General features: G+C 37.8%; 3 protein-coding genes and 1 pseudogene across 7 annotated transcripts; 2 read left to right on the plus strand and 2 right to left on the minus strand.

Moving 5' to 3' along the window:
* Positions 1-252: 252 nt before the first annotated feature.
* Positions 253-19,055, plus strand: PSMC6 (proteasome 26S subunit, ATPase 6). Its single transcript, XM_081131521.1, has 14 exons — positions 253-391; positions 1,388-1,467; positions 1,561-1,600; positions 1,846-1,898; positions 4,286-4,353; positions 4,597-4,711; positions 6,842-6,929; positions 8,924-8,985; positions 9,073-9,196; positions 9,766-9,827; positions 11,230-11,350; positions 11,499-11,579; positions 16,118-16,189; positions 18,556-19,055. Exons 1-14 carry the CDS (start codon positions 265-267, stop codon positions 18,672-18,674), a joined length of 1,212 nt encoding a protein of 403 aa, XP_080987647.1. The 5' UTR covers positions 253-264; the 3' UTR covers positions 18,675-19,055.
* A 2,363-nt stretch (positions 19,056-21,418) lies between these two features.
* Positions 21,419-58,031, plus strand: STYX (serine/threonine/tyrosine interacting protein). Of its 2 annotated transcripts, XM_081155522.1 has the most exons (11): positions 21,419-21,823; positions 32,495-32,527; positions 33,942-33,995; positions 37,579-37,676; positions 40,885-40,945; positions 41,264-41,300; positions 42,197-42,236; positions 42,329-42,379; positions 44,243-44,315; positions 51,595-51,688; positions 54,482-58,031. In XM_081155522.1, exons 1-11 carry the CDS (start codon positions 21,767-21,769, stop codon positions 54,553-54,555), a joined length of 672 nt encoding a protein of 223 aa, XP_081011648.1. In that variant the 5' UTR covers positions 21,419-21,766; the 3' UTR covers positions 54,556-58,031. The 2 variants fall into 2 exon arrangements, with proteins under 2 accessions (XP_081011648.1, XP_081011649.1); XM_081155523.1 differs by lacking the exon at positions 33,942-33,995 and having other exon boundaries at positions 21,668-21,823.
* Positions 58,032-59,509: 1,478 nt separating this feature from the next.
* On the minus strand, positions 59,510-70,017 carry GNPNAT1 (glucosamine-phosphate N-acetyltransferase 1). 3 transcript variants are annotated; one of them, XM_081155545.1, is made up of 6 exons: positions 69,765-70,017; positions 66,350-66,517; positions 65,255-65,317; positions 63,034-63,161; positions 62,113-62,174; positions 59,510-60,711 (listed from the first exon to the last, which is right to left on the minus strand). In XM_081155545.1, exons 2-6 carry the CDS (start codon positions 66,501-66,503, stop codon positions 60,564-60,566), a joined length of 555 nt encoding a protein of 184 aa, XP_081011671.1. In that variant the 5' UTR covers positions 66,504-66,517; positions 69,765-70,017; the 3' UTR covers positions 59,510-60,563. The 3 variants fall into 3 exon arrangements, with proteins under 3 accessions (XP_081011671.1, XP_081011670.1, XP_081011672.1); XM_081155544.1 differs by having other exon boundaries at positions 69,831-70,008; XM_081155546.1 differs by lacking the exon at positions 69,765-70,017 and adding an exon at positions 67,325-67,352.
* A 44,402-nt stretch (positions 70,018-114,419) lies between these two features.
* Positions 114,420-115,022, minus strand: LOC308552116 (nascent polypeptide-associated complex subunit alpha pseudogene; annotated as a pseudogene). Its single transcript has one exon. The product of its transcript is annotated as a nascent polypeptide-associated complex subunit alpha pseudogene (transcript).
* Between the last annotated feature and the right edge of the window lie 13,382 nt (positions 115,023-128,404).

A 128,404-nucleotide genomic window follows, 5' to 3' on the forward strand; every position in this document is an offset into this window, starting at 1 on the left:
AAAATCTTCTGTGGTTCCAGGAGGGCAGTGACTTAAGAATACCGAGGTCTCTTGGAAAGCCCAGGATAACAGCACCCTGCTTTATCCATCCCGGCCAGCAGGGGGCAGTGTAGCCGGAGGCCTCCTTTGGTGCATGCCGACGCCCTAGGGCCTTGGTGAAAGGAGAAGAGGCGGGGCCAACATAAGGGGCGGAGCCACACATGACCCCGCCCCCTCAGGGAGGCCGTCCTCCCTCGCCCCGCCCCTTGCCCCGCCCGGGCGGCCATGGCCCTTCCCAGCATCCCCTATGAGCGACGGCTTCTCATCATGGCGGACCCTAGAGATAAGGCGCTTCAGGACTACCGCAAGAAGCTGCTGGAGCACAAGGAGATCGACGGCCGGCTCAAGGAGTGTGAGTGCACCGTTCTTAACGCATAGTCTCGTGCCTGAACCCGCTTCTGTCTCAGACAAGGCGGAGGCTTTGACCGAGCCCGGCAGCCTAGCCCTGGCGATGGGAAGGCCTTGGTCCAGGGACAAGGCGCTTTGTCATCGGGCCCTGAGATTGGGAAGCAGAGCCTCTTCGGGCGTGGAAACGGCCTAGTCTGGTCCAGGTGTCAGAAAGAACGTTCATTCCCAGTTCTGAGATGGAATTGAGAGGGGCCGAGAGGAGGCGCGGGGAGGAAGCGGGCCAGGGATGCTGCCAAGGTTGGGGTGGAAGGAGGGCAGTGTTGGTGGGGTCCCGGCTCCCGGGGAAGGGAAGAGAGTTGGGCAAGTAAGTTCAAGCCAAAGGGGAGACTCGGGTAGTTGGCGTGTTAGTGGAGCGGAAAGCCGTAGCGGAGCTTGAGGAGTCCGTCGGTCGTGATAACCCTCCTCGTCTTTTCTTGTGTTTTGAGTTGTACTCCATCAAGCACACACGTTCCCCTTAACTCCTGAGCCAAAGGGCACTTAGATTTTTTCACGGTACACCTTCATGGGAAAGCCTGAGTGGGTGAATTAAATGACGATCATAGCCATAGAATTCTGCGGAGCGCCGCACCTGTTGCCCTCATGTAGGGTAGGAAGTCAGTGAGTAGTAATAATCCATGTGGGTAGGTGAAGAGGTGAGGAAGGGTCTGACTTTTCATTTGGATTTGTAGTCGCAAATCTGGAAGTGTCGACAGTGTCAGTATCTGTTAAGCATATAGCCTAAAATGTGTTTAAACGACTAAGTATTGCCGATCAAAAAAATAAAAATAAGATGCTCTCTAACATTTCGTTTTGAAACATGTCACCTACAAACAGCATTATTTCTTTTGTGCTTTGATATAGTGGATGTAAAATATATGTAAAGTGAAATAGACAAATGAACTTAACTGAGACTCACTATGATTATTGTTTAATTAAAAATGTTCAAATTATATTATTTCAGTAAGGGAACAATTAAAAGAACTTACCAAGCAGTATGAAAAGTCTGAAAATGATCTGAAGGCCCTTCAGAGTGTTGGGCAGGTAGGTAATGGAGTTTGGGATGTAAGGGGTGATGGTAATTGCTTTGTTTTTTAGCTGTTGGCAAAAAATGATGCTTTTTTCTTTCTTTCTTAGATTGTGGGTGAAGTACTTAAGCAATTAACTGAAGAAAAATGTAAGTGGATTACATTGTTAATTAGTAAAGAAAAAAGAGTGGACTCTCTCTCCCACCACCAACTTTTGAAATGCTTATTATTCACAATAGTGAAGGTAGATGCTGTTCTTGCATAGACTTAATTTTCTTTCAACTGTGTATTGTCTAATTAGAGGACAGAAATAAAACTCAACCTGCCATCAGTGTGGGTATATTTAGTTTTTACTTACTATTTTTTAATTTTCTCTTTCATTTTCTTTCTCCAGTCATTGTTAAAGCTACAAATGGACCAAGATATGTTGTGGGTTGTCGTCGACAGGTAACACTTTACATTTGTATAGTGCTTTATAACTGGCAAAAGTACAGTCATGTAAGTTATTTAATTCTTGAGGTAAACAGGTCAGGTATTATGCCCATAACTCCCAAAGGTGATTTGCTAAGATACAACTAATTATTAGCGAAGCCTAAACTAAAACCGTGGGCTTTGACTCCTGCTATTCTCTACTTTCTGGTGTTCTGAGTTGCCTCAGTCAGCTGTACACACTTAGAAATCAAAGACTTTCACTTTATTCATTTATTTTTTAATCCTTACCTGAAGATATTCTTTCCATTGCTTCTCAGAGAGAGTGGAAGGGGGAGAGAGAGATAGAGACAGAGACAGAGACAGAGACAGAGACAGAGACAGAGACAGACATCATTGTGAGAGAGACACATGGATTGGTTGCCTCCCCCATGTGCCCTGACCGGGGCCAGGGATTGAGCCTGCAACCAGGGTACGCCGTGCCCTTGACTGACACCCTTCAGTTTACAGGCTGACGCTCTAACCACTGAGCAAAACTGGCCAAGGCAGAAATCACAGACTTTTAGAACTAGAAAATATCTCAGATCATTTTATTTTAATGTCTTTTTTTGAAGGGGATTTAAGAGGATTAGACCCTATCAATTACCTACGTTTTATATTTAAATATTTAGAAATGTTACTTATAGACTGTACTATACTTAAGTTGATTTTGTATGAGTTCATTTGTATTAGAATAGGCAAATTGAAATAACTCTACATTTCATTTTGCAGTTATCAAAAATGCCAACAAATGGTTTTGAATCATTAGTAGACTCTGAATTCAATTTATATATTACCCTATTCTCTAGGAAGTATCCTCAGAGCATACTTACAAAATCATCGGGAAGAGCTTTCTCTGAGTATTTGTTATATCAGGTTTAGTTTTTAAAACATTGATACAACAGGGCTGTAGAATGGAATTTAACCCAGGGACTAACTCTAATCTTAGAATTTTGCCTACCTTATAAGTGGGATGACATTTTCCAAATCAAAATATTAGATGCCTAGTCTGACAAAGGATTTTTATGTTGCTTTCAGGCCCTCTGGATGCCAAAAGTTGGCATTTCAGCCCTGGCCAGTATGGCTCAGTCGGTTGAACATCATCCCATGAACTGAGAAGTTGCCAGTTCCATTCCTGGTCAGGGCACATGCCTGGATTTCCAGCTTGGTCCCCATTAGGGGCATACAGGAAGCAGCTGATGAATGTTTCTCTCACATCGATGTTTCTCTCTCTCTCTAAAAAAATCAATAAAAGCATATTTTAAAAAGTAAACTGAGACAAAAGTTGGATATTCATGGTAGTATGAGGGAAAAGGAGTATTTGAAAACTGGAAAATATTAGAAAAGCCAGAGTATATATTTCCCATAGTTGAAATAGCTTCACATTGATCTCTTTTTAGCTGTTTTTCAAGTACCTCATTTACTGGCTTTTTTTTTTCTCCAGTTTAATCTATTATATCAAACCTAGTATTTTGCCTGCTTCTACTTCATTTTAATTGGCACTGAATCCTGACCTTAGAGCTCTTTGCAAAATTCTGTGAAAAGTAGTAATTTGTATGATTCTGAAATTGTATTGGTAAGCAGTTTTTTAAATTATGAAAAAGTAAGCTTTATTTTTGAAAAGTAACATCCTGAATGTGAGGTGAATCTTCTAGCCAAATAAGTTACTCTCCTCAAATATGCCAATAAATGGTTTAGTATGGTTCAGGATAGTATGTATTTAGCATAGTGTCTGGCATATAGCAAAGGCATTAAATGATGGTGTCTGTGTTGTTTTTAACAGGTAAGTTTCTTACTTTATTTAATTTACTTTATTTAATCTATTTACTAAAAATCTCTTAGTATCTGTGTTGTTTTTAACAGTTTACTAAAAATCTCTTAAGGGGAAATAGTTTATTTCCCCTTAGCTCCTATGACCAAGTAACACATTCTTCCCAAAAGCTATAGTTTTTAAAATAAATCTAATGGGCACACCATTTTCCTTATCCCAAAATGATCACTTAACAGATTTCTGTATAAGTGCTTTGGTACCAATTGCCAAAGTCACTGTACTATAGTCCCTGAATCAAAATAAGGAGAACTATATTAAATAGTGAGCCTTTGAAAGTAAAATACTAAAGGCCGTTCCTTCTTTAAAAACAAGATCAACCTCAGGCTTTATGTATTAGTGATTTCACATTTCACACTGAGATTGCACAAAAGGGGCAGATAGAAATAACTGAATTTTAATGTTTATACTCTTCTGGTGGCATGGTGTTAATGATCTAATATTAGCATTCTCTCTGAAGAGTAAAAATGATTATTTGGCTTCTACATATTATCCTCCCCTTTTTAAGTGTTTAACTCCTCTTGTTTTACAAAATTAGCTTGACAAAAGTAAGCTGAAGCCAGGAACAAGAGTTGCTTTGGATATGACTACACTAACCATCATGAGGTAAGTTTCTTACTTTATTTAATTTATTCTCACAGAGGAAAGATTTTATCCAAAATATGTTTTTAGAGATCACTGAATATTTTGCCACTCCTTCCCTTTTATAATTCCTAATTAATTTAAATATTTTAAAATAAAATCACCAAAAGGTGCTTACACAAGCAAATCATTTATACACGCTCTGTAGGCTGAGGGAAAAAAAGACATACCTTGTCTTTATTTAAAAGACATACCTTGTCATTATAGGTATTTGCCAAGAGAGGTGGATCCACTGGTTTACAACATGTCTCATGAAGACCCTGGGAATGTTTCCTATTCTGAGATTGGAGGACTATCAGAACAGATTCGGGAATTAAGAGAGGTTGGTAGTGTATGTTTTGTTTCCTAAACTTAATAATAAATAGTATTGGTTTTAAGATTCCTGATGGCTGAAACAAGATGAAAAATTACTTGGTCCAAATAGTGGTTACTGAATATTATATATTTAATATTCTTGCTGAGAAGAATAGCACTGAATTTCTTGCTGTGAAAATTATAGGTGTTTGTTAATGTGGAGGTAATTTGGTGTAATGTAGTTTTCCCCATAACCTTATCAGTATTAGCTTCCCACCCTTATAGGAGAGTAAGTTACCTATGCCCTAAATATTTTATTTTGGTAGAGTTGTTTACTGCAGTTTAAGAAAAATATGGCTTTAGGATGCCCTTAGGTCAGGGGTGGGGAACCTTTTTTCTGTCCAAATATATTTGGATATTTATAACATCATTCTTGGGCCATACAAAATTATCAACTTAAAAATTAGCTATACATGCTTGCTTTGGCAGCATATATACTAAAAATTAGAATGATACAGAAAATTAGCTATGGCCCTAGCTGATTTGCTCAGTGGTTAGAGTGTCTGCCTGCAGACGGAAGGGTCCTGGGTTCGATTCCAGAGAAGGGCACATACCTCAGTTTTAGGCCCAGTTCCTGGACCCAGCCAGGGAGCATGCGGGAGGCAGCCAATTGATGTGTGTCTCTCCCTCCCTCCCTCTCTCCCTCCCTTCCACTCTCTCTGAAAAGCAATGGAAAAAATATCCTCTGGTGAGGATTAAAAAAAAAATTAGCTATGAAAAAAGCTCCTAGATTTATTAAATTTTGAGTCCCACCTGCTGTTGCCTTGGCAGGGCCAGACCAAATGATATCGAGGGCCGTATGTCCCCCACCCCTGCCTTAGGTGAAGAATCCAATCAGGACTGCCTTGCTTCATAGCACAGCTGGCTTCTTAACAGTTCTCTTTAAAGCAAATTGATTGTCCTATTGATTTCATCCTAATTTAGGATGGAAATATTTAGGAATGGATGAAGATAGTTGGAATGGTTTACATCATCTGATTTAAGCCCGAAGCCAGTAGTTTTCAGACTTTAGTAAATTAAGTTTTCTGGAACTGTTATTAAAGAAACAGATTGCTAGGCCCTCTGCATGGTTTTGATATAGTAGGCTGGGGATGGGACAAAGGAATTAGCATTTAAACAAGCATTCCAGGTAATTATGTAACCAAATTGTTTTCTGACTATAGTTGAGGAAGCATTGGCCTGAATGTAAATTAAAGCCTATTCTTCTCACTTTGTAGTTAATGAAAGGTCAACAGAGGAAGAGAAGTGCTTCATGGAACAGTGAAATCTTGTCTTTTACAGTGATTTGATGCATCAGGCATAGGAGCAGAAAGTGTGTGTGAGAACCTCTCCTCTCTTTCTCACACACACACACCTGTCACTTGCACATGCAATACCCTTTTCATTTACATATGCTTCAGAATATTGATTTCTCACACTTTTAGCTTGTCTTAGTCACCCCTTGTGGACACAACTGTTCAATAGAAGTTTCTCTCTCAAGTTACTGGTACTATAAAGAGTTTAAGTTGGGTAATCAAATTTTCAATTTTTCTATTCTCCAGTTTTCTTTCCTTGAATCAGTCGTAGTAAGATCTTGAAAGGAAAATATTTGGAGTTTTTTAAGGCTGCTATAACAAAATGCCAATATGAAAATTTTATATTCTTTTTTACTTAGTTGCTGTTATAACTTACCACATTTCCCCATTTTATAATTATTTTGTGTTGTATTCCCAAATGCAAAATAGTATAGGTCTTTTGATTTTTTGTAGTGTAATTTTTTTCATTGAGGCATAATTTACCTTTAGTAAATTCCATGAATTTAAACTGTACAATTCTAATGTGTCTTATATGCCTGTGTAACCATCACTCTATAGTCAAGTGTGTGGTTTGTTAAAATAACTGCATACTTTTTAATTAATTTAAAAATATTAAAAACATTTTAGATGTAAGAGATATCTGAAGAGAAACTTCTAATATAAATAAGTTTTATGTAACATGGAATTATAGATCTATTATGAATTATAATGTGTACCTAACTATACTGATATTTTACTTAAACTGTTTGAAAGTACATTAGAATCTTGACCAGTGTTTAAGAAACATGCAACTTCTTTTCTAGGTGATAGAATTACCTCTTACAAACCCAGAATTATTCCAGCGTGTAGGAATAATACCCCCAAAAGGCTGTTTGCTATATGGACCACCAGGTTGGTATTGAATTAAGTCCACCCCATTAATGAATGAATTAAGGAATAAAAAAAATAAGTTGGAAATTTAATGTGGACAGTTCCAACCTCCAAATTGTTTGGAATAAGAAGAGATAGGAGATGTGTGTCTGCTGTTCTCTCAAAGTGCTTAGTCCTCTTGTGCCTCATAGGATATACAGTTGACCCTTGAGCAACACGGGATTGGGGGCACTGACCCCCCCACACACAGTCAATAATCTGCATATAACTTATGACTCCCCAAAAACTTAACTACCTTCAGTATCCTCAGGGATTGGTTCTAGGTCCCACAGGGATGCCAAAATCTGCAGACACTCAAGTCCCCTACATAAAGTGGCATAGATCAATGCATACAATTGGCCTTCCACATATGCAGACTCCCAACTGTAGATTGAAAACAGTACTGGTATTCATTGGGGGGGGAAACGCATATTAGTGGACGTGTGCTGTTCTTAACGTGCCCTGTAATTCTAGTATAATGTCCTATATGGTTCACAGACCTCTGGGTGTCCTTGAGACTCTTGCAGGAAATCTGCAAGGTCAAAACTTATTTTCATAATGCTAAAATGTTAATTGCCTTTTTCACTGTGTTGGCTTCTGTGCTGATGGTGCAAACGCAATGTGGGTAAAATTGCTTGTGCCGTAGCATGTATCAGTTAAGTCAGTGGCATGAAATGGTGCTAGTAGTCAATATGTTTTTTACCATTCACACTTGCAGTATTAAAATAAAAAGCCAGTTTCACTTTAAAATGTCCTTAGTGAAGTAGTAAAAATTATTAATGTTATTAAATCTTGATACTTGAAGAACATCTTTATTCTGTGTGATGAAATGGAAAATACATATAAAGTACTTCTGTTGCATATTGAATGGGAGAGTTAATCTCTTGTGCAGTTATTTGAGTTGGTAGCTGAAAGGATAATTTATAGACAGTCTGTGGTTATCAGACTGGTTATTGGTTATTCAGACTGATTATTGGTTATCTGGCACACATTTTTCAAAAGTAAATGAAGTTAGCTTGTCATGATAAAATAACTGACACCATTTGTAGCCAGAGATAAAATTTGAGCTTTCAAGGGAAAATTAGAGTTTTGAAAACTTATATCTGGCACTATGAGCTTGACAGCTTTCTACTACATTAATACTTAAGAGGATGAAATTGGTGATGATATTAACAAGTGTGATTTTTAAATATTGTATAATGAAAAATACCAACATTTCAAAGATTTCCATAACTCACTGAATCAATAGTTTCCAAATAATCAGTACTTACTATACAATATGATGCATGGGTTTAAAGGTCCATTTAATGTACAGGATAGACCAATGGATTTTAATGTAACAAGTTTCTCTTGTAGCCTATATTCGTAAATACAGGGTGTCCCAAAAAAATATATACACACTTTAACAGCTGATAGCTCTATTTTGGAAATGAAATATATTTTAAGAAACACTGCCTTTATAATTATTCTGTGTGTGTATATATTTTTGGGACACTGTATATTTCTAAAGTTATTGTATTCAATGTGCTTAAAATAAAATTACAAGGGATAGCCCAGCTAGCGTGGTTTAGAGGTTGAGTGTCGACCTATGAACCAGGAGGTCTCAGTTTGATTCCCCGTCAGGGTACATGTGTGGGTTGTGGGCTTGACCCCCAGTAGGGGGTTTGCCAGAGGCAGCCGATAAATGACTCTCGTTGATGTTTCTATCTCTCCCCCTCTCCCTTCCTCGCTCTGAAAATCAATGAAAAACATGTAAAAAATAATCTCAAAAAAAATTTTTTTACAAGGGATATTTTGAATAAAATTTAAAATTACAGTATTGAAAGTAGAAGTACTATGGAATTTTCACTGGAAATTCTGTGTAGGATTTAGCTTCCATTTTGCAGAATTTACTATCCAAAGGATTACATTCTTAAAAGGCTTTTGAAAGTTTGTTTTATTTTCCATATAATTAGGACTATTTCTGTCATTCCCAGGTACAGGAAAAACACTCTTGGCACGAGCTGTTGCTAGCCAGCTAGACTGCAATTTCTTAAAGGTAAAGGGAAGATTCTTTTTGTAGATATTGAAATTAAATTTTATTTGAATCCTCTTATGTTTACCTGAATGTTTTTTCTTTAATCAGGTTGTATCTAGTTCTATTGTAGACAAGTACATTGGTGAAAGTGCTCGATTGATCAGAGAAATGTTTAATTATGCCAGAGACCATCAGCCATGCATCATTTTTATGGATGAAATAGATGCTATCGGTAAGACTAATGTCTTTTTTTTTTTTTTTTAATCCTTATCGGAGGATATGTTTATTGATTTTGGAGGGGGGGGGAGAGAAGTATCGATCGGTTTCTTCCCTTACATTCCCCGACGAGGGATCAAACCTGCAACCTTGGTATGTGCCCTGACTGGGAACCCGTAACCTTTTTGGTATATGGGATGACGCTCCAATCAACTGGGCGACCTGGCCAGGGCAAGAGTAATATCTTTAAAATTTTATTTTAAACTTTCCTTGAAAGCATTAGGAAACTTTAAAATCTAAAAACTTTTTTCCCTCTTCTCTAATTGGAACTTGTATGAAGTAGCAAAATGAATTGGATGTGGGGTTTTTTTTAATTCTTAAAGTTTAACCAATTTTAATGCATAAACTTTGACATTGACAAAATAAGAAATGTTATACCAAAATCATTAACTTTGCCAGTATAATTCTTACTACTTAATTTTTTCATCTTAATGTTTTTAACCCCATACACTATCATATTCTGTCTTCTTAAATGATAGTTATGGAAAAAAGAGTAATGCATGAGTTTCCATGTCATTTTTTTAGGTGGTCGTCGGTTTTCTGAAGGTACTTCAGCTGATAGAGAGATTCAGAGAACTTTAATGGAGGTAATATTTGATAAAGAGATTATAAAGAAATCATTGTTTATTGCATAAAGAAGTGAACATTGGATACTTGAAGGTCAAGTATGTATAGTCTCTTAAATGAAGAATACTCTTAAGTATGAAATTTGAAAATACAGGAATGAACACATTACTCTACGATAATCCCTAGGAAGAAAATGACTATTGTACTAGAAAATAATAAGGGTATCTACAAAATTCCTATTTGATGTACAATAGTACTATTCTGTGTCTTTTGAGCAGACCAGTATTTCAGATATTTAAATGGTATATTGTACTATTAAAACTGTGAATGTGATCTTGCACTAGTTTATTAAGACATCTTATGAACAGTGGACATAGTAAAACTGTTGGCAGTAAATGAGTTATGATTATGCATAAGGCTGCTCCAAAAATCACTAACTTTCCTCTCTGTTTTATTACTGAGAATGAGAGGAAACTACAATAGTTTTGATAATTGAAGAAGATGGATGATGGGACATTAGACTGTGCATAAAGCTTTTCCCCCACTCCAAAATCTGTGAAAGTGATGGCAAGATCCTAAATACATTTCCTACTTCTACAAATAGAAGCTAGGTAATATAGGTAATGCAATGTCAAATGGGTATTTGAAAATTACTTTTCATAAATTATACTCATTTGCTCAGAAGATATAGAGTGTTTTAAAATTAGTTACAGAGTCTCTCAGAAACCTTAAATTGGGGTATTTTAAAACAACACTGATACTACTTTTATTCATGTAAATAATGTTAGCTAATGTATTTTGAGAAAGAAATAGACATGTGAAGCTAGCTATATTTTAGAGTTTGTTGAATGCAATTAGGTTTTTCAGCATTTATTCAAGAAAACTAGGAATGAAAAGAAGTATGTTTAGTGTCTCAGTATTTCTGTGTATAGTAGAATTATTTGAGAAGATATTTAATGGATTTATCATCATATTTGTAGAAAAATCATCGTATCCTGTTATCTTAATGTAAATTTTATGTCAGGTATACCATAAGCACTTTATATATTAGATTTTTATTGTTTTTATTTTTAAAAGTAATTTTTTGAAAAAAACTTGAACATTGGAAATCAGATTCACATAATTTAGTTCCATAATTTTTGACCAGATGGGAACTTTCAGACTTATTAAAACTATCTGATAGCTATAAAAAGGTACATAGTTAAACAAACTTGAAACTTTGAGGCCGGAAAGTATATTTCTTAATATAAGAGAGAGAAAAAATAGGATTCCATAAGATGATTATTTTGAAGGTTACATAGCTATATGTAGGCAATACATTTCATGGTATTAGGCATATAAAAGTTGTGCCTGTGTATTTTTTAATGGTTGGGATGTTTTGTAAAATCTCTCTATAACTTTTATTTATAAATTTATTCTTAGCTACTGAATCAAATGGATGGATTTGATACTCTCCATAGAGTTAAAATGATCATGGCTACAAACCGACCAGATACACTGGATCCTGCTTTACTCCGTCCAGGGAGATTAGATAGAAAAATACGTGAGTTGATGCGTTTACCTGTTGTCCATTTCCCTTTGTCTATGTTCAGTTCTCTCTCCATACCTCTTACTCACCCCCTACTTTATTTAAAAAACAAACACAAACAAAACTGACTGCAAAAGAATTTCTTATAATTTCTTATTTTCAGATATTGATTTACCAAATGAACAAGCAAGATTAGATATATTGAAAATTCATGCAGGTCCCATTACAAAGCACGGTGAAATAGGTAAGAAAATAACCTATTTTTACGTATATTTACATTTGGTAAATTAAGCAAATTGCTGTTGTATATCTTTGATAATTTGTTGAATCTGGTTTTAAATTTAGCAAACATGGTGGTCTTAAATTCAGCTGATATTTATTGACCATCCACTGTATGTTAGGAATTATTCTAAGTGCTGGGGATATAGCAGTGAACAAAACTGGAAAATTCCTGCTGATACAGAATTTACATTCTTGTCAGGAAAGACAGATAAAATGAATAAAATATGTAGTATATTAGATGATGATAAGTGCTGTGGAAAAAAAATAAAGCAAGAAAAGGGGATTAGGTAATGCCAGGAGCAGGCACCGATGCGTGTATATTTAAGTGGATGTGGGGAGGGGGAAGGCCTTATCAAGAGGGTGATTTTTAAGCAATGACCTGCAAAGGTGAAGGAACTAGATATGGATATTTGGGGGGAGCTCATGCAGAGGAGCAGCAAATAAGAAGGCTTTGAAGCAGGTATATGTCTGGAACATTCTAGGGGCAGCAAAGAAGCCAAAGTGTCTGTGGCAGAGTAAATGGGACAGTAATAGCAAGTGAAATCATAGAAGTAATAGGGACCAGATTGTGTAGAGGCTTATTGAAGCCATCGTGTAGGACCTTTGACTTTTATTTTTGAAGATATGGATGTCATTGGAGGATTGTGAGCAAAGGAATGATCTTTGTTATTTTTAACTTTTTATTGTAGAAAATTAGAAATACATAAAAATAGAGATAAGAGCATAATGACCTTCTAACCCCAGATACTCACTCATCCCCCAGCCTCAGTAATTATTAACTCTTTACAGATGAAACTCATCTAGAATTTCACCCACCCCTTACCTTCCCTCTGTATTTATAAAAAGCAAATATCAGCATTATATCTATTTTATTTCATCTGTAAATATTTCAAAATTCACTTAATGTTGAATAAGATTATTCTGGTTGCCTGAAGAGAGATAAGCAAGAGGTTGATTAGGAGGTTATTTCAGTAATCCAGGCAAAGATGATATTGGCTTCATCCAAGATGGCAGCAGTATAATGATATTTTGGGTGTATTTTTAAAATAGAGGTAACAGTTTGCTAATGAATTGGATGTGGAGTATGAGCTAAAGAACCAGGGACAACCTAGGTTTTTGACTTACACAGCTGAAAAGGTGAATAAGGAGTTTGATTCTGGGTATATTAAATTTGCAATGCCAATTAGATATCCAAATAAACATGTAGATTAGTAATTCTGTATGCATCAGTAGTTCTTTGGGGTGGTCTATGTTTGAGATTTAAGTGTGGATGATATCAGCATAAAAATTTTTTTAAAAAATTTTGAGATTAGATGAGATTTCTGAGGAAGTGAATGTGGATAGAAAAGAGGTTCAAGAATTGAGCTAATTCTGACACTAGAAGTTGAGATGCAGAACCGTCAAAGGAGACGGAGAGGTATAGGCACAGAGGTAGAAGTAGAACCAGGAGCTGGTGGTGTCCCGGAAGGTAAATAAATAAATTGTTACAAGGAGGGATTAATTCCCCCCCATTGCTGATGGTGGGTCAGATAAGAAGAGTTCCGAGAATGGACCTTTGGATTTACTGTGTGGAGATCATTGGTGACCTTATAAAATCAATTTCTTTGGAGTGGTGGAAATGAAAGCCTACTTCAAATGGGGTTTCAGAGAGATTGGGAGGAGAGACATTGAGTTTAGACATTTCTTTCAGGGAAATCTGTAGCAAAGGAGAGAAGAGAAGAAATAGAGCTATACTAGAAGTAGAGATGAGGATTTGGGTGAATGTTCTTTAAGATACAAGAACTTAATTTTTATGCTGATGGGAATGATCTAGGAGAGTAAGAAATTGCTAATGCACTTTCCTTGAAGAGAGACTGGCACTGTCTATGAACATAGACTTCATTTATAAGAATAGGAGGGAAGGTAGAATATATAGGTGCTGATGTCAGGTTCTCAAATATGTCAGGAACTTGTAGAATTTTTCTTCTGAATGCTTTTATTTTCTAGGTGAAATAGAAAGCAAGTTCAGAGTGAAGATGGGAAAGGATTGTTAGAGATTTGAGGACAGAAGTTATAAAATAGTTATCTTTAGATTTGAGAGACTAGACCAGGGTAGAGGCCAGCAAACCATGGCTTGTGGGCCAAATTCTTTCTGCCTTCTGTTTTTGTAAATAAAGTTCTGTTATAAAATAACCATTTATCTGTATTTTGTCTATGACCGCGTTCCCATTTATAACAGCAGAAGTGAGTAGTTTTGTGTGTCTTTTTTTAAATTGTTGGGTGTTTTTTTTTTAATATACCTTTATTGATCTCAGAGAGAGGAAAGGAGAGGGGGAGAGAGAGATAGAAACATCAATGATGAGAGAGTCATTGATTGGCTGCCTCCACACCCCTGACTGGGGATCGAGTCTGCAACCCGGGCATGTGCCCCAACTGGGAATCGAACCCGGATCGCCAGGATCCTAGATTGACGCTCAACCGATGAGCCATGTCCAGCCAGGCGAGTAGTTTTGTTTTTGTTGTTTAAAGCTCCTGCTTTTTTTTTTTTTTTTTTTTTTTTTGGTATCTTTATTGATTTCAGAGAGGGGAAAGGAGAGAGAGAGAGAAAGATAGAGACATCAACGATAAGAGTCATTGATCGGCTGCCTCCTGTACGCCCCCGACTGGGGACCGAGCCTGCAACCCAGGCATGTGCCCTGACCAGGAATCGAACCCTGATCGCCTGGGTCCTAGGTCGATGCTCAACTGCTGAGCTACTCCCGGCCGGGCTAGTTTTGTTTTAATCTTCACCCGAGGATATGTTTTATTGATTTTTAGCTGGGGTAAGTCGATGTGAGAGAGAAACATCGATTGGTTTGCCTCCACCCAGGGATCAAACCCAAAACCTAGGTATATACTCTGAGCTGGGATCAAACCTGAAACCTTATGGAGTATGGGGCGATGCTCCAACCAAACTGAGCCACCTTCCAGGGCTGAAATGAGTAGTTTTGACAGAGACCATATGGCCTGCTTAGCCTAAAAAATATTTACTATTGCCCGGCTCGGGTGGCTCAGCGGTTGAACATCGACCTATGATTCAGATCAAGGTTCAATTCCTGGTCAGGGCACATGCCTGGATTTCAGGTTCGATCTTCAGCAGGGGGCATACAGGAGGCAGCCGATCAATGATTCTCTCTCATCATTGATGTTTCTATCTCTCCCTCCCTTCCCCTCTCTGAAATCAATAAAAATATATTTAAATATATATATCTGGCCTATACAGAAAGTTTGCTGACCCCTAGACTAAGGGAATCTAGTATAATTACTAAACCACTCTAAAAACCCTTTAGAAATTAATAGTCCAGAATAATTACAAATAGTTGATTATTACCTCTCACTAATTTTCTCGTTGCTCATGTGAAAGTTTTGAGCTGGAAAGATAAGGTGAACTAACAATGTCAATTTACAGGTTTCTTCCACTACTGAGCTTGTTAGGTGCCAGATACTGTGTTAACCTTGGGAATCCCTACTCTCAGGAAGTTTACAATGAATTTGAACATGAATGAAGCTAATTAATGAATATCTGTATGATTTCTAATAGAGATTGACCTCCTCTAGATTGCCTGATAAAGGGTATCTCATCAGAGTTACTCACATTGTAGTAGTGCCTATGCTGGCTCTTATTTCTCTCCCTATTCCATATCAAGTCCATAACTGCTATCCCAAACCAACAGTTCATTTTAAGTCTGTCATGTGAATAGAAAGGTCACTTAGTAATCACTGTTGTCATAGATCTGATACCGCTTGGAGCCTGTACAAAAAAACAGAAAAGTTGCCCGGCCAGGCGTGGCTTAGCAGTTGAGCGTCGACCTAGGATCCAGGCTATCGGGGTTCAATTCCCGGTCAGGGCACATGCCCGGGTTGTGGGCTTGTTCAATGACTCTCTCATCATTGATGTTTCTCTCTCTCTCTCTCCCCCTCTTCTTTCCTCTCTCTGAAATCAATAAAGATATATTTAAATTTAAAAAACAAAACAAAAAACAAAACAAAAGCTACCCAATGCTTGATCTAGTATTTGAAAATTCCATATGATAACATTATGTCTGATGACTATTTTTGGTATATTTATATTTAGCTTATGTGATTAAATTCCATTGTTGCTACAGTTGGTTTTGGATGTCTTGGTTTATTCAAATGAAAGATTTGGTTACAGTTTTAATGAGTTATAGCTTGACAGATAATCTGTCATAACTGTCAAGCATAACTGTTTCACTGCATAGAAACAGTAAGATGCTTTCAGATACTGAGGATATTTTTTGGTTTTAAAGTTTCAGAAGTATTTTTATTTCTGCTTGGAGCTGGTTTATTTAACAGAAGTAATAGTTTTTGATTGTTAATACTGTGAAATGTTAACAGAGATGAAGCCTAGCTGATCAAATTCAAAACAGGCTATTTAGTTTAAATTTTCCATGTGAGCATAAATCAAAAAAAGGTCTTTTTTTTTTTTTTTTAACTGATTTCCTTTTTTCCCCTTCTAAACAGATTATGAAGCAATTGTGAAGCTTTCAGATGGCTTTAATGGAGCAGACCTGAGAAATGTTTGCACTGAAGCAGGTATGCTTTTAAAGTACAGTTTTTGCTATTGACTTTGATTTAATTTGCTAAAAATGTGTTGAGTTTACCTAAAAGCAGAGCCTGGGCTTTGTAAAGAGTTGGGTGCTTGTTTTTTGGGGGAATGATTGCAAGAAGCGGGAGAGAACAGGGCAAGTAAGATGGGGAAAGGAAAAGCTGTTATAAGGGTGCACCATTGAGGATGCTGCTCTAGGCAAGGGGGGGTTGATTTTGATGAGACCCTCAGAGAAACATTCCAGAATGCATTCAGGATTTCCCTGCTGAAATATGTACCAGCTCTCATTTCCCATTGGATGAGATTTGCAGGGTAGAATGTGGAAAGACATGCATGTGATAGGATACTGGTCTCCTGAAGTAAGCCTGAGACTACATAACGGTGCATCCACACCCATGGCTTAAATGAGACTGGGTCAGCACCAGAGGAATCTGCTCCAAAGTAGATGGCATGTTTTCTGATGCTAGTCTGTGGGTAATAAGCTTTGAGAGATTGATTTGTGAATTTTGTGTTCATACAACTTGTGTAAAATGTAACAGTTTTTAAATACAGTTTTCTCTCTGGATTGTGTGATCTAGTTTTTTGTGTGGTACCAAGGGGCTGTAAAGCCCTGCATAGAGTCAGTTAGTCTTTGCCCTCCACACAGAATCTTAAAATTGAAAAAATTAATTTCTACAGTGTGTTGCAACGTGATTTCCTCTTTTTTTCCATATCACCTTTGGCCTTATTTTAACATTTCTTGCAAATTAAACACACCATATTTAAAGAGGGTTCTTAGGCATGGCTTTTCTGTAGGAGTATCTTTGTGGGTATACTGGAACTCCGTATCTGAATCAAAGATCTGTAGGTCTAGAACTCAGCATGAATCAGAGTAAATCACGTTCACAGAGACCTAATAATAAAAAGATTAAGAGGTAAACTGTCATGTGGCTGGAACTAAAAGTAATTTATGACATTCTCTTTACAAAATGTACACTGACCAAATTATTATCAAAAGATTGCTTTTGTGAAAATGGAATCCAAACAGAAGCTTAAAGGGTGATACCATCAAATTATGATGATCTCCATTTTTTCCACATATGTAAGAGAATTATTTTTAAGTATTTCCAACAAAGAGCTATAACTGTGTAGATTAGAATTTTAGCCTGTGAGTGGAACATTCACATCTGGAGACATACTGAAATTCTTTGTGGGTTTTATTTAATTAGACTTCAAACCTTTTTTGTTAACATATCTTTCTGTAAGTTAACATACACTATATTCAGTTATAGGTCTTTTCCTTTCAAATCCAGAAATTATCATACTTTCTGTATTAGAATGTATCTCACATTCACTCATTCACTAAATGATGATTTGGAAACACAAGGTTTGGAAAAATAACTTACCTAATTTAGTTGTAGATTTCTATTCAGTATTTAAAAAATCAGTCATTTCTATTCACCTGACTTCTGAGGACAACATAGAATGGCTATTTTCAGGACTCCTTGGAATCAGAAATTTTAAAAGGGAAGATAGGAATTAACCCTTGAAATATATTCAAATCCACTCATTTTATAAGAGTGAAAATATTAGCAGGATTCATTTAATTAGTAGATGGTGATACCTTATCATCTTTAGCTTATCATGAAATTAAGATCCTCTCAAAACCTGGAATCTATATCCATGATACAACTACATGTTAAAAAGAAAAAACCCAAAAAACTTTTACCTCTTTGTCAATAAGTATTTGACAAGTAACTTAGCAAAAGCTTGAAGGAAAAAATTGAATTATGATACTTGAATAGGAAAGTCATAAAAATATCAATTTGTATATAAATAGGGTAATTTTAATATGTGAATAATAGCACTGAGTTTTGTTAAAGCATACTGTTCACTTTTTAAATATTCCTATTCTCTAAGCTTTTGATTATTAACAAGTAAGGGCTGTCATAATTACTGAAGGTGTTTTGTGTTTTCCCAAATCATACATGCGCTCCTTCCTTCTAAGGAATTGCTACTTGTAGAGTTAAGAAACTGCTGCTTAAAATGTGTATGTTTTGTTTATAGTTGGTTTTTTGTTTTTTGGTTTTTTGTTTTTCTCAAAATGCCATTGGATACAGGGATTGTGTGATTTGAATTTTAAATATTCAGATAATTGTCTCATTGTTTTCTAGCTTTTGGTTTGGAAAATAATGCTAACAATAGCTATGGAAATTTATTGAACAATGACAGTGATTTTTAACAAATCCAAACTACTGATTCAGAAGTAGTAAATCTAGGCTCCTTCACATGTACTCCATAGAATTACATTATTTAGTTTTCTTATAATAAATAATTCACATATAAAGCAGTCATGTCGTCTTATTTTCCACAGGTATGTTCGCAATTCGTGCTGATCATGATTTTGTAGTGCAGGAAGACTTCATGAAAGCAGTCAGAAAAGTGGCTGATTCTAAGAAGCTAGAGTCAAAATTAGACTACAAACCTGTGTAATTTACTGTAAGGATTTTGATGGCTGCATAACAGGCATTGGCTTAATGTAAAAATAAAGTTAAGGAAAATAATGTATGTATTGGCAATGATCTCATTAAAAGCATATGAATAAAAATATGTATGAATAACAAAAATTAGTAATTCAGTATTTCTACTTTTAAGATTGGTACAGAAGAAATTTGTGTTAATGTTGCATTTATTGCAGCAGAAGTTATAAAAAGAGTATGTTGTAGATTTTCATATTTGCTGTGTGAGCATTTTGTAAAACATTGAAAATGGTTTGCAGTAGTAGTACAAAAGAGTATTTCATATGACTTATTTTATTATCATTTGTTTTCCTCATCCTAAAAAGTTGAATAAAATCTGTTTGATTCAGTTCTACATATATTCTTGTGTTTTGTAAGAGTACATTTACTTAGTCCTTTAGGTTCTTTCATAAGTAAACTATTTAATAAACAAGATGAAGTTGTATTATGTTGGCTTTTTAATTTTATTTTAAAACTGTACCCACAGTTTTCATAACAGCATCTTGTTATATGTTTTTATGTCTATACCTATATAATCCTCCTTCCAGAAAGTCTTTTTTTTTTAATTTTTTAAAATCTTTTATTGATTTCAGAGAGTGGAAGAGAGAGGGAAAGAGAGATAGAAACATTAATCATGAGAGAGAGTCATTGATAGGCTGCCTCTTGCACGCCCCCTGCTGGGGATCGAGCCCGAAACCCGGGCATGTGCCCTGACAGGGAATCAAACCTGGATCTCCTGGATCTAGCTTGATGCTCAACAGCTGAGGAACACCGGCTGGGCAAGTCTTTTTTTAAAAATCTTTATTGTTGAGAGTATTACAAATGTTTTTCCCTCCCTTCCCCCCCTACCGTCCAGTTCCCGCCCCACCCTAGGCCTTCACCATTCTATTGTCTGTGTTCATGGGCAATGCACATATGCATATAAATTGTTTGGTTAATCTCTTATTTAATCTTCACCTACTATGATTAAGCTGTGTAATCATTAATTGAAATTGTACATGCACATCCATAGCCTTTTAGATTATGATCGAAAGTCATATTTGCTAATAAATGTGACAGTTTTCTTAAGTTATATGAGATGATAGTTCCCTTTTTGAGAATTTTATGGTCTGGACCCTCTTCCCAGAAAAACTCACAGATAAGTATACATAATTTTGCACATACTAAGACTTAAGGTTTATTACTTCCCAAGCTCACCCATGGACTGTAGGTATCTATGGATACCAGGCTAAGAGTGTCTGACATAGAGGATGTTGATGTCAGAAATGTCCAAAACAAAAATTCTGTTGTCTATACACAGTTCTTTCTCATGTGACAAAGTTTTAACAAATTAGGAAATCATCGTTGGGCATCAATTATGATTATTTTATTAAAAGTGTTGTTAAAGCCCAGCCAGGCATGGCTCAGCGGTTGAGCATCGACCTAGGATCCAGGAGATTGGAGTTCAATTCCCGGTCAGGGCACATGCCCGGGTTGCGGGCTGCAGCCAATCAATGACTCTTTCATCATTGATGTTTCTGTCTCTCTCCCTCTCCCTTCCTCTCTCTGAAGTCAATAAAGATATATTTAAAAAAAAAAAAAAGTGTTAAAAAAACTTGGCTTCAGTTTCATAAACACTAAAAACCAAACAGTATATGACCTGGGTAATTATACAATCATTCTTCAAATTAAAAACTAGCAGAGTATTGTATGCCTTTTTATAATTTTAAAAGAAAACATAGTGGTAGAGAAAATGGATCACTGAAGCTAGCCATCTAATACTCAAATTACTGACGAGTTCCATTTCTATACTATCTGTTGACAGTGCATTTCATAAATATGACTATAAATAAGATGGGGGTCTAGGTCAAATATCCATGTGATTCTTTTTACTGTATCCATTGTAATTTGCAATTTAATAAATGACTTGCTTTTTTTACTTTTGTGGTGTTTGTTTTTTCAAGAATCAGTTTGGTGTACAAACCTTAAATGTGTGGGTTCTACTTCTAAACTTGATTTTCCTCTTCTGTTTAAAAACAAAAGGGATAATGGTATCTCCCTAGGCCCAGAGAAAACATCATATCTTTATTAACAATGTAGTATTAATTGAGTCCTTTTTAAAAGATTCTGAAAACCATATTTTATCACCATTTGAAATATTAATAAATTTCAAATTATGGGAGAGACTTCAGTACTGTGTACAATTTACTGAGTGAGCTATCAATTTCGTTTTTCTTAGGACTTTTTCTATTCGCCATTTCTTGAGATTTTCTAGTTGTCATATACCTAAGCACCGTTTCCATTTGCTTAAAAGTGATGGGTGTTTCATTTTATGTGTAGCATAACTATTTTAGAATGGACGTTTCACTCATTACTCTTGGTTATAACCTCACCACAGATTGCACAGGATTCTGAGAAGGGAGAAACTGGCTTTCCTTTCGGCTTCCAGCTACTGGTGGCTAGAATGTAATGACCATTCCCGTACCAAAGAAGAGATCTGCGTCTGTCAGGATAGGGGCCAGCTGGTTTGGATTGTCCCACTCCCTTTCCCAGCACCTTCAGTCGTTCCCTCCCTCACGCCGCAGCCCCGCCTCCTGCACACCCGGTGAGCTGGTGCAGAGGTGCCTCTGAGGCCCCGCCCCCTGCGTCTGCGCTCTCGCGAAGGGGCGGGGCGGCGGCGCGCTGACACCTGGCGGCCGCGGGGGGCGGGCCGAAGGCTAGCGTGGGCTCGGATTGGCTGGGGCGGAGCGGGGAGGGCACGGGAGAAAGAGGGAAGACGGTTGTGGGCTCGTGCTTGTACCAGAGCCTGGGCTGCTGAGGGGCGCGGAGAGTCCGGGGGAGGGAGACCGCAACAGCATGGCGGCTGGGTATGAGCCGCCCAACCCTCCTCTGCCCCTCTGTCGCCGCCGCCGCCGCCGGAGTCGCCGGGACCCTTTGGTCTGCGGGTGCCAGTTGTAAGGCCGCTGCCCGCCCGTCAGCCCTCCGGTCCACGGGCCCTCCTTCCTCTACCGCCACTGTCAGCCCGAGGGTCGGGCTGGCGAAAAACTCCTACTCTCACCCCACCCACCAGTCCGCCGCCCCGGGATCATGGAGGACGTGAAGCTGGAGTTCCCCTCGCTCCCACAGTGCAAAGACGACGCCGAGGTAAGCCTGCCAGTGACCGGCACGCGCAGGCCGAGGGGCAACCCCGGCCCCCGGCCGCGAAAGCCTCCGGGGCTACTGGAGCCCTGTTGCCTCATGAGGGCGTCCCGGGACCTCGGGGTGGAGCCTCGGGCTCTGAGGAGGTCCGCTCTTTCCCTGACTCAGTTCCTCTTTCTTTCCCGAGGCGCCGGCGGAGGGGTTAGGTCTGGGGTAAAATTTGATTTAATGAGATGAGAGAAAGCAGCCCCCCGTCCCCAGGTCAGCGTCGTGGACGTAACTTGGAGTAAGGTTCCCCTTTTATTGCCAAAGCAATACGAGGGTAACGTTGCTTTTAATCTCAATTTGAGGTTTATCTTTGGTGTCATCGATTTAACTTGTGGGACACTTGCCCCCCGCCCCACATGTGGAATAGATCCGGGGCCTGACTTTCGAAATGCGCCTTTGAAAAGTTTCCCAAAGTAGTTGTTTTTGTTTGTTTGTTTTGAGGCAAAGCTACTTTTAAGCTAGCTCATTTGAATCTGAAAACTTAAATCAGAAATCTTGCCCTTTGGAGGGAAGTTAATAATGAAAATAAAATTTTTTATAACTTGGTCTCCTGATTTCTAACTTGGGGTTCTTTTTATAATCCACTTTATTTCTTCCCTGTCTAATGTTTGTATTGAGTTGTTGTCCCCCCATCCATTGCTAGTTAGTTTCAAATACTTTATGGTATTGCAGACTACTAAATTAGAATTTTCAGAAATCTAAATTAGTAACAAGACAAGGTATGCTTTAGCAGGATCAAGAAAGAAAGAAAGACATCTAAAATTTCTAGTTTTAAATATCTTAATTGGAAAAAGAAAGCCCTGTTTTTAAGAGACCATTCACTTTATACCAAGTATTCATTCTTTTGAATATCTTCATTTTGGGTTCACATTTTTTGTCCGGAGGGATCTTTTGCCTGTGGTAGTGATCCTTGAGAATTGCATGTATTTTCAAAGTAGACATTTTTAAAAAACATTTTTATTGATTTTAAGAGAGAGAGAGGAAGAGGGAGAGAGAGAAACATCTGTTTGTTGTTCCTCTTAATTATGCATTCATTCATTGGTTGATTTCTTGTATGTACCAGGATAGAACCTGAAACCTTGGCATTTGGGGACAACACTCTAACCAACTGAGCTACCCGGCCAGTGCCAGACTAGATTCTTAAATAGGAAAAAAAAAAGTTGAATTTATGTTTAAAAAATGAATTTAACTATTTTCTTTGTTAATATGGAACAATGTGAATGAGGAGTATGCTTTTATATCCTCAAAATTATTCAGTCATTTTGGCACTGGAAGCAATCTTAGGAACAACTTAGAGCGTTCCTAGTTTTTAAGTGAAGAAATTGTAGTTTACTGAGAATAAGTGATCTGCCATAGTAACACAACACACAGTGAAGACCTTGGTCTCATGAATTAAATTCATTGTTCTTTTAGTACACCTCAATTCTTCCCTGCTCTAATCGTAAAATTTCTGGTTTAAAATGTTTACAAACCTTATACCTAATCTTTTATTGTGTATATAGTATGTGTTATCTCTGGAAAAATTATAAAATCTTACTGGGAATATAGCTTTCTTTTCTGTGTGGGACAGAAGTAATGTTTAAATCCCAGTAGATAATGATGCAAATGTTACCTACTGAACAACAATTAACTCCTTATTTTATAGCATTAGATGTTTCTTCCTTTTTTGTTGCAAAACTCAGACTAGTTTAAGCATAAAGAAATGAAGTGACTAATCCAGAAAGCTAGAGGTGCAGCTGATCTCAGGGTCTTGACTAGACAGTATTATAATAATCAGAACTGCTGCCTCTCATCAGTGCTTGTCTGTACTGTCTCTCAAGATCTCTGCTTTTCCTTGGGCTCTTTCACAGGTATGGGTTTTGGCCATCACCTTCTCCAGGTTCACACTTTGATGGAGCCTACACGTTGAGGAATAAAAACTCTTCTCTCCAAGCTTCAGTGTTTAAAAATCTAGAGGACTGGCCCAACTTACGTCATGTGCCCATCCTTTGGATCAGCCACTATAGCCAGGAAGTGGTAAGGGCTCAGGCTAGGTCATATATCTGCTCCCTTGGCTGGGGTAGTGAGGTTTATTATTGGTAGACATTTCCACAGAAGATGGAGAGTGCTTTTGGGGCAGAAAAAACATTACCCATTAAATAAGGCATGTAGTTAATCATGATAAACTAATAAAACAGGTTACTTTTCTAATTTCCAATGAGATTTGGGAAGTGTCAAATGATCTTAAACGTAGTTAGCATGACCAACCAGCACAGTGTTTTCCATATAGGAAGCACTATGTGGAAAGTTAAATTACAGTCCAAACTTGCATTAGTGAAAATGGAAATGATGTGATCGAGCTGTGATAGTTGGATGATCCTATCATCTCTACTAGAATATTTCTTCCAAGTGTCTTGAAATACTGGTCATGGGATTCTTTATAGGACAGTGCTAATGTTACCCAGTCTAAAGTGCCCAAAGCTTTGAAATGTCTATACCCAACAAACATTCAGAGGTTGGCATAGGAGAGTTTTATTGATTTGAGAGAGCGCACCTGGTTGAGAAAATGAGAGCCTTAGTAGTTTCTCAAATCCAATTTAAGAAATGGGAGGAGTTGTTTTTGTAAAACTCAACCCCCAAGCAGAATTCCTGAAATGATTAGCATATCTATATGCAAGACTAAGCAGGAGCTATTATCCTGAAGGCCTGGGAACAGTGCAGGCTTGAACCAGATAGAGTTAGAGAGACCAAGCATTTCACTCTTATATGATCAAAAAATTTAGCTGTGTTCAGATCAGTTTGCAAAAAGATTGGCATTCCTTTGTTTAAAACTATATTGTGATTTCCCATTGTTTTGAGGATGAAGTTCAAACCCATAACATCATCTGGAAGGCCCTGTGTGATCTTGCATCTCCCTACCTCTCTACCTCATTATGAGCTATTCTTCCTCTTCTTCCCTTCTCTGTAGGCCTTAGTGATAGTCATCTCTCAATTCCTGGAATGCTTTAATTTTCCCCACTGCTTCAGGACCTTTGCATTTGCTATTTTCCTCTGCATGGCTGCCAGCACTCCCTTGCCCTCAACTAGTTAACTACCGGCATGAACCGCATAATGACATTTCCATCAACTAAGGACCACATACAAACTTTGGACCTGTAAGATTATAATGGAGCTGAAAAAATTCCTAGTGACGCTGTAGTTGTCTAGTACAAAGCATTACATAAATACCATTGTGTTAGAGTTGCCTACAGTATTCAGTACTGTAGCATGCTGTACAGATTTGTAGCCCAAGAGCTGTAGGGGAACAGAATTTGTCACCCCAAAATATGTCTCTTTGGCATAAGGATTATTTTAGGCTGGTTAATTTTAAGAAATGGATATTTGGCAGAAGCTTTGGAAACCAAGTGGAAGCTGCCCTTTATAAAAGACATTTACCTTTGTAAGGAAAATTTTCAATTTTTAAGGGTGTCTCCCCACTCCAACCCAGAAGAGGGGATGGCGGGATGACCTTATCTCCAGAAACTCTTACCAATGTATAAGACAATGCCTTAAATCTGCATAACAGCCTTACTCTTGTTTTTTGTGCTTTTCCTGATAACTTCCCATAACTGACTCCCCCACTCCTAATTTCTTTTGTCATCAGCTGAAGATGGTATGTAGGATGATGGCTTCAGCCATTTTGGTGAGTTACTCAGTTTTCCTGGGTCTGTCGTTTTTTTAAATAGAAAACACAGGCCTACAGTCTTATCACTCATGCTTCATGAAAGCCCCAAATCTAAATACCTGATCTAATTGCAGTTCAACCTCTCCCACAAACATAATCAGCCTGGAATTTCCTGTTCAACACTAGTGGAGTCATCTGCCTGATAAGACCCCTGCCGCAGGGAAATCACTTATCGGGTCTCAGCTAAATTATCTAGGTAACTCAGCCAAATCACTTACCAGTCACCAATAAGTTTCTTATTTGCCATTGTTTCTTTCACTTAACGGTGTCTGGTATGTACCACAAGCTTAACAAATGTTTGTTGAATTAATGAAAGAATCTTGATTGGTTTTGTAAAAACAAATTGAAGACCTAATTGGCTTTAAGTGATTCATGAATTGGGGCAGCATCTCATCTAGCAGCTAGAAGGGCAACTACAAAATGGAAGGTTTTTATAGGCAGAATAAAGATGGAACTAAGAAATTAAGAGTGGATTATTTCAGGCAAGGACACCTTCCTCTAAGGGGGTCTTATCAGGCAGATAAGAAATTCCAGACTGATTAAGATTATGTTTCTGGGACAGGCTGAAACTGCAATTCTAAAATCAGGTATTAAATCTAGGTTTTGGTATCACGGGCTTTCATCAAGAGTGATACCATTTGGGGCCTGTGGTTTTCTGTTTAACAGTCTTACTTGTGGCAAGATTATAGTAGTTTTTTAGATGTGAGAAAGAAAAAAACACTCAACAGTTTACAATGCCAAATTTTGAATAAATTGGTTGCATAATTAGGACTGTTGGTTTTATAACTTAAAAATTAATGTTTTATTTTTCAGGTAGAAAATGAAACATAATTTACTTCAATCGTAGTTTAGCAGTTTAAATGATACCCTTCCACTTTCCTTTTTCTTTTGATTCACTTAGTACAGCATCAAAAATAGGAATTGCTTAATATCACTGATTAAGGACCCATTTTCTAGAACCTTTACATTTAGAATGGTAGAGTAGAATCACCCAAGGAGCTTTTAAAAAATAGCCATGGCTAGGCCCACTATCACTGATTCTGATTTAATTGGTCTAGATGGAGCCGGATAATTCTGATGGCAAACAGGTTTAAAAATAATTGATTTAGAAGCATCTTACTTGAATGCCTCTCTGTCTTCCCATATTCTCCCAACCCTTTTTGTTTTTGAGTGAACATCTTTGGTCCTTTGGTTTCGGCCAGGGGTGGGGAACGTCTGGCCTGTGGGACATATATGGCCCTTGAAATCATTCTGTCTGGCCCTGCCAAGGCAACCACAGATGGAACTCAAAATTCAATAAATCTAGGAGCTTGTTTCATAGCTAATTTTTAAGTTGATCATTTGGTATGGCCTGCAAATAATGTTATAAATATCCAAATGACCCTAAACAGAATAAAGGTTCCCCACCCCTGGTTTAGGCAAAGCTTGAGCTAGGGGTGGGAACTAAAGGAAAGGGCTTATTCTGGAAAGGACCACATTTTTTTGGAGGAGACTGTAATACTAATTTTTCTGTTTTGTGAAATGTCCCAACTCAGGTAGAGTATTCTGATCATTCTTGGGCCCCCCATCCTCACTCCCACCCCCGAAACTGCTCCCCCACCTCTGTAAAATTTGTAATCTAGGCATTTCTAAAAATCATGTGTTTCAACCCATCTGGTCCATCTGATAATAAGAGTTAAGTTTTAACTTCACCTAATGATTATAGCCAATATCCTTTGGTTCATTTATCATATATTCTTTGGCGCATTTATTGATTGATTGATTGATCTTTGAACATTTTCCTGCCCTATAAATGCAATTTTATAAATTCTGTAGCTTTGCATTTGTATGAGAAGGAAGAAGAGAGACTGAAAGATGTTTTAATATGTGGCACCCTCTATCACTGATCATTGGAGGATTTTCACTTGTGAATTAATTTTTATTAGGAGCGTGGTGTGTCTCACAATTGGGGCTATTTTGGCTTAGCTGGCTTGCTTTGGTTTGAAAAATAGAGTTGGACTGCTTGGCTAATCAACAAAATTTGGGAAATTGGTTCTACTAATTAATATTAACTCACAATAGATTGTCAGTTATACTGGGAGTCTGCCCCATTAATACCACCATTTCTAAAGTGGTGGATTTTAGGACCAGCATGAGCAAACAGATTACGACTGAGTGTGATATAGGCAAGACTTGGTTATTAGAGACATGTTCAGACAGATGAATGTCTGGTAGACCAAGACTGTGAGCATGGATGACTTTTAAAATCTTGATTTAGTATTCCAAAGGCATAAGCAGGATTGGGAGACTAAGAAGGTTTCAGATTTGTTCTGTAGGTAGGTAATAATCGGGGCTAGGGCAACAAAGAGAGAAGACTCTTGAGACCAAGAATAGTTCCAAATGAAATTTTCCGTGACACAAAGCTTCTAAGTTTCAAAAGAGCAAGTCCTGATGCTCACTGAAGGAGGCTGCATGCTTATCTGTCCTGTATGTAGGAATAATTTTTCATTCTCTGTAACTTGCTTCTTACTCCTGTAATACCTTTCTTATATAAGTATAGTGGCAGTCCTTCATGTTCTATTGCATACAACCTTAAGGGAAGCTCAGAATTTATAAAAGTGTTTTAAATTAGTGGCTAGTGAAAGTATTTTTTTCTTCAAAAATTTTTTTGGTAAATTGATATTCTAGAACCTCATTTCCCTATATATTTTTCCATTTTTCTTCTTTTATCGTGCACAATTTAGAGACTTTATTTTAGGTAAACCCAAAAGTACACTTCTTTAATCACTTCTTTCTCACAGCTCTGACAAGTTGCTTCAGGAAGATAGGCTGGCTGTTTAAAAAGAAAAGAAAAAGAAAAAAGATTCATAGTATCTAGTGCCATGATCACTGAAATGTACATCTATTGTGTGCTTATTCTGTCAGGCACTATGCTCAATGCTGGCAGTACTGTGACTAAAATGACAGTGTCTTTGGTCTAAGTTCCTTAAAAGCTTTTCAATATAAAAAGGTATAACATTGGTGGTAAGTTAAAGAAGCAGGTAAACATTCAATTTGTACAATTTGATTACATTTCCCCCTCTACTGGCTTGAAAATGATATACTTTGTTTATATTCTATTACTCCCCTAAATTAATCATTATTGCTTTATGCAGTCAACATTTATTTAAGTATTGTTTAAATAATTTTGTTGCCCAGCCGGGCGTAGCTCAGCAGTTGAGCATTGACCTAGAATCCAGGAGATCCCAGTTTGATTCCCGGTCAGGGCACATGCCCAGGTTGCAGGCTCATCATTGATGTTTCTATCACTCTCTCTCCCTCTCCCTTCTTCTCTCTGAAATCAATAATGATATATTTTTAAAAAATAAAATAAAATAAAAAATAAATAATTTTGTTAAAATATTGATAAATATAATGGACATTGCCTTATAGTTCCTTATATTGAGAGCCTGTATAGTATAGTGATTAAGAGAATGGACTCTGGAGTCAGACTACTTGTACTAGAAGTCAAGGCTTTCTGTGCCTAAAATAGAAACAGTAGTACTTTTTCTTTAAATAACATCTTTTAGAAGTTCCTTTAATAAGAGTCTGCTGTTAGTAAACTCTGTTTTTTTTGTATGGAATTTTCTTTTATTTCACTCTTGTTCTTGAAAGATAATTTTCTGGGCATACATTCTAGATTAACAGTTATTTATTTCACCAGTTTGAATGTATTGTTCCTGTCTTTTTGCTTTCTTTCTTGCGTTTGATAAGTCAAGGTCTGTCTGTCTTTCCTTCGTATGTAATCTGTCTTTTTTGTCAGGATGTTCTTTTTTAACAAATAAAATTTACATAGAGCGTAATGCACAGATATTAAATGTGCAATTCAATGAGTTTCTATAAATATACAAGGTGGGCAAAAGTAGGTATATAGTTGTTCGTATGGAAAATAATACAATAATAAATAATATAAGAATAAACTTTCTTTTTTTCTTTTTTCAAAGTTTCTTTATCTTTATTGTTGAAAATATTACAGATTTTATCCCCATTTTACCCCCATTGATCCCCTCCACCCCACCCCCAGGCCTTCCCCAGACCAATGTCTGTGTCCATGGGTTATGCTTATAAACATATAAGTTCTTTGATTAATCTCTCCCCGCCCACTCTCCCCTCCCCACCTTTCCTCTGAGATCCCTCAGTCTGTTCCATGCTTCTATGTCTCTAGATCCATTTTGTTCATCAGTTTATTTTGTTTATTACATTCCGCATATAAGTGAGATTATGCGGTACTTGACTGGCTTATTTCACTTAGCATAATACTCTCCAGTTCCCTCCATGCTATCCCAAAGGATAAAAGATCCTTCTTTTTCACAGCTGCATAGTATTCCATGGTGTAAATGTTCCACAGCTTTTTTATCCACTCATTTACTGATGGGCACTTGGGCTATTTCCAGATCTTAGCTATTGTAAATTACGCTGCTATGAACATAGGGGTGCATAAGTTTTTGTGATTAGTGTTTCAGGTTTCTTAGGATATATTCCTAGAAGTGGGATAACTGGGTCAAATAGCAGATCAATTTTTAATATTTTGAGGAAACTCCATACTACTTTCCATAGTGGCTGCACCAGTCTGCATTCCCACCAGCAGTGTACTAGGGCTCCCCTTTCTCCACACCCTCACCAGCATATGTCGTTTGTTGATTTGTTGATGGCAGCCATTCTGACAGGTGTGAAGTGATACCTCATTGTGGTTTTAATTTGCATGTCTGTGATGATTACCAGGGTTGAGCATTTTTTCGAATGTCTCTTAGCCATCTGTATGTCATCTTGGAGAAGTGTCTATTTAGGTCCTTTGCCCATTTTTTAGCTGAATTATTTGTCTTCCTTTTGTTAAGTTGTATGAGTTCCTTATATATTTTGGATATTAACCCTTTATCCGATGTGTCGTTGGCAAATATGTTCTCCCATACAGTGGGCTCCCTTTTCATTTTGTTGATGGTTTCTTTTGCTGTGCAGAAGCTTTTTATTTTGATGCAGTCCCATTTGTTTATTTTCTCCTTTGTTTCTCTTGCCCTAGGAAATGTATGGGCAAACATATTGCTACTAGAGATGTCTGAGATTTTGCTGCCTATGTTTTCCTCTAGGATTTTTATGGTTTCACGTCTTACATTTAACTCTTTATCCATTTTGAGTTTACCTTTGTGTATGGTGTAAGTTGGTGGTCTAGTTTCATTTTTTTGCATGTACCTGTCCCAAGAATAAACTTTCACACACTCATAACTGTAAACCTGCTTTTGCCCACCCCTGTATACACTAGTGCAACTATTTCCTCCTATTAAGATACAGACCATTTCTACCAACACGGAAAGTTATTGCATATCCACTTCCAGGCAATCCCTGCCTGATCCCATAATAATTTCTTTTTTCTTTTTATTCAGTCCTCACCCAAGAATATGTGGGGCTTTTTGTTTGTTTCTTTCATTGATTCTGGAGAGAGAAGAAGGGAGAGGGAGAGAGAGGAACACTGATCGGCTGCCCCCTGCACTTGCTCAGACCAGCGATCAAACCCCCAACCTGGGCTGGGCACATGCCCTAACTGGGAATTGAACCCATGACCCTTTGGTGCACTGGATGTCACTATAACCACTGAGCCACACCAGCCGGGGCCCGAAGATTTTTTTTATTGATTTTAGAAAGAGAGAGAAACATCTGTGTGAGAGAGAAACATCTATCACTTGTTTCCTACACACCCTGACCTGGAATCAACCCCACCGTTTTTCTGTGCAAAAGGATGGTGCTCCAACCAACTGAGCCACACCAACCAGTACTATTAAATGTTTTTAATTTTTCGTCATTGTCATATCTGCAGTCTGTGGATATCATTCAGTTATATCTGCTTTTCATGGTGGCTTGTTTCCTCCACCACCCTTTTTTTTAGTCATTTTTTATTGTGATCTCATTGGAACTTGTGTGAATTATTTCTGATTTAGGTTTAGAGTATGTACCTCCAGAGAGAAAAATGCATTTGCTTCTGTCAAGAACTCATAGACACTGTCTACCCAGTACCACTTGACATTAAATTGAATTCTAATGCCAAAGTTGGAGAAGGCCAGATTTGGGTTAGGAAGACCCTACCCCACCATTACCACCACATTCCAGCTTTAACTTCAGAAACCTAATTACTATTTATTATTCTGAGTTTTAAGGAACCAAGTTAGAAATATGGTATGCAATCCATTTACAAATTGGGACAATCTATATTATGTTTGATTTTTTCATGTCAATTAGCTTTTTTCCCCTAATTTTTAAAATATTTTGTCTTTTGCCATTGGCATTTCGCATTATTTTCCAACTTCTTTATCTTGGTCTGTATTCCAAAGACAGAATGAAATATATGTTTTTATGAAATGTATCTTTCAAAGGAATTGAACTAGACAGAATCTTAATCCCAAGTAAGACACGGAAAATGCTGTTTGATAAGCATTTGGCAGTTTATATTAGGGATGGCAAATACCATTCTTTCATCCATAGCAGATACTGCTTATTGATCACAGCACTCTTTTCTTCCACAGTCTTTTCCCACACATTGTTTTAGCTATTTACTGCCAGTTGATTTGAGTTGGCATGAATGACCCAAAAAAGCCTATTTAATATCTCTGATTTAGAGGATTATTTGGGGGAGAAACTTCCGGAATATCTATTCTTATAATTAATGAACTAGTCCATCCATAGTATGAAGTAACATAATCATCATTTTGGAAGCCCAATTACTTAAAGAATACCGTGTTTCTTGTCACTTAAGTTTTCAGGTGTTTGTGAAGCCAATTCTGTTTTTATAGGCTATTCTTAAAGTATAGCTGTTTTTAAAAAAATCCACACACTTGAATGTCACATTGTTAACTTTTAATTGAGTGACATTTTTTATAGTGTTATTTATTTTTATTCTTGTGTTTTTCTTTATTTTTAAGGAGTGGACCTACCCTATGAGACGAGAGATGCAGGTATGACAACCTTTTTATTCACTTAAGCCAATTTATATATTTTTTTGCAATTAAATAACTTAACCTGATTTCACAAAGGATTTGAATCCTTTGTGGCTCATCTGTTGACTCATGATCTTTATGTTCATCACTAAGTAATTCTAAATGTTAACATATTTAAAGTTAATTGTTGATCTTAAAAAGGGAAATGAATTGTTGCCTTTCTATTAGAACCATGGACGTAGTAATATATGTATATAGTTAATGAGCCACTTTGTTTTCCACATCTGAAAATTTGGGTACAATATTTTTATTCTTTTTGAAAGCAGTTTGCTCTCTTTTGTCTAGATAAGTTCAGGAGAGTTGACTGTATATAGAAAGCTGCCAGTCAGATTATATCATACCCTAGATACTAATATAATATATTATATTAGTGATTTCCAGTCAACTTCCATAACTAACTCTTCCAGAAGACTGAGTTGAATACTCCCAGTGTGGAATGAATTAAGCAATATCTAATTCTAATAACAGTTCCTTTTTCTTCTGTATTTCTCTGCTAGACCTAGGATCAAGCAATGTCTTCTGTTCCTGGGAATCCTTTGACTTTTAAAAATACATTTATTTTATTTCTTAGTGAAAATTCATTATTTAGAAGTATGTGAGTATGTAAGAGGCATTTTACTTGGTGCTATGGGGAATGCAAAGATGAGTAAAATATTATTTCTGCTCACAAGAAGCTGGTAGAAGAAATCTGACCTATACACAAATATATCCTATTGAAATAAACTGTTATATTAGTATCTTGGGTATGATATAGCTGACTGAAAGCTTTCTATATTGAATTCACATAGAATAAATTTAATTCAAAATACAGAAGGAACTTATTTAAATTGTTGAAAGCAGACATTTGATAGTCTTTTTTTAACTGGCTATACTTTATTTCTATTAACTATAGATAACAGTTCTAATCTTACTGTATCTTGTGCTGCTTTTGACTTGGCTGAATACAGTTTGGTGTAATTCCAAAGGGAAGATTTTCTTTTTGCCTATTTCTAGATTATAGCAGAGAATAGAAGTAAAATTAGAGGTGTTTTATGAATGTAAAAGGTAACAATACTAATTTTACCCGAACTGCTTTAAAAGCAGTTAGTCAATACATGTGGGGGGAAAGCACTATGGAAGTTCAAATATCTGGAATATATTATTCAGAACCACATTTGAATTTGGAATATCTAATTTGGTATATAAAACACATCTGCATTTCTCTTCCCAATCATTTCCTCAGTGTAGCTAGAAATGATCCCTAAACAACATGCTTTTTAGCAAATTATTATAACAACTATGAAAACACCCCACAAATCCCCTTTTATGCTATATATTTTATATAGATTTAAATTGCTGATGGTAAATATCTCAATTTTTTTTCTTTTTCTAGGAAATTTTACCTGGATTGTTTTTAGGCCCATATTCTTCTGCTATGAAAAGCAAGGTATGAACTTTAGGTTAGGTTCATCAAGAGACTTTATTAACCAACTTTTTTGGAGTAATTTTTTTTTTTTTTTAATAGTAAGAGTTTTATTTGAGGGAGAGTTCACAAATAATTAATTGCATGTTAACAGTAATTGTTACTCTGGAGTGCCTACCTCTTTCCAAATTTTACTGGGCTAGTGATTCTTGAGTATTTCACCGCAAATCACAAATGAGTTTTTATATTTTATTTTTCTCAAAATCCATGTGTTTGAAAGATTTACCAAATAATGGATCTCTATTTAATGATTTATTTACCCTCTAAAATATAACGCCAAAGATAAGGATATTTTAGTTAACCTTTCCTTGTCAAAGGTGAGTGTGTGTGTGTTGTGTCTGTGTGTGCATGCACATACACACTAGCTTTGATTGAAGTGATTCAAATCTTAGTTTTGTTTTTCCAGACTTTAGAGGTCTGGATGCTCCAGGTTATAAAGTATTACACTGTATATAAATGTCCTATATAGTCAAACTGAAATCAGTTTCTTCAGTTACACAATTAAGAGCATAGATCTTCCCCTGGTGGGTGTCGCTCAGCGGTTAGAGCGTCAGCCCTAGCACTGAAGGGTCATGGGTTCGATTCCCAGTTAAGGGCATGTACCTAGGTTGCAGGTTCAATCCTCAGCCCCAGTCAGGGTATGTGCAGGAAGCAACCAATTGATGTGCCTCTCTCACATTGATGTTTCTCTACCTTCCTTCCCCCTTCCTGCCCCCCCTCCCTTCTACTCTGTCTAAAGTCAATGGAAAAATATCCTCAGGTAAGGATTAACAAAGCAAAAGTTAAAAAAAAAGAGTATTTCTACCTACAGTAGGCTTTGTAAAAACAGTAAAAATTCAAATTTTCATGATACAATTTGATATATTTGTGAATTTTAGGTGATTTGGAGTTTTCTAGTCATTCCTTTTGGGGTTTTTTTAAATACATCTTTATTGATTTCAGAGAGAGGAAAGGAGAAGGAGAGAGAGAGATAGAAACATCAGTGATGAGAGAGTCATTGATTGGCTGCCTCCTGCACACCCCTGACTGGGGACCAAGCCCGCACCTGGGCATGTGCCCTGACCGGGAATCGAACCCCAGTCGCCTGGATCCTAGGTTCGACACTCAACCGCTGAGCCACGCCCGGCTGGGCTAGTCATTCCTTTTGAAACTGGATGGCTCAACCGTTGAAGCATTGTAGTCATTTTGATGGTCTGCCACCATGTTGGAAAGGATAGGGCAGACAACTGTAGGCTTAAATGCGATGGACTTTGTAAAAGACAAACATAAAGTTATTGCCCAAATAATGTAGTATTCACAAAATACTGACCTTCAAGATGGTTTTAGATTATTTGCTTTTTGCATTCCCACTGTACCTATTATACTATCTGTCATATTAAATAATATGTATTTGTTTACAGTTCTCTTCAAAAGCTTGTATGGCAAATTTGATTATTTCCCACCCTGAGTCACCCATGTTTCTTTTCATACCATCATTCCAAAATATGTAAAAACAACAAAACAAAAAATTATAATGGAGATAGAAAAATGTTAGGGAATAAACTCTAAGATTCATTTTTTAAGTCTATCCTTTATTACATTCAATTACAGTTTTAATAAAAAGAACAAATTATGGCTCTTTGTAACTAGTAAACTATTTCTTTTGTAAAACTTTTCTATTGTTTGTAGGTATGATAAGGTCATAATTTGCTTTATATCTAATCTATTGAATAGTAAAAAAGTACTCTCTTTGCTATTGCATGTGGATTCTATTTTGATAAGGCTCGTTTTTACTTATTAATAATCCGATGTGCCTTCATATTGTTTTTGTCCACAATTATATATGTTATCTTGTAGTTGCTCACATTAATATATATTAAAATGTCTTCATATTATCATAGGTCAAGTGTAAACAAAGGAATGAATGTTGAATTCATTTTGGAGGTTGGGTAAATGTGAATATGGAACATTGGTTAATTATTAATCCTACCAAATGCTTACCTCCCTTCCCCTTAACTCAGAATATACTTAGGAAATACAAAAATAATTGAATTCTAATCTCTGGTAGACAGGAAAATTTGTTGCAAAAATTAATATTTAAAACTTTTGAAAATCATATTTTCTTAATCAGCTCAGGCTGCTGTAATAAAATACTGGATGCCTATAATAAAAGACTGGGTGGCTTCAACAACAGACATTGATTTCTCAAAGTTCTGGAGGCTGGGAAGTTTGAGATCATGGTGCCAACAAGGTTAGGTTTTTGTGAGGTCCCTCTTCCTGGCATGCCAAAGGCTGCCCTAAGAACACTTAATTCCATCATAAGGACTCCACCCTCAGGACCTCATCTAAGCCAATTACCTTGAGGTGTCTACTTTGCAAAGACCCATCTCCTAATACCATCACCTTGGAAGTTAGGGGAATTTGGGGAGAACACTAAGCATTCAGTCCATAGCAAATATAAATTATCCTTTGATTTCTCTTATGAATTATTAGTATTACTGTTCTGGACTATTTAATGTAGAAAGTGGGAATTAAATATATAGGATTATAAGATGAAAATATCATAGAAAACTCAAGATTATTAATTCTGAATCCTCATGCTGACAGGAATTCATTCATTTATTGAACACATAATTATTGAACAACTACTATGTTCCATCACTGTTACACATACTTAATATGAATCAGAGAACAAAGTCCTTGTTCTCATGGAATTTACATTTTAGCTATTAAAATAACGTGTCATCTAAAAATTCACTGAAACTTATAATGACTTGCAAATGAAATTTTGATATTTTCTAGAGTTGTGTTAAATTGCTCTATAATTCAAGCCAAAAAAGCACCACAGAATATAAGAAGATATCATTTGGAGTTGCCTTTTTTAACTTTAGTAGAATTTTAAAATCCTTAAAGGTTTAATTAGATTCTGTGAATTGTATAAATTAATTCTGTCTTATAGTACAAAAAGTATATTGGGAGAGGCCAGGAGTAACCCAGAGATCTGGGCTCTGGTACTGCTATTATTAACTAGGTCAGTGATGTTGAATAACTGTTTATGTCTTAGTCCCCTCTAGAAAAAAAAGATTATAGTCAGTATATGTACTATTTAATAAACACTTGACATGTGCTGAAGGCACTATATCAAACACCTTATATATATTATGTTATATAATTCTAACAACCATTCAGTGAATAGGTAATGTTTTTCCCATTTTCACATGAGAAAACTGAGCCACAGAGCTTAGGTCATTAGCAGAGCTGGGATATAAAGCTTGGACTCTCATGACTCCAAAGCCCATGCTTTTAGCCACTATATAGTATTGTTTTCCAGATAAATTATCTTTAAGCTTCCATCAAGCTCTAAAATTATAGATGTAAAATAATCCTATTAGCCTTTTGAAGATAATTTTATCTCATTGAAATCTCTTGCTGATCCTTTATTTAAAACTCAGATGTGGCTATATTAATTCTAATGTTGAGTTGTGTATTTTCAAACATCTGTGTCACAGCAAGATAATGTTTTGTATTTTAAACTGTTTCTCTCCCCTGCCTCTTCTTTTTTTTATAGCTACCTATACTACAAAAACATGGAATAACCCATATAATATGCATAAGACAAAATATTGAAGCAAACTTTATTAAACCAAACTTTCAACAATTATTTAGGTAAGAATTATTGTTATTATTTATTAAAATGTTATATGTAGCAAACATGTAATGTTTTTAATTCAAGTTGATTTTATTATATCAGGCTTTCTTCTGTACATATCCATTTTATAGAGATGGGTTGTACAGTGCATCATTTTAAAAATACGTTTCCTTTAATATATATATATTTTTAATTTTTAAAAAATTTTATTAAATTTATTGGCGCGACAGTGGTTAATATGAACATGTGGGTTTCTGTGTTACAAAATCTGTGTGTTGTTCTGTTTTAAAATATTTTAAATAAGTCATTTCCGCACATAATGCAGAATTCTAAAGGTTCAAAGAAATGTATATTGAAAAGTAGGTTTCCCTATTCCTATCCCCTAAAGACTCAGTTCACCTCCTAAAGGCATCCAGTTGTTATTTCTTTTTGAGTATCCTTTCAGGGTAATGTTACATATATAAGCGTATTTCTACAGATAAACTTTTGTTTTTTACACTGGCTTTTTATTGTAGTTGTATGTTTTTTAGAGGTTGCTTCATGTCATTACTTAGAGCTGCGTTATTCTGTTTAAGAGCACAGTAATCCATGGTATAACTACACTAACATTCATTCAACCTCTCTTCTATTGTTGGACATTTAGATTGTTTCTAGACTTGCTTATATAGCATATAGTGAGTATCCATGTACATGTCATTTAACTCATATGTGAATATATCAATAGGATAAATTTGTAGAGGTGGTATTGCTGGATATGAGCATTTAAAATTTTAGTAGATGTTGCAAATTGCCCTCCAGTGAGTTGGATCGGTCTACATTTCCGCTATGAAGTGTATGAATAGGACTCTTTCTTGGTATCTCTCCAAGACGAAATTACAAAACATTAAAATTTTTCCAAATCTCCTGGATTAAAAATCCTGTTTCATGTAATTTTAATTTGATTTTCTCATTTATTTTACAGTGAGTGCTGTTGAACATCTAATGGTTTTTAATGTTCTTTATTTTAACTTTATTTTTAAAACTAAGAGCATAGTACACATGGTACAAAAAGGTAGATAACGAAAGTCTCTTTCCCCCTCTAAACCCAGTTACCTACCTTCTCTCCTGGACGCAGCTACTGTTAAAACTCTTCCTTGAATATCATTCTAGAGCTATTCTGTGTCTATAAACGCATATATGTTAAAAAATATTTTAATGCTCTGCTTTATTTATTGTAAAATTGACTGTCCATCAGTACAAGACATTGTAAAATATATTGTGTGAACATACTAGTACACTTTAACCATGAAAAAGGGTGAAATATTTCTGTGTGTATTGATATGGAATAATCTCTAAGATTTATTAAAAGAAAAATTAAATTAATGTGCAGAACCACATATACTCTCAGTGTGTTTAAAAATATATACAAAACATTAGTCATATATATTCTTGTATCTATATAGAAGACTTCTGGATTAACAGACTAGAAACTTGACAGTGATTGCTTCTCAGAAGGGAAATTCAGGGTCTAAGATGGTAAAGGGACCTATTTTTCATTGCATATATTTTCTATACTGATAGAACTTTTGACTATGTGTCCACATTTCTGTTAATAAAAACTAGTTTTTAAAAATGAGTGTCTGTATTTTAAAACAAAATAGATTGAATTTTTTCTAATTGTAAAATGACTTTAAAAAGTCATTCATAATTCCACAACCCAGAAGATACACTTTAATTAACATCTTGGTATATTTTCTTCTAAATATTAAATATTTCTCGATTGTATATGTGTATTATGCATTTACACATATAGACTTACATATATTAAGAAAATGAAAGCATTATATTTTTAAGTGCCATACTATACATTTGTTTTTAATACCCAAAGCAGGTTCTTTTTCCTATGGAAAAACCCTTTCTCCTTAGAGTATTGGTTTATAGATTGATAGTTCTACTAGTAGTTTTTGACATTCAAAATGGCATGCAGTAAAATATTTTAATTTGACTCTGAATTAACTTTTTTCCCCCTGAAGCAATGTTTTATATAGCAGGTCTACTCAATCATTTTAAGACTCTGTCCTTGTCAGAATCCTTATGGCTTTTACATTGGATTATCCTTGGATCCTGAGTTTCAGCTTCTCTCTGAGAAGCCCTGAATTTACTGATGTTGTTATCACCTAAATGATCATTAAAGAACAGTAATTTTTAAAGCAATGTTAACTTTAAAAATTAATTTCATAACTTAATTATAATTGTGTTGGCAAACAGGTTATCTTGGATAAGTTAGAAATGGAATTTTTTCACAAAATAAATAAAAAGCCTACCATATTAATAATGTCTTATTTTAAATGTTTTCCAAAGTTTAAATTTCTTTCTTTTTTTTTTTTTTTAATATATCTTTATTGATTTCAGAGAGAGGAAAGGAGAGGGAGGGAGAGAGAGAGATAGAAACATCAATGATGAGAGTCATTGATCGGGAGAGAGATAAAAACATCAATGATGAGAGTCATTGATCGGGAGAGAGAGATAGAAACATCAATGATGAGAGAGAGTCATTGATCAGCTGCCTCCTGCACGCCCCCGACTGGGGATCGAGCCCGCAACCCAGGCATGTGCCCTGACCGGGAATTGAACACTGATCGCCTGGATCCTAGGTCAACACTCAACCGCTGAGCCACGCTCGGCCGGGCCCAAAGTGTAAATTTCCAGGACAGGTGGTCTCTTGACTTTTTTGTGCTGCTTTAAGGTTAGTTCAAACAGTAAATGTTTGACTAGTGGCTCCATCAGACTGCCGTCTGTTTTGATTAGCTCCTTCTCTTTCAGACTTTAGGCTTCTTACTTGCTCTCTGTAGGGTTGTGAGGAGGGATGGATTACAGGACCATTCAGAGAAGAATCATGTAGTCCTAGGAAGTGGTAGAAATAGAAGAATAACTATGAATACAGGCACTTTTTGTCTTTATTTTCTAGGTCTGCTCTGATCTGGAGGAAGGTGTCTTCTTGTGATTCTTCTATCTTAACTTTTTTTTATACTAACATATTAGAGAAGTGTTTACATATGTTATTTAAGGCTTTAAATGTTATAGATGCTTGAAGCAATATACAATCTATGGTCCCAAATCTTGGGAATTTGATACTTTGAAAGTTGTTTTGCATTCTTTTCATGATTGTCTAGAAATTTTCAAAGTTTTTTAATACATAAAGAGTTTTATCGAAAGTGTGCTTATCACAAAATATTCTATTTTCAGATATTTAGTCTTGGATATTGCAGATAATCCAGTTGAAAATATAATACGTTTTTTCCCCATGGTAGGTATCAATATTTTAATATTTAAAATAGATTCATAACTTGGCCTCTTAATTGTGGTTCTAAAACTTCAATTTCAGTTATGACTGAAATTTGTGGGATTATATTATTTTTTTTTAATTTTAGAAATCACACTTTGAATTTATTAAATTCAAATTAAATTTTATCTCCTATATAATATTATAAACTTGAAATAGTTATATTGAATTAATGTAATTTTTATTCATATAAATTAGGATATTTTCAATATATTGTTTCACTGTATTTTATGTTTATGTCAATCCACATGTTTTATTATAACACATTGTCTTTGCCTTCAGACTAAAGAATTTATTGATGGGAGCTTACAAACTGGAGGTAAATAACATTTACTTACCTAATGTTTATTTTTAGGAAATTATTTGTTTAGTTAACTTTTTTACTTAGTATTCATTTTAAATTCAGGATATAGAGGTTGTAATTATACATAATGAACTCTTCCCAAGTTTTTGTTTTCTTGACTTCTCGGTTTTTTTGGAGAGGCGCTTTTTTTTTTATATATATATATTTTTGTTGTTGTTGTTGTTGTTGACTTTTAGAGAGAGAGGAAGAGAGAGGGATAGAGAGAAACATCATCAATCAGCTGCCTCCTGCAGTCCCTTTCCTGGGGATTGTGCCTGCAACTGGCATGTGCCTTGACTGGGAATCGAACCAGTGACCTCTTGGTTCATGGGTTGACGCTCAATCACTGAGCCACACCAGCCCAGCAAGGATAAGCTTTCTTAAATATCAATATAGAACTATTTTATTTTATTTATTTTTTAAAATATCTTTATTGATTTCAGAAAGAGGAAGGGAGAAGGGGAGAGAGAAATAGAAATATCAATGATGAGAGAGTCATCATTGATTGAGTGCCTCCTGCACGCCCCTGACTGGGGGGTCGAGCCCGCAACCCGAGCATGTGCCCTTGTCGGGAATTGGACCTCAATCTTCTGGATCCTAGGTCAATGCTCAATCGCTGAGCCATGCCCAACCAGGACCTATAGAACTATTTTAAAATTCTAGGTCAGCTTTAAATCTCTTTAACCTAAAAGTGTTGTAGTCTCTACACAATGTAAATAAATTGTGAAGATTTGAATATTAATAAATATCCAAGTGGTTTATATAAAATATTTAAGAAAGGATTTATTTTAATATGGTGTGATACATGGTTTCAGTGTATTTTAGCTGTCAAAGCAGTTTTTCTATCAGTATAACTATTTCTTGTTTTTCAGGAAAAGTTCTTGTCCACGGAAATGCAGGGATCTCCAGGAGGTATGAAGTTAGAGATAATCATTTCTTCTCTAGCATTTAATTAATGAGTTGTGTTTTCTACTTTTTCCTAATTTTTTTTCCCCTCTCTTCAGTGCTGCCTTTGTTATTGCATACATTATGGAAACATTTGGAATGAAGTACAGGTAAGAAAGTACTCAGAAACCTAGCCACAATCTAAATTCTTATTAAGATGGAGCTTAATGGAGATGTTGGGAATTCTTTTGATTTTGTTATCAAGTCATGTTTGATTAGGCAAGCCCTTATAACCCATTCTTTGTTTGTTAATCTTTGTAGCTTGTCTACCTTATCTACTTAGGCTAAATTTTTTTTTTGTTTTCTGGAGCTAGTGTAGTTGTTAGTTTAAGAAGCCAAGGTAATTATTGTTAGAATAACCCATAGAAAACTACTTACTGCTAGGGAATTGGTTAGTCTGAGTTTTAAAACTCCTGGACATAGCCCGGCCCGTGTTGCTCAGTGGTTGAGCGTTGACCCGAGCACCAGGAAGTCGAGGTTCAATTCCCTGTCAGAGTGCATGCCTGGGTTGTGGATTCGATCCCCAGTAGGGGTCGTGCAGGAGGCAGCCGACCAGTGACTCTCTCATCATTCATGTTTCTATCTCTCCCTCTCCCATCCTCTGTCTGAAATCAATAAAAACATATTTTTTAAAAACTAAAAAACTAGACACAGAAATTATTGCTTTCTTTGTTTATAAGGCTAGTTTATTATTTTTACCTTTAACAGTAGTTGAATGAAAATTACCTAGGAATTGTTTTAGCTTCTATTCATAATTCAGTATAGTCTTTCTTATCCAAAATCATCTTTTCCAAGCATATGCAAAGATAAAAAAGAGAGGGGGGGGTTCATGAACTTGCCCCAAAACAAAACAAAACCTGGCCAGTGTACACTGTTTTCTTTCTTAGTGTGTCTTATTGTACAAGGTCGAAATCTTTTAGTCGTTGATAGCTCCTTCCCTTTCCTCCCCAACTCCCAAACTAATCCATTGCCCAATCCTGTCTGTTTTATGTCCTAAAATACATGTTGAATATCATGTATATTTATCACTTAATCCCCCTAATCCAAGCTCCAGTTGTGTCTTCCCAATAGGAGCCTTCTTAGTGGTCTCCTATATTCTTTTCTCCAGTCTGTTTTGCTCTCCACACTACTGTCTGGATGATCTTTTCAAAAGATAAGTCTGCTATGATCATATAATCAATCACCTTACCCCACAAAGCTCTCAAAGGTTTTTGATACTTAATAACTTAATAGAGCAAATGAAACTTGCATGACATGCACCCATCAGTCTCTCCATCCTTATACCATGTTCACCATTACTTTCTCCATTTGAGCTGTGTTCAGCATTGGATCCACATGCCTGACACATAGTAAACATTCAGATGCTTGTTTAGTTTTTTCCATATCTTTTGTGTTTAAATTATAATGAAAAAGTTTGCTTAGAAGTATCAGTTCTTAAAGGAATGTTATTTGAATACAAATAACTTGTAAATTGAAAATGATGAACAACCATTGGGAGACTTCGTTTTATATATTCTCTTATTATTTGGTGTCTTATCAGTAATAATATTAATAGTGAAAGTAACTTCCTTTTTTGGGGTCTCTGTTGTGTTCCAGGTATTATTCTAGGCATTTTTAATCTCATTTAAGACGCACAACAGCACAAGGAAGTAGATATAATTCTCATTTGAATATTGATAATATTTTGAGCATGTACTATGTGACACATGATTTACAAGGTCCTTTACACTTATTAGCTCCCATGTGCACAATAGCCCTCCAAGATAGGTATTATAATCTCATTTTATTGTGATTAGTCTGACCATGCTGTTGGTATTTCCACTACAACTCACTACCACTTTGGAGTACAAGCTGTATCATTATGATTTCCTATTTTGGGTAAATATTTAGATAGTTTCTATTTTAGAAGAATTCTGGAAAAATTAATTCACGAACTAATAACATCACTTTAATTTTTTTTCTCCTGTTTTCAGAGATGCATTTGCTTATGTTCAAGAAAGAAGATTTTGTATTAATCCTAATGCTGGATTTGTCCATCAACTTCAGGTAACTTCTTTTCTTCCACTTTAAGGCAGTCAGAAAGTAGAATAATTAAAATCTTATGTCAATATAATTTAGGTGTAGAATTTACTTTGTAAATACTTAAAAATTGCCATAATCCAATTTCTTTTTTTAATCCTCACCCGAGGATACTTTTTCCATTGCTTTTCAGAGAGAGTGGAAGGGAGAGAGAGAAACATTGATGTGACAAAGGCACATCAATTGGTTACCTCCCATATGCGCCCCAGCTAGGGCCAGGGATTGAACCTGCAACCAAGGTATGTGCCCTTGGCCAGAATCGAACCCGAGACCCTTCAGTCCACAGTCCGATGCTCTAACCACTGAGCAAAACTGGCTAGGGCCTGATTTGATTATTCAGGTTTGCATTTCTATTTAAAAGAATTTTCCTTTTTTTAAGTTAAATTTATTGGGGTGATATTGGTTAATAGGATCATATAGGTTTCAAGTGTACATTTCTGTGACACACGATCTGTATATTGTACTGTGTGCCCACCACTGAAAGTTAAACTATCTTCAGTCACCATATATTTGGCCCCATTTATCCCACCCCCATTCCTTCATCCCCTTCCCTCTGATAACCACCATAGTGTTGTCTGTGTGTATGAGTTTCAGTTTTATATCCCACATATGAGTGAAATCATATGGTTCTTTGCTTTTTCTGACATATTTTGCTTATAATATTCTCAAGGTCCATCCATGTTGTTGCAAATGGCACTATTTCATCTTCTTATGGCTAAGCAGTATTCTGTTGTATATATGTACCACATCTTCTTAATCCAATCCTCTATTGAAGAACATTGTGGTTGTCTCCATGTCTTGGCCATCGTGAATAATACTGCAATAAACATAGGAGTGCATATATCTTTGCAAATAAATGTTTTTAACTTTTTCGGATAGATACCCAGGAGAGGGATTACTGGGCTATATGGTAACTCTGTTCTTAATTTTTTGAGAAACCTCCAGACTGTTTTCCATAGTGTGGCTGCACCAGTCTGCATTCCCACCAGCAGTGAATGAGGGTTCCCCACATGAGGGTTCTCCACAACCTCTCCAACACTTGTCATTACTTGTCTTGTTGACAATAGCCATTCTAACAGGTGTGAGGTGGTATGGTATCTCATTGTAGTTTTGATTTGCATTTCCCTAATAGCTAATAAAATTTAACATCTTTTCATGTATCTGTTGGCTGTTTGTATGTCTTCTTGAGAAAAGTGTTTAGGTCCTCTGCTCATTTTTTTTTTTTTTTTTAACATATCTTTATTAATTTCAGAGAGGAAAGGAGAGGGAGAGAGAGAGAGAAATATCAATGATGAGAGAGTCATTGATCGAGCCCGCAACCCGGGCATGTGCCCTGACCGGGAATTGAACCCCGATCGCCTGGATCCTAGGTCGATGCTCAACCGCTGAGCCACGCCCAGCCGGGCCCTCTGCTCATTTTTAATTGGATTGTTTGTTTGATGTTGAGTTGTATTAGTTCTTCATATATTTTGGATATTAATCCCTTGTTGGTACTGTTGATTGCAAATATCTTCTTCCATTTGGTTGGTTGCCTTTTTGTTTTTAGAATATTATTGACTATAGTCCTTATGTTGTACTTTACATCCCCATGACCATTCTGTAACAACCGATTTGTACTTCTTAATCCCTTAACCTTTTTCACCCATTCCCCAACACCACCCCCCCATCTGAACTGTCATCATGTTCTCTGTATATGAGTCTGTTTCTGTTTTGCTTGTTTGTTTCTTTTGATTTTTAGATTCAATTGTTGATAGATACGTATTTAGCGCCATTTTATTGTTCATATTTCTTATCTTCTTCTTCTTAAAGAAGACCCTTTGACATTTCATGTAATATTGGTTTGGTGGTAATGAATTCCTTTAGCTTTTTCTTGTTTGGGAAGCTCTTTATATGTCCTTCAATTCTAAATCATAGGTTTGCTAGGTAGAGTAATCTTGGTTGTAGTTCCTTGCTTTTCATAACTTTGAATATTTCTTGCCAATCCCTTGTTGCCTGCAAAGTTTCTGTTGAGAAATCAGCTGTCAGTCTTATGGGAGTTCTCTTGTGGGTAACTAACTGCTTTTCACTTGCTGCTTTTAAGGTTCTGTTTGTTTTTGACAACTTTTGCATTTTAATTATGATGTGTCTTGGTGTGGGCCTCTTTGGGTTCATCTTGTTTGGTACTCTTTGTGCTTCCTGAACTTGTATGTCTGTTTCCTTCACCAGGTTAGGGATGTTTTCTATCATTTTTTCAAATAAGTTTTCAATTTCTTGCTCTCTCTCTTCTAGCACCCCCATGATGTGAATGTTGGTACCCTTGAAGTTGTCACAGAGACTCCTTTCATTATCTTCCCTTTTTTGGATTTTTTTTCTTTTTACTGTTCTGATTGGGTGATTTTTGCTTCCTTATATTTCAAATCGCTGATTTGATTCTCAGCTTCATCTGCTCTACTGCTGAGTCCTTGTAAATTTTTCTTCATTTCAGTTAATGTATCCTTCATTTCTTACTGGTTCTTTTTTATCATTTCTTTGTTCTTTTTCATGGTTTTGAAGTTTTGACTAAGTTCCTTGAGCATCCTTATAACCAATGTTTTGAACTCTGTATCTGGTAGTTTGTTTCATTTAATTCTTTTTCTGGCGATTTTTTTCCGGTGTCATTTGGGACCAGTTTCTTTGTCTCTGCATTTTGGCAGCTTCGCTGTTTTTTTCTTTGTATTAGGTAGAGCTGCTAAATCTCCAGGGCCCAGTGGCACAGCCTCCCTAGTGTGATCGTGTGTGGGCTGTGTGCAGTCCTGTTACAGTTAACCTTGATTGCTTTTTAGCATCAGTGGGAGGGATTGACCCCCAGGCCGATCAGCTGCAAGAACTGGCTGTGACTGCAGCAGAGGAGCTGCTGTGCAGGAGATGACCCTGTGGAGCAGGATTTGCCCCTTGAGTCCACCCCTAGAGTGTATTGCTTGTGTAGGTGTTAGGGTTATAATCTTGCGTGGTCTGAACCTTTTCTGGCTTTGGGGCCTCCTGGGAGGTGCAAGGTCAGCCACTGCCCATGACCTGCCTGGAGCCACTCAGCATGAGCTACAGAGCGATCTGCAGATGGCTACTACTTGTGCTGGACTTGGAGGTGCCCTGGAGAAGCCAAGCTGCAAACCAGGACAGGCTGCCACCAGTGCTGAGCGTAGGGCCACTTAGCAAGAGTTAGTGGGTACACAGAAGCCAGATGCTGCTTGTTTGAGAGATTTTAGGAAAGTCTGAAGTATGAGGCAAGAGAGTCCAGTTCATGGGAAAGCCACAGGAAACAGCTTGGGTAGAGTGGAAGCCCCAGTTAATCAATCACCAGGGCTGGGTAAACTGTGAGCTGGGTTGATGGAGACTCAGACATGGTGCTTGCCTGTCACTTCTGAGGGGGTGGGGGTCTCAGAAAGGGAAAAGTGACCTCTGCTAGCACTTGTGTGGCAGAAAGCTGCCCCTAGAGCCCTCACCCAGATGCCAGACAATTCAGTTCCTATGCATATGTACCTAGTTCTTTTCACACTGCTGCCCCAGTGCTGGAGCTCACAGGGAGTGAGTCTAAGTAAGTCCTTCCTGTGAGCCCTTTAAGAGGAACTACATGAGACTACAGCTACCCTCTGTCTTACTTAGCCACAATCCTGGCTGGGGGGGGGGGTGGTGGTGGGGTGTGTGTGTGTGTGTGTGTGTGTGTGTGTGTGTGTGTGTGAATATATATTTATTGATTTCAGAGAGAGGAAGGGAGAGGGAGAGACAGACAGAAACATCAATGATGAGTCATTGATCGGCTGCCTCCTGCATGCCTCCGACTGGGAATCAAACCTCAGTCTCCTGGATCCTAGGTCAATGCTTAACTGCTGAGCCACACCCAGCTGGGCAATCCTGGCTGGTTTTTACAGCCAGAAGTTATGGGGACTTCTCTTCCTGGCACTGGAACCCTGGGCTGGAGGGCCTAGTGTGGGACTGGGACCCTTTGCTTCTCACGGGGAACTTCTTCAGCAGAGATATTCCTCCCAATTTTAAAACACTACACATGAGTGTGGAATCAGCCCATTCTGCATCTCCACCCCTCCAGCTAGTCTCGATGTAGTGGCTTCTTTAAATCCCTAGTTGTAGGACTTCCATTCAGCTAGATTTCAGGAAGTTCTGAATGATGGTTTACTGTAGTTTAGTTGTAATTTTGATGTGGTTGTGGGAGGACTTGAGTACCACCCCATTCATTTTTGCCTATACTTCTCTTGCCTTTGAGATCAAGTTCATAAAATGTTCTCTACAACCAGGGTCCATAAGTTTAGTACCTATGTTTTCTTCTATATAATTTATTGTTTCAGATCTTATATTCAAGTCTTTGATCCATTTTGAATTTATGTACAAGGGGACAAACAGTTATCTAGTTTCATTCGTTTGCATGTGGCTCTTCCCAGCACCATTTATTTACAAGGCTCTCTTTTCTCCATTGTATGATTTTGGCTTCTTTGTCAAAAATTATTTGCCCATATACATGTCGTTTTATTTCTGGGCTCTCAATTCTGGTCTGTGTGTCTGTTTTTCTGCCAGTACCATGCTGTTTTGATAAATGTAGCTCTGTACTATAATTTGAAGTCAGGTAATGTGATACCTCTGGCTTCATTCTTTTTTGTCAGGATTGCTTTGGCAAATCTTTTGTGGTTCCATACAAATCTGATGATTTTTTGTTTTTTCTTTAAAAGATGACATTGGGATTTTGATAGGGGTTGCATTAAATCTGTAGATTGCTTCAGGCAATATGGCAAAATGAATTTTCTTAAAAGCTGCCATTACCAGAAAAAAAAAGGATTAAAGATATATTGTTAAATATAAGGTAAAATAATTCATATTAGAAATTTCTTCAATTTTTTCCTTCACTTTGGTCATACATACTGAGTTTTTAACTATACTACACATAACAACTTTGTAAATTTTATATGCTTTATCATTTCCAGTTTTTCCCCAGATTTTGTTAGTGGCTGGAAGATGCACTAAAAAAGACAATAAGATAATTATCTGATTAGACTAGTTTAATTTTTTCCGAGAATGAAAATCATACATTGAAAAATGTGCTCTGGTTGATTCCATCCAGTTATGCAGGAATAAATCTCAAATTTAGGCATCAAGCGCATTACAATAAAGGTTGTCTCAGTTACCATACTTTAAATTTTACCTCATTTTTATATTTTACTTCATTTTTTAAACAAATGATTTTGTTAGTTTTTATTTTTTTGTTTTTTAATTGAATTTATTGGGGTGACATTGTTTAATAAAATTTTACATTTCAGGTATACAGTTCTACAATAGATCATCTATATATTGTATGTTTGTTTACCACTTCTAATCAAGTGTCCTTCCAACACCATGTATCTCCTCCTTTACCCTATTCTACCTCCTCCCACCCACCTCCCCTTTCCCTCTGGCAGTCACCGTACTGTTGTCTGTGTCAGTGAGTCTTTTTCCCCCCTTTTATTTCATTTAAAAAAGAAACAGTATCTATCTTCACTTTGTTTGTGTAAAATGTTTTTTATTCCTTCTTTATAATTATAGGACACAAAGCTAACTGTAATTTACAAGTTTCTTTGCCTTTAAACACTGTTCTGTAAAAACATCTCCTTTTAAACTGATTTCTGTGTTTGAAAAAGTAGTATACACTCATGGTTACAAAATTTAAAATTCAACAGTACCTAAGGAGAACACAGTGAAAGTCTCCTTAGTAGTATATCTTAAAGATCATTCTAAGACAGCATCTATAGCTCTACCTGCAAAATATATATTAGTTCCATATACATGGGCCTTTAGATTGTTTCTAGCCTACCATGATTATAAACAATATTGGAAAGAATAGGTGCGTCTTTGTTTACACATGTGAATATACTTGTAAGATAATTGATCAAAGTGGAATTGCTGGGTTAGAGGGCATTTGAAATGTGATATCAATTTTACTCTAAAAAGGCTGAAATAATATAAATTTAACACCACCAAGAAGCAAGGAGTACCCTAATCAATACCAATAGTCAAAAGTATTTTAACAGATTTTTTGTTATTGTTATAATGGTGCTAAAAGTGGCCAACTCTTTATGGTTTGCCCTTTTCCATATATGTAGTACTTTTTCTCATTGGTTTGTAAGAGCTCTTTACATATTAAGGAAATCTCTCTTTAGCCAACTGATCTGAAATGCCATTTTAATTATATAGCAAATTCTGATCTGTACTTGGGTCTATTTCTGGACTTTGTATTCTGCTCCATTGATCTGCTTATTGCTTCACCTGTAATAAACAATTTTAAATACTATAATATTACATAAACAATCTATGGTATGGTTTAAGATTTCCCTCACTGTTCTTTCTGGAATTTTTCTGGCAGGTTCTTACATTTAGTCTTCCACTCTAAGAATATGTTCCAATTATTCAAATCAACTTTTTTTTTTTTTTTTTTTTTTAGTATATCTTTATTGATTTCAGAGAGAGGAAGGGAGAGGGAGAAAGAGAAACATCAACGATGAGAGATTAATCAGTCGGCTGCTTCCTGCATGCCCCCTACTGGGGATCGAGCTCGCAACCCGGGCATGTGCCCTGACTGGGAATCGAACCTTGGTGTCCTAGATCATAGGTCAATGCTCAACCACTGAGCCATGCCGGCCAGGCTCAAATCAACTTCTCTATCCTTTAGTATTTTAAAGTTTTCTCTGCACAGAATATATGCATTTCTTATGAAACTTACTCCTACTTTTATTCCCATTATAAGTGAAATTGTTTCTTCAAGTACATTTTCTAATTGGTCATTTGCATATGGGGAAGCTGCTTGTTTTTTGTTAAGTTCTCAGTTTGCATCTTATTAAACTTACTGAGTCTAAATAAATTTTCTAGTTGTCTTAGCTTTTCATCTCATCTTCAAATTATGATAATTTTGCCACTTTTCTAATTGTTTTCTTATTCTCATTGAATTTTCATTCTGTTAGATAGTGGTGAAAGTATTGAACTTATTTTCCTAATGCCCCAACACATACTGACTAGTAGTTCAGTTTGTGATACCCAAAGCTGTTGGCCTGCCTTGATTTATAGTTTCATCAGTAAATGTGAAATTATGAGATAAGTTTTAAGTCTGCGTTTCTTTTACAACAATAAGGTAACAGACAGATTTTTTTGGCATAAACTTAAGAATACCAATAATGTACACAATCAACCACTGCTTTGGGTATCCAAGAATTAAAATGTATATTGAAGTTAATTAAATTTTTTTTTTTTTTTTTAGGAATATGAAGCCATCTACCTAGCAAAATTAACAATACAGATGATGTCACCACTCCAGATAGAAAGGTCATTATCTGTTCATTCTGGTACCACAGGTAAGAATTTTTCCATTTTTGAGAGTTATGGGGAGAAAGATGGTAGTATATGAAAGGTACAAAAGCAGCATATTTTGCTTGTTATAAGTTCCACTGAACAATTTAAATTGTTTAGGAAAAATAATTTTGAATTTTAATTTTATAATGAATAAATGTGTATTATCATACCACTACCTTGTTAATCAGTATATGTTGGTTGGAAGATCAAATTTCTGCTTGGCTTAGTTTTAAGTCTCTAAGTATAACTGTGTTGCTACTTAGATTAGAATAGTAAGAGGAGTCTGGAGAAGAGATGATCTTATTAAGAATAAATGATAGTTGCCCTGGCCAGTTTTGCTCAGTGGTTAGAGTGTCGGCCGGAGGACCAAAGGGTTGTGGAGTCAAGAGCACATGCCTCGGTTGCAGGTTTGATTCCCTGGCCCCATTCTGGGCGAGTACGGGAGGCAGTCAATCAATGTGTCTGTCTCTATCCATATCTCTCTCTTCCTCCTCCCCCCCTTCCACTATCCTTTGGTGAGGATTTAAAAAGAAAAGAAATGATAGTTAATAAATGAAAGTGTATTTCAAGTTAGTGATTAATGTCGACTACCACAGTTTTTCTCTTGCCATGGATATTCAAACCTTTCTCCCTTCCCTGTTTCTGAGCCCCTTTCTCCATTTTCAGAGTTAATGATTCACACACACTCTCAAAAAATTTTAACTTTTACCTTCCTTCTCCAAAATCTTATCTGTGTTTGCTTTGTTCTTTTTGCTCTAGTGGAGCACTCATAGAATTTTATTCATTCATTCATTCATTCATTCATGGTTTTTCTCTCCCAAAGTCCATTTCATTCTCATTGGAACCAGCAGCCTTATGTGATAGGAAAAACAGGTTACATTCCTACTGCGTGTTGGGCGGGAAATTGAGCACTGGTGATCGGAACCACAAGTCCAGCACTCTCTTCACCATTTTGCAGCCTGTTGTCATAGTGTTATATATTCCTCCTTCAGGCGCAGCTCCTAGTTGTCATTAACTTTTTAATTATTTTTAGAGAGAGAGAGAAACATCAGTTTATTGTTCCACTAATTTATGCATTTATTGGTTGATTCTTATATGTGCCCTGACCAGAGATTGGACTCGCAAGCTTGGAGTATCGGGACAACCCTCTAACCCACTGAGCTACTTGGCCATGGCCATTAACTGTTTGCTTTCTTTTGCCACCTCCATCTAGTTGTTTCCAAATCCACTGTGGTCTCTTTCCTCAGTACCTTTAAAGTTCTTCCCTCTTATAGTATTCCTAATCTCCATCTAGTTTAGGCCTATATTGGCCTCCTATACAAAGTCTTTTATTTGGTGTGTTTGAACATTGTGACCAGACTTATTTTCACTATAGTTCTAATTGTGATATTTTTCCTGTCCAAAAACCTTCATTGAATTAATTCCTACAGAAGAAAAAACAATAGGTAGTATCATAGGTAGTCTTCTGATCTTTTTTTGCATCCCTCACTGTTCCTTTTTTTTTTTTTTTTAATCTTCACATGAAGATATGTTTTTATTGATTTTTAGAGAGAGTGGAGGGAGAGGGAGTGAGGGAGGAAGAGAGAGAGATAGACATCGCTTTTTCCCACTTATTTATGCATTCACTGGTTGTTTCTTGTATGTGCCCCGACCAGGGATCGAACCCTCACCCTTGGTGTATGTGGACACACTCTAACCAACTGAACTATCCAACCCAGGCCTCACTGTTTCTCATTATACGTGCACTCCACGATGGTTTCCTTTGTGTCTTTTTCCACCTAGAAAGCATCACATTCAGCCTTTCTATTCCTAAACACTTAGTTCATGTGTCATCTCCTCAAGAAAACATGATGATTAACTTACTCTGCCTCTAATCCCATCTGTGAAACTCCTTCTGTCATACTCCTTTCTGCCTTGCATTAGTTATTTGTACCTTACCCCCTTAGTAGAAGGTAAGTGCAGTACCTAATCTGAAACTGTTGCTGCAGCAGTATTTAGCCTTATGTCTAGCATATTTTCTTTTTTGTCCCATCTTGATTTATATTTCTATCCTTATTTGATTAATCTTATAGTGACACATTAGTTTCATGTTGGAATCTGTCGTCTGAATTAACATTATTATTCTTATTTAGCACAACCGTTAGAGCATAAGTTTAAGACCATGCCATTGTTAGGCATATAATACGGCACCTGCTTTACCAGTTACTGTTCCCTGAAGTTTTCCTCCATTGAGATTCACATTTTTTTATTATACCTATTGGGCATATAGGAACAACTCTGATTCTATGTGGAAAATTTCTGTACTAGCAGACTGAAGAGTAGATAAAAGAAAATCTCTTTATCTGCTGCATGCCATCCTTTCTCCCAACTCTACTGTTGGTAATAAAAACCACAGAGTCAGTGGAAAAGTATTTTCAGCAGCATCTATGAAAGCAAAGATAATTATATCTGCAAAATAAAGTTATACAAATATAGAATTTCTTAAATGTTATGTCCTACGTCACATGATTATGGTGCCTAAAAACAAACAAACTTGATAACCAATTATTTATCATTTACCTAAGACATACTTAATTCTCAAGAGGGAAAATGTATCCTATTATGAAGATACAAAGTTATTATTTGCATAATTCATAACAGAATTTACTAAAGTTTGCTGAAAGTTCAGTCATGGAATTTTCATAGTGCATATACATGGCAACACTTCCATTGAAAATGAACCTTATTAGGTGTAACATTTCTTATAAATGAATGTAAGTTCCCATTATATGTTATGTTCATGCAATAAATTTTAGGCAGTTTGAAGAGAACACATGAAGAAGATGATGATTTTGGAAGCATGCAAGTGGCTACTGCACAGAATGGCTGACTCAAGAGCAACATAAGAGGATATGAATTTCTGTTTGGGAAGGAGAAAACACTAGAGACAATAATAACGTAAAATGGTAAAAACGCAAGTAGTTTCTTTTCAATTATATGTTGCTTGCAGATGTGTTTCTCTACAATTTACTAAGCAACATTTTACGATGTTGGATTTCTGCAATAGACAGCACTGATGGTTGTACTCCTTTTCTTTTCCTTTTTTTTTTAAAAAACTTTACAGTTTTATTATAAACTAAGAATTTTGGACTTGCAAAGAGGTATTATTGCAATAATGCACTTTTCATACTTGAAATTTATTTGTATGATATAAAGTTATTACTTTAAACAAAATGCAATTTAGGGGAATTTGTTTATAAAATCTGGGTAATTTATAACAAAAGAATTTCCTAAAGGTTGCTAAAAATTCATTTTGTGTTCTATATATTACATTTAAAAAATAATTTTACAGTTCAGTTTTATGATGGAGCCCCTTACAGAAACATTAACAAATGCAGGAATTGGTCACATTTCTTTTTTAGTATAATTAAATAGCTTAAATACCCTTTTCTTTTTTAAAACTTCTTGATCTCCTATCACTAATCTTTAAATCATGACATTAGCCAACTATTTTTACTTTAAGATGATCCAAGTATTGCTTCCTTTCCTATTACCTTCCTAATTTGTTTAGTCTATAGGAAAAAAAAGTTTAATGAACAAAAGATGTTTTGTTTTACAATACCAGATGCTCAAAAACATGGAGAGTTTTAGATTTTCAAGTGACTTTTCTTTTTGCATTTCTTAAAAGACAAATGTTGTGTTGGCTCTTTTTAGAGTTGCTTAGCCCATTTTTCTTTATCCAAAATGGTTCTAAATAGAATATAATAACAGTGTAGCACCGTTTTTTCCCGCTAAATGAAGCCCAAAAAAGTGCCTTGCATCATTTAAAAAAAATAAATCCTCATGACCTCTAAATTAGTATGTAGAACAATGAAAAGTTTTTAACATTTTTCTGTAATTTTTTTAACCCATAAATTAGTTTAAACTGAAAGTCAGAGGCTTGAAGGAATCTCAGTAAATAATTTAGAAATATTTACTCCTTTATTTTATATTGTCTTAATGATTCTTTGAGGTGGTTCTGGCTCAGACAGAAGCTTTTCTTTGAAGATGCATTTATTGGGGAAAGTGATTTGTGGGAGACTTTAGTGTATTTTAAATTCATGTATTAATCAGTTCTTTACATTGAGTTAATCCAAATTTGCCCCATAATTTGCATTAGCAAAGTCACTTTATGGATCCTGTTTATCCCTATTTTTATTTATATATATAAATTGTTTTAAGAAAAACATTTTTGCTATTTTAAGTGTGATGTAAGGGAGGAGAGGAGTGTTTTAACTTTTTATAGTTGATGATTTAGGTTAGCACAAACAAAACTCCTATCTCACTTCTCAGTCCTCTCTTGAGGTGCTTTACTGATGGGAATGATTTCCATACGTTCCCTTGGTACCAAGAGGTACTATGCAAGGTAACATTACACCAAGTTACTTGCTTGGCTTTCCTCCCTAAAATGTAACAATACAGTAAAAGCTTGTTTTATCCAGCATAGCAGAATAGAAATGAATTAAAATTGCTTTGTTAATGAGTCAATTCCTGTTGACCCAGGAAATTCTCTTCTGATTTCCCTTCCCTTTCTCTATTTTACAACCCTGAAAACAACATATTGTTAATTCCATTGTAGTCTGTATTCTGTTGTATGATTAGGTCATTTGGTGTGGTTGGCTAGTTGAGTCAAGATTTGCATTGAGTGTTCACAAATTCCCGTTGGTAAAGTGCCAGACAATACAGCTTTCCTGTAAATAGATCACTTGGATAAGTCAGCAAAGATCTCTCTTGTAATCTAATATATGATGCTTCATTCAGAAAGTCTGCTCAAAAGAATCTTCATAGTAGTACATTTAGGTTTTTAAAATGAGGTAAAGATTTTTAAAATTAGTTTCTTAGGTATATAAATCCACTAGTAGTTGGGCCAAAAAATACAGATTTGGTTGTATGTTAATTTATAGCTAGTAATTTTCCACTTTTTCTAACCACTATAATTTTTATGTTCTCACTAAAGTGCCTGCCCAGCACTGTACATTAAAGACTGTCTATCACAAACACTAGGAAAAAGGACTGTCATGAGTACAATATTAATGTGGACAAGATGATGTTTATTCTTTCTTTCTTACAAGAACATTGCAAGTTCGTTTTATCTTGGATCCGTTCTTCCACCTAATTTTCAACTAGTTTGTCTGGTAGCTCTTCCAGTCTTCCTTCTATTTGGTTCCATTTCTGTAGTTTACTTCCACTGATGTTTTGTGATAGTTAACTACATTAACCGATCATGATTTTTTTTCTAGAATATTTGAATAATGTATAAGTGGCATAGTACCCAATTTTAAACATTAAATATGTAATCTGGGCACAGAATTTAAAGTGAAATTGCATTAAAACATAGGACAACGGTTTTATTGTCCCATTTTGAAAGTGAGAAACTTAAATATTGAAAATATTCGAACTGGAATGGCAGTATTCTAACCTTCTAGTTTCAACTAATTGTTTTATATTATCTATTAGATGTTTTAAATAGCAGTTACTTTTGTTTATTTGTATCTACTCTATGGTGGAAATGTTAAGTCGTGATAGCTTTTGCTACAAACTCTCAACCACTTAACTTTTAGAGCAGAATATATGTTTCAGGGGGATTTTGTGCTTCACCTGAATTTAGATGTCAGAAAATGTTAAGCATGTCCTCTTTTAGAAAATATAAGGTTTTTAATTGTCTTATTACCATGGTAATTCAAGTGAATTAGAAGTATTTAACTGCAATCTTGAATTATAAAGTTGGGATGCATATATATGCATATATATCAGGATCTCAACTGGTGTAAAGTAAATGAGCAGTTACCTGGTGGGTTTTTTTCCAGTAACTGGCTTAACCCACACTTCCACAACAAACTTAGCTTCACTTCAGTATTTACTTTATCGTTGTCCATTCAACAGTGCTCCAAAAAGGAAATGTTAGGAAATAGCTGAGAATTATTAAAAGATTTTATTTTTTGGTCAGAAAAATGTTTCTAGGGTCTTTGAATGCTGGATTTTTTTTTTTGTCTTACCCATCCATGGCAGCTAAAAACAAAAAAAATCACTCAAAATATTCAGGTTTACATGTTAGCTCTCTTTATAGGGAGTTGCCATACCTCACAGTTCAGAGTGTATTCTATAGATCAGTAACATTATACTGACATGTAATTGCAATTTACTATGCAGCAAAAATTCAAGAAAAATAACCTACAGTGTCTACTTACCTTTGTATAGGCAATTGCTTAAGTTACTCTGCTTTTAACATTTGTACTTAGACAAAATGCTTATGTATGTATAGGAATGTCACAGTGCGAAATGCTGCTAGCCCAGACACAAAGTATTAAAATTATTTTGTGAAGATTGGTGGTTGTATTAAAACTGTTGTGCCGTTATACCTCAAAACGATTGAAAAGCTCATTTATACTGCTTATGCCTCAGAACTTCCTTACTTAGATTGTTGGCTTCTAGGTAGAAGTAATTTAGTTTTACTCCCACAGATTAAGAAGGATAAATGAACATTGGAAATTGTTAAGCACTTAAGGGTTTCTTCCAATACATTGTGGATACACACAAAAAATGTGGTTAATAGTCAATGCAAAACTCAAATTTCAGCTCAAGTATATTTTTAGGATTAGTTGATCAAGTTTAGAGTTGGAAGTGAGGAAATTTGTGCCTGAAAGAAATGATGGGTAATCTGTGAACAGTTTCCAGCCCATTAAAAAAAATACTACTGCTTTGTACCTCTTCCCCGTTAGGCCACCTAAATACTATTCTTCATCAAATCTAAGATGCCATTACTACACCATTATTTTAGATACTGCTAAAAGGCAAAATATTACTGAATAAACTATGACAAGCCCTTATCATAAAATGCACCCAGATTTACATGTTACAGTGTAAAAAAAAAAAAAGTGCATCTTAGAATCAATGAAATACAAATATACACAGATGTGTGGGGCACAATAAAAAATCACACCTGCCATTTCATTATACTTTTTCAAAAGCAAACAATGCTCACATTTGTGAATATAGTTAAATAGCATGTTTTTTTTACAGGGTGTTTGGGTTTTTTTTGCAGGGTTTTTTTCCTCGGGTATACTCAGTGTAGCTTAGAAAATCATAAACATACTCAGGTTAACTAAAGCTAAATACAGATCACCATTTTCCTCATAGCACAGTTTCTTTTTAATTTAATTTTTTCCCATCACCAATAACCCCCTCTGTGCCCTCTTCCACCTCCACCCATCCCCTCCACCCCTGCAATCACCACACTTGTCATGCCCATGTCCATGAGTTCTCCCCTTTTTTTTTCTTTTTTGCTCAATCCCTCCACTCCTCCTTTTAGGAGGGATTAAAGTAAGACCTTAAGAACACCATTTAAAGGAATTTACTGAAATGCCAACCTTGTAGACAGTTTTACATCAAATTGTTCAGTGGTAAGAAATGTAATAAAGAATTTCATTTTGCCTTTCATTAGGCTTATTTTCTAACATGGGTGTACTTGATAAAGCTACTGGCATGGCAAGGCTGTGGGAACTCCAGTAAAGGCAAAACTAGCTTTGTTGCTTTCATTAGACAGATCAGTTCATCCTTATGTCATCAGTAGGTAAGTAGTGCACCCTCTATTGGTGGAGGGTTGGTTTCTATGGTTTCATTTACTTGAACTTACTGCACGGAGAGATAGCCAAAATCCAGTTGAGGTAGGTATGAGTCAAAGGGACCAAGTTCGTTTTACAAGAAGTACACAACACTAATGTTATGAACCATGATTTGACATAACAGTTCAAAGAACACTCAAGAAAAGCACAGACAACATTAGGATTCTAACACAAGGCTATTCGTCATATGAACATGTTTAATGTAGCATGGAATGCAAAAGATAAGAACCATTAATCACATCTAATACTACTACAACTTTTAAAAAATAAATAAACACAAAAAAGGATAGTGACCAGAATAATAGTACTAATATAATCACATTAAATAGAAAACCTTCCATCAGCATTTTAAGAATGTAACAACAGCATGATGCATTTTTTAAATGCATATTCCATTCAATTTTATAATCTATTTTTCATAAAAATGTTCCCTTGAAGAGAGGCTTCAGATACCCATGAAAAGATGATAATTCAGGTTAGAAATACATAATATGCCAGGATTTGTTAGTTCATTGTTTTTAAAGTACCTTAATTTGCTCTTAGATACTTTAAATAAATACTATATTTCACACATACGACAGGTGGCACTTTGCCTACATTAGAATTATATAAATCTTTAGATGTACATTTACATTTTTTACTTTGAATCTTACCATATTTTATAAGTTAATTTTCGTTTCTATTTTTAAAGGCTGACCAGGTTATTTGCCAATACAGTATTAGGATCAACAAATGTTGGACTATACTACATTTAGTTATAATATAGCTAATGTATCCAATTTCAAGTAATACATGGGAAATGACATACCTTAATTCATATTTAGCTGTTCCTTTGAACCAAAAATATTAATTTTATGAATGTGATAAACAGCCTTATTGTATGCTTTTCTTCAAATGAGCAGTACCGGTAGCAAATACATAACTCCTATAACTCTGACTACCAAGAAATGAAGCCAAATTTTAGAAAAATACAATGCAAGAAAAGATTCAAGTTAAAAATATATTCCTTTGGTTAAAAATCATACTCTCTCTAATATTCATTTGTAGTCTAAACTCTCAGCATATCCCACCAGCCCAAAGTAATCTTCTAAATATCATCATGTTTGTTGTATTACAATGTTTTTTCAACCCAGTACTTGTGGAGGTCACTGGGCTGCAGCAAACTATTTTAACTCTAGGAAGGATATATAGCCTTGTTTCATTAGCTCCTTTGACAAATGTCTTTCTTAAAAGATTTTTACTTTAGAAACCTCCGACACATGTAGTTTTCTTCAGATACTGTATATCCAAACTTTTTATAGAAACCAACATTTTGTGGTAGACATTCAAGGGTAATCTTATAACAGTTCAGTTTCTTGCTTAGCAAAGTAAGGGTTGATAATAACCTGAAATTTTAAAAAAAGGGAGGGGGGACATAGAGCATTTATTAATAAAAATATACTTTAGTAACTTAATATTACATAAAATTTCAAATTTATATTGGAAATAGGTTTAGGTCATAGCCATTCCCACTATATATTCATTTAAGTATTGTAAATGGATAAGCATTTAAATCACCCAAAACATTTTAGTTTGTTTCAAATATACATTATCTGATCATCTTCAGCCTGCTAATGAATGGGACAAATACTAAACTCACCCTAACCCTCTTTAAAAATAAGTTTTAAGATGATTAACACTAAAGATTGTCAGGCTTTTAAAAAATATGGCCTATATTAAAGTATTTTTTTCTAAGTCTATTCAAACTACGTAGGAATAATCAACATTCCCACATGAAATGGGTAAATAACAGCTTTGTTCTTTATCGTTTTTAAATCTACTCTAATATTTGTGAAAGTAGATGCGAGATTAATTCTGGATTGGTCCAATTAATATGAAGTAGAAACAAAGCAAAAAAGTATACATCTTTACAACTCCTTAAAAAATCAAAACCCAGAATATGAATGGGATTCTAACTGCCTTGGGGGTTAAAAAAAAAACACAAAAAAAAAAAACACCTTAAAAAGATCTACAAGAATTTACCTGAAGTGTTTTCTCATGTTTGCATAAACTGAAAAATCGTATCAATTTGAAGACAGAACATCTTGATTGAAGTTAGAAAATTATAAAGGATATGACAAAGTGAAGACTACAATACCAGAAATTTGGTCTGTTTTTAAAAGATTTAGGTAAATGTATAGAGGATTATACAGTAAAGGCTGTTTTAGTATGTTTCTAAAACTTAGGAGACTGAGAACATTTTTTTTTAGATATGACAGAGAAATGAGGAAATCACCTGACTCAGCCAAAAGTTTCCTACTCCTGTGAGAATAGAACTTAAAAATCAGTAACGCCCGGCTCAGCGGTTGAGTGCTGACCCAGGATCCAGGCGACGGGTTTGATTCACGGTCAGGGCACATGCCCAGGTTACGGGCTCGATCCCCAGTCGGGGCCGTGCAGGAGGCAGCTAATCAATGACTCATCATTGATGTTTCTATCTATCTCCTTTCCTCTCTATGAAATCAATAAAGATATATATATATTTTTAAAAATCAGTTACATATGTTACTCTCTGCAAAATAGCACACTTCCAATTTCTAAACTTTATGGTAAAACTAATTTAAAAATACTTTTTCTCCATTAAATTCAGTCTAAGCTATAGAGTAAGAAAGGATTTGTAATTCATGACACCTAAAAAGGACTTCAAACAGGAAAACATGTTTAACAAGTATCTTGGCAAGGAACTGTAAACTGAAACACAAAAGCATCTTAGTTTATCCAGGGTTACCTTGTTTCTGCCTACTTACAGTTTGCCAAGCTGCTTTCCTCTGCATGCATCGCTAACAACAACATCTTCTACTCTTCCTCTCTGAAAATATTTACAGTGTTTAAAGGACTAAGAATGTAGGTTTGTTTTTAGGTGAATCAATAAGTGATGTATGGTAAAAACTTAACATAAACTAAAATGCAAAATCTTTTTACTTATAGAGGAAGTAATACAATGAATCAATTTATGGTCTAATCTTGTTGTCTATATCCTGAACCTCCCCACCCTGATGTTTTAAAGCAACTCTCAAAATCTGAAGTACCAAAAGGCAATTTTGTTACGAATGTACTACATCCATCATCCTACTACTTCCTTAACAGCAATTTATTTCAGACATCCAAATACAATTTAGTAATTTCTAGTATAGAAACTCCACCAAAATTCCTGACCGAAAACAGTCCAAATGGTCCTATCTTTACTATTTCATGTGAGTCTTGAGGAGTAATGGGGTTCAGTAGGCATTAGAAATGCCATAATTAGAAAAGAATACAGTATTCTGTATCCTTTACCACTTGGTAACTGATGGAAATTTGTGTTAGTGTAGTATATAAAAAGTACTCTTTATTAAAACAAAACAAAACACAGCGTTAGGGATTCTAAAGATTACTGCCAGATTTCATGAGGCTTGTTTTCTCTATGACCATATCAAATCTAATACCTTACAGAACAATTTTTAGCAAACAATTCATATTGTTAACATGTTTTCTTCCTCATAACTCAGAACAAAATGGGAAACTGTCTATTACTAAAGGATTTCTAAGCAGAACATTTTCAGGGCCATATACCTCTCATTTTACAATGAAAAGCAGTGAGAAAACAGATTTCTCTAATAGACACAGCATAAGTTTTGCTAGAAAACACCTGTCCATTTTAGCTTATAAGCATTAATATGAACACATACCTTAGCACAGGAATGGATGAATTTATGTTCTATTATCAAAGTTGCTGTTGCAACGATCTGTCCTAAAGTCACATCTTCCACAACTGTAACATAATAATCCCCAGATTTCTTCATATGCTCAAAAGATTCTGTGGAAATTGGAAGACAGTGTTATGTTATGTGGCAGACATTAAGCTTTATTAGGTGGCAAAAAATACTAGGGTTAGCTGGCTTCATTATTGAACATTTAGAGCTATTTCACCATAGTAATTTATACTTTGTTTCTAAGAAAGTATTTTAAATGGCCAAGTAGTTGAAGTATCAGCAATCAATAAATTGGAATGTATGCCCAGCTGGTGTGGCTCAGTGGCTGAGCATCGACCTAGGATCCAAGAGATCACAGTTCAATTCCCAGTCAGGGCACATGCCCAGGTTGTAGGCTCCATCCCCAGTAGGGGGCGCGCAGGAGGCAGGCCACCAATGACTCTCATAATTGATGTTTCTCTCTCTCTCTCCCTCTCCCTGAAATCAATAAAGATATATTTTAAAAATAAGTTTGGGATGTAGTTCATACATTTAAAGAATGTGCTAACAAAGTAAGACTAGCCATTTTAGATGAACAGCACTTACACAAATAAATTGCAAGGTGTGCCGCTTCTGTGACTAATGAATCATTACTTAATTACTTTAAATCAATGTCTTGAACTTTTACACTCAACATGAATAGAACAAAACTGCAAATTTTAACAAAAGAATGTTTTTACATGGCTCCATTCTGTAATTTTTAATCTGGTTTCCAAATATTTTGACAAAAGTAGTTCTCAGTTTTCCCTTTGTGATCTCAAGTGTTTCATGATTATATGCCTTGCTTTTTAGAAATTACAGTTGTCATTTTGTTTCCTTTGAAAGCACCTTGTGAAATAGGTGAAAAATGTCTCCATTCTCAAGTAATTTTCCCAAAGTCACAGCAAAATGGAGCAAAGATAAAATAAGAAAGGAAGAGAATAGAGGGGGGCGGGTGGGTGGAGCGGAAGAGATTAACCAAAGAATTTATACGCACATATGCACAACCCAAGGACACAGAAATGGTGTGGAGAGGGACTTGGGAGGGGGGTGGGGGGGTGAAATGGGTTAATGGGGAGAAAAGGGGACATCTGTAATATTTTGAACAACAACAACAAAAAAAGTGGAAAAAAAATCAGAAAACAAAAAACTTGGCAGTATGTACATACCCATCAATCACTACTTTAAATGTGAATGAATTAAATGCTCCAATAAAAAGCTGAGTGGCCCTAGCCTGTGTGGCTCATTTGATTCAGTGTCACCCTGTGCACTGAAAGGTCGCCAGTTCAATTCCCAGTCAGGGCACATATACCCAGGTTGCGGGTTTGATTCCCCAGTCAGGGTGTGTTCAGGAGGCAACCTATCGACGTTTCTCACATTGAGGTTTCTCCCTCTCCCTTCCTCTTTCTAAAATCAATATAATTAAAAAAAGTTGACTGGGTAAGGAAGATATGGTACAGATATACAATGGAATATTAATTACTAGGCCATAGAAAAGAATGCAGTCTTATCATTTGTGACAACATGGATGGACCTAGATGGTACTGTACTAAGTGAAATAGGTTGGACAGAGAAAGACAAAAAACATGATTCCACATATACGGGGTGGGGCAAAAGTAGGTTTATAGTTGCTCATATGGAAAAATACAACAATAACAATAGAATAAACTGTAAACCTACTTTGCCCCATACTGTATGTGGAATCTAAAAACATAAACAAGCAAAACAGACAAACTTAAACATACAGAGAACCAATTAATGGTTGCCAGTGGGAGAGGGGTTGGAGGTTGGGTAAAAAAAAGTGAAGGGTTAAAAAAAATGAAGGGATTGAGAAGTACAGACTGTTGATGTAAAGTACAGCATACGGAATACAGTCAATATTGTAACTGTATGGTGCCAGGTAGGTAGTGGGAGTATTGGGGATAACACTTTCTAAAGGATCTGACTGTTGAACCACAATGCTGTACACCTAGAACTAATAAAAAATAGTATTGAATGCCAACTGTAATTGAAAAGAATTTTTTTTAAAGACCAAAAATAGCTAATTAGTTATTTGAATAATTTCTATTTGAATAAAAACATATATATAGTATAGACTGAAGAGAGCTCTAAATAAAAATAAAATCTTGTTTCCCTTTATTTCTTTTCATTCAGGAAAAAAAAAGGCTGTGGTACTTACTCATAAATTGTTCAGGATTGACAACTCCAGTCTCTGTCAGCTGACCTAGTACCTTAAAAAAACCTAGTTTTGCAAAAACACATTTCCAGTCATGAGAAGAGGTAATGAAAGATATCAAATGAGACAATGCATTAAATAAGCAGGTGGTATCATGAGCAATTATTTTTTCAAAACTTTAATAAGTCACTTAAAAATTACTTCAAAAGATTAAATTAAAACCCTTTATTCTTTCTATTTATGTAGTGATTATAAAATAACCAAGGAATAATAAATAGGTTTTACCAATGTTTTTGCCTGCATAAGATTTTTGGAATAGTGCTAACATTAATATTCAATATATTCAATATTTATAGAACCAGCATGTACATTTCTCAATGCAATTTGCATTAAATACAATGCAAGGGATGCCTAATTTTCCAAATATGTGCTTTGGTTTTACTTAAAAGTGCAAGATTCTCCATGACCAAATATGATACACAAAATATGAATAATTTAATTGTTGAGACTACATTTTTAAAATATTCCTGATTAATTTCATTAATGTTAAAGTAATGTGCACAGCACACTTTAGAACTTCGAGAATCTTAACTTCTATACAGTCAATAACTAATTTTACCAAAATTAGTTTCTTCGTGTTTCCTACCAAAAGGAAAATGGAAAAAAATTGATTTTCGATTACTAAAATTTAAGGAAATCATTTTGGAGAATGTCAGTGTTAAAAAATGAAAATAATATGTAGACAAAACCTTTTGCAACTTATGCAAGGCAAATGATCTCTACCCTCATTCCTCATCCAGCTTCTTAGAGAAGATTCTTACATGATAATTTCACCTTCATGAGAAGTCTTTTGGCTTCTTATAGGAAGGAGCAATGTTGTACTTAAGTCATTTGAAATATTTCACAGTAATATCTGGTCTTACCCATGACACATTACACACTGAAATTGAGGGTCTCAGTCATTTTAATAATTAAATACAAAAAATAATCCAGTCAAATAATATTATTTTTAAAAATTATCACCATCATCAGGATGTTTGTGGAGAAAACAAAATGCTAGCTACAATTCTAACCAGGATTTGTAAACTGAGTCCATACCTCTATTTAAATCAGCAGTACAAAGAGGCCTCAAAACCAAACCTTCTCCAGGGTGTGTTGGGGAAATGGCTGGAGAAAATGTAGCTGTATTCTGGCTCCAGTCCACTTCTTGGAGTAGACTTGGGTCAAACATAGGTGTTTCATCAGGTTTCATCTTTGCAGTAAGATCTAAAATAAAATTTTAAATGTTAAGGCATTTTATTTAATGGAAGGAAGGTTACTATGATTGCTATACCCAGTTAAAGAAATTATTCTATTTGATACCTGCCTCTAGCTCAAAGATATATATCAATAATAGACTACCATAAAACAAGGAAGCAATACAGGAAAAATTAAAGTCCCTTTAATGACAGAACAGTTTCCCCAATAACCCAACCCCTAGATGTTCCCTGTTTCACAAGTCAGTATGCTTAAAGGCAACTCTTAACTTTTTCTTCATCTTCTGCTTATATAACCCGATGTAACTATATAGGTAATGCTATAGAGTAATGGAGGCTTTGGGAATGTGGGGTGGTATAGTAACAGAAACTAACATTGTTCAGAACTTACTATGTACCAGGCATTGTTCAAAGAACTTTACACACTACTAATTCAATTACTTCAGCAGTTCTGCAGGGATGATTATTATCTCTACTTTAACAGATGAGGAAATGCAGGCAGACTCATTAAGTTACTTGCCCAAGGTCACAAAATTAGTGGAGCCAGGATTTAAACCTACGCATGGAAAGAGCATGAGCTCTGGAATCAGACCTGGGGTTCAAATGTCAACTGTGTGACCGAGGCTAAGGTAAGTAAACTCTGAGAATGTTTTCTCGTTTGTAAAATGGAAAGGAAACTACTGGCAGGATGAAATGAATTACTGTATACAAGCACCTGACAGTGCCTACCTACCACATTGCAAGTGTTCAACAGGATAACCTTTAGTTAACAATTAACTTAAAATTCATGTTTATAATTCCTGTTAATTTTTTTTACCTTTAATGAGTCAGGCACTGCTGGATACAGGTGCTACAAAAAGAACGACAGGTGGTCTATTATGTTTATGTTAAACTAAAAGCTTTCTAGGCTAGGAAAGAAGAAATTTTTTAAAAATTATAGTTTATTATATAGAATACTGAAAGGTTTTTTTCTTTCATTCCCCCCTCAAAAAGGACTCAGATCATGTTATATTCTAAACACTATTACCTGGCTCTAAAAATAGTAAGGGAAGGAAATAACTTTTGATGATTAAAACAATCATTCCTATCAAATTTAACAAGCCTACAATCCATTTGAAACATTTTTTTGTAGGTTAATTTTAGTGTTTGTCCCTGATAATTGGGCCCCTGAGGCTTTTGTGTGTACTCGCATCTGAGTGATGGGTAGTAATGTTGTTTTTTGGGTATGCAGATAACTGGCTAAATATTTATCAATAAAATGTGTACATTAAATGCAGATGCCAGAAAGTATTAAGAATTTAAGTTCCTCAAAGAAAGTTCAGAGGGGAATTTAAATGAACATTAAGACAATTACAAGTTAAATAGATTCCTTTTTCCTATAAAGTTGTCTGAGTTTACAACAAAATGTCGACTAGAAAACATGCAAAATAACGTTGATAATTTCCAAGAAAGAGGAGAGAGGTACACAGAAGAATTAGACTTACTAAGCCTTTACTAATGAATTTTAAACAGTAAATTCTAATATTTTCCTGTGCATTTCTTAAACCAGATGGCCCTATTCCATGATCATAAAAATGAATGATACTGGCTAACATTTATTGAACACTTTCCATTTGTTAACTCAAAAATACAATAAAGATGTATCATTATTATTCCCATTTTGCAGAGCAGGAAACAGGCACAGCTACTTGCCCAAGATAACAGTCAATAAGGAAGAGACGTAAGATTCAAAAAACAGGATATGGGGCCAGTGTCATGGGGACTGGACATGTGTGGTTGCACAGGGCCCCACACTTGGATTAATTCTCTGCTACCACCTTCTTGCATTTACAAGGCCCACATATGCCTAACCTTAGCCCTAAATGCCTAGTGAATGAATAAAAAATGGTGTAAGACTTATCTGGAGGTCACATTTCAGAAAATCCAGAAGGAAAAAGATTTGCAACTTGCCACAACTGATGTAACAAAAACCATACACCAAATTTAATTTTACTAGGATCACATCAGTTTTTCGTTCAGTTGATTCTTTGGACACAATTCTAACAATCTGGTTTCCCAGCCTCTGTAGCAGACTAGAATACAAATGGGGAGGAGCTGCTGCTAGAAGCAAGCAATTGAAAGCAACAAGTAATAGACACCGGGAATGAAGATTTTTAAAAGTTGGTATAAAAAATTTAAAAACTAATCTAAGGCCAAATCTAAACTGTTTTATGTATTTCCAGAGCTCCTGGGGCATCACTACACTACCTCAGTACATTGTGAATGGGAGAAAGGGAGACTTGTGCTGTTTGAGACTAGGGTTCGCCTACATACATTTTATAACAATTTCAATAATAATTTGAACTTTTAATCTAAAGAACACTCCACTCGCTGATGACTTCAATAGGCCTGGCAATATTACTAAACTGCAATTACACTTGTTAGTATTTTCTGGTAGTTTCTCTTATCCTTATAATCTAGGCTTTATTCCCAATCTTTGGGCCAGGAAACAAGCACGTGGAGCTTCCAGGAACTGACCCCAAGGTAGCACACAAAAGAGTTGGACTAGATGTTTTCCCACCTTGAGCTCTACACTACCATATTAAATTGACACCAATCTTTACATCATCCTAAAAAGAACTGATCTAAATGATTTCTTGAGATTCATTCCTCAATTCGTTCATGAGTGGGTATCTTAACAAAACGAATCCCATAATCGCCTGCTTAATTTTGTATGAAATGGAGTTCGGTTTACATAAACACAAGCTCCTATAAAAGAAATCACAGTACTCGGTGTTTTAGGGGTAGAGGCCCGGGAAAGGAGACAAAGGATGCCCCTCTCTCCCGCAGTGAAGCCCCGATTTAGTCAGTGCAGGAGGTGATCTTAGGAGCAGGAGCAGGTCCTCAAGTGGCTCACAACTGCTGTGGGGTGCACCGCGGAAAGGAACGGGGCGAGGGGGCGTTCGTGCCCATTCAAAACCGACGGCGGCAGAGAGAGAGCAGCTGTCTGGATTCCCAAGCCAAAGGCCGGTGGGCGAAGAGTGAGTGTCCACCCCGGACCCTGCTCGGGCCCGCCCACGGACGCGGTCGCATGGCAGGACCACCGGCCACGACCCCGAGCTCTGCTCCAGGCGCGCGCCGGCTCCACCGGCTCTGAACCGCGCTCGGCACCCCCGCGCGCGCGCGGCCGGCGGGCGAGGATAAATGCCCGGCTCCCCAGCGGGTCCGCTCGCTCCCCCACCCAGGGCCTAACTCGCCTCGCCCGGGGCAGCAGTCACCTGTTGGATGAATCGCAAGGCAGGCCCGCCGCGGCGCCCGGGACCCCGGCCCTCAACCCTCCTCACCCGTGCAGGCCCCGCCGTCGCGCTCCTCTCCCGGGCCGCAGGACTGTCACCCACCCAGGTGCACAACACTGGACCCGGATCCGGACGCGAATCCCGCTTCAGCGGCAACCCCACCTCCTCCACCCCCAGCGCCACAGCCGCCGCCGCCAAGACGTGGCAGCGCCAGCGCCCGCCCCCCACCCCGTCCGCTGACGCAGGGCCTTGCGCAGGCGGAGGGAGGGGCGGGACGCACCCCGGGGGCGGGGCCTGCGGCCGTAAGGCAGCGCCCGGGGCGGGGCGGGGCGGGGCGGGGCCTGCGGCCATAAGGCTGCGCCCGGGCGGGGGCGGGGCCACCTGGGGACTCCACGCCCAGCGGCGGCGAGCCCGCGTCTGACCGCGCTCCCTCGGGCCTTCCCCACGGCGTCGGTAGGTGGGCTGAGTGGAAATAATTCTCTTAGGAGTCAGCTAAGCGCTGAAAGTGGGGGCTAGCGCGGGGCTCGGGCTGTCAGAGCCCCAGGCTCGGCTGTCGCCCTCTTTCCTTAAAGGTCAATCCGTTCCTTGGGGCTCGGGCTGCTCCCTGGCAGCTGAAGCTCCTCATCCCGTTTTCTGAGCCACAGAGCCACCCTCCAGGAGGCTGCAGTCTCCGCCTCCGAGGCTCTTGTATGAGCCGGTTCTCAGCTGCAGCGAGTTTGCCTCCCTGAAGACAGAAGGCGGTGTCTGGAGGTGTCTGGGGTGGAGGTGTTACTGGCATCTCTCCAGGTTGTAGAGGATATGGGTAGGGGGAGACCAGGTAGGCAGCTAAACGTTTCACAGCACGCAGGACAGCGCCCACGACAGGCAACTGCCTGGCCTGAAGTGTCAGGACTGCTGGAGCTGAGAAACCTGGGGTTAGGAGAAGAAAGATGACTTTTCTCTGTGCCCCCATTTCCAAAGCGTTCTACCTAAGTAGCACCTGTACCCATTTTACTGATCAGGAAACAGGTTCAGAGATGTTAGGTAATTTACCAAAGTCAGTAACTCCCCTTTCTTGCCTGGTAGCATAAATTTGCAAAGTACTTTAGTCTTAAACAATATTGTTCAAAGCATTAACACCATACCTAGTCTGCCAGAAACCATCTTTTTTTTGCTTGTGAGATTTAAATTTCAGTTAACTCTTTTACTGATTATGCATTTTCACAAAACACCTGCGAGGCTGATGGCACTCACATCTCTGTATCCATATTTGTTTTTACCCATCCATACAAAAGAATGTATGAGAGATAAAAATAAATGCCACTAATCTTAAGAATTAGATAGCCGCCTTTTCTTATCAGACTCTGGTCCTATGTTTTCTTCTGAGCAACAGAATCCTGTAAATTTTATAACTTAGCAAAGAGTGAAGCAATTATAAAATTTATCACAGAACACAGGAGTTCTAAGAAGTACCCCAAAAGATCTGCATTCCAGACATTCTCCTCCTTACCCCCTTTGTGCCATAGGAACCCAATTTCTCCTTAATAGTTAAATTCAGTCACTCCAGCCAGTAAAGTGGCCCCTTCTTTGCCTATTATTTACTTGCAATGAGGAGCTCAACACAGATCGGTGACAATCTCAACTTCTTTTTTAATGGTATCATCGATGAGCCCTCTAATAATTTTTATTTATTTTATGTATTTTAAAATTGAGATATAATTGACATATAGCATGTATTAGTTTTAAGTGTTCAACATAATGATTCAATATATGTATTTATTGCAAACCAGCTACCACAATAAGTTTAGTTAACATCCTTCACCACACGTAGTTACAAATTTGTTTTTCTCCTGTGATGAGAATTTTTAAGATCTACTCTCAGCAACTTTCAAATGTACAATACAGTAGTATTAACTATAGTTACCACCCCCAGGACTTACCTTACTAACGAGGTTTATACCTTTTGACCAACCTTCACCCATTTCACTCACCAACCACCCACACCTCTGACAACCTCCAATCTGTTCTCTGTATCTAGGAGGGGTTTTTTTCTTTTTCAAAGATTCCACATATAAGTGAGATCATACAGGATTGTCTTTCTCTGTCTGACCTATTTCACTTAGCATAATGCCCTCAAAGTTCATCCATGTTGTTGCAGTTCACTTCCTTTTTATGACTGAATAATATTCCATTATATATATATACTTATATGTACATACGTATACATCTTCTTTATACATTCATCTGTTGATTGACACATTGTTGCCACGTCTTTGCTATTGTAAATAATGCTGCAATGAACATGGAGGTGCAGATGTCTTTTCTAGAGAATGATTTTGTTTCCTTTTTATAATTTTAAAAAACATTAATTTTAGAAAGAGGAAGGAGGAGAGAGAGAAAGAGAGAGAGAGAGAGAAATATCGATTTGTTGTTCTGCTTATTTATGCATTCATTGGCTACTTCTTTTTTTCTTTTTCTTTTTTACTTTTTAAATTTATCTTTATTGTTGAGAGTATTACAGGTATACCATTTTCCCCTGCAAATGACCCCCTCCACTTCGCTCCCACCCCCTCCCCAGGCCTTCACCCCGTTATTGACTATGTCCATAGGTTATGCATGTATGCATATAACTTCTTTGGTTAATCTCTTCCCACCCTCCACCCCCCTTCCCTGTTTCCTCTGAAATATGATCGTCTGTTGCATGTGTCAATGTCTCTGGATCTATTTAGTTCATCAGATTCTTTTGTTCATTAGCTTCTTCTTAAAGAAGACCCTTCAACTTTTCCTGTAGTGCTGGTCTGGTGGTGATGAACTCCTTCAGCTTTTTCTTATCTGTGAAGCTCTTTATTTGACCTTCAATTCTAAATGATAGCTTTGCTGAGTAGAGCAATCTTGGTTGTAGTTCCATGTTTTTCATCACTTTGAATATTTCTTGCCACTCCCTTCTGGCCTGCAAGGTTTCTGTTGAGAAATCAGCTGACAGTCATATGGGTGCTCCCTTGTAGGTAACTAATTGCTTTTCTCTTGCTGCTTTTAAGATTCTCTCTTTGTCTTTAACCTTTGGCATTTTAATCATGATGTGTCTTGCTGTGGGCCTCTTTGGGTTCCTCTTTTTTGGGACCCTCTGTGCTTCCTGGACTTGAAAGTCGATTTCTTTCCCCAGGTAGGGGAAGTTTTCTGTATTTTTTCAAATAGGTTTTCAATTCCTTGGTCTCTTTCTGCCTCTTCTGGCACCCCAATAATACGAATGTTGGGCCTCTTGAAGTTGTCCCAGAGGCTCCTTATACTATTTTCATATTTCTGAATTCTTTTTTCTTTTTGCTCTTGTGGTTGGGTATTTTTTGTTTCCTCATGTTCCAAATTGCTGATTTGATTCTCAGCGTCCTCTACTCTACTGTTGATTCCCTGTAAATTATTCTTCATTTCAGTTCCTGTAGCCGTTTCAAATTTGTACTTTATTATGTTATCGATTTTCTCAGTTATTTCCCTAACCATCTGCTTAAACATCCTTATAACCAAAATTCTGAACTCTCTATCTGTTAGCTTGCTTGGATCTATTTAATTTAGTTTCTCTTCTAGAGATTTCTTCTGTTCTTTCCTTTGTGACATGTTTCTTTGCCTCCTCATTTTGGCTGCTTCCAGGTGTTTGTTTCTATGTATTAGGTAGAGCTGCTATGTCTCCTGGAATTTGTAGAGTGGCTTTGTGTAGTAGGTGTCCTGTAGGGTCCAGTGGCTCAGCCTCCCCAGTCACCTGAGCGGGGCCTTCTAGGTGCTCCCCTGTGTGGGCTGTGTGCACTGTCCTGTTGTAGTTGAGCCTTGGTTGCTGTTGGCCTCACTGGGAGGAACTGACCCCCAGGCCAATCAGCTTTGAGGACCAGCTGCAACTACAGCCAAAGAGCTGCTGTGCTGGAGACACCCCTATGGAGTAGGATTTACTTCAGTGGAGCTTTGGTTCACCAAGTGTGCCCCTTGAGTGTGTCACTCGTGGCTGTGGTAGGGTTGTGATCCAGTGTGGTCAAGTCTGAGCACCAGGTGCACTGTCTCTGGGGCCTCCCGGGAGGTGCAAAGTCAGCCTCTGCCTGTGCCTTGCCCAGGGCCACCCAGCATGAGCTACACAGCAAACCGTAGTTGGCTGCTACTTGTGCTGGGCTTGGAAGTGTCCAGGAGAGGCCAAGCTATGAGCCAATGCAGGCTGCCGCTAGTGCCAGGCCTGGGGCGGCTTATCAAACTGTATGGGGCCCGAGGCTGCTTGTTTGAGAGATTTTAGGAAAGTCCTAAGCATGAGGCTGGAGAGGCCACTTGCACAGAAAAGCCCCTGGAAATGGCCTGGATGAGCTGCAGGTGGGGAGGGGCGGGGCCTCCGGGAATCACGGGGCGGGGCCAAAGGCGTGAGTCAGGTGCTGGCGATTCAAATATGGCGCCTGCCTGCCGGCTGTGTGCGGGGAGGACTCGCCCAAGGAGCCATGGCCTCCGCCAGCCCTTCTGCCTGGGAGGAAGCCGCCCCTCCACCTCTCGCCTGGATTCCAGGCAGGTTAGTTCCTCCCCGAGTGTCCCAGGTCCTTTCCGGCCGCTGCCCGGCGCTGGGCTCAGAGGGAGCGTCCGAGTGAGTCCGTGCCGGGCCCTTTAGAGGAGTTGCTGGGGCTCCCGCAGCCTCCGCGACCCTCAGGGACAGTCCCCGCTGGTTTCACAGCCCGGAGTTGTGGGGACGTCTCTTCCTGGCCCTGGAGCCCTGGGCTGGGGGCCTGCTGTGGGGCTGGGACCCCTCCCTCCTCCGGGAAACCTCCACCGCTGAGATTCCCTCCCGGGTTTCAACCTCGGCACCGGGTGTGGGCCCGCGGCCGCGTCTCTGCGATTCAGCCCGGATCCACCCACGTCACCGCCCCTCCTACCAGTCTTGGTGCTGCTTCAGTTTCCTGGTTGTGGGGCTTCTGTTCAACCAGATCTCAGGAGGCTCTGAGTGATGGTGGTTCTGTATTTTAGTTGTAATTTTGATGTGGTTGCGGGAGGCGGTGGGCACTGCCATCTTGTTTTCCCTCCATTGGCTACTTCTTGTATGCGCCCTGACCAGGGTTTGAATCTGCAACCTTGGTGTAATGGGACGACGCTCTAACCAACTGAGATATCCAGACAGGACTGGTTTCCTTGAGATAAATACCCAGAAGTGGGATTGCTGGATCTTATACTTGTTCTAATTTTAATTTTTTGAGGAACCTCCATACTTTTTTTCACAGTGGCTGCACAAATTTACATTCCCACCAATAGTGCACAAGGGTTCCCGTTCTCCACAGCCTTGCCAGCATTTGTTATTTTTTGTCATTTTGATAATAGCCACTTCTGACAGGTGTGAGGCGATATCTCATTGTGGTTTAGGTTTGCATTTCCCTGATGAACAGTGATATTTAGCACATTTTCATGTACCTATTGGCCATCTGTATGTCTGCTTTATAAAAATATCTATTCAGATCCTCTGCCCATTTTTAAATCAGATTTTTGGGTTTTCGCTATTGAATTATATGAGTTCTTTATGTATTTTGGATATTAGAAGTTTTTATTTATTTATTACTGATTCAATCTTACTGATTCAATCAGTCTGTTCAGACTTTCTGTTTCTTCATGATTCAGTCTTAGTAGGTTGTATGTTTCTAGGAATTTATCCATTTCTTCTGGGTCATCCAGTTTGTTGGTATGTACTGTTCATAGCAGTCACTTACGGTTCTTTGTATTTATCTGGTATCAGTTGTAACATTTCCTCTTTCATTTCTGATTTTGAGTGCTCTTTTTGTTTTGGTGAGTCTTAGCTAAAGGTTTGTCAATTTTGTTTATCTTTTCAAAAAAACCACCTCTTAGTTTCGTTGATCTTTTCTATTGTCCTTTCAGTCTGTATTTCATTTATTCTACTTTGATCATTGTTATTCACTTCCTTTTACTAATTTTGGGTTTATTTTGTTCTTCTACTTCTTTGTGCTGTTTATTTGAGATCTTTATTAATGTTGGCATTTATCAATGTGGACTTCCCCTTAGAACTGCTTTTGCTGCATCCCATAAGTTTTGGTAAATTGTATTTTCGTTTTCACTTGTCTTAGGGTATTTTTTTTTTAATTTCTCTTTTGCTTTCTTTTTTTACCCCCTTGGCTGTTCAGTAGCATGTTATTTAATCTCCATATATTTGTGAATTTTCCAGAGTTTTTTTAATAATTGATTTTTACTTTCATACCATTGTGGTCTGAAAAAATACTTTCTATGATTTTGATCTTAAATTTATTAAGACTCACTTTGTGCCCAATAACCCTTTGCGGTCGTATTAAATTTGGACGTGGGTGTCGTACTGGTCGGAATTAATTTCCATTGAAAGAGCAGTGATACATAACATGCAAGATTATGAAGGATAAACAAGAGAAATTATGAACTGATACATGAATGAATAGAGTTAAGATTCGTACGGTTCCTTGCTGTGGTGACTGAGAGCAGACATACAACCGGAACGGTAAAAAGCTTTGGTGGCTGAGAGTAGACAAACGACCGCAAAGGGATATATGATCTATCCTAGACAATATTCTATGCGTGCTTGAGAAGAATGTGTATTTTGCTGCTTTGGGATGGAATTGTTATGTCAGTTGGCTCAATTTGTTGTTTAAGTCCAATGTTTCTTTATTGATTTTCTGACTGGATTATCTATCCATTAATGAAAGTGGGTTATTTAATTCCCCTACTACTGTTGTATTACTGTCTATTTCCCCTTTATGTCTGTTAATATTTAGATGCTCCTATGTTGGGTGCATAAGTATTTACAAATGTTATGTTCCCTTGTTGGATTGACCACTTTATTATTATACAGTGACCATCTTTGTCTCTTATTACAGTTTTGTCTTAAAGTCTATTTTGTCTGCTATAAATATAGCTACCCCAGCATTTTTTTGGTTTCCATTTGCGTTGAATATCTTTTTCCGTCCCTTCATTTTCAGCCTGTATGTGTCCTTATATTCAAAGTGAGTCTCTTGTAGACAGCATATCGATGGGTCTTGTTTTAGTGTCTGTTCAGCCACTCTGTTTCTTTTGTTTGGAGAATGTAGTCCATTCATATTTAAAGTAATTATTGAGAGGTATGTACTTTTTGACATTTTGTTCATTGTTATCTGGCTGCTTTCTAATTTCTTTGTTCCTTTCTCCTTCTTTTGATTTCTTCCTTTGTGATTGGATGATTTTATGTAGTGGTGAGCTTGCTTAGATTTCTTTATCTGTTGTGTATCTACCATAGGTTTTTGCTTTGTAGTTAACATGAGGCCTACATAAAACATCTTATATTTATAACAATCTATTTGAAGTTGCTAACAACTTAAGTTCAAAAGCATTCTGAAACTCTACATTTTTACTCCCCCCAAACATCTTATGGTTTTTGATGTCTCAATTTGTATCTTTTTATCTGTGCATTCGTTAAGTTATTATAGTTATTGTTATGTTTAGTACTTTTGTCTTTTAATCTTTATAACTAGATTTATAAATGATTAACCACCACCATTACATTAGATTATTCTGAACTTAACTCTGTATTTGCCTTTACCAGTGAGATTTATAGTTTCATTTGTTTTCCTGTACTTAATTAGCACTCTTTCATTTCAACTTAATGAAGTCCCTTTAACATTTCTCATAGGCCAGTCTAGTGGTGCTGAATTCCTTCAGCTTTTGCTTGTCTGGAAAACTCTCCTTAAATTCTGGATAACTTTGTTGGGTAGAGTATTCTTGGTTGGCAGGTTTTTTCTTTCAACACTTTGACTATATCATGCCACTCCCTCTGGACCGCAAAGTTTCTGCTGAAACATCTTCTCTGATACATAACAAGCTGTTTTACTCTTGCTGCTTTAAAGATTCTCTTTGTGTCTTTAATTTCTACAATTTAATAATAATGTGTCTTGGTGTGAGTCTCTTTGGGTTCATCTTACTTGGAACTTTCTGGGATTCTTAGATCTGGATATCTGTTTTCTTCCTAGGTTAAGGATTTTTTTCAGCCTATATTTGTTTAAATAAATTTTCTGCCCCCCTCTTTTTTCTTCTTGTGGGTCTCCTGTAATGTGAATGTTGGTCTGCTAGATGTTGTCCCATAAGTCCCTTAAACTATCTTCCTTCTTTTCTTTTCTTTTTTTTTTTTATATCTTTATTGATTTCAGAGAGAGGAAAGGAGAGGGAGAGAGAGAAATAGAAACATCAATGATGAGAGAGTCATTGATCAGCTGCCTCCTGCACACCCCCGACTGGAGACCAAGCCCACAACCCCAGCATGTGCCCCAACGGGGAATCGAACCCCGATTGCCTAGATCCTAGGTCAACGCTCAACTGCTGGGCCATGCCCGGCCGGGCCCCTCTTTTCAAATCTTTTTTTCTTTCTTTCTTTATCTCGTCTGATGTGGAATCCTTCTTTAGAAGTTTTCAGCTCCGTTATTGAATTCTTCAGCTCTGTGATTTCTGTTTGGTACTTTCTTATATTTTCTGTATCTTTGTTGAAATTCTCACTTTGTTCATGTGTTCTTGACCTCAGTGAGCATTTTTATGACCATTCTTTTAAACTCTTTTTCTGAGATTTTTTTCTTTCATTTGGAATGTATTCCTTTGTTTCTTCATTTTCTGTGACTCTCTGTGTTGGTATCTATGTGTTAGATATAACAGTGGCCTCTCTTAGTCTTAAAGGAACAATCTCATGTTGGAGATGAAACTTATAGTCCACAAGCTCTTGGCTGTCTCTCAAACCTTTGTGATTGTCCACACAGCCTTCTTTGTTCTTAGTGGCTCCCAGTAGTTGATGGTGTACCAAGACTTGTTGTCCCAAAGAGTAAGATTTCAAGCAGCACCTAGATACAGGCTGATTGGAAGCCAAATCCTCAAGCAGCATCTTTTGCAGTATGCAACTATAACTCTTTCAGGGGAAGACATTGAGATGTGCATTTCTGTCTGCTCCCTGTGTACTGAGCTCTGGGATGATTCAGGGGGAAGGGGCTGGCCAGTTAAGAACTGTTTCTTCTTTTGCTATTGTCTGCAAGCTCCTTTCTTGGAGACACTAGTGACTTGGAGCTAGGTGTAGCGCAAAGACAATGTCTGCCTTCCTACCCAGTCTCTGGATAGGATGGAAGTAAGTCCCTATATGTGTGTTTAAATTAGATGCCTGCCCCTCAGGCTGCAGCTGTTAAGGTAAACTAATAGCCTCTTTCCCAGAAAGACTGGATATTTCAATCTGCTGCCTCTGTGCTGTGCCCTGGAGAAATAAACGAATAAGAACTATTTCTCTATTATTTGTTACAGAACCTGTGGGATCTACAAACATAACCTTGGTTGGCCACCAGAGCCAGGCAATCAAGGGACATCCTCTGGGTGGCAGATGCGAAAACCACTGTGCCAGACACGGGCACAACTCCTTTTGCTCCTTAAGCCAAAGCTTTTAAGGTAAGCAAATAGCCTCTTTCATGGAAAGACTGGGAGCCTCTCATTGTGCTGCCTCTGTGCCAGGCCCTGGGTGGTTAGCCATGGTGAATTCCTGTGAGCACTTTAAGAACTGTCTGTTAGTTCACTGTAGCCTTCTGGGTCTTGCAGGTGCAAGCCCTGTTGGCTTTCAAAGCTAGATGTTTTGGGGGCCCAGCTCTCAGGTGGAAGTGTTAGAAGTTGTGGTGCTGGCTATGAGGTCCACCCCTCTGCTTCTCAGAAGGAAGCTGGGAACAGTGAGTTCTCTCCCAGTTGTGTGTCGGTGTGTCGCTGCACCAAGTATGGGGTTTACGGTGAGAGTATGTCTTAGCCTTCTCTGCCCATTTCGATGTGGGTATTTTCTTGCTTGCTGCTATGAAGGAGTCACTCAGTTAGTTTCTGAATTTCATGGAGAGGAAATTGTTCTTTATGCAGCTATAGATTTGATGTGTTTGTGGGACAAGGTGAGTTCAGGAGCCTCTTACATTGTCATCTTAATCCAGAGAAACTTTATGGATTCGTAAGAAATGCTATATCACCAACATTTTTGATGGCAGAGATAATGATAGTATGTGGAAATCTGATATCAGTGATTGGATTGAGAAATGATTCAGCAATGTTGGACTCAGAAGTTTTAAGAGTACCTTAACCAATTTATTTCATTCATGTTTTCCTCTTAATGTTTACATAAGAATTAGATATAACAATTCATGTCTAATTAAGTATAAAGGGCTCTTTTACTAGGTATTAAGTAAAAGTTCGAAGTGATAAGGAAGCATGTGCTATAGTTTTTAATTGGCCACATTGTTTCTTTCTCGGTGGTATGTAAATTACTGGTGCATCTTACAATGAATGTGAAAAAGAAGCATGTTATAGTTTTCAGTTGGCTACATTGTTTCTTTCTTAGTGGCATGTAAACTAATGGTGTGTCTTACAATGTTTCTTAAGATTCGAAGTAATACAGAGCATACCTTAAAATAATAATTCTCTAAACATGATCACAAATTATTTTATTTGATCTTTATATGAATACTGTGAAATAAGGTGGGCATTATTATTTCTATAGGCAAATGAAACTCAGGTAATTTTAATTTCCTTTAGGTGAGGCTATATTTTGTTTTATAGACTTTTGAACTTAAACTAATAAAATAGTTCAGTAATTTGTTTTCTATAACATTAAACCACAAATTTAAAGCATTTCAGCTGTTGAATAAATCATGTTACATAATAACACCATTTTGAAAGTGTGTGATATTATCAATGAAAGATGGGAGTTAAGCATAGGGAGACTTATGTATGAAGTTAGGGATACTCAGATATGACAGAAATTCCTGGAAAGGAAGCAAAAGATCAAACTTAGGAGAAATGTGTGGTATGGAAAGCATCTTAAGTCTAGGCAAGGTGTTTTTATGGTATTTATTGTCATATTATGATTTAGGTCTTGTTTAGTCCTTCAGTGGTGGCTCATTTTGTCCTAGATGCTGTGCCTTCAAATTATACAGTTGCCAATAATTACTGCTTGGTAGTCAGGTTCTTGCTTCTAGGCAAAAGAAACTAACTCTGGAAGAATTGTTAGTTCACAGAATCAATGGGGAGCTGGAGAACCAGACTCAGAAAATGACAGAGGTCAAGAGACACTAGGCAGCCAAGAACACAGCCAAGGTCTTTATTTTCCCGCTAGGAAACAAATTCAGTTTTATCGTGAAGTATAATGTGATTCACCTTATTAGCTGTAATTCACCTATAAAACCAGGTATGCCTACAAATTGGTAAAGAGTCATTTTTAGACATTCCTTGATTACACCCATCTCCAGGAGTCACTTGACTTTCATCTCTGAATTTGTAGTCTCTAAGCATCTATCATATAGTTTATCTATTTGTTTATGACTTACTGCAAAAGGAATGAATGATTATTTAAAAATGTGAAACATTACAGAAATACAGAACGAAGAGTGATCGATCCCCGTAATCTTGCCCTCAGGGATAACTTCTGTTAATAGCTTGATCTTACTCCAGACTGCCTGGGTTCCATTTCCAGCTTTTCCATGTGTCTGGCAGCCTTGAATAAGCTATTTGTCCTCACACTGCCTCAGTTTCCTCATCTCAGTATAATAGTACTGGCTTCCAGGGGTTTGTGAGGGTTTAATAAGAATATGTAAAGCATTCAGCATGGTTTTTGGCATATAGTAAATGCTTAATAAATGCTAGTTTTTGTACATGTATTAGCAAGGATAGACTAGATTATGTTGCAGGAACAAACAACAAACTCTCAGTGGCTTAACACAACAACAGTTCACAGATCGGCAGAGCGGTTTCTCGACGCAGTCACTCAGGGACCCAGGGTACTAGAGATTCCACCATGTTGTGATCATAATTTGCAATACATGGCTCCTCCACTCATCTTCGTAGTGAAAAGAGACTATAAAATCACACATGGAGTTTTTATTGCCCCAACTCACAATAGACATAGCAAAGCCCTGCCCAACTGCAAGTAAGCTGGGAAGTGTGCAGTGTGCAGTGCAGACTATTTAGTGAGTGCTTCTACCTCAGTCGCAGTCCGCTTTTTCCCACCCAGCACGGTATGATGTTACCCAAATGGTGTTGCAGTTTTCCTGTTTTTTAAAGTGTAATATATCACAGATGTCTTCCCATAACTATACATATTTATTCATTTATTGACTGTTTCTTCTGCCCTTCTGTGTGTCAGGCATCAGTCCAGGTCATGGAATATACCAATGAAGAAAGCATTTGATTGTCCTTCCCTTCGTGTAGTTTATCGCATTGCAAACAGATGAGAAATAAAATAATTTTTTTAAGTATAGAGGGTGCCTGGCTAGTGTGGCCCAGTTAGTTGAGTGTCCTCCCATGTAGCAGGAGGTCACCAGTTTGATTCCCCGTCAGGGCACATGCCTGGGATGCAGCTCAATGCCCAGTAGGGGGTGTGCAGGAGGCAGCCGATCCATGTTTCTCTCTAATCAATGTTTCTATCTCTCTCCCTCTCCCTTCCTCTCTGAAATCAGTAAAAACATATTAAAAAAATAACTATAGAAGGTAAGAAATGTTATGGTGAGAAGTAAGAAAGAGAAAAGGTGGAGGGAGTTTTGGGGGTACAGTTTTAAATGGAATGTTCATGGAAGGCCTCTGCGAGGTGATCTGAGTTCAGTTCTGAAAGTTGTAAGTGAGCTGTGTGAATACCGCTAGAGGCCTGACGATGTGTACACGAAGATGCATTTCCTCATTTTGTATATGTTTAAACTTTTCCATAAAAGAAAGAAAGCCCGGCCGGGCGTGGCTCAGCGGTTGAACGTCGACCTAGGATCCAGGCGATTGGGGTCCGATTCCCGGTCAGGGCACGTGCCCAGGTTGTGGGCTCGATCAGTGACTCATCATTGATGTTTCTCTCTCCCTCTCCTTTCCTCTCTCTGAAATCAATAAAGATATATTAAAAAAAGAGAAAGAAGGAAAGAAGAAAGAAAGAAAAGACAAAATGTAGCCCTAGTAAAACTCATATCTAGATTTTATTTATGCATTTTGTGGGGGGGAAGAAATCATGATAGAACATTTAATAGGTAGTCTTAATTTCCTAAAACAATAAATTAAAAGGTCTTACTAATTTGCCTCCTCAGAAACCGTGTTTTCACATCCTCACTAACTCTGGCTGCTATACAGTCTAACACTTGATTACAGATTGCTGTTTGTTACTGTATAATTGTGTCATGTGTGCTAATCTTATCTTTCCAATTATTTGTTAAACTCTTAACCATGTCTAACTTTTAAATCCCCCTTTCTGTCATTCCCTTTAAAGTGATTAGACATATAATTCCTTATTAAAATTATAGATTGAGAAGTGAAAATGATGATGTTATTAAATATAATCTCAGTTCTTATAGCATTTTACTGTGTTGAGAATGGGGGTCGGGGGGAGTAAGCTACAGAAAGCAATTTAAAAGTTTTGAGCATTAGAGAGCTGGTTCAAAAATACTTTAGGCTTTTTTCCCTTTTCCCAGTAACTGGCCGGATGTGAGGTATAATTTGAAGAGAGACCTTTCTTAGTCACATACTTATCATGATTCTTCCACTAAAAAATTTGTTCTTTCAGTGGTTTACTTTCTGTTACCATAGAATTAGGCTACATTGCACAAACATTTTGAGTAGATTCTGTCAGTTTTTCCTTAAGATGACCAAGAGGCTTAACAATTAGATGACTGTGATTGAAGCAAAAATCAAAAACAAAATGAGGTCAGCCTTGTCCAGCCCAAAGAGTTTACTGGACTCTTTAAAAGTTACTTGGCTAGATTGTGAGGTCACACCCAGGCACCAAGGGGGACTGTCACTAAAAGATCATTCACTCAGAACCACCCTGCGTTTAGGGGAAGTGGTGACAGCCTGGTCAAGCATGAGGAAGACTCTTGTCACAGACAAGTCTGTGTTAGTCACACACGAGAACATAATGTTTAAAGGAAAACGCATGACACCGCCGGGAAGCTATGTTCGAAGAGCTGCAGCCAAAGAAAAGAGAATTACAAGTTTAGGGAGAGTTGCATTTCATGACACAGATAACTTGGAAGTCTAATGCATAAAAGTTTTGTTTTCATAATTTAGTTCACCTTAGTTATGCTGTATTTTACGTGAGGCAAAATCTCCCCTGGGAACAGTGTCCTTACCTCAGGAAGGAAGGATTACTGCATTATGCTGACATCCAGTTGGAAACATTTTTAGGATGTGGGATGATTCATTATCAGTATCAGACTGTTTCATCATAAGCCTTATCTAATCATAAAAACACCCGTAGAACAGTGGCCATACCGCAATGTCAAACATAGAAGACACGTGACACCATTGTAATTCAGAAGTCCCCAAATGGCTTTGAGACCACAAACAGTAATTTTCATCTCCGAACCTCAATTTCCTCATCTGAAAAATGGAGCACAGATGATGTTTCTTCTGCATTTTACTGCTATGTTTGGAGTGTACCAAAATCCTGAGCCTCGTTCCTCCAGGCAGAATCCTGAGCAAATGGGAAAATAAATAATGAGCCCTGGCCGGTTTGGCTCAGTGGCTAGAGCATCGGCCTGCGGACTGAAGGGTCCCAGGTTCGATTCCAGCCAAGGGCACGTACCTCGGTTACAGGCTCGCTCCCAGCCCCGGTCGGGGCGCGTGCGGGAAGCAGTTGATCCATGTGTCGCTCACATCGATGTTTCTCTCTCACTCTCTGCCTTCCACACACTCTGAAGAGCAACAGAAAAAATATCCTCTGGTGAGGATTTTTAAAAAAGAAAAAGAAAAGTAAATAATGAAAGTACCACACATAGTGTCTCAAAAAGAGTATTCCCCATATTAACTGCTAATCATCCTCCCAAGGGAGAATTTTCTTAGATTTCTACCTGAGGATTGAAGCTTTGCTTGACGCTACTCTACCATATCACAAATTCTCTGTTCAATCATCCTTCATTTATTCATTCTTTTAGCAAGTTCGTCATTCGCCAGATGTTAGGATCCTACCGTGTGCCGAGCACTGTGGCCTGGAGTTAGAGAGGAGGAAGGCAGACGGAGTCATGGAACTCGTAAGGTGCGGGGAGCCCAACATGGCACTGAGTTTATGCAGGAGTAGGACAGGATGTTATGGGAGTTTTCAACAGGGGATTTTAGGGAGATCAAAGCTAAACCAAAAGGTGGAGGAGTTGGCTAAGCAGAGCACAGGGGAGAGTGGTTCATGCAGAGAGAACAGCACTGAACTGATTGTGAATCACCGGAAGGGAGGCCGACATGGCTGCAGTGTGGAGAGACAGGATCCAGATCTCAGAGGCCTCTTTAAGGGTTTGGTTTTTATTCTGAGAGTAATGGGAAGCCATTGAAGTTTTAGGTTTGTTTGGGTTTTGTTGTATATGTTTATGCAGGAAAGTGACACGATCACTTGCATTTTTAAAAAGTTCATTCTAGCCCTGGCAGGTGTGGCTGTCTGCTGGAGCATCATCCCCATATGCCAAGGTTGCAGGTTCAATCCCTGATCAGGGCACATACAAGAATCAACCAATGAATGCAAAATTTAGTGGAACAACAAATTGATGTTTCTCTCTCTCTCTCTCTTGCTCTCAAATCAACTTTAAAAAATTTTAAAAGCTCATTCTAGGCACTATGTGCAGAATGGAGGAGAGGATGGAGCTCCAATAATATATGTGGGAAAAGCAGTTAGGAGGCAATTGGAGGAAATGAATTAGGGGGTTGGGAGAGAAGGGGAGGAAATAGTGGACTGATTCAAGGATATTTAAGAGGCAGAATCAGTAGGTGCCCTTTATTTTTGCCTTGCCTTTCTGAACGGAGCACCTTCTGATGTGAGGTGCAGGGAGGTGGGTGCAAGTGCAGAGCAGCAATAGTGCTGATAGAAGAGGCAGTGATCCAGGCTTGAGCTGCTGAGCTGACTGTAATTTGTGGGTCACTATGTGCAAAATGCTGGAGCTGTGAAGAGGGGAATCTTAGAGGTCTGTGGGGGAGGTTATGTTCAGGACTATGGCTAAGTGCTTGGCTACCTGTGTGTAAGGCAAGACCATGTCAGACCTACCAGCAGTGACTGTTAGGGGGCTGAGCGGTTAACAGAAATACCGGTGCCGGAGGACTGTGATATCCATTCCACGGAGAGATCTTATCGAATGCCTTGGGCATTCAGTAGAAACTCTAGTAAGGTTCATGCTCTAGGACTAAGGACAAAACCGAAATAGGATCAAGGTGAATGAGAGTAATTAACAATCTGCCAGAATAAAAGTCAACACTCTTTAAAGAAAGACAATAAACACAGTTCCTCACAATGTAGCAGTCAAAATTACTAGGCAAGTGATCATTAGATAAGTAATTACTAGACAAGTAAGAAATTACTAGACGAGTAATTCAAGACAGAGGGAAACATGACCCTTAATTAAGAGACAAAATAGTCAATAGAACGATAGATGACCCTGGATGTTAGACTGAGTAGACATGGACTTCATAGTATCTGTAATAAGTATGTCCAAGGGTTTAAAAGAGAGGGTGTTTTTCTTTAAAAGTGTAAGTGAACAGATGGGAAATCTTGGCAGAAAATGGAAACCACGAAAACAGGACTAAGTGGGAATTTGATGATTGAAAAACTACTGCTAAGCAGAGCTTAGAGGGAACTCACTGTCTTAAAGGTTTCTATTACAAATGAAGAAAGGCTAAATAAAAATGAATGCCCAGAGCTTAAAACTTAAGTTAGAAAAGAAACAGCAGAATAAACAAAATAGAATGAAGGAAACTGTAAGAATAAGAGGAGCAAGTGATGGCATAGTAAACAAATTTATACAGGCCAATGGAAAAGAAAAATAAAAGCAGCAAACTTCTGATCAAAGGAAAAAAAAGAGATACACAAATAAACAATACTGGGAATGAAAAGGGGGCTTTAGCCAGAAACGCTTCCAACATTAGAAAGACAGTAAGGTATTATAAACATGTTTATGCTAAAATAACTTGAAAATTAGATAAAAATTCATAGAAAATATAACTTCCTACAGCTATCTCAAGAACAAATTAAATCTCTGAGTAGTAGTTCCATAGCCATGACAGAAATTGTCTGTAAACTTCAGACGCAGAGTTCTGCCAGCCAAAGAACATATAATTCCAATATTGTACAAACTATATCAAAGAATAGAAAAGAAGATTAACTCCCCAGCTCTTTTTATAAAGCTAGTATTGCCTTGATACCAATATATCACTATATCAGTATAACCAGGCTAAGACAATCATCTGTTATGACCATAGTGAAAATCGTAATAGTGAAAATCCTAAATAAATTCAGTTAGAAAATGGAATCTGACAGTGTATAAAGGAGATAATAATACATCATTACCAGGATGGGCATATCTCACAAATCCAGGATTCGTTTAATATTAGAAAACAAATGTTTGGTAAAACTCAACACAGATTATTTTTTTTAAAAAAACTTCTTAAGCAAGGAATAAAAAGGACTTTTCTAACCAAAAAGAGGTTGTCTACCAAATACAGCAGCTGACATTATTCTTAATTTGATGTGTTGAAAGCATTCTCTTTAAGCTCAGGAAAGTCAGGTGGCATAAAGGAGAGAAGATCTAAATGGACTTTAGGGTATAAAAGACACCCCTGAACCTCTGCAATACTGTGGCTCAGTCTAAGTAAATGAAGAGATATCTCATGTCTATCAATAAGATTTAATTTAAAAAAAAATCAGTTCTTTTCAAATTGATCTACAGAGTCAATGCAAATCCAACCAAAATCCAAACAGTTTTTTTTGTGTGTGTAACTTGTCAAACTATATCTATAATTTGTATGTAAGAACCAAAAATGTACTCTTGAAGAAGACCAGGATGCAGAGATTTGCCTTACACATTACCTTTTTAAAAAGCTATAGTAATTAGGGCAGTGTGATGGTGGATCAGGGATAGGAAAAATGACCAGTGGAACAGAATAGGACACCCAAAAGAACCCACATATATGGAAACCTGATTGATGGCAGGCTTCCTTTGCCAATCAGTGGAAGAAAGAAAGGACTTAAAAAAAAGTGTTAGTACAATTTAAAAGTATGGCGTTAGAGCCTACCTCCCACCACACACTAAAATAAACTCCAAATAGATCAAAGGTCTGAATAAGAAGGGCAAACAAGAAAACTTTTAGAAAACTATATAGGCCCCACCAGCATGGTTCAGCGGTTGAGAATTGACCTAAGATCCAGGAGATCCCGGTTCAATTCCCATCAGGGCACATGCCCGGGTTTTGGTCTCCATCCCCTGTGAGGGGTATGCAGGAGGCAGCCAATCAATGACTGTCTCATCATTGATGCGTCTATCTCTCTCTCCCTCTCCCTTCCTCTCTTTGAAATCAATAAAGACTTTTTTTTTTTTTAAATCATATAGAAAAATATCTTATGGCTCTTGAGTCTAAAATTATTTCTTTAAAAAGATCCAAAAAGTATAAATTAAAAGGCAAAACATGGCATCCAAAGCAATCTTGAAAAAGAAGACCAAAGTTGGAGCACTCACACTTCCCAATTTCAAATCTTATTATGAAACTACAGTAATCAAGATAGTGTGGTAGAAGGATAGACATATAGATCAATGGAGTAAAATGAAGAATCCAGTAATAAACCCCTACATTTATAATGAGTTGATTTTCCATAAGGATATCAAGACTGCTTACTGGAGAAAAAAATAATCTTTTCAACAAATCGTGCTTGGACAACTGGATATTCACATGTGAAAGAATGAAATTAGACCTCTGCTTCAACCATACAGACAAATGGTTCATAGACCTAAATGTAAAAAACAAACTGTAAAACTACTAGAAGAGAACATAGGAATAAATCTTAGTGAACTTGGGTTAGGCAATGATTTCTTAGATACAACACCAAAAGGACAAGTGGTAAAAAAGAAAAATTGGACTTCATCAAAATTAAAAACTTGCGTGCTGCATTCTATACCCTCAAGAAAATTAAAAGACAACCCATAGAATGGGAGAAAATATTGGTTTCTGGTGGCAAAGAAAGCCCACTAGCAGAGCAAGAGCTGCAAATGCTGGCAGTCCAGAAAGCAAGCCTTATAAATATTAAGGCCTGAATGCATGTGGTAGAGCACCAGTGGTATCTGCTACACAGCCCCAGACCCTTCAGTAGGATTAGGCAGGCCTCAGTCTTTGTTTGGGTTTCCCAGAAAGTGTATATAGCTTGAGGCAAAAAGCTTATGTGCTATCTATCACTTTATTAGGGTGAGTACTTCCAAGAAACAAGGGTAGGACAGAGGTGGTGAGTGAAGCAGAGGAGAGCAAACCAATATGAAATTGCGTCATGGATGTGGCCATCATTAAATGCCATCAATTGCTTGATCTCTTGGGAGAGTCTTTAAGAAGCCTTTGGACTTTTGTACCCAAAGACCCAAAAAGCACCTGAATACATGTTTTAAAAAATGTTTCGTTTCCCCTCCACAGGTAGGTAGTTGATATCTGTAAATTAAGACTCTCTTAGACCACATTCATACCTCAGGTTTCCTTTAATCAACATCCAACTCATAATTTGTGGTAATGGATAGCAGGGATGATTGAAATCCACGGAATAATAGCTACCATTTAGTAAGCACAAGGCAGTTTTATATAATGTCTCATCCTCACAAAGTAGCTTTTGTTATACCGATTTTATTAATGCCCAAAATGAGACTCCGCTAACTTAAGGAACTTGGCCAAGGTCACAAAACTAGTAAGTAGCAGACCAGGTTTTGGGATCCAGGTCTGGCTTTTTTTAAACTCCAAAAACAATGCTCTTTCTATTATACCATGAAGCCTCTTAGAATAAAGGATTGAGATTCCTAAATCTCTTCGTAGCCAATACTTTTAAAATATGCTATTTCTTTTTTTAAATAGGTCATATGAACACCTGGTTTAAAAATTCAAGAAAATAAGAGTATTCGGTGAAAACTCTCCTTTTTCACCCTGCCCACCAGTCACCTGAGTACTCTTTTCAGGGGCAATGTTACCAGTTTCTTGTGTATCTTCCCCAAAACAGTTATGCATAAATAGAAATATTATTTTTCACCTTTTTAAAAGAAATTACATGTACACACACATTATACTCACCTTAGGTTTTGTTTTTTTCCACTTAACAATACATCTTGGAATTTACACCCATATCCATCTTGAAATTCACATTCACCTCCATACATAGAGTTGGGCCAACACTTTGAAATGCGCTCATCATTAGAAGTTTTATTATTAAAGAGTACAAGATAAATTATACTAAAATTCATTTACTATTTCCCGTCCCACTTGTCCACTATTAAAAGAATAAACAAGAAGCGAAATGTCAAAGAATCAGGCAACAGGAAGGGCATGGAGAAACATGAAATGCACACAAACTCGACAATAGTTCTGAATCAAAAGACCTTTCTTTCTTGTTTTCTCTCTCGGGTTACCTTGGCCCTAACTCAGCTGTCATTTTCAGGTGTGTTTCATAACATAACTGTTGTTCCTCTTTCCCTCTGTGTTTTTTGTTCGTATGCATGAGTGACATGTGAGTACATATCTGCCCTGTTGGCAGCTTAGACCATCTGGCCCCAATATTCCAAAATGAGAAGATAATGTTGTGAAAGTGAGTGGGAAACCTAGATCTTGTCCATCTCCAAAATTTGTCGTCTAAAGCCTCTGTCACACAAGAGAGCACTTGATTGCATTTAGTCTACTACTTTTCACTGCTTGTTTCTTTTATGTAGAAAATGCATCCCTTAGGGCAGAGACCGTATCTCCCACCACAGTGAGTGCCTGAGAGTAAGTGCCGGAGGACAGAAGGTGAATTGGGTGATCCTGATACTTCCTCCTGCATTGACAAGAGGCTAAGATAGGTGGTGGGAACGTGGGGAGAGGTGAGCATGACCGTAGATTAGGATCACAAGGAAGATTTCTCAGATACATGTGCTAGTCCTGTCCTGCGTCAACATTTCCATTGGGGGAGTGGATGGGAGATATACAGGGGTGGGAAAAGTAGGTTTACAGTTGCAAGTCTGTGAAACAGAGTTTATTCCTGCTGAGTTAGTGAACTTTTGTGAATCATAATCTGCATGACAACTGTAAGCCTACTTTTTGCTCACCCCTGTATATTTTGAAAGATCTCCTTGGGTGATTCTTATATTCCTCCATCTTCATATCTCTAATTTATAATGATCACTAGTACAAAGGAGAGGTACAAAGAGAAGAGCAAATATCAAATATCCACTTAAGCTCAAAATTATTAAACAATTTATTTTAAATTTAAAAAGATAGGCCTCCCCTTTTCTCTCCTACTTTCTGCCTCTTGTTACATTAGTAGCACACAGGAAGGGCAGGCTGTAATGTGAAAGCTGCCCACGCACAGGATCTAAGGCTCAGATGATCTATTTTTGTTTGTCCCAGGTGTTCTAATGTTTGCTTAAAGTTGTTCTATCTTCTTCCTCTTACCTTTCTGAATTAATTCTCTCTGAAATGTCCTAGATCCATGATGTTAATGTCCACTAAAAGTAGCATTTTCTAATTTTCTAATTTGGTGTTTCTTAACCTTGAATGAGCATCAGAATCACCTGGAGGGTTTGTTAAGACACAGATTGCTGAAACCCACCCCCAGATTTTCTGATTCAGTAGATGTAAGGTGGAGTCCAAGAATTTTCATTTCTAACAAATTCCCTTTGGTTGCTGCTGCTGCTGGGTCAGGAATTTAGATTTTTACGCCAAATCTTCTGTTATTCAAATGACTCAAATTAAAAATCAAGCCCTGGCCGGTGTGGTTCAACGGTTAGAGAGTTGAACCGCACACCAAAAGGTCTTGTGTTCCATTCCCGGTCAAGAGCACGTACCTGGGTTACGAGTTCAATCCTCAGCCCTGGTTGGGGCGTGTGCAGGAGGCCACTAATTGATGTCTCTCTCTCACATCAATGTTTCTCTCTCTCTCTTGCTCTCTCTCCTCCCACCTTCCTCCCTCCCTCCTTTTCACTCTCTCTAAAAAATCAATAGAAAAAATATTCTTGGGTGAGAGTTAGCAAAATAAAAGTAAACAAAAACTATGTATAACCATTGTTGGTAGGACCTTTGAGGTAAGAAAACCAGAGAATGGCACCATCATTGGATATACATTATTAGAGAATATTAAATCTCTATACAAAACTGCTTAGATTGGGGATGGGGAACCTTTTTTCTGCCAAGGGTCATTCGGATATTTATAACATCATTTGAGGGCCATATAAAATTATCAACTTAAAAATTAGCTATGAAAAAAACCTCCTAGATTTATTGAATTTTGAGTCCTGCCTGCAGTTACCTTGGCAAGGCCAGACCAAATGATTTCGAGGACCATATACGGCTTATGGGTTGGGTGTTCCCCACCCCTGCCTTAGATAAGCCAAAAATGAAGGGCTTATATTTGATGATGGTATCTTCTGGATTATCCTACCCAATTATACTGTTGCTTGATGTCTAAGACTAGAAAAAAATTAATAGCTATAAGGTTTTAGGCTTTAAGTATATAAGAATGTATAAAAATAACTTTTCCAAGATGGAGGTTTCTGATCAATTCTGTTCAGACTTTCACTTATTTTTGTCTTGTCTGATTATTACCTCTACTCAGCATAGCTTTTATTTACCATTTCTTTTTCTGTAAAGAGCCAGGTAGTAAATATTTTAGGCTTTAAACTTTATTTACCAAAATTGGTGGCGGGCCAGATCTGGCCTATAGGCCATAGTTTGCTGACTTTCTAGGGCATACTTCTTAAACCGGAAAACATACATCCACATGCTTAAATGAAGCCCTGATTTGTACTGTTTGTCAGTGTCTATAGTGTAAGTACTTCCAGTAAAATGGCTTATTTCAAGCTACCAACAGTTTAGCAATTGGATTGCAAAATTCTTGAGTATTTAACCATTGACTCTCAGAAGCTGATAAGAGGCAGTTCCAGCACACCACTGGGTGCATGCCCCTGGGATATGGGGCAATATACTGGGAACAGGCAAAGTCAAAGAAAATACAGGAAGAAAAAAATTTAGCTTTTGTGTTTGTTTGCTTTACTCTTAAAGAGTTTGAAATACATGAATAAGCAAAATTACTAGCCTGTCCTTTTTCAAACTCACTAATTATGTTGTTTTTCTTTGATTTTAAAACATGGAGAGAAGAACATTTTATGTACATGACGTGATCACTTTTGTATCCTCAGGAAATCTGGTGGCTTTAGCACTGAAGTTAAGTCAAAGTGAAAGGGTTAGACCAAAAATATATGTGTGTGTGACTATAAAATATGTGCATGTATTACATATAATTAAGCACTTTATATATAACATTTTATACGTATTTCATATATCTCACTTTGGGGCCCTTTTCTGGTTCACAAGTTCTTGCTTTTCTCTGTCTAGTGATTTTTTATTTGGCATCAGACATTATAAATGTTACGTTGTTAAGTGTTTTCATTTTGTCTTTTTTCAGAGGATTGAAGTTTGTTTTGGCACATAGGTTAGAGGTTATGTTAGTTGTGGATCAACTTCATATTTGGGGGGTTTATTTTAAGCTTTGTTAGAGTGTTCCTAGAATAGCCTTTACTCTAGGGCTACTTTAGCTTTAATATTGGCCCCCTCTGGGGTTTCTGTTGATTGCCCAGTGACTTAGGGAGGTCGCTCTACTCTGGTTGGGTAGAATTTGAAAATCTCCTAGCCCTCTGTGTACTCTGAGAATTGCTTAGCTTACAGACTCTAGTGGTAGTTCTTTGCCCAGCCTTGTAGAGTTTCATTCTGTGCCTGTGCAGATTGGTGTTCAGCCAAAGATTCAAGACTGCAGATTTTTAAAAAATATGTCTTTATTGATTTCAGAGAGAGGAAGGGAGAGGGAAAGAGAGAGATAAAAACATCCATGATGAGAGAGAGTCATTGATCGACTGCCTCCTGCATGCCCCTACTGGGGATAGAGCCCACAATCCAGGCATGTGCCCTCACCAGGAATCGAACCATGACCTCCTGGTTCATAGGTTGACACAACCACTGAACCATGCCAGCCAGGCCCCTGTGCAGATTTTGGAAGCTCTTTCTCCCATCTTTTTAGCTCCCTCCCCTCTGATACTTTGCCTTACAAATTCCAGCTCCCTCCCTTCCTAAAAATCCAATCTCTAGCTCCTCAATTTAGTGAGACCACTGTGCTTTAAGTTTCCTTCCCTGTGCTATAACCTCAAAATTGTCACCAGATTGGAAGCTGTTTTCTTTCTCTTAGAGATCAGAGTCTTTTTCTGTCTGTTGTCACAGTGTATGAAAACAGTTGCCTCATATCTTTTTTCCAGGTTTCTAGTTGTTTACTGTGGGAGAGTAAATTCTGTACCAGTTTAGGTCTTTTTTGATATTTTAAATAAACTTTAAAAATTCTCTCCATGGACTTTAACATTTAGTGTTAACTTTATTCCCAAGCCTTCATATGTTTATGCATTGCAAAAAATTTTTTTAAATGTTTATTTTCTACCTAGCAGTTGTTAGTATAAAGTAAAAATAAATTTTGTTTATTTATTTCTGTCCGGTAACTTTGTTTATAGATTTGTCTACCCATTAACTAAAATAGTAATTATTTTGAATTACTTAGATATCATTTTCAAATAATGAATAATTATAGTTTTCTTTAATTCCAATCCATATATTTTTTTTTTCTTGCCCTACTTTACAAAGAGCTCCAGTGCAATGTCGAATAGAAGTTTCTTTCTATTTCTAGTTATCTAAGATATTTAAAAGTTAGAAGTTGAATTTTATCAAATGCTTTTTTTGCATCTATTGAGATATCTGTATGCTTACTTTAATCTGTTAATGTAGTAAATGACATTGATTTTTTTTTTTTTCTTAAGTGATACCAACTTTGTACTTCTAAAATAAACCCAAATTTTGTCATACTAGATTTTCCTTTTTATACATTGCTTGGTTTAATTTGCTATTATTTTGCTAAGTATTTTTGCATCTATGTTTGTGAATGAGATTGTCATGTAATTGTCCTTCCTCTTTCCCTTCCTATAGAATTCTCACTTATATGTTACTCTATCCCTGAAACATTTTAGAATCATTTACTTCTTGAATATTTTATAGAATTTGCCTAGTAAGCCATGTAGGGCTAAAGTTGGACCTCTTTATCTATAGTAGTGCTTTCTGCCTTAAAGTCTATTTTGCCTCATATTAATATGCCATATGAGCTATCTTTTGGTTAGTGTTTGCAAGACATATGTCCTTTTAATTTAAACTTTTTTATCTGCCTTATGTCTTGAATGTCTTTCTTTTAAAAAGGATATCATTGCATTTTTTATTTTATCTAACCTGGCAGTGTTATCTTTTACCTGGAGCAATTAGTTCATTATCATTTAATATCATTTCTCACATATTTAAGTTTAAACCTATCATTTTGTTTTGTGATTTCTATATGTGCAATTTCATTTTCTCTCCTTTATTGAATTTTTTTGGATTAGTTGAGGGTTTTTGAATAACCATTCCATGTTTTCCCATTGTTTGGAAGTTATAATTAACTGTTTCTATTCTTTGGTGGTTACTAGAAATTTCAACATGCTTATTGACTTAGCAAAGTCCTCTAAGCAATACTTTTGCCTTTGGTATAATGTAAGGACTTTAGAGCACTGTCACTCCCTCTATCTTGCTCCTGATTTATGGTACTGTTTCTGCGTATTTTAATTTTGCCTTTTCATATTTTATTCTATAAGTCATTATTTTTGTTGTATGCCCATATTTACCAATAAATTTGTCTTTTTTTAAATCTCAGATCATACAGACTACTCCTTCGGTTAATAACAATTTTTGTGAGTCCCTTTCTGCTGTGTTTCTGCTGGGCTTTACTGCCAATGCCTTGTTTCTTGTGTGCCTGGTTACCTTTTTTACTGTAAGCTGCTCATGTCCCAGAAAATTATTTGTGGTGGTTCTGTGAGGCCTCAGATGAAGGTGAATTCCTTCAAAGAGCACTGCACATGTTTCTACCTGGTGCGTAAAGTTCTCCCCATCTAGCACCACTTTAAACCTGTACCCTGGGGTGCTGGGAATATTCAGGTGGTGTTTTAAATAATATTTTAAATGTTTGTTAAGCATTTTTAAATCTTGATGGGAGGGACTGTTCTGCATGACTGTATTGTGTTACTGAAATGGAAGATATCGTCTACATTTCCTTCTAGGTGTTTTTTAAATTATAGTAAACTATACATAACACAGTTTACTATTTTATGAAAATTTACCATTTTCACCATTTTTAAGTGTACAGTTCAGTGGCTTTAAGTACATTCGCATTGTTGTGCGACCACCATCCATCTCCAGAACTTTTTCTTTCATCTTGCAAAATTGAAACTGTGCTCATTAAAGATTAGCTCTCATTCCCTCTTCCCAGGCCCTGACGATTACCATTCTGCTCCCTGTCTCTGTGAAGCTGACAGCTGTGGATAACTCATATGAGAGGAATGGCACAGTATCTGTCTTCGAGACCGGCTTATGCTCAGTACACTGTCTTGAAAATTTCATCCGTGTTGTAGCGTGTGTCCTTCTGAGAGTTAAAGTGACTGTTTCTGCATAGTTAGGTCCTGTGTTTAGGTGTGAGGTGCAGATCGAAAGTTATTCCTATATGCGTGTCCTCTTGTCCCAATGCCATTTGTCGGTTATTCCACCCTTTTTAAAACTATATCTTTATTGATTTCAGAGAGAGGAAGGGAGAGGGAGAGAGAGAGACAGAAACATCAATGATGAGAGTCATTGATCGGCTGCCTCCCACACGCCCTCCACTTGGGATCGAGCCCGCAACCCGGGCATGTGCCCTGGCTGGGAATCGAACCCCGATCGCCTGGATCCTAGGTCGATGCTCAACCGCTGGGCCACACCCACCCAGGTGCCATCCTTTTTATATTGATTTATAATGTTACTTCTAACACACATCAAATAGCCATATATAAGCTTGTCTCTAAACTGTCTGTTTTGTTCAGTTGGTTTATTTATCTATGTTATACCAGAAAAGTGCCTTAGTTACAAAGACTTGAAAGCAGTTCTTCATATCTGGTAAGACAGACTGAGCTGTCTCTGATGGTCCTTGTCTTCCCAGCCCCGATAGGTGCCTCAAGAGTTGAAACCTTCAACATACCCATTCAGCAAACGTGTACTGAATGCCTACTCTATGCTAGCTTTGTGGATATCGTAATGATCCAAATAGACAAAAATCTTTTTTTGTGTGTGGCATTTTTATTCTAGTTTATTAAAAGGAAATAGTATTTTTTGTTGTTCGGGTATAGTGCTTTACTAAAGGTATACTAAAGGCCTTCTCATGATTATTAATGAGAATTGCTCCTCTTGGTCTTTGTTCTCTCTTTCTAATATTTCTGAAGACATGTGAATTTGAAAAATGCTTGCCGGCTGGTGATGTAATCTTCAACAAAGGTCAATGTTTTCATGAGCACAGCAGTCACTGGAAAAAGATTTACCGATATCTGCATAATTGGGGCCACATTTCTGACAGGGGGGAAAACCTGCAGGAGTGGACAAGGCCACCACCAAAACCTGGACACACACTCTGAGCACACCTACCACCCTGCATCCTTCTTGAAGACCTTTCCTTAGGGAAGGTGCCTGTTTACTTTCTCAATCTGTGAAGTGCGATGGTTTAAAAAAAAAAGTGAATTTTGCAAACAGTCTTATTAATACTAGCCTTTTTATGCAAACTTATCACACAAAGAAGTAACTGAAAATTGTTCTTTTGGACTGATGTATGCTGGCTCAGGGGAAGGTACTGGCAGGAATTTCTTTGAATTCAGGTTTAAATAATTCCCCTTCATGGAGAACCAAAAAGATGTCAGATCAAACTGTAAAAGTCTAAATAAGGTGAATGGCTCCGTTGTTCCCCTTAAATGCTGGTGGGTGACTTACAATGTTGGCTTATTTAGCAGATTCCACCAACAACTGGAAGGCAGAACTAGACATACCTGTACTAGATTGCTGTGATTAATATTTATCTTGGAAACTCTGAGTTACTTCAGATACTTCACTTACATGTCATAGAAATTATACTCTTTGTGGTAAAAGTCATTAGTCATCTTTTCTAAAACAGTTCTCTGATAAGCATGTCTCTTAGATTCTAAAAGACACTCACAAAGAATCAGAAAACATCTTAGCCCAATAAATGGCATAAATGACTTAGCTTCCTGCCAGATAATACTTACCAAAACATTTACCAAAATCAGACTGAAATCATTACACTCTGACCACTTCTTTTGCAATACTCTGTGTATGTTTTGTCAGGGATTAGCCGGCCATAACTCACAAACATTAAAATATTATTGCTATTATTATCCGTATCATTATGTGAATCTGAGATCTCAAAATATTGGGACCCCCAAAAGAGAAAAGAAATTGCCTGGATGCTAAACCTGATATTTGTTATTGGCTCCCTTTCGTTTCTTTGTGCCTTACTTTGGTGCCCTGTAGACTGATAAAGCAAATGGGATGCTCTTTTCCTCCTTGACGTTAATTCTTTTCTTAAATCATCAAATATAACACTTTTATTGGAAATTGTGTGAGGAATGAGTTTGTCAGGAGACTAAATATAAAGAAGAAATATTTATCCATACATTCATCAAATCTTTATCAAGTGTCTGCAGTGTGTGTGCCTGGGTGTGCTAGATGCTGAAGATGTAACAGAACAAATCAGACAACACCCCTGCCTTCCTGGAACTGACATTTAATGAGGTTATAAAGAATGACGAGTGGATGCAGATGGAAAGACATCATTCATTAATGGAAACAGAGGACTAGGCCATGCATAATAAGCAGACTCTGAAAGGATGCTGGCCATGAAACCTAGGAGTTGAAAAAAGCTTGAAGAAAGGGTACTGAAGAAATACTGTATTTTAACAGTTCCCAAACTTTGCTGCACTTTAGAATCTCCTGGGAGCTTTTAAGAATTCTGATGCCCAGGTCATACCCAACCTTATTACATCAGAATGAATGGGGGTGGGAGCCAGGCATCAGTAATTTCCAAAAATAGCCAGGTGATTCTGTGCAGCAGAGTTGGGGAACCACTGCCATATTTCATCCAATTTAATAGGCTGTGAAGTATATGAAAGAAGAAACTCTGCCAATTATACTCTAACAAAATGCTTAAGATGCCATCAATTTCAGAGATGCTGAAAATGGAAAATTGATCAGCATCTCAGAATTGGTGAAATGCTGAGGTGATGAGTGAGTGAGCAGCCTGGCATGAGAACCGCTGGGTTTCCCCCGGAGTGTACACGACCTAGGACAGAATGAGCAATCGAGTGTTGAATTCGACACTGCACGTGTTGTTCAGAGTTTCAGTTGGGATAATACGTTCCTGCTACTGTGCCTCTTTCTAGGTTATCTCCCTTTTCCTCAGTCATCGAGGAGCAGGGACCACGATTCCCTGCTGTGCCGGAACCTGCACTGGCTCCCAGCCGTGCCTCCTTAGTGCTGGCAGTTCTCTTCTCGGAAACTGGGCCACCGGCAGACATACGTACTGATACATGTTTTTTTCTTGCTTGCTGTGTTCTGTGTTTGAAAATAGTGTCAAACTTACAGATGAGTTGAGAAAAACAACATGAAGAATACCTGTACCCTTACCTAGATCCACCTATTCAGATTTTGTCTCATTTGCTTCATCATGTACGTCTCTGTGTGCTCTTGCTCTCAATGCTTGCGCTTGTACATACTGTGTATATTACGTGCACACGGTATTTACTCTAAGTCACTTAAGGGTAGCTTGCATACATCATAGCCCTGTGCCCCTACATTCTTTTTTTCATTTTCAATATTTTATTATCGTAAGTTGTTCTACAGTGAACATCCTTGTGCATATCTGTTATAGATATCTTCCTGGGAATGTGATTATAATGTCAAAGGGTATGAACATCTTTAAGGTTCTTTTTTTCCCATTTTTATAAATTTTTAATTAAATTTATTGGGGTGACATTGGTTCCCTAAACCATACAGGCTGCAAGAGTACAACTCAACAAAAGGTCATCTGCACACTGCATCTAGTGCCCATCTCCCCAAGCAAAGTCTCTTTCCTCCCCATTTTCCCTCCCTTTGCCCTCTTCTACCTCCCCACCCTCACCCTTTCCCTCTGGCTATCACTGTCTATTGTTATACATAAATATATATCTATATTTTGCTTAATCCCTTCACCTTATTTTTATCCACCCCCAACTCCCCTCCCCTCTGATAGCTGCCAGTCTGTTCCATGTTTCTATTTTGTTTGTCAGTTTATTTTTTTCATTAGATTCCACAGATAAGTGAGATCCTATGGTACTTGTCTTTCTCTGACAGACTTATTTCACTTAGCATTGCAATCTCCAGGTCCATCCATGCTGTCCCAAAGGTAAGATTTCCCCCCTTTTTTTCACGGCGGCATAGTATTCCATTGTGTAAATGGGCCACAGCTTTTTTTGTCTACTTATCTACTGGTGGGCTCTTGGGGTGTTTCCAGATCTTGGCTATTGTAAATAACACTGCAATGAACATAGGGGTGCATATATTTTCTGATTGGTGTTTTGGGATTCTTAAGATATATTCCCAGAAGTGAGATTGTTGGGGCATAAGGCAGTTCCATTTTTAATCTTTTGAGGAATCTCCATACTGTTTTCCATAATGGCTGCACCAGTCTGCATTCCCACCAACAGTGCCCAAGGGTTCCCTTTTCTCCACACCCTCGACAGCACTTGTTGTTTGTTGATTTGTTGATGGTAGCCAGTCTGACAGGTGTGAGGTGATACCTCATTGTGGTATTAATTTGCATCTCTGATGATTAGTGACATTGAGCATTTTTTCATATGTCTCTTGGCCATCCGTATGTCCTCTTTGGAGAAGTGTCCATCCAGGTCCTTTCACATTTTTCAATTGGGTTGTCCGTCTTCTTGGAGTTGAGTAGTGTAAGTTCTTTATGTATTTTGGAAATTAATCCCTTTCCTTGATGTTAAATTTAAAACCATTTTTAATATTAAAAAACGAGTATATTGAATAGATGCAGTATTAGCATGAATTGTAATTGTCATCCTGTAGCAGGTTGCTCGAGGCAGCCAACGGCCAACTGTCTGGAAAAGCAGGGAGTGTGGATGAGAGGCTACCTCTGCCTCGGTGCATTATCTCAACAAATTAGGTAGTTTATCATCATGATTTTTTTGTAGTTTTCCATCAGAATGGACAAGCATACCATGTTTTATTTATTCCACAGCTACATGTTAGTACCTAGTATGTTCAAGGCCCTGTGCTAGATTCTGTGAATGGAATGGTGACTAAAATACATCAAAGTAGGCAGATGTAAGGTATTACCATTTTACATAACAACAGTTATCTCAGATTGTCTTGTGAAAATTAAATACAAAAGCCTGTGTAACCTGGCACATAGTAAGTGCCCAATAAATGAGCACTTCAAAGATGAAATAAACTATATGTAACTTGTGAATCTTGATTTTTTTTTAAAAAAAAAAACAAAAACAAAACACCCTGCTATAAAGGGAAACCTTAGGACAATTATAAACATTTAAAATTCAACTGGATATTAGAGCATTGTTGTTAATTTTCTTAGGGGTGACAGTGACATTGTGGTTAGGAGAATATCCTTGTTCTTAAAAAATGCTTAAGGAAGTATTTCAGGCCTAAGTGTCATGATATCTGCAAGTTAGTTTCAATATTTCAGAAATAAATAATAGTTCAAGACTGTTAACAGTGGTTAAATGTAGGTGGTAGGTTTATGGGCACTCATAGCACTATTCTTTCAACATTTCTGGATGTTGAAAACTTTCAGGATATACAGCTGGGAAAGTCTTTTAGTTCCTTTTCTCTTCCCTGTTCAGAACAATTTATAATTATGCAATTCTCCAGAGGGAATCTGTTCCCCAAAATATGAGTTAGAAATTGGATCCCATACAAACTTAAGTCAGTTTCTGAAAGGATTTTGTTTCTCTTTTCTAAATCTAAGTTACATCAGTCAAGGGTCAACTCAGATCTTAGGCAACACTCTTCCTGAACTTTGTTACATTTTAATGTTTATTTGCCTGAACTCCATTTTACTTTGTACATTCACCTTTGCCAGAGGAATTGTGTCTTCTTAGTCTCTAGCAAGGTACTGTCACTTAGTCCACACATTCATTCCCAGTATAGCACACCTGGGCGGGGTGGGGAGTGGGGGGTGCATCCAAGGCAATCAGAAGATACAGTGTCACTTGGTGAGCTTACAGTTTAATTAGAAGGTTAAACATGATGAAGCTGAAAAACACTCAGAATAATTTAGAAAATACATTTAAACCAGTGCAGTTCCAAAGGGGCTTATAAAGAGGACACTGCTGCTAACATCAGCATTGAAACGAAGCTGTTATAATACTCTAGATGTGAACAGGATTGGACAGCCATAGACTTCAAACCTGTCCATACATTACATTTTCTTCAAGTCCAAGTAGGTTCAGAGCACCACCCCTGGGATGTTCTGATGCTACCCACGTTTCCGACTTAGGCATTCTTTTCCCTGAAGTTGAAGCCAGGGAATGTAACACTGTGTGTCTGGTCATAGAGAAATTATTTTTTGACCATGGTTTTTGTCAAGTGCACAAAACCCCAAAAGGTAAAGAATACATCTAGGATACCCAGTATGTATTGTGTACTACAATGTATCACATTTTACGTGATGTTATGACATTATATTAAGTCCTTAGAGTCACACTTAAGGTAACGTCATTGATTTCTCAAGCAATGCCAGAGACAATGGTTGTTATCCTAAAAAAGTGATTGTAGGAAAAAAATGAGCTAGATTTATATAGGAGCTATATATATAGGAGCTATAAGAGTTCTTGTAGGTGCTATGACAGAATCATTAGACAAGTTTTATTCTGTCTTATAGAGGCTATTAAAATTATTATGCATTTACTCAGGCAGCTTATACTAACATAAAATTTATCAACTTTATATTTTGCTAAAGACTAAAGATTTATTTTTAACTAAGGAAAAGATGTATAAAATTATTTCCTTTTTTACCTCTAGGTGGTGCTGTGTATTGTTTTATGTGAGCACGGGACTGCCTAGTTTTGAAGTGGAGTCTTAAGATTCCGTGTCTTATTTGACAGCTGAACAAACTGAGAGTCATTGAAATTTAGTCATTGAAATTTTGTCTTGTTTAAGAAAAAATTTCTGTTTTGAGACAGAACCAAGACTAGCACCTTTTTTTAAGTAAAATATTTAATGTATGATTTATTTGAGAAAAAATTAGTCATTTCATAATTATTTCAAACAGTGTTATACTATTGTGACAGGTTTAAAAATTTATTTTACTGTATTGAGTCATGAAGTTTTCCTTAGGAAGTTCTAAAATAAAATAATTTGCTCATTATATGAAAATAGATTGTGAAGAAAGATAATGAGATATCATTATATATAGTATATCTAAATTACTTTACCAAAGAAAAACTCCCAGTGGTTAAAGAACACACAAGAGATGATTCACTGAAAAACAAATACAAATTTCTAATAATTATGTGAAAACATATTAAAAGTCATTAATAATCAAGACAAATCTAAAAATAGTAGTGAGATGCTCCTTTTTTCTTCCAGATCAGCAACAAGCCTGTAATGATTATCCTCAGAGATACTGAGGTAGTAATGACACCTCACCCCATGACAGACACACACCACTTTATCATTGGTACAACTTTTCTGTAAGTTAATTTAACAGATGTTATCCAGAACCTTAAATTGTTCAAACTCGCCCAGCTGGGTGTGGCTCAGCGGTTGAGTGTCGACCTAGGATCCAGGAGATCGGGGTTCGATTCCCGGTCAGGGCACATGCGTGATGTGTGGGCTCAATCAATGACTCTCTCATCATTGATGTTTCTGTCTCTCTCTCTCCCTCTCCTTTCCTCTCTCTGAAATCAATAAAGATATATTAAAAAAAAAAAAAAACTAAAAAAAAAAAAAATTGTTCAAACTCTTACCTAGCAGTTCAACTTCTGGGTTCCTCTCTATAGGAATAATCAGAAATGTGGACAACGACTTATATACAAAGATATTGATCACAGCGATATGTATAGTACCTGTATTTACAAATCAGAAAATCATTACATAATTAAAGTATGACTATACTATCAGGTAGCCATTTACAAACTGCTTGCAAAGAATTTTAAATAACATAAGAAAATGTTCATAATACTTTACTGAATTAAAGAGGAAGTTGAAATCTATAAACATGGTATTATTTCAGTTATATAAAAATACCTCCATGTTTGGAGAAAAAGAGTGAAAGACATAGGCAAACCTTAACAGAGGTTATCTGGATGTGCAAAGAATGAGTGCTTTTCTTCTTTCTACCGCCCCTCTCCCCAGGTATTTCAAGATTTCTACAAAGTATACATTCTACAAAAGTATCATAAGATTTATAGTCAGAAAAAAAGTTATTTAAAAAGAAATAAATAGCATTTTAAATGATGTTGAACCCTGTGAGTCTGCCGATCATCTGAGGCCAGGAGCCCTTCTGCCTTCCCAGTTTGTTCTCTTGTCCTGGTGGTCAGAGTGAGGGAACCCTCCAGCATTAGTTCCCTTTTAACTCTTTGATTAAGACTGAGAAAATCTCTAAACCCCAAAATATAAGGTTCATTTTATAAGTTGTAAATAATCACGACATCTAAACAAACGTCCCAGAATATACAGGGTGGGGCAAAAGTAGGTTTATAGTTGTTCGTATGGAAAATAATATAATAATAAATAATAATACAAAAATAAGCTCTGTTTTGCATACTTACAACTGTAAACCTACTTTTGTCCCACTCTGTGTGTTGTCTACTTTTCTTCTTCAAGATTTTTTTCTCCCTTCTTTATTTTATTGTATGTTCTGTATTGACTCAATTTTTAAGGTCTATTTTTGTACATTATAATTCATATTAAATTTTCTAACAAATACAAAGTTCACATGTTTTGTTAGCTGTTAGTTCGTTCTCGAATTGGTTAACTGAAAGGATCTCAGTTTCTTTGAAACAGCCTCTCGCCAGCTCCTAATCCCCAAGTTTAAACCATTCATTCTTGTAGGAGGAAATATTGGCTTGTCTGAAACTTCCTTTTTTAATTCAGATTGTCTTGGAATGATGCAACTCATGAAAAGCGTAGTCAGTGTTATGTAGTGAAACAAGTCTAGAATTAAACTACAAGAGGCCTTGACTTGCGTCATGGGAATTGGTTAGAAGGACGGTGGGGAATGACCAGTTTAGCATTTCCATCTGGCATTAATTACTGTGTGATCTTTGGCAAATTATTCATCCTCAGTTTCTTTGCCTATAAAATTGAGGTGGTGGCCCAGATGACCCATGACTCATGATCTTACATGAGCAGATCTGAATTGTGCCTGCCTTGGAATATCTGGGTCACATGGCTCCCATACATTCAAGATCTCTTCTGATTTTGAAGTGCTTTTCAGCTCACAGAGCCCCTTCCTAACAGTGTCTACAGCAGGAAACTTGTCTCTCAAGTTTTCTCTCAGATCCCATAGTCTGGAAGCCACTGTTTCCTTTTGTATTCTTAGCGCCTTAGAAAAAGCAGGGCTTACATGTTGGAGCTGGGACATAGAAGCTGCTACAAACTCCTAAAATAGTGTGTCAGCTGCAGCCATGAATGCATCTGAAAGGACACAACAGCCGTAGACGAATGTGCCTTTGTTGTACATGGGAAATATTAGCAGAAACTCCAGTGTGTAACGATTTCCTAATCCTCCCCGTCCAGGGCCTGACTTAAAATGGATGGAACACATAGCTGGCTACCGGCAAGTCCTGACTGAGGCCACGCCAGACAGGTGCTTCATCCAAATATACCTACTCAGCCCGCTGCTAGTCCAGTCAGGCCTTCAAATGACTGCAGCCCCAGCCTTGACTGCAGCCTCGTGAGAAATCCTTAGCCAAAACTGCTTAGCTAAGCTGCTCCCAAATTCCTGACCCCCAAAAACCTCTGGGATGATAAGTGGTGTTCTGAGCTACTAAGTTTTGAGGTAATTTGTTATGCGGCACTAGATAACTAATGTAACTTTACCAAGGTCTTGTAACTCATAAATTAAGAATTTGAAATTTGAGCCCTGCCGACTTGGCGTAGCAGTTGAGCATCGACCTAGGATCCAGGAGATTGTGGTTTGATTCCCGGCCAGGGCACATGCCCGGGTTGTGGGCTCGATCCCCAGTCTGGGGCGTGCAGGAGGCAGCCGATCAATGACTCTCATCATTGATGTTTCTGTCTCTCTCTCTCCCTCTCCCTTCCTCTCTCTGAAATCAATAAAGACATATTTAAATGAAAAAAAAATTTAAAAAAACACACTTGAAATTTGAACCAGGCATTCAATCTCCAGAGTCTGTGCACCTAAACTATATCATTATTGCCTTGAAAAGTAGGTGGGGGCCTGTCTGTGGAGATCCAGTATCTCTATTACACACATTCCCCCCCTCCCCCTTAATCCTGATAGTGATAGGAAACTACTGAAAACAATTACATTTTAGAATGATTCTTTGCTATAGAAGCCCAAGTATAAGGGCGCTGCAACTGGAATTAGGAAGAACAGTGTCAGCTAACGGGAGCAACCCACAGTGAAGGGTGAGGTCCTGAACTAATGCCTGGGACAGAAAGGATTAGGCAGGCTCACTATTCACTGGGTGGACCAGAAGGACTACTAGGTAGTTGACTAGATGTTTGTAGTGCTGGGTGGGAGGAGTCAATGGAGGGACTTTCTGAACTGGGAAGGTCAGGGTGTGAGGGTAGGGAGGGCGTTGCTGGCAGCTGGTGGGAGAGTAGGGGAGGGTCATGATGAACCCTGCCTTGGCCATGGTGCATTTGAGATTTCTGAGACATTTAAGAGATACCTGAGCCCGGCCGGGTGTGGCTCAGCGGTTGAGTGTTGACCTAGGATCCAGGCGATCAGGGTTCGATTCCCGGTCAGGGCACATGCCCGGTTGCGGGCTTGATCCCCAGTTAGGGGTGTGCAGGAGGCAGCCCATCAATGACTCTCATCATTGATGTTTCTATCTCTCTCTCCCCCTCTCCTTTCCTCTCTCTGAAATCAATAAAGATATATTTAAAAAGAAAAAAGAAAAGAAAAGAGAAAAAAAGAAAAGAAAAGAAAAAAGAAAAGAAAAGAAAAGAAAAGAAGAAAAGAAAAGAAAAGAAAAGATACCCAAGAGGTGGGGCCCCAGCTCCACTGACTGGCATTGCAGAGGAGAGGTCTAGGCTGAAGTGGGGAAGTGGGAATCATCAGCCACATGGAAGCGATGGCGTGGATAACTATACCCTGGGAGAGTGTGTTGAAAGAGAAGAGAGCTCTCTCCAAGGAGGCCTGGCCTGACCTTGACATGGAGTGGGAAGAGAGAAGCCAGAGAAAAGAGAACCAGGGGAAAGTGGCATCAGAAAAACTGAGGGAGAGAGTTCCAAGAAAGAGAGTATTATTAAAGTGTCCAGTGCAGCCTCAGTATCTGCCAGATGCTCTTTCTGAATCAGCGGAATCTGGCCACAGTGACTTCCAGGCTTGCCACTGGATAGAGCACCTGTGGGGTCTTTCCTGCTGACCTCTGAGGCATCCCAGAAGGCTCCCTGTGAAACTGCACATGGTAGGGGAGAGAAGGGGAGGGGACTGGAGGAAAGAAGGTGAAGCGATTAGCCAAAGAACATACATGCATAACCCATAGACGCAGACAACAGTGTGGTGGTAGCCAGAGGAAGGAGGGGCAAGGGCTGGGTAGAGGAGGGCAAAGGATGGGGGTGGTGAGAAGGGGGACATTTGTAATAGGGTCTACAAAAAAATTTAAAAAAAGAAACTGCACATGTTTGCCTGGTCTTAGCAATCTACTTGCCTAACTCATTTTCAGTTCAACAAACATTTATGTGCAGTTTAACACCTAATAGGCAGGTAATAAATTATTGTTAGATGAATAAATACTAATTAATAATACATACAAGGCTTTACCCTACTGGCACATGCAGAAGTAATATAAGAAGACTGCTCAGTGAGTCCCACTGACTCATATTCAGCAGCTGCAGATTTTAATGAGGGTTTGATGTCTCCTGTAGGGGCACAGAATTTTATTTCTCTTGTGGAAGAGCCATGAGTATTAACAACAAAAAGGAGTCAAAGGCCTGGAATTCCACAGTTTTCCCTGATCTTTTAAGATTGAGTTTACAAATGCAATTTGAAAAGTTAACATGTATTAAGCTGAGATTCTTTAATATAAGCTTCTTTCAACTCCAGCTGTTCTAATGGCAACTTCCTGTCCACCTGGGAGTCATTATTTTTAAAAGTTGTGTTTAAGTTAAATGCCATAATGTCAGTACTTAAACTTTTTTCTTTGGTAATTAGATATAGCAATTAGATTCTCTTTTTAAATTATGCTTGGATTTTTAATTAAGAAAACCACGGCAAAGTCATAAAATAACAGGCCCATAATAAAGTTTCAAAGGTCCGAAAACTTTTACAGACTGAAAAATACTGAATTTAAAATACTTAATTCTGTGGCTTTCATATTAAAAGCAAATAGAAGTTCCCCACATATTTAAATAATTAAGACAATTGGAAAACTGTACACCAAGACTTCAATCCTATAGCCCTTTATAGAATGAAAGCTCATTTGTAAATCTGCTGGATTTATTAACTGAGGATGCTCATTGAGTAGGGCATAAAGCCCTATCACATAATGGTACTTTTGGGGCTTGTTTTGTTTCTTAGTTTGTTTTAAAAACTCCCCAAAAGTAAAAAGACTGGGAACAGGAAAGAGTTAATTGAGCTCATCTGAAGGAACCTTGGTCCCTCCTCCCCAGGGAAACCTTACCCTTCAATCCCTCCCACTCCTTTGTCTCTGAACCCCACCTCTCTCACCTGCTTTGAATCCTTTGAATCCAAGCGCTCAGTACCTGGGCATGAGGCTTTCACTCTGTCCTTTTAAAATTATTCTATAGTTGTTTCATGGGTAGCTAGTACAGGTTCGTCTCCACATCTCTTTTTCTGGAGGACAGGGAGCACTCTAAGCTTTATCTCCATTTTCCCACAGTGGCTTAAACAATGCTGAAACTGAACACCCTATTTCCAGTACTGTGGTGCTTAATTTTATATAATTTCACATATAGGCTTGGGTAGGCCATGGTGCCCAGTTGGTCAAACACTGGGTCAAGGTGTTCCACAGCTCCTAGTCAGCCACACCATCCTGGGGCAAACAACCCTTACTCTACAGTGTAGTATTAAGTGCATTTTTGACTTATGATATTTTCAATTTATAGTGGATTTATCAGGACATAACCCCATCATAAACTGAGGAGCATCTGTAATTTCAAACCTACAGAAATGTTGCAAGAATAAGAATAGTACAAAGAAAACCCATATGACCCCCACCAGCTTCATCTGGTTCACCCAATTAGTTTATCATGTGCACGCACTATCTCCCTACACACACACACACACACACACACACACACACAAAATTTCTTTTTCTGAACCATTTGAGAGGAACTCACTGTAACTCTTCTAAATGCTTCAGTGTGTATTTTCTGAGAATAAGGAGATTCCCTTACTAATCCAGCACAGTTAACACTAAAGAAAACTTAATATTTATATAATACACCTATTCCATATCTGTATTCCAGTTGTATTCATTGCTCTAACATTCCTTTAAAGCACTTTTTTCTTTAGTAAAGGATCAGTTATCATGTCTCCCTTAATCTAGAACATTTCCGCAGCCTTTCTTTGTCTTGGATGACATAGGTACCATCAATTTTGATGCAGAGTTTCCAGGGAAATTGATTGTTAGCTAATGCTAGTTTTAATAAAACTTTGAGTCAGAGATAAATCAATATAGGATGTAATTTTCCTCCGAGGACTTTGTTAGGATCATACAGAATTCTGGAAGTGAAACATGTACCCTCATGATGCTTGACTTAATCAGCCTGATGATCCTGTTCTCTAATAGGCTTTCCTTGTCTCAGTTTTCCTCTTCGCCCTGGGCACACTCCATGGCTAAGACCGACTTTGTGTCTGAAGTTCTGTGACTAAGAGCTTATTCTGAATTAAAGCTGGGTTGCGAATGAGAACCAGATCTGTTTTTCAGTAAATTAATTTATAACACAAGAGAAAAAAAAGTAAAGCTTGAGTTTTAAAAAAAATTAATAAGAAGGTAGTGAAGTCATTGGGAACAGGCTTTTCCCAAATATGTTCCCTTCAGCTTTATTTAATACATTTTATAAAAAACAAATATAATTAAGCTAGATTTAGCACATAACAAGCTCTGGCTTTTTCTTCTTCTTTTTTTTTTTTTTTTAACAGAGGGGAACATTAGATTAAATTATTCATCTGAAAAACCCATTAGACGCATAAAGACAGATAACATTAAATAGTTAATTGGGAACAAAGACTCAATCATGTAATGCAGATAACTAAGAAATAGAGTTCTTTGTTTTGAAATACATTTGTATGCAATGTCATGTAATGTAGTTAAAATCACTGTTGTAGCCTGGCCGGGCGTGGCTCAGCGGTTGAGCATCAACCTAGGATCCAGGAGATCAAGGTTCGATTCCCGGTCAGGGCACATGCCTGGGTTGTGGGCTCGATCCTCAGTTGGGGGCGTGCAGGAGGCAGCCGATCAATGACTCTCTCATCATTGATGTTTCAACTCTCTCTCTCCCTCTCCCTTCCTCTCTCTGAAATCAATAAAGATATATATATTTTTAAAAAATCACTGTTGTAGTACCTTTTAGTCCAAAAAATGGAAGTCATGCCCTGGCCGGTGTGGCTCAGTTGGTTGGGTGTCATCACCGTTTACGGAAAGGTTGCTGGTTCGATTCTCGGTCAGGGCACATGCCCTGGTTGTGGGCTTAATCCTGGGTAGGAGGCATGCAGGAGGCGGCTGATCGATGTTGCTCTCTCTCCATCTCCCTTTTTCTCTCTCTCAAAATAAATTTTTTAAAAAATGATTATCATTTTTAAAAACTGAATACCATTCTTATTTAGAAACCAACTAATTGTGGGCTTATAATCCAGGTCAGGAAGTTAGTAATAAAGTTTATTAAGACAAATTGGCTCACTTATGTTATTCAGTTGACACCTCTTGCTCTGGAAACGCAGATGGCCTTGGGCCAAAGGAAGACCTGCTAATACGAAGTGTAAAGCATCTCTGATGAAACAAAGACTTCCAGACACATTTCTAAAACATGGTCCATTATTTACCCTACAGGAGGTTAGATGTGATGCAAATGAAAGGCAGTTATTTTCTGTTCGTGAGAGCCACCCACCTTCCCTGGGACACCTTGGCAAACAACAGAGACACACTTCTTTCTCATTGTGTAAAGGGAATAGATTGTTTCTTTCTGAAGGAGTCTGCAGGCTGAATGCAAAAAGCAGTCGTGCGCCCGGGGAGAGATTCTGGCTTTTGCCTTCCTGTTTCTTAAAAGTGGTTTTCCATCCCTTAATGTACCTAAATGGGATTTGGAGAGTCTGCTCCCCACTTCCTCCCAAAGAGACAGCTCCTCCAATGAGTCATGCAGACAGACACACACCAACGTCCTGGGCGTTTTCCTTTCTAAGCATAGACAGGGTCTCATGTTGCCTGCAGCGTCAGCCACCTCCTCCGGTTTCTCAGAGGAGACTCCAGACTCTGCCTGGGGCCACGGCCCTGAGAACCCTAGGCCTGTGTACTTAGCCTACAAAGTGGAGGGGAAAGCTGGGGCAGGGTGGGGGTGCCCATTTCACAACAAGAGCAGCAGGTATGAGTGTGCAGGGTGGGTAGGTAGAAGTGTGTTGGGTCTGGGGTGGGATAGACTGGTAGAGATAGTAAATGGATCTAGGGTTTGGATTGCCATCAACGGTGTATCAAGAATTAAGCATGGCTTTTATTAATTAATTTATTTATTTATTAATTTATTTATTAAGTATATCTTTATTGATTTCAGAGAGAAGAAGGGAGAGGGAGAGAGAAACATCAATGATGAGAGTCATCATTGATCAGCTGCCTTCTGCATGCCCCCAACCAGGGATTGAGCCCACAACCCGGGCATGTGCCCTGACTGGGAACTGAACTGTGATCTCCTGGATCCTAGGCCGACGCTCAACTGCTGAGCCACGCCCGGCCGGGCAGGCATGGTTTTTTAAATCACCACGAATAATTTCTTTTCCATTCTCCCAAGAGAGCTCAGATGTAATCATGAAATTTTCTAGCTTTTAGAAGGTTATGAACCTGTGGGTTCAGTCACAGTTGGATTTTATTTACCACAACCAATCAGATGACTGGATAAGTTGTTGGTTACTTTGCCAGTAGCTATAGCCCTTGTGGCATTATTGGTTTTGAAAGGCTAAAATTTTTAAACTTCCAAGGTTCCTGCCCATCTATGTTAAAGAAAAAATTATTCTGACACTTGTTAAAATGGTAAGGGAGACTATTAGGACTATTGTAGTAAGAGCATTGCAGTAGAGGAAAGAGATGAGACTCAACCCAAATACAGTAAGGACAGCCGGGGAATTAACAATGGACAAGTGGAGTGAAGGGCTCAGTGGATGGAAATACCAAGAGGAGACATCAAGGGTGGAGGACTTGCAACTTAAAGGATTCTTGGCAACGGCAGGTCAAGGACACATACATCAAAGTTGGGGGATGAGGAGCTTGACTTAAGCAAGTTGAGGCCTCTAGAGAAGAGGGTTCAGAGGAGTCTGGCTAAAGTTTGGTCAAGGAGAGAATCTTTGTAATATGTACTAAATCTGATTGTCCGCTGCAGAGAGAATATTGGAGGCTGTAGCACAGTTAATCTGAGAAGGGGGAAAGCCCTTTTCAGACTTGTGCTTGGGAAGCAATGCTCACAGAGCTGCTGTGCAAGGGCCCCTGGCTCCTCTGAAGGGGTGGCTATGAATGCTGCGGGGGGGTCAGCAGTTGGGTCTGCAGAGCTTCCAGGCCTTCTGTCCACTATGTCCACCCCCACCCAGTGCAGCCGAACAATGTGCTGTTAAACCAGATCCAGGGAGACCTGGAAGTTCCATGGTTGCATGTCCCAGAGTCAAGGGGGAAGAATCACTTTTTATTAGTTTTAGGTATTAAAAATACTGGAAGTACATGCCCTGGCCAGTGTAACTCAGTTGGTTGAGTGTCGTCCTGTGGACCAAAGTTTCGCTGGTTCGATTCCTGGTTAAGGCACATGCCCAGACTGCAGGCTCAGTCCCCGGTCGGGGTATGTCCTGGTTGGGGTGCATATGGGAGGCAACTGATCGATGTTTCTCTCCCACATCAATGTTTCTCTCTCGCTCTCCCTCTCCCTTCCTCTCCCTCTAAAGTCAATAAAAACATATTTAAAAATTGGAAGTACATTTTTAGATTATAAACTTGATCTTGTATGGTAATTTTGAGTTAAGTTTTATTTTATATATAAGGTATGGGTCCAGTTTCCCTTTTTGCATGTGAATATCCAGTTTTCCCAGCACTGTTTGTTGTGAAGACGGCCCTTTCCCCTTTGGATGGTCTTGGCACCCTGTTGATCATTTTGTTTTATCTTACACTGAGAAGCGGAAACTTAGAATAACATTATTTTTAGACGTACATTTACTTTTCCATCGGTTTTTCAAAATCTGTGCAACTGCCAGCTGGTTATTCACCAGCCCTTTACTCAAGAATCAATGGGGGTAGTGACTTTACCTCTATTAGGGGTGATGAGGCCTGGCCAGATGAAGGCCTTTGCCAGTGTGATGGTACATACATGGTTTGAAGAAACCCAGACCTCTCTACATTTTGGGGGGAGGGTTGACCCGCAGAACATTCCTCCTAAGGAACACATTCCTTGAGCTTAATAAACTTTTAGAATGCCAGTACACATGGGAGAAATAAAAAAATATCAGTCACTTACACACCAATGTGAATTCATTTACAACATTGTTTTCCTCCCAGTTGAACTGAATTGGAGGGTTGGGGTGAAGTAGAGGGGTGAAAAGGCCACATTCCAAGGAGGGCTGGCCAGGGTGTGGTGCTGCCCTGGACAGCATGAGGCATTGAGCACCCTGGATGGACCTAGAAGAGAGGACCATCGCCCAGAAGGGGAAGTAGGAGGATCTAAAGATAAATTTTGCCTACTCCACAGCTGTGCCAGGGAGAGGCTCTGGAAGTATGAGTAATCCATAGATGTGCATGACCATGACCTGGCCCTTTCGTGTTTATTTTAAAGTCGTAGTACATATTTCTCCAGGCCTGGCAACATTTCTTTTAGGTATTGTCAGTCCAATCCTTCTTTGATAGAAAAATTAAAAGATTTCAATGTGGAAAATATCTAACAAGCAGATTTCCTTTCTGTGACCCTACCTCTATCTCCAACACACACACACACACACACACACACACACACACACACACACACACACAGAGTCTGTTTTGGGGATTTGTCATGATTTTTTAATGATTCTAATTTGAGTTGATTGCGCATATTTAAATAGCAGATATTTAAAATGTAGACTATATTGTTGAAGCTGGATACCTTTTGTGAGTACTGAATATTTAATTTAATTTTTATTTTTATATTTTTTACCCACAAGAAACTATAACTTTTTAAAAAATATTTTTTACTGATTTTTTAGAGAGGAAGGGAAAAAGAGAGAAACATCTATGAGAGAGCCATAACTTTATTAATGATAGAAACATTACAAATTTCAAACCAAGCTGCAGTTACTCTTTGGAAACACCAGAAAAGAAAAAAAAAAAAAGATGGTTACAGTGTGAATTCCATAATAGCATTTACAAATATCATTACTGTTGTTCCTCAGGGCTTGGACTCCACACATTTGCTTGTAACATGACTAATTCTATGTCCTTAACTCCCACACCTGTTTCATCAACCTGTTCCTCTTCACTCTCCTCTTGGACAGTTGGAGTCTGTGTTTTCCTGAATGTCTGAGACAACTTCACCTTTTCCTGGGCTTGCTGAGATAGATTTTCAATCTTGGCTTCCCAAAAAACTCTGTAGGTATCTGAAGCTGGACTCTTGTAGACATGTGATTTTGTGATGACAAAGAGGATATTCTTGGATTTTCAGATAGTGACCCTAATAACCCCTGCAACCTGTCGAGGCCAGTTTGGATGTAGCCTTCTGTGCTTTCTTTTCACTCTGGTTCTGTTTTGCTTTGCTGACTCGTTCCTCATCGATTTCAGCTGCTGCCTCCTGGGCTTGTGTGGTTGCCTGTGTGGAATTTTGTTCCTCGAGCTCTGGTACTGATGCATTACTGTCAGATTCTCTTCCAGACCCTGTCTCAGCTTGGGGCTGGGGCAACTCCTGCTCTGTAGCAGGGACTGTTTCTGTGGCTTCATTGGGCATGTTGTGTGGGGAACACAGACCAAGATGGCCGAGTACTGAATATTTTAATAGTTCCATTCATCTATTTCAAACATTAGGATGTTTTTTAAATTATTAAAGATTGACATTTTGTCAAGCTCTTGTTTCTAGCCAAAGTCATCTCTACTGCACATTAAAGAAAGTAGTTTTAAAATTTGATTCGGTTATCTCTGAAGTATCTTTTATTCCCAAAGGAAAAGATGTACCTAGATCACATCCAAAATTTATATCTCATTAATGCCCCATTAATCTCATTAATTTACCACATAGGCATTGACCATAAAAAGTACCACTGAGGTGGAACCCTTACTCCCTTAGTTCTGTGCTAAGGGTTCTCCCTTTTCTATCACAGAACTACTTATATCTCGTTTCTTGGTCTTTGCACTGTTAGAAGAGAGTTGACTTGTGACACTAGAGTGCAAGATATCACAAGTCACTCTGGCCAATGCTTTTTCTCTTTAACGAATCACACTTGACTATTTTTAAGACGTTAACTAGAAAGGCTATCTTGTGCTATTATTAGGAAGCCGGGGTTTCTACTTTCCATTATCTTTCAGCCAGTATCTACTTTTTTTTTTTTTTAAACTTATGTTGCCCAATACTTCAGGCCCTAAAATCTAGTGACTAGTTTCTCCTACTCTCAAATAGATTGTGACCACCCCTTTAACACAATGTTAGAAAAATTGTACACACTAAACAAACAAAAAATATTTTTTTAACATAGTGGTAGACATCTTGCTTGATTAGCTAATATATATTTTCTTTATTTACATTTTTGGGAATGCATTTTTCCCTGTTTGGAATTACAGTTGACCCTAGTACAATGCAGGGGTTAGGGGGTGCCCTCTGCACCGCTGAAAATTTGCATATAACTACACTCGGCCCTCCGATACTTAGATTCTCAGCCACGGAGATGACCCTTGAAGAACATGGGTTTGAGCTGTGGGTCAGTTGAAAAAAATCTGCATATAAGTGGACCATGCAGTTCAAACCCATGTTGTTCAAGGGTTAACTGTATTACTATTTTTTGAGGTAATCTCTGACTAAAATAATAGAATAACTAATAAGTGTTTGAGTAGGGTTAGAGTGGAATAGAAAGCACTTTTAATCTTGGAATAAGATATTTGTGATAACACTTTTTCTTTTAAAGATTCCAATGTAGTATCATGGGTGTATGCATATGTCTAAGCTCGTTAATTGCATGCCTTAAATATGTGCAGGGTTTTTTTGTATATCAATTATGTCTCAACTAAATGCTTCTTTAAAAAGAGAAACACAAAAAACTTTGTTTTTGTCAGGTAAAATGAGGCTCAGTCTTGCCAAAATAAAGATTCCAATAAATGGAAAGAGATACCATCCTTATGGATTGAAAAGACTCAATGTTGGTAAAATGTTAGTTCTCCCCAAGGTAATGTAGATGAAGCCAAGAATCAAATCAGCAATTTGTAATATATGGAAGCAAAAAATACTCAATAATGAAGATAATGTAAGGAGCCTCTGGGACAACTTCAAGCATATCAACATTCACATCATGGGGGGCAAGAAGGAGAAAAGAGAGAGCAAGGAACTGAAAACCTATTTGAAAAAAATGACAGAAAAATTCCCTGACCTGGTGAAGGAAATAGACATACAAGTCCAGGGAGCACAAAGAGCCCTACCCCAGCTCTGGCCAGTGTTGCTCAGTGGTTAGAGCATTGGCCTGCGCAACAAAGGGTCAAGGGCATGTACTTGGGTTGCAGGTTCGATCCCTGGCCCCAGTCAGGGCACATGTGGGAGGCAGCCAATCGATGTGTGTCTCTTACATCAGTGTTTTTCTTTCTCTCTCCCCCTCCCTCCCTTCCTTCCACTCTCTCTAAAAAATCAATGGAAAAAATATCCTTGGGTGAGGATTAATTTAAAAAAAAAAAAAAAAAAGAGGCCCACACCAAGACATCATAATTAAAATGCAAAAGGTTAAAGACAAAGAATATTAAAAGCAGCAAGAGAAAAGCAGTTAGTTACCTACAAGAGAGCTCCCATAAGACTGTCAGCTGATTTCTCAACAGAAACTTTGCAGGTCAGAGGGATTAGCGAGAAATATTCAAAGTGATGAAAAGCAAGAATCTACAACCAAGATTACTCTGCCCAGCAAAGCTATTACTTAGAATTGAAGGACATATAAAGAGCTTCCCAGACAAGAAAAAGCTAAAGGAGTTCATCACCACCAAGCCAGTATTGCATGAAGTATTTAAGCGTCTTCTATAAGAAGAAGAAGAAAAAGATAAAAAATATGAACAATAAAATGGCAATAAATACATATCTATCAACAAATGACCCTAAAGCAATGTAAATGGAGAAACAATAGAAACAAACTTATAGTTACAGAGAACATTTTGAAGGTTGCCAGATGGGAGGGTGTTTGGGGGCTGGGTGAAAAGGGTGAAGGGATTAAGAAGTTCAAATTGGTTGTTATAGAATAGGCATGAGGATGTAAAGTACAGCATAGGGAATATAGTTAATAATATTCTAATAACTATGTATGGTGTCAGATGGGTCCTAAATTTATCAGAAAGATCACAGTCATACAATGCCTAATCACTGAGGTGTACACCTGAAACTAATATAATATTGTATGTCAACTGTAATTAAAATACTAAAAATGAGTTAAAATTTTTTTAAATTTTATTTTAAAAAAGAAAATAAGCAAGCCATAGCCTGGAAGAAGTGCAAAATGTGTATCTAATAGAGGACTTGTATCCAGAGTAGATAAAGAACTTGACAATTTAATAATAAAGACAACCCACTTTTAAAAAGATATACAAAAAATCTTAAACCAACAACACTTCACAAAGGAAGATATATGAATGGTCAGCAAGTACAGGACAAGTTGCTCAACATCACTAGTCATCAGAAAAATGCAAATTGAAACCACAATGAAGTAGTACTATACACCCATTAGAATGGCTCAGATGTTGGTGAATCTGCAAGCAACTCTTATACATTGCTAGTAAAAATATAAAATAGTACATCTACTTTGCGAAAAGGTTTAGCAGTTTCACATAAAAATCAAACATACACACCTACCCTTTGACTTAGAAATTCCACTCCTAAGAGAAATGGGACACATGTTCACAAAAAGAATGTTCACAGTAGCTTTATTCATAATAGCTCCGGAATGGAAACATCCCAGATGTACATCAATAGGAAAATGGATAAACAAATTGTGGTGTAGTCAGACAAGGAATGGACCACTGACACATTCAACAACATTGGATAAACCTCAAAAACATGCTGAGCAAAAGCAGCCAGACACAAGAGGACATTGTGTGTAATTCCATTTATAGAAATTCTAGAAGAGGCAAAACTAATCTAAGGTGGAAAAAACCCAGAAAGCCAGTAACAGCAGTTGCCTCTGGGGATGGGGAAGAGTGATTGGGAAGGAACATGGAGGCACTGTGTGGGGAGATGGAAATGTTCTGAATCATAAGAGAACTGTGGATTATGTGCATGTACCCATTATCAAATTGTACAGCTGAAATTTGTGTTCATTGCAATGAATGTATATTTTGCCTCAAAAAAACTGCACAAAAATAATTGAGTGAAATGTAGATAGCGGTAAGGATAATGCAAGAATGACAGGATACTGGTAATTGTTGAAACTGTGTGCTGATACATGGGGATTTATTCTATTTATATATGTTTGAATTTCTTACATAATAAAATGTTTTATAAGTGCTTATAAAATATCAAAAGGGAATTGATTGGAAGGATCATGAGTTTTTCTCGTTGCTCTACTTTTCCTGGGCAGCGTGCAATTGTCCATGTTAACGGAGCAGAATAGAGTGCCTTAAGATCACAAACTGTGGAACCATTTATTAACTATGTGGCTTTGAGGAAATTTCTTGATTTCTCCATAGTTCAGGTCCCTCATATGGCTTTGTGAGGTTTAAGTGAAATGAAAAAATGCAAAGTGCTTTGCCAAGTTCTTGCTCAATAAATGTCAGTTGTTATCAGTGGAGGGAAAATGTGGCAAAGATCACTTTAAAAAAAATTCTTATTTGGCTTTGAAAAAAATCTTTTTCTGTTTAACTGAAATGTGACTACCTCTGAAATTTAGGAAATCAACATGATGGGGTCTCACAGGGGAAGGTCTGGCTGAGAAGGAATCAGAAAAGGATTCTTGCCCTTGCAGCGAACTCTTCTACTTTATGTTTACCTTGAGAATTAACACCTAAACTTTATTTCCGTGAGACTGTCTTCAAATTTGTAACATAAAGCTCATAAACTTGTAATGCATACCATCCTGAAATAGGTGGGTTTTTTTCTTGTTTGTTTGCTTTTTGAATTCAAACCTATTTTTTCTTTCGAGAGCACCTGTCCCTGGGAGGTTTTCCATGGGCCAATATTTAAATTGGCTCCGTTTTCTAACTTCAAAACAGCTAGTGGTAGGGAGAGAAGGCTAAGATTTTTGGACCTAAAAATAGCAAAATAAATAATCCCCAGCTGGCTAACAAAAAACAAACAAGTGTGTAACCATGTTCAGCCTCAGGCCTGGAGTACAGTTCGCTCTGACTTTCTTTCCCTAGGACTTGCACCTCGGCGCTGTCACAGTGTTCGAGGCTGACACTCACTGAGGCTGACACTCACTGCCTTTCTGGCCGGGGTGATTTTCCTTCGTCACTGAAGAAATCCGTGTTGAGCTCCTTTCCTGTGCCCCACCCGCAGGCACCGCAGGAAGGATGAGCCCGACCTCTTTGTTCTGCGGCTTCCAGATGGCAGTAAATCACGGTAACTCTCGGGGACACAGAGAGGGCTGTCAGGAAGGCCCCTCCCAGGTGTCATGAGTGTGGACCCCGTCAGATGAGATGGTGTCCGCTGGCCTCTCTCCCTCACTTTACGCAGTGTTGGGCCTTGGTGCGATTTTTCTTTAGGGGCCCTGAGTGGAATTTGCCAGCTAGAGCTGTCTTGGACACTCGCTTGTGGCGAGCATCTTCCCAAATCCCTTGACGGAAGTTCCTCTGTGCACCACAATATATTTTGCTTAGAAGAGCGGATTTAGGCACATCTGCCCAGGGTCGAGGTTCTCCTCATACCCCGACGGTGTCGCAGAGAGATTCCCAGGCTCGGCAATCCTGCCGCGTGGCCGTGATTTCTCTCCTGCCCCACCCCCGAGGATGCACTCACGTGCTCATGTCTGTTTCCAGCCTGTCGCCCTCTTCATCCTGAAATGTAAGGAGCGTCTTTTAAAATAGAAGTTGCCCTTCCCATGGGTCTTCCCCATGAATCTTATTTGTAGAAGCTTCAGTGTGTTTTACTCCTTTATCTTGTGCTTTCATAGCACCTTTTTTTTGTTTTGTTTTTTGTTAATCCTCACCGAGGATATTTTTTCCCCATTGATTTTTAGAGAGAGTGGAAGGGAGGGAGGGGGAGAGAGAGAAACATCAATGTGAGAGAGACACATGGATTGGTTGCCTCCCTCATGTGCCCCGACCTGGCCCGGGATCGGACCTGCAACCAGGTACGTGCCCTTGACCGGGAAGCAAACCTGAGACCCTCTGTGCATGGGCCGGCGCTCTAACCACTGAGCCACACCGAGCAGAGCTTGTAGCACCTTTTTTGTTGTTTTCTCATCTTTGCTCCTCTGCTGCTTTTAAAAACACAAGCATTTATACTAATTAAGTTACAGCTGATGCTTCTTCACATGCTGCATCTTATTTTCCGAGTTCCTTCAGGATGGTTTTTAATGGTTTGTCTCCCTCACATTCTGGTTCCCGACACCTGTACTTCTGATATAGTTGGCTAATTTTAGCTTCATTAGAATAACTCAGATCCATACCACATTACTGCACATGATTTCTCTGTTTCAGTACTTTAATCTGTTTCTTTTTTTAAAAAAAAATCTCTCTTTTAGGTTTTCACAAATATTTATTGAGCTCCTACCATTTCCTCGTGTTGGGGCTGGGATTTTCTCACTGACCCAGACCCTTGCCTCCAGCCCTCCTGCCTTCAGGCCGTCCCCTCCGGGTCTCTGCGTCCTGCCGGCTGGTTTCCCCGGGGCAGGCAGTTTTCCCGGCTGCTCTGGCCCACAGGGCGCTCTGACTCATGAGCGCTTATCGCCTCCATCACTCACTTGGCCGTTAGTCATAAGCCACCCTGTGACACGTATCAAACTCCTCATGCGCTGTCTTCCAGGATTACAAGAGTCTTTCATCTCTGGGCCCTATTTCACTTGATATAGTTAGTATTCTCTTCCTCCAGTGCTCAAATATTAGAATTTATTAAAAAGATAGTATCTCCTTGCTTTCCACTTCTCCACCTTCAGCTTTTTGGCCTTGAGTCCTCCAAGAAAAGTTAATTCCCTTTCTCAAAAGAATATCAATCATGTAGCTTTACCTGCCTCGTGAGGAAGGGATGTGAACTTGTAGATCTCTTGGAACAAAATGAGCTGACTGGCCTCCAATGACTTGTGACCTCTTAGGGACAGAGCTCAACAATTAGTTATTAGCACTGGCCAGTTTGGCTCAGTGGTTGGAGCGCCGGCCCCTGGACTGAAGGGTCCCAGGTTCGAGTGCAGCCAAGGGCACGTGCCTCTGTTGCAGGCTCGATCCTTGGTCGGGGCGCATGCGGGAGGCAACCAATCGATGTGTCTCCCTCACCCTGATGTTTCTCTCTCTCCCTCCCTCCCTCTCTCTCTCTTTCTCCCCCACTCTCTCTGAAAAGCAATGGAAAAAATATCCTCGGGTAAGGATTAAAAAACAAACAAAAAACCCCCAATTAGTTATTAAACACCACTCCCATTTTTAAAAAACAGTTGCCTAACAGATTGCAAAACACTAGGCCCCAGGCTTTTACAGAGCACAGCTTCTTAGGGCAGTTTCTCAGAATATAAATCAAGGGCAAGGTTTAGAATCCAATCTGCTAGGCTTAGAAATCATTTTTGTTTATAGAGATCAACAAAGTTTGATCTCAAGCAGTTCTGGGGACTAGAGGAAACATTGTTCACTCATGTTATTTGCCTAAAACAAAACAAAAACAAAAACCCACCAACAACACAACCCCCACAACTCTAGAAGTTCTACATTCCACAGATTGTCTTAACCTGTAAAGATGAAAGAAAACATCTGTCCAGTTGTCTCCCTTAAGATCTTCCTAGGAGGAATTCTGAGCATGTGAAAGGAGTCAAGTTCACAGTGTAGGCCTCTGTCTATAGTGCCCTAAGGTCTGGACCAGGCTTTGCAAGGGACTTAGTTCCGGCTTCCTGCTAAGAATAACTAGAAGGCATTTTCTCTTCATTATGTGGCTGCTTTCAACAACATTTATGAGAAAGCAAAAGGAAGTTTCTAAACTACTGCCAGATGGCACGTACTTGTAGCGCTCAAATGAAACTAAAACCCAATCAGAAAGAAACAGAACATTCTGAGGACAAGACACTCGGGCCTCTCTTGAGAACACCTGACACAGGCATTTCCAAACCCTCCATGAAGACATATAGACTGACTGTACAAAATTATTTCTTGAGTTTGAGGTTAGAAATAAAAGTCAAACCTGTGTGACAAAGAGGACTTCAACAACTGTCCCCCATTTACTGCCTATCCTTTGCTCTTAAGTGTCTTCCCTGTTGAGGCTGTTTTTGAAGAGCTAGCTTACTTTTCCCTATCTTTGGTACAGATAAACTGGTATTGTCATCCTCTGGTAAAATGATGGCTTTTCAAAATACAGTTGGCCCTTGAACGACACAGGTTTACTTACATGCAGATTTTTCCAATAAATATACAGTTGACCCTTCATATCCCTGGATTTTGCATCCGCATATTCAACCAACTGCGGATGGAAAACACTGTTTTCTTTTCCTTTTCTTTTTTTGAAGGCAGAATTTATTATTCTAAGAATCATGTTTCTTTACCTTTTTAAAAAAAATTACAGTTTATATTCAATATTATTTTGTATCAGTTTCAGGTGTACAGCATAGTGGTTAGGCACTCGTATACTTTTATAAAGTGTTCCCCCCAATATATCCAGTACTCAACAGGCACCGTACATAGTTACTACAATATTATTGACTATATTCCCTATACTGTGACTATTCTGTGACTACCAATTTGTACTTCTTAATCCCTTCACCTTTTTCACTCTATGGCCCCAACCCTTTCTCTCCTCAGGCAACCATCAACTTTTCTATGAGTCTGTTTCTATTTTGTTTGTTTATTGTGTTCTTTAGATTTCACTTAGCATGTATAATACCCTCTAAGTCCATCCATGCTGTTGCAAATGGTAAGATTTCATTCTTTTTTTATGGCCAAGTAATATTCCTCTCTCTCTCTCTCTCTCTCTCTCTCTCTGTGTGTGTGTGTGTGTGTGGTGTGTACACACACACCCCACAGCTTTTTTTCCACTTCTTTACTGCTGGGCATTTGGGTTGCTTCCATATCTTGGCTATTGCAAATAGTGCTGCAGTGAACATAGGGGTGCATAATATTCTTTTGAATTAGTGTTTTGGGTTGCTTCAGATATATACCCAGAAGTGGAATCACTGGGTCATTAGGCAGTTCCATTTTTAATTCTTTGAGGAAACTCCGTACGGTTTTCCATAGTGACTGCACCAATCCACATTTTTATCAACAGTGCATGAAGTTCCCCTTTTCTCCACATACTTGCCAACGCTTATGATTTATTGAGAGAGCCATTCTGACAGTGTGAAGTGGTATCTCATTTTGGTTTTAACTTTCATTTCTCTGATGATTGGTGACATTGAGCATTTTTTCATGTGCCTATTGGCCATCTGCATGTGTTCAGGGAAGAATTGTCTATTCAGTTCCTCTACCCACTTTTTAATTGGATTTTTTTTTTGGTGTTGAGTTGTATAAGTTCTATATAAATTTTGGATATTAACCCATTATCAGATATATTTTCTCCCATTCAGTGGGTTTGTCTTTTTGTTTTGTTGATAGTTTCCTGTGCTGTGCAAAAACTTTAAATTTATGTAGTCCTATTTGTTTATTTTTTCTTTTGTTCCCCTTGCCTGAGGAGATATGTCAGAAAAAAATATTGCTAAGAGAAATGTCAGAGATTTTACTGCCTATGTTTTCTTCTAGGAGGTTTATGGTTTTGAGTCTTACATTAAAATCTTTAATCCATTTTGAATTTATTTTTTATGATGTAAGAAAGTGGTCTAGTTTCATTTTTTTGCATGTTATCTGTTCAATTTTCCCATCATTTATTGAATACACTCTCTTTACCCCTGTATGTTCTTGCCTCCTTTGTCATTTATTAATTGACCATATAGGGGTGGGTTTATTTCTGAACACTCCATTCTGTTCCATTGATCTTTGTGTGTGTTTTTATGCCGGTACCATGCTGTTATGATTACCATATCTGTAGTATAGTTTGATATCAGGTAACATGATACTTCCAACTTTGTTCTTTCTCAAGATTGCTGTGCCTCTTTGGGGTCTTTTGTGGTTCCATATAATTTTTTTGGATTATTTGTTCTAGTTCTAGAAAAACACCATTGGTATTTTGATAGGAATTGCATTGAATTTATAGATTGCTTTGGGTAGTATGGGCATTTTAATGATGTTAATCCTTCCTATCCATGAATATGGTATATGCTTCCATTTATTTGTGTCTTCAGTTTCTTTCTTCAGTGTCTTCTGAGTAAAGGTCTTTTACCTCTTTGGTTAGATTTATTCCTAGGTTTTTGTTTGTTTGTTTGTTTTGATGTAATTGTAAATGGGATTGTTTTCCTAGTTTCCCTTTCTGATAGTTCATTTCTGGTGTATAAAAATGCAACCAATTTCTGCATATTTATTTTGTATCCTGCTACTATACTGAATTCATATATCAGTTCTAGTAGCTTTTTGGTGGAATCTTTAGGGTCTCTATATAGTATCATGTCATCTGCAAATAGTGACAGTTTTACTTTGTTTCCAATTTAGATAAATTTTATTTCTTCTTCTTGTCTGATTACTGTGGCTAGGACTTCCTGAAAATACTGTTTTAATTCATGGTTGGTTAAATCCATGGATGCAGAGGGCTGACTATATGCATTGATTTATGCCATTTATATAAGGGACTTGAGTATCCATGGATTTTTGTATCCGCAAGGTGGTGGGGCAGGGGAGAATGGTGGTGTCCTGGAACCAATCCTGAGGGATGACTGGTAGTTAAGTTTTTGGGAAGTGAAAAGTTATATGTGTTTTTTCAACTCCACAGATGGTTGGCACCCCAACCCCTACATTATTCAAGGTCAACTGTTTACCCTTATAAGAAAATTTTATATCTTGTTTAGTCCATGATATTATGTGTCTTTTCCATTCTCACTGAACCTACGCTGAACTGATAGTTTTACTGATCAAATTTTTTTTTTGAAGTCTTCTGTTTTACTGTAATCACTCCATACTCTGGTACTTTCTGTATGAACCAGGAACATTTAAACAAACCAAAATAGATTCTGGGTATTCAAGATTATCCTGCTATATAGCAGTGGTCTTTATCTACCTTTCCCATCCTGTTGACTTTGTGTTCATACATTTATAAAGCTCTCTCAAATTGTGAAAACCTAATTTCTTGAGAATCAACAACTTGTTCAGCATTCCTATTTCATAAAGTCTGCATCTATATACAGAAGGCTAGATCTAAAGCACAGGGACACCTTTGATATTCATCCAGGTGCCAAGAGTAGATGTCAAGCAAGTTCCTTGATTCCTCTGCTATGACTTGGATGGTTTAATAAGATTTGGGTTGACAAATTCACAACTGCTTATGAGTAATAACACTGTGATGTGTATACTGACCAGAGCCTTGAGCTTAAAGTTGATTTTCTAATTAAGCTGGTCTGTTCTTCTCCTCTTGTCCAGTCCCTTTTGTGACCAACGCACATTTACAGAATAACAGTGCAGCCTGTGAGCATGAAACAACACAAAGCCACAAGACCACAAGGGACTGAACCCCTGACCCTGGGCTCATTAGCTCCATTCTTAAACCAGGGCAGCCGAACAGTCAGTCAATTAGCTATTCACTTGGCAGCAGGGGCCAGGCTCATGTGCTGGTCTAGTTCAGACCCAGTAAAGTACATATATCAAAAGGGCAGAGTGGCAGCTGTCAAGAGCAAGACTCCCTTCCTTAGGCAACAATGACTTTCAGTGTCATACTGTTTCACACTGGACTACTAGTGAAGTTGAACAGTTTTCCATAGGTTTTTGAGGCCATTAGTTTTCCTCTTTTGTGAAGTACCCATTCCAGTGTTTGTCCATTTTTCTTTTGGCCTGATCAGTTGAGCATGTGTGTGTGTTTATATTCTAGATGCTAATCCTTTGTCCATTTTGTGTTGCAAATATCTTCTCCCAATTTGATTTGCCTTTTTAAACTTTATAATCTACAGTTCTCGTTTTAATGTGCTTTGTTTTATGCCTTAATACACAAAATCTTTCCTCAATGTCATATAAATGCTCTCTTATGTCATCTTTTAATAGTTTTAGGTTTACTCCTCTCATTTAAGTTTTTAATCCATTTGGGCTACAACATACATATATATGAGATAGTGACATTCCTTTGTTTCATAAATTAACTGCCCGCACCATTCATTGGAAGGCCTTCCGTTTCATCCAGGTCTGCAAGGCTGGCTCTCGGAAATGAAGTTTCCATATGTGTGCATGTTTGTTTCTGGAGTCTCCATTTGGACTCTGGCCATTTTATTCATCTCCGTGCCAACATTACACTTTTAACATACTTTATACTGACTTCTTGCTGTCTGCTAAGGCTACTCCCCCCACCTGTTGTTCTTTAGGTGTGCTTTGGCTATTATTGGCTGTTTGCTCTCCTGGAATAGAAGAAATGCTGTTTTCCAAGTGTTCCTTCTCAGAGCTAATTGAATTTATAATTAGGTAAGGAAGATAAAAACAAGATTTAGATGTGCTGATCAGTAAACCTAAGAGTAAATATGTTTACTTGATTTTTACTTGATTATAAAGTTCTCAACATTTAGATTTGAGAATTTATGTTCATATAAAGTTTTCTTCATCATGCAATATCTACAAACCATATTAATACAGATATGTTCAACCCGTTTGGTTGGTTGTGCTGTTTTTATCACAAATTTAATTAACATTGAACTTGGACCACTTCCCTGAACAGTAATGCAGATAATGCCTGGCCAACGAAGCCACATGAGACTATAATTAGATCTCATGAAATAATGGTCTCAAATTATTTTAAGTGCTTGTAATTTTTAGTATATGTAGGCTCATGTGTAAATTTAAAATGGGAAACTCAACTAGGGGTATGTGTGTGCTGGTAACTTTACTAAGGGAACAGAGAATTTTAATGTACACATTCAGCCTGGGAAACTCTGCATTGTTTATTAAATAAAACAAGAGGAATCAGCACATGGGAAATAGGGTCACCAGATAAGGCTTTTTTTTGCTACTCCGTTTCCTGTCCTGGGTGGCTCTGTGTGTGATCCCCACTGAGAATTTCATTCCTCTTACCAGGCTGAAAATTTCCCATTTCCTGTCACACTTTCTCCCCTACCTCCCCCATTCTTTTTTTTCCTTCGTTTTTGTTCTTCCCTCATTCTTGAGCTGCTAAACCAAAGCAGTTCAAATAGATACACAGTTAATTTGTTGAAGAGCACAGAGGTTTTGGTAAACAGCTTCTTCCTGGGTATTACTACGTAGAGATGACTGGAACTCTAGCAGCAGAGTAAGGCCATATCGTATGTTAGGTCTACACCCATAGAGCAAGTCAGCTCGGCCTTGCGTGTCTTCACAGCTACATAGCTACAAAAGAAGGGATGTGCTGCAATAGCTATAGAAACGTTTGTTATCGGAGGTGGCACGATTTTTAGAATAAAGCAGAGCATAGAAGGCAGCTGTGCAGGATTATGCTTTTAGGAGATGCATTCAGGATCGGTGAAGATACTGTCACAAAGGGATGGATTTTAGGAAGCCCTGTTCTCTTATTTTCTGAATTAGCAGAGTGGTGGAAATATTACCATGTTTTAAGTCATTAGTGTAGAAACAGCAGCAGCCCTTGTCAGACTTATAGACGGTAGAAATAGTTAGGAAAAGCATAGGCTAGGGATGCATTACAGAGGATTAAAAAACCTGAAAAACGGAACACCTGATGTTTTACTGGGAAACTACCATATTTGATGTAGGTACAGTGTTGGGTACTTGAAACATTTAGCTCTGTAAGGTATTTCTCCAGATAAAAGAGTCAGGAGCCCAGGTTGGTCTGATCCCACTTCATCACTAACTGATAACTAACTAAAAGCACCTTAGTAAGATTTTTAACAACAAAAGGGACAAATGCAATCTGCCACATCGTTGCTTTTTGGTCTGTGTGAGGGCAAAGGCCAAGAACGGCAAGTGGCCTTCCTTCTACCA

The sequence above is a fragment of the Miniopterus schreibersii genome, assembly GCF_964146895.1.
Source record: "Miniopterus schreibersii genome assembly, chromosome: 1".
Lineage (NCBI taxonomy): Eukaryota > Metazoa > Chordata > Mammalia > Chiroptera > Miniopteridae > Miniopterus > Miniopterus schreibersii.

Bases quoted from the DNA above. Each gene is read 5' to 3' on its own strand.
- PSMC6 (XM_081131521.1), top strand. From the start codon at position 265: ATGGCCCTTCCCAGCATCCCCTATGAGCGACGGCTTCTCATCATGGCG. The intron at 1,899-4,285 runs GTAACACTTTAC...TTACAAAATTAG, and splicing joins TTGTGGGTTGTCGTCGACAG to CTTGACAAAAGTAAGCTGAA. The intron at 6,930-8,923 runs GTTGGTATTGAA...TGTCATTCCCAG, and splicing joins TTTGCTATATGGACCACCAG to GTACAGGAAAAACACTCTTG.
- STYX (XM_081155522.1), top strand. From the start codon at position 21,767: ATGGAGGACGTGAAGCTGGAGTTCCCCTCGCTCCCACAGTGCAAAGAC. The intron at 42,237-42,328 runs GTATGAAGTTAG...CCCTCTCTTCAG, and splicing joins AATGCAGGGATCTCCAGGAG to TGCTGCCTTTGTTATTGCAT. The intron at 42,380-44,242 runs GTAAGAAAGTAC...TCCTGTTTTCAG, and splicing joins ACATTTGGAATGAAGTACAG to AGATGCATTTGCTTATGTTC.
- GNPNAT1 (XM_081155545.1), bottom strand. From the start codon at position 66,503: ATGAAACCTGATGAAACACCTATGTTTGACCCAAGTCTACTCCAAGAA. The intron at 65,318-66,349 runs GTATGGACTCAG...TTGCAAAACTAG, and splicing joins TACTGCTGATTTAAATAGAG to GTTTTTTTAAGGTACTAGGT. The intron at 63,162-65,254 runs GTAAGTACCACA...CAATTTCCACAG, and splicing joins CAATCCTGAACAATTTATGA to AATCTTTTGAGCATATGAAG.